The sequence below is a fragment of the Cebidichthys violaceus genome, unplaced genomic scaffold (genome assembly GCF_023349555.1).
Source record: "Cebidichthys violaceus isolate CVI_PGR_0920_01 unplaced genomic scaffold, fCebVio1.0.p SCAF_4, whole genome shotgun sequence".
Classification (NCBI taxonomy): domain Eukaryota; kingdom Metazoa; phylum Chordata; class Actinopteri; order Perciformes; family Stichaeidae; genus Cebidichthys; species Cebidichthys violaceus.
The window spans coordinates 13,028,537-13,171,036 of NW_027176594.1; the positions used below are offsets into that span (position 1 = coordinate 13,028,537).

Here is a 142,500-nt window from a genome sequence, read left to right on the forward strand (position 1 = left end):
TTCAGTGTCATCTCTAGTCGAGGGGCGAGGATGAGGAGCAGAGAGGAAGGCAGGCATACGAGGAGAAACCTCGATAAACTGAGGGTGAAGAGATGTTGGAGGAAGTGAGCAAGAGAGAGAGAAAGAGAGAAAAAAGTAGCTCAACATCTGGCAAAAGAAAACTGCTGACTTTCACATGTTGCTGTACTGCACTCATGTTGTGTGTGTGTGTGTGTGTGTGTGTGTGTGTGTGTGTGTGTGTGTGTGTGTGTGTGTGTGTGTGTGTGTGTGTTTTGGCTCCTCTGTGTGAAAGCGACGTCGTACCGGCCCTCCAACCCACAAACATCCACAGAGGAATGTGACACACACCTGGGAAAACAACACGGCTTTGTCGATGTGAGAGAAGGGGGGGGGCCCAGCATGGACGACTACGTGTTAGATATCGACAACATGAACGATGCCAGGATCAGGACCGTCAACTCCTCAGTAAAACCCTTGAGAGGACGATACGTCTTGACTAAGAGACTGCAGCGCGTCTACGTTTGTCCCCTGTCCTCGGCTCGTCGATACACCAGCATTGATCCAAACCTACAGACGTGAAGCTTTTTCAGCCCTGTGGCTGAGGGGTTTTACTCACTCGGTAACCAAACTTACTAGTCCAAAATGGAAAATATAGGCCTATTAGTAAATAAATAAAACCAAGCCATTTTTAGCAATTGGACAAAAAAAACATTCTAAATGTTTAACTTTAACTTTGTTATTGTCATCTATAGTGGTTATTTCAAAGGAATAGGAAATACATAATTGTATCTTTCTTTATTATTTGCTTTGATTCATTTTTTGGGGGGCATTAGTAGTTTTAATTATGTATAATAAGATGCTTAGAACTAGTGTTAGAAAGTCAAATATCCCTCTCTAATATCTATTATTATATTATTTTGTATTTATTATATTCCTGTGAAAACATCTTTCAAAACAACTGGATTTATTCAAATTTCCCGCCCACACTACATTTTACAAGATTACATTTGAATGTTGTAATTATCTTTGCACAATATCCATTTTTTTGTGTCTGGAGCTTGAACGCCCCATAATATAACTGAATGGAACCTCCGCACATTAGCAGTTAGCTCCTTTATTAGCAGAATAACGGAGAGACTCTAAACTGTCGGCAGAAGAGCCGTTCACTGTGGATGCTCTGAGCAGCATGATGGGAATGAATTACAATCTAATATTTCTATGTGTGATGAAAATATCGCTATGCTGTTAGCGCGTTATTTAGCCAATCAAGACTGTGCTGCGAACCGGCTGCTAACAACGGACAAGAGGAGAGTTACGTTAAATAAAGCATCAGGCATTAATGGGGATCACACAATCGCATATTTTTACTGATCATTGGCCCCTAATAAAGATCACATTTATCTTTCATTTGCCTGATAGGACGACTGCATGAGGCATTCCACTTGCCCGAAACACAGAGTGTACTTTCCGGGGAAGCGGGCAACCGTCACTGTCGAGCCCTGACTCTGGAATGACTTAGATGAAGAAGAGGAACACAGAACACCTGGAAAGTAGATTCTGACAAATTCTGGACAAGCGTGCTCACAATCACATGCACAGATGCTCAGAGCCTTAGATCCATAAAAAAGGGGACAGTGAGTCATCAGAGAGCTAGCAGAGAAGCATTCTGGGAGAAAAAAGAAAAAGCAGCGGATGGTTTACAGCTGAGCTACAGCTCAGAGGTCGGGGGCTGCTGCTGCTCCAGAGGAGATGGATGTGCCTCATATGTCTCGCAGCGAGGCCCGAGGAACAGAGTTTTAAGGGCCCCATTAAACAGGACATCCAGATCTTTACGTCACGCCGACGAAGAAGTGCAATGACTTCAACAGACCTGCTGCAAAGGTACAAGCTAGTGTAAGAGAGCAGTGGCCCACAACAGAAGGCGGTGACTCACCACAACTGTGGTAAGTATAGTAGTAATTTATCCTCAATGCAAGGTAACGACACTGATAAATAAATAGACGTTTAACGTATTCTCGTTCCAGTTTTATGTGACAGTAAACTGAATCTATTTAGGTTTTGTGCTGTCAAGATATTTCGTCACTTTAGAAATTAAAAAAATATATATATACATATATATTTTATGGATCAATTGACATAGAAGCAGTCAATGAATATTCTAAATTCAAATAAATATTATAAAAATAAAAACAGATGTGTAAGTTAATATTTGATTGTGGATTAAGAGAGAGAGAGAGAGAGAGAGAGAGAGAGAGAGAGAGAGAGAGAGAGAGAGAGAGAGAGAGAGAGAGAGACCTCGTGTCTGAACAGCAGGATGTTACCTTACGTCATGTAAACAAACCATCAGCTGTGAGCGCCAGATCAGACTGGAGACGTTACCATTTAAAAGAGGGGTGAGTAGTACTTGCTATTCAAGCTTTATATTGAGATATTTACTGGGAAATACATACAATGTAGCCGACAGCAACTAGGACATTTTTTAGGCGATCTCCCTCCAGCCAGCCGCCATCTTGTTTAGGGTTCTGTAGTGAGATGAGGAGGCGTCATACAGATAACTCCTCATTTCGACATCACAAATCAGTTCAATACGCCGCCCTGAGCAGTGCTGCGTCTCTCGCGGCCAGCTAGGACGAGCTGTCATGGACCTCATGTGCAAAAATAGATATTGGAATAGTTCCAACTTATGTTTGTTTAAGAAGGAATATTAGAAAGTCATTTTTGGCCAATTTTGACGGCCCTATATGAGATGAAATTTTTATGAAAATAATCCTTAGTTTCAGCCAGTTTTTTTTCTGACTGTCTAGACGAACTGCAGGCTCATCCAGATGGGTTGGTAAAAACACACACACACACACACACACACACACACACACACACACATGCGCAGGAACACAGCATGAAACAGGACGCAGTAGATTTAGCCTGCTAACCACCCACAAGGTTACGAGGGCACTTCCTTTCCCAGCCAAAGGGATTCTGGGAGATTTACTGGAGGCCAAAGTGTTTGTTATTCTGTTCCAGCAGAGTTCTGTATGTGCGCACACACACACACACACACACACACACACACCCACACACACACACACACACACACACGCTTGGTCCCCATATATAGAACGGTACATTGCAACACAGGAGGGAAAATAACAAACCAGAGTAGCCGCACACACTCGCATGAAAACTAAATGTCGGTGACTGTGAAACTGACTTTCTGCAGCGTATTCTGCGTGTCAATGAGCGTACCTGTCTCCTCCGGGGAGTTGCTCTCCTGGGACAAAGTAGTCCAGCTCAACTCTTCGTCGCTGGGGTTCAGATTCTGGATGCGGTTCAGAGCGCAGTCCGTCTTTGCCCCCGTCCGTCTGTCCTTCTTCGTCTCCGGTGAGGAGGAGGATGAGCAGGAAGAGGAGCAGGAGGTCACGGAGAGCAGGGGCGCGTCCTCCTGGCTGGCGTGCTTGGGTGGCGAGGGCGGAGGGGGCACCGGCGAGTCCTTGCCGCCCGATCTGAGGAGCTTGAGGTTGGAGCGGAGGTCGGAGATGAGCTCCAGGCCCGGAGAGACGTCGCGCTTCTGCACGGGGGACTCGCTCCGGACCGACAGCAGAGGTTTCTTCTCCCCGTCTTCCTCCTCCTCCTCCGCCGCCGCCTCATCTCCGTCCTCCTCAATCTTCATCTTTGACATCACCTCCTTCTCGGACAGGATGCTGATGTCATCGCTTTCCTCTGCGTCGATGTTCAAGTCAAAGTCTGTTGTCGTGTTGCCATTCAGTTGAAGCTCCAGGGTCGCGTTAACATCACAGTCCATGTCTGATTCACTTTTCTGCTCGGGCTCCGCGTCAGTGTTTGAGAGCAGTTCGACCTCCTCGTCCTCCTCCCGGTCATTATTGGTGAGAGCGTGGCCCTCATCCTCCTCGGCCGCGTTGACATTGAGCTCATCCGCCGTAGCCTCGGGCTCCAGGTCCGTCGTGTTCTTGTTGTGATCCTGACCGGCTTTGCGGAGCTGGTTCGCTCCGTTCTTGGCCAGCTTGGGATTGTTGGGGGTCGTGGGCCGCGATGGGGAAGACGGCAAGGACGAAGACGCCGCCGCCGCCGCTGCCTCCCCGAGGCCCATCGCGGCCTGGATGCTGGTGAGCGCGTACTTTTTGCGACACTTGGGAGGCGTGGCGGAGCCCTGCCGGACAACGTCGCTGCTCAGCTGCTGGTTGTGCGAGGAGCGAAGGCTGAGCGAGGTGGGAGGCGTGGCGGCCGGGCAGTTGCGGTTGGTCACGTCCACCGACATCATCGCGGCACGAGGCAGGTCACCTGAAAGAGGGGGAGAGCGGGAACATGAGCACTACACAGTCAGCTTTCAGTCTCATTGCATACTGAGGATATGTTCCAATATTGAAAAATGATATTCTTACAGCAGCAAACAGTGTAAAAGAGAACACAGCCGATACATTTGAAAACATAAACACAACAATATATTAAGTTAAACATATAACCAATAAAGACTTTTTTTAATAAATACTATACATACATTTTGTTCACTTTAATAACATGCCTGTTTGAATGTACTCTTTATTTGTTACGCACCAATCACCAAGCCAAATTCTTTGTATGTGTAACATATTTAGCAATAAACCGTTTCTGATGCAAATATTCACTATTGGCTCTCTACATGAGAAAGAGTTATGGAACAGATGTTTAAGTTTACAGTCTTTAAAGGGGCAAAGAGGAAAGAAATATAATGCTGGCCTGCAAAATATACAGTGTTTACGATACATTTTTTAACCCAATTGAAGAAAAAAAAAAAGCTACAGTCGTGGATAAACAATGATGCCTAACCTCAGGGCTGTTACCCTTCTGGTTTGGTTTGCACAATCACAGAAATGTAACTTCTCATCCTAGAGCTGTAATCAGACACTCAAGTCTGCTGAACGCATCAAAACATGCTTTAAAGAAAAGTTGGGTTTTCTTGACTACAAACCTCATGAAAAGATCAAAACTACTAACAAGTGTTGCCTGTTAAGCCGAAGCCTGACGCAGTGTATACTTTCCCTGCTGGTTCTCTAACTACTGCGCCAAATCCACAGCTGGAAATAGTACCCAACAAACACACACATATTTATCCTGTTTGAGTAGTGTTTGCTAAAAATACAGTACCCAGCTGTTCCAGGAGAACTACGGACAAGGGGGTCATGGTAGGGAGAGAACGCAGGGTTGGTTTTTGGCCTTCTGCGTGGGATGTGTTGACGATAACTAAAGACAGACTTCTGCCAGGCTTACATTCTACATTCCTGAGAAATGTCACCGTAGAGCAGCGATGGGGAACCACTCAGCATGACGAGCTCCGAGTATGGAGGGTTATTTCTATTCCGACTCAACGCTGAGCACAGCATGCGTGAAAAGCATGTGTGTGAAAGTGCATGTGTGAAAGCGCATGTGTGAAAGCGTGTGTGTGTGTGTGTGTGAAAGTGTGTGTCTCGTACCTGACAGGAGGTCAGCCGTGGACCGGCGCTGGTCACGGTTCAGGGTTCAGTGGTGCTCAGCTGCAGATCTGAACACCACAGAAGAAAAAGAAAGAAAATAACAATCAGAAGAAGAATGCAGAGAATTTTTGGTACTCCTTGGGTTGCCCTCGGAGACCACATTCACCCGTGTAGAAACCAGACTACAGCTGGTTTCTATGGAGACAACATAACACTTGTGAGGCAGTGAAGGGACTCCAGAATTGTTCATCTGACTGTACACATGTGATCGGCCACTGAACGTACAGAGGACAGTGTTTTCCCTGTCAATCCAACTCTAAAGTGCATCTCAAGAGTATTTCTTTCAATACTTTTTTCAGCGTCTCCCCTGTTTAGCAGTGATGCTAAGGTGCTACCTACCAGGTGGAGGGTTAACGGCTCACAGAAAGGTGCTGCCAACCTGGATATGATACTATGCGTTCAGTTTGGAGTTTGGAGTTTATCCAAACAACAACAAGGCCCCAGTTTAGCTAAAGAGCTCCAGCTTAGATTCAAACATGCTCTGCTTTAGTTGCTTCAAAGTAAAAAAAGAATTTACTGTGGCTCTTATTTTGACGCACTCACAGGAAGTGTTTAGAGTTGTATTCACTCGGGTTAGCTTAGCCTAGCATCCTAGGAACGCTATTTCTTTTTTTAAAGTAAAAATTTGCTCTAAAGTGGCGTGTCTGAATAACAAACTAATGACAGCAGCTATACTGTCACGACAGGAAGAAGGAGAACTTCTGAAAGCGTGGAGGCATTTACAAGAGTCTCCTTTGAGTCTCTTTTTACATTAAAATAAAACATACCAACTTGAAATAAGTCCTTTACGCATCTGTGGACTTACCGAAGACCTAAGGATTGTGGGAAACTCCAGGATGTCGCGCGTCCATACTGGTGGTTGTCTTTTTCGCATCCAATCACGTGGGCTTCAGCGAGGCAGCGTTGTCCTGAGGGAGAAGACCAACATAAAACTGGATTAATGAGAGAGGGGAGAGGGGGGGAGAAAGAGGACTGCAGGACACCAGCGAGACAAATAATAAAGACGCATTAATTATTTACAACCTCGATCAAACGCTAATACACAAGGTGTGTGTGTGTGTGTGAACATGAGGCTTATTTTGTATAGAGCTCATATTTCTTTCGTTGGTGCAACCCTTCACTGACTGGAACCATCGTAAACTTAATGCCACAGGAGACTTGTAAACTCCACCTACACTCCAACAACCAACAAACACACACACACACACACACACACACACACACACACACACACACACACACACACACCACTGCATAATGCAGTCAAGACTCGTGGACAGTTTCTCACCAACACACAACCGCTATGAGTAGTGGAGGGAGAGATAATAAGCATAGTCAGAATAGACCATAAATTCCACTTCTCCCCGGCTGAGTGGCTGGGAAAAATCTGGAATGATTTGGAGGGATGAAATGTCATCCCAATCACATGGATCCGTTAGCTAAAGTATGAGCTGACACTGACCATTGCAAGGATATTACTCCAAATGACTAGTAATTAATCAACCTCATTTAAAGATCCAATCAATTACAGCCACAAATCCCCTGCAGCCGTGAAGGCAAAGGTCTGCCGATGCCGAGCATTCAGACACTTAAGTGCATGATGATCGAACTGTCATCAGGGTTTTGGTAATCCTCAGTTGGCAACGGCAGTGAAAGTTGTTGGCCTAGACACTGAAACTGATCAGCTAGCTGTTTTAAATGCAGCAAAGTGGAGATTTACCCCACACTAATTGCTCTCATTTGTCTGCAATGTGACAGAATTCAGTGTTATGATTCATATGAAAAAAGAAAGGTATTAAAAGTTCTAGTAAGTGGACAGAATGGCAAAGGAAAGCATTTGAATCCCTCATCTATCAAGCTACCTGCAGTGCTTTGCGTGAGCTGTTGCTTCCCTGGAGGAGAGTTTAATGATTTATAGTGTGTCCCCTTCAATAAATAAGGCAGCAATAATGTTGCTATGTAATTAGCCGAGCTATATATTTATGGCATTTTGCATGCTTGATCACAAAGTGGAACGCAGTTAGTCGATCCATCGCATCTTGTCATAAGTACAGTAAGCAAATACAGTTTAAGCTACTGTTTTCAAGCTTGTGGAAAAATGGCAACATCAGGCCCCGTGTCATGTCCTCACGATGTGGACATTTAGAGATTTTACAAAATGCTAATTGTTTTTATTGCCAACTCCCAAAAATGTCCACTGAAAGATAGAATAAATAACAATGAATCTCCAGGTCTACATGACTTATTTTCTTCCGGTTTATGTAACTACTCAAAGTTATGAATAGTGCATACTTCTATGAGTACTGAACCATTTGACTGCGTGTTGGTAAGCAGTGTACGAAATTACCGGTGGTCCCTCCTACCTAGTGCTCCAGTGTTATGCTGAGGCAGCCCAGTTTCTTATCAGGTCGTGAAATAGTCACAAAATGCAATCTACTGATTTCGTGTACATGGACGACAATTGGTCAAAGCTAGTGACGTAGCTTATAATTATAATAAATAGAATAGACCGGTGTTCCACACCGCGTTGTAGTTTTGTTGCCTCAACCTAAACGTTCATAAATATTTTCCTTACTAACTACGTGGTTTTGATGCCAATACATAATGTTTGTTTTGTTGCCTAAGCCTAACGTTTGTGACCGTTTTCCTAAACCTGTTTCGAGCAACACGAAAAAAAACTTGTGTCCCTTGTACACAAAAACAATAGATTGCATTTTGTGACTATTTCACAAACTGCCATGAGACTGGTTGTACATACTCAATACGCAATAGAAGCAAGACTTCATAGATGCAATGAACTTTGCTCTCTCTTCGCCGACTTCATGCATACAAAGTCTGGATTATTTATAGAGTGGAACCATAATGTCGAGAAAAAAAAATCCACTGCTTTTCAGGTTGTTTGGAATGACGTATGGTTTTCTAAAGTACACATTTGCATTACGGACCATTTGCAACAGAAACAATGGCAGTAAACAATGGGTATTCAATGGCAGTATAATGTTAACTGGTAACTGGACATGCATGTATACAGCACCTTTATAGTCTTCTGACCACTCAAAAGCACTTTACACTACATGTCAACATTCACCCATTCACCACAACGCTATTTTGCTGTATATTTGTTAATACATGTTTTGCAGTATGAATAATGAATACTGTTGGACATAGTAATATTTTAAAAGATTATTAAAGACTGAAGATTTTCCAGAGACCCCACAGAACTTTGCTGCTGAGGCTTTCTGAGAGTCTCTCTCATTTTGCACACAGCTGGTTCGTTTATCCCACATACCGAAGAACACTTGATCTGCCAACGCAACGGTCTTATACTGAGCCAATACTGTTTACGGATATGATAGACACATCTGGTTTGTATGGCAACACTAGCTGTTACAAAGACCTGTGGTAAAAAGGTAAACCATCTGAAGAGCAGCTGTATAATTCTGACCTGAAACCAGCTGTGTGTACTGTAATGGATTTTCTCTAATGGTTTAAGCGCCGACGACAAGAGAGATGCCATGTCAGAAGTCTTTCAGTCCTTAGGAATCACTTTTTAAAAAGTGAAAGCGCTGAAGTATAAAAACTGTCAATGACAGAGGCAAGGAAAGAAGGACGATGTATAAAGCAATTTTGAAAAATAGCAATAAAAACGTTGCATTCTGGGATTAAAAATGACAGGGCGTGCAGCTCGGTTCCCTGAATCCTGCTGCGACAAGTCTGCATACCTGGGAACAGCGAGAAAGTATTTGTATGAAGGGATGTCTGTCTACACTAACAACTTATGAATCATTTCCCGTGACATGTTGCTGCTGACTTGGCTTTACCGGTTGGATGTGGTATGTGTAATCGCGGTCTACTACCCTCCCCTTAGTACAAGAGTCACTGCAGGTGGTACTGTGTTTAAGGGTGTTCACAGTCAAATTAAGTGAAAACTTTATGGAATTATAGTGTTTTTTTTATACACAGTCCCCCGTTCATCCTGTACAGATCAAGTATAAAGATAATAGAAGGTTTTTGGTCAGCCACCTGACCTCAGTATATCTAAGCATGTGTATCCCTTGCTGATGTCCCAACTGAAGGCACAAAGACCCCCAGAACATGCAATAGATTGTTTGCCATCACGTGACTATAATGAATTATGATACAATTCAGATGGGGGGGGCAGGAAGTGAAGAAACTATATACTGCGCAAATTGGAAATTGAGGAAAGTGAATACATAAAAGGGTTGGTTGAACTAGGGATGCACCGATCCACGTTTTTCACTTCTGATACCAATACAGATATCTGAGGTTTAGTATCGGCCGATACCGATCTGATACCGATCTAATAGAGAAAAACAGTGCTGAATCGATTTTAAAAATATTTTTTTTAAACACAGACATAAATGTACTGAATTACTATTTATTGAAAACTCTGCACCAGTACAGCACACTTAAACACACATAAAAACATGTAAAAACAACACAACCTGCATTTGTTCAGTCAGTGCAATTATGAGTATAACATCCAATGTCTCTCGACCATGTAGTAAGTGCTGTTCCACCTGGTTTTGACATCCTGCTGCAGGCGTTTAGGTTGCATGTTCATCTCGAGCTGTTAAAGTGTCCGACAATCTGTCTCGCACATGCAACCGCATCACTGACCGCACGCTGTGACAGAAGTCCCTCGCTGACAACCAGCTGCATTGTATGTGCAACGCAGCCGACGCTACGCGCCCCCAGGTTGTCCATCGCTTTTCTCATGTTGCTGGCGTTGTCCCTCGGAATCACGTGGATTTTGCTCAACGGAATTTGCCACTTGTCAAACATTTCCTTCAGGCTAGCTGCTATCGCTTCGCTGGTGTGTGACCCACGAAAGTTTGTTGCATTTAACATTGCACTGTGTGGCACAAAAGTTTCATCCAGCCGGTGTGCTGTTAAACTTAAAAGTGACACAGGGGAAACGTCGGAGCTCCAGATGTCTGTCGTGAAACTTATCGATTTGACATCTTTTATCTCCTTCAATATGCGTTTGCACACTTTACCGTGCAGTTCAGGTAGCGCCGTCTCCGACAAATATTTTCGGCTTACCATGTCGTAGCGTGGTTCCAGGTGGTTAACTAGCAGCCGGAATCCCTTATCCCCGACAACTGAGAGCGGCTGCCCATCCATGACAATGAAGTTCAGTATCCTTTCAGTTATTTTTGTTGCCTGCACGCTATTAGGTGGAAACTTGTCACCTCTTTCCTTCATCTCCTTTAAAGTTAGCTGCTTCAGGCCGCCTCCTTTTTGTTGATTCAGTTCAACGAACTGAGCGTGCTCATTAGGGTGAAATCTCTGGAGATGCTTGATTAAGTTGGTTGTGTTATAGCTTGAAGTTTTAGTGCCGCCCCTTGGAACCATCGCTGCGCACGTATTGCAGGTAGCTGTCGAATGTGTTGGCTGAGGTAGTGTGAAAAAGTTCCAGATGGCTGATCCTTTCGCTCGCTCCATTTTGAAAACAATCTATGCGGCCAGTTCGCTAGCGCATGACGTTACGCAGAGCACAACGCATATAATTGGACTGAATAGATTTGCCTTTATGGATCGGTCACATTGTCACCGATACCCGATCTAGAATTTTTTTCCTATATTGGGACCGATACAGATATTGATATCGGATCGGTGCATCTCTAGGTTGAACCTGCACGCAAAAAATAGAAACACATATTGGATGTGATCCCTACAAAATGAAGAAGAGCGACATTTCCCACAACTTGACCGATTTGCCCGGTGTGGAGGCGATCGACAGTACAAATGACCTTGTCCTCCAGACCTCCTACGACATGGCTTACATCTGTGATATTATCACGTATACAGTAGTACTCCTCGAGATCTGTAAACATACTTTGATGTGCAAAATGGGTGGAGGTGCCCTTTAAAAAGTAACCTCATCCCGACTGTTTCACTGCAAGCCCAGTGTGCTGGAGTAGAGCCTTGATGACACAAATATGTCGCTGTCCAACCACTAACTACAGACTGCTCTGGAGTTGCATAACAACCTTTTTTTTTTTTGGCCTACAGACACAGATGTGAAACGTAAGGCTTTTGACACTCGGGTGGAGCTCCAGCTTGGTGGCAAGTCAGCACTAAAGCTGTAACTTCCAGTACCGATGGCATCTGGACATGGCCTCTAATTGGACGGAACGACTGCGATCGTGGTGCCTGTTCTGGGCTCCCTGCAGTCCTGTGCAGCAGACGGGGGACGAGGGACTGGGGGGGGGTCTAGGCATGATTACAGGGCCCCTCCAGTGGGCAGGGCAGCGCTGACAAAACAGAGACAAACTCACACACACACGAGTAGTAAATATGAGGGTGAACCTTCCACATGGACTCGCCTGTAAACAGTAGAAACTGACAGAGGGAGGGGGGTAATCAGATCTAGGATGTGTCACAGCATGACGGTTTGACCTTTGACTCCTGACCCTCTGGCCAACCCACTGAGTGTGTGCTGTTGCATGTGCGTGTTGTTACTGTGGTCTATAATGTTAGGTGTGTTGGGGGGGTCTGGCTCCACCAAAGAATGGAGGGAGCAGCTGCGAACTCTCTCTCTCTCTCCCTCTCTTTTGTTTTTTACCACCAGACTCTGGACGAGCGAGGAAGAGGAGGATTGCTTTTTTTGAACATTCATGAGCCGTGTGGACTCCTGCCAGCAGGTCGACAGGCCTCTCATCCTTCCTTCCCCGCCCTTTCCCCTCTCAAGGCTCCTCGCCAGTCCAGTTCCTCTGCTAATCCCACTTGACTTTTACCTCTTTCCTTTATCCCATTCTCTTTGCCTGTTCCCTCTCCTCTTTCTCTCCTATGTTCATCTTCTACCTCTCTCCCTCAACACACCTCCTCTCTTTCCTTTGTCTAAAAAAGAATTGCTGTCTTTTCTCATTAAAAGTGAAGAAGGTCTGTAAACTCTCATAAAACCACCCGTTTCTCTCTACAACCCCCTGATTTACAGTCCCCCCCCCCGCCCCGCTCTCGTCTCCCTCTCTGCCTGTAAGGAACCCCATCTGTTGCCAAATAAAAAAGACTGACTGGATAAGCAAAACTGTCACAGTTAAGAGGCCGGGGCCGTCAGAAAGATAAAACAAAAACGGACGGATTCGCGTCAACGAGGCACGGCGTGCAGAATAGAAAATGCAACTGGGTGTTGTTGTTTTTTCTAACTTTTTTGGATGAGGATGTGAACGTGTAAACCAGCTCGTAAAATAGCAGGCAACCTCCCCAGATCTTCCCTGGCTTTATTGTCATTGGCTGCAGACAGAGTGGACCGGATCCTCATGTAGCTGCAAACTGCCTCCACAAATCAGGCTGAGAGGTTAGCAACACTGCTAACCAAACACATTCACATTCCAACCACTAGTGTGGCCATATGCTTTTATTATTATCACTTTTATTGGGTAAAGAAATTAATAAAATAAAACAAAGGCAGATCGCCACATTATGTCTACACAGACTATTTAACTCCCTGTATTAATCACAGTTGATTTGAAGCCCTTTTCATTGTATATAAATCTCTAAACAGCTTTAGGACCGGCCTCCGCTGCAGACTCCATGTTGTTTTATGTGCCTATTTGTTCACTCGGATCCCAAACTGCAGGTTTGTTTTACGACCAGAAGCACAGCCATGAGAAAAGTGGCGATGCGGCATTTTCAAATGATATAGAGTATGTTTATATTAGGGTTATTCTTAGTCACCTCATATGAAGAGCTACATATTTTGCAGCTACTAGCAAATAAAAATAAACAAACATCAATCAGCCCGACACAAAGCAAAAAAAAAAACAGATGGCTGGTGACTGGTCCATTCTGGTGCACTACAGAGTGGAAAATATATTTCTCCAAGCTCAGTGTGTGTGTGTGTGTGTGTGTGTGTGTGTGTGTGTGTGTGACCACAAAAACAAGGAAGAAGCAGGGAGGAAAACAATAGCCATCTACAGAATCTGGTTTCCAGAATAACAGCGGAAGGGGAGGCCCAGTGTGTGTGTGTGTGTGTGTGTGTGTGTGTGTGTGTGTGTGTGTGTGAGTGAGTGAGTGAGTGAGTGAGTGAGTGAGTGAGTGAGTGAGTGAGTGAGAGAGAGAGAGAGAGAGAGAGAGAGCATCCTTAAATTGTTGATAGCGGGAAATTACTGAGACACAGTGACAAAACTGCAGCCTAAACAAACAGTCTTGTATACAGACTTACTTACTCTCTCTCACACACACACACACACACACACACACACACACACACACACACACACACACACACTCTGTGACCGTACGTCGTCCTCGCAGCAGCAGTGTACGGCGTGAAGGACGGACAGAAATAGCTCTACTGTGATTCCTCTTTATTCACACATACACACGTACACATACTGCTGAAAGGTATCATTTCTCCTCCACGGCCGGGAGAGCGAGAGACAGAATGACCACAAAAGAAAAGGAGAGCAGTGAGGAATTTCCAGGGTGTGCCAAAAGAATCTCAGGCATGTCTCTCTTTTCGGGAGGGGGGGGGGGGGGGGGGGGGTCAAGGCAAAAACCTCTAATTGGTCAACAAAGGTTACAGACAAAACACACACACACACACACACACACACACACACACAGCTCTTGGAATTGGAGGTCGCATGTGTAGACAGGTTCCATCCACTGACCCTGAGCAGACTGAAGGGCCACGGCAGTGAAACACAAACACAAAAAGGTGAGAGTGAGTGGCCTTTACATAGTTACTGCCTATATTTAAATGAAGACCACCGAGGGCAACAGGGGGTTTTGTAACAGCCTCTCACCACACACACACACACACACACACACACACACACACACACACACACACACACACACACACACACACACACATACACACACACACACACACAGACTTTGGAATCCTATGACGTGGAAAAAAAAGAAAAACAAAAAAGAAACGTTTCAGAAACAGAAGCCCAGAGACGAATTTCCTGGATTTGGGAAGCTTGGGAGCAAGTTAATCCTACCCCTACCCCCCACTTATCCCCCCCTCTTTTCCTGTGGGTGGGTGAGGGGAGGTCGAGGGAGGGGAAGAAAAGAGTACGCCCCGCCGAAACAGAGCCAAGCGCAGCGAGAGGAGGGAAGTCCCGTTTCAGTCCCTCCGCGGGACACACGTGAGCTGCAATGAGGCGACGGCTCCTTCCTGGACGCGATGCTGAGGCCACACAAGCTGTGCCAGGAGTAGAGACAGGGAGCAGCAAGTAGAGCCACGTCCAGTAGAGTTTTTACATAGTTCAGAGTTCTGGAGAGTCATGTTGACATTCAAATGATTATTATTAATACCTTACAGAAAAAGTGTGTACAATAGTCAAACGTTTCTCTCTCTCTCTCTCTCTCTCTAATTGTCTCAAAACCTCATTCAAAACTTTGCATGTAAAAAAAAGACGTCAGAACAAATCAGCCTGGAGGGCTACCAGCGAACAGCAAAGACCTCAAGGTTAACACCACTGACGGCCACAACGAAGCGCACTGACAACTTTTTCAGATCTAGGACTCCAAAATGCATCTGAATATCAGAGTTGTAATCAGAGACTCCGGCGACTGGTCGTGGGCCTGCAGCGCTGCTTCACATTTTCCACAGTCTAATACGTGTCATGATCCGGGTCTCCTCCACCTGTCGATCATGCTGCTCCGTGGAGCAGCGACGTTCACGTAAACCCCCATTTCACACCAATGTCCAGAGGAGTCCCGCTGCTCTCTCCCCTCACAGAAAGCTGTTACAAATCTTTGCAACCCCGTCATTGGCCAAGTACTATCTCCACCTAAAAGCAGACAGGGAAAACAAAAGAGTGCCTTCTTTTGTATGCTAACCATTAGCCACCCTTTATTCATTTTACCAACAGTTTGAGTGATGATAATATCCAGTGGCTGTTGGCCACTGAGACAATTTCAATTGTTCTTCAAATTAAAGGTTTCAAACCTGTGCTCGAGTATATAATCCAAATTTGCTAGCGGTCGCAAAGAGAGTCTCCCCTCTTCTTGCCGAGCAGTCAATTCCAAGCTAGTGTTGGCCGACAGGTAGCCAATCAAATTTTAAACATGCAATGTCAGCCCCACTAGTCATCAAATTTGTGTGATCTACATTAAATAAAGGAACACTCTGCGCATGCGTATTCATACTTTCCCCATGTACAATACATGCTGCATTGTGAGAGAAGGGCCACACAGGCCACCATAGGCCTAGAGCGGACGCCACGGATCAGGAGAACGTCAGAAGCAGCAAGACACTGACTACTGAACATGATGACCATATTAAATCCTAACACACATTATATGAAATTTAGAAAGATTCATAGATAATAAATTATTGCAGATAGTAAGCGTTGAGAATGAATAACATAACATAATTTGTATGTCCCACCTACCCCTAATGACCAGCCACCATGTCCTTTCAGATGTCGGCTGCTTGTGGTCCTTTTTCTTATAATGTTATTACTGATGTTTTTCTTCAACACATCTCGTCTACAATAATGAGAAATGTGTTATTCTCGGCCTCCGTTCAGTTACAGTGGTGCGTTTCACAAGTAAGACTCGCGGTTTACTGCCTTTGAACGTCACAGATGTGGAAATACCAGATATCTACACAGTGGGAGAAATACAATTAAAAACAGCACGTCCTGGTCATAGATTACGTCGTGGATCCTAGCGTGTCCCGCTGGCAGAGCTGTTAGCCCGAGAGTCCGTCACACCGGACAGTCGAGGAAGTCCTACTGCCACCTGGTCCAGAAGAAGTTTGGTCAACTCAACTGAAGTTCCTCAATTCCCATCAGCCTCCTCTTTTTCCACTATAGTGACAAAATGATATTAAACCTCTGAACCCCGAGCACTTTCGGGGCGTTTTTTACTCCCGTCACATTTTCCTCTCTGTGGCCTTAATTTTCACAGCAAAATAAAAGTCCTGCCCCTCTATGGAAACAGCACAGCCATGGCTAGAGGTAGAGAGAACTCAAATGAAAAAATGGAAGTTGAATTTCTTTGATAATTTCTTTTACAAAAAAAAAACAATGGAATCTATATATCCAACATTTGGGTAAGTGTCCAAAAGTGTAACCGATGCTGGAAAAACTAAATGGGGGCTCCACGTGCTTTATATATATATATATATTGAGATTTCTGACAACCTCTCCTTACAGCCTCTCCTCTCTTCTACTCTCCTCAATGCTCTGTGCTCAGCAGCCTGCAGTTCCATTGAAGTTTCACTGATGTGATGTCACGGGACTGTTGTGACTTAGTTGCACTGACGAACGCAGAATCTATCTAACTCATTTTAAGCTTAGCTTCGGTTGCTTTTTCTGACGGAAGCGTTCGTCACACATGATGCGTTCAATCGTTCGGTGTAATTTTGGCGAAGGGTTTTGGGGTTCAGAGGGTTAACCTGGGGAGCAACTCGACTGAGGATTCGAATCATAGCGGAGCGGGCAATCTTTTTAAATAAGTGACGTGTGTGCATTAACAAAACAACCAAGAGTTTTAACCACTAATTGGCTACAGCTGAGTAAATCTGTTGGACACATTTGTCATTTAATGGTCTCCAGACAAAACGTTTCTCTTACCTCTTAGTAATGCATTGTCAATAGCAGAAGTTGGAATTAAAGTTGAAAACCGCTCTTTCAAACTGCAAACATTCCCCCCAACACACGCACAAACACACATCCTGTTGAATGCAGCGAACACACACATACCTCTTCACTTGTTATCCGTATTTTTGGAAGCGCTGCAAGCTCCCATCGCTTCTTTCATCAGCAGAGAAAGCTCTCTGTCAACATGTTTCTGAGGGATTCTTATTGGACTGTAAGCGTTACAGCTCTCGTTTTTTTTTTTTTTTTTTAAACCATTCTCAGTGAAAGCCCCCGTCGGATCTGAGGCGAGGGCAGGAGCGGTGAAGAGACTGTGGGTCCTATATATAGCCGAGATGTGACAGGACATCCGAGAGGATGTCTAGACACAAACGACACAGCTCTACCCTAGATGTGTGTGTGTGTGTGTGTGTGTGTGTGTGTGTGTGTGTGCGTGTGTGTTACTGTGAGTTCAACGTGGCCTTGTTATCTCGCATTTCATGAGAAATGCCTGAGGTGAGAAGTTCCACGATAACGCCACGATGGCTGGATTGGCTGGAAGTTTTGACAAAAGGACTACAGATTGTGACAGTAAGAAGGAGAGATGCTCCGAGAATAAGAGAGGGGAGGTGGGGAGATGTGAGGAAGGAAAACATATCAGAGAGAGAGGGTGACTCATCAGAAAAGGAATGTCCCTTCGCTGCCAAAGGAACCACAGACACCACTGCAATCATCGCTCCCTCGCCAATACTTTAAATCATGCCCTCCCTCGCTCTCATCCTCTCACACAGCGGCCGTCTCTTTCTCCCGACCAACCAGTGGAAGCCATCGTCGTCGTTTCCCCCAGACACCAGCCGAGCATTCTCATGGACGGGCATGACGCAGCATTTCCAGCACCGCGTATTCCATCAAAGTTACACCGTTTAAGTCATCTCAATTCTTGTCTACAAAACTAATCAAACTTTTTTTTTCTTTTTTTTAATTATGCAATCGCATGAATCACATCCTCACCACAGATGTTGACTTATCACTACTCCCACCACAGGATGTAAACCCAAGGAAGGCATCTGTCAGGAACCAATCAGATCAATGATTCAATATTCCTGTTGCCCGTCATCCTGAGCGCTCAACACGCAGGAACCACCGTCATACAATCCTGAGCTCCCAAGGTTCATTGTTACGACAGAAGGGAGGGTCTGTCAAAAGCTAGGAGCAAGGCTTGCTGCAGCGTTTCATCGAGGGGGGGCTACCTCACCAGAGAGGAAGAGCACCATCGCAAACAGGAACAAATTGATACATTTTATGAAATAAAACTTGACCCTCCAGGAAATGCGGCAGGGTACTATTTCACAGCACACAGACTGTCTTGTGAGGGGGTCTTTTGTTTTGGCTCTAATCTACTGACTAAACTGATCAAAAAACACGATGAGTCAGGGTCTGAAAAAGTTCACTCTGTGATTGAACGTTATGTAAAGCTGCAAATAACAATTATTAATAATCTGACGATTGTATTCTTGATCGGTCAATTTAGCATTTGAAAGGCCAAAATCCCGAACACGAGGCTTCAAAAAGGGAGTACACAAACCAATGGGTGACGTCACGACGACTAAACAGGTATATGGTTCCTAGTGAATGCAGCAATGGTGGAAGATAAGACTACCAAGTCTGTCCTTGTCGTGGTGGTCCTTTTTCAGCCTCCTCCATCACTTCGGGGCTTTCAGTGTGTGACGATGGGTTTGAACGTCAGGGGGGAGAGGAGGCAGAAAACCCTTATGCAGCTGAACTGGGAGTGATGAACTGTACAGTACGTGAGAAAGTGCAGCCAAGTGGAAAAGACAACATTGGGAGCAGAAACATATAAACAAAAGAGAGTGTGTGCGTACAGCTCCCTTAAAGAGCAGAATGCTCCGTCTGCCCTCGCCCGCTTCCACAGCTCATCTGAATAACCTGCGTACAGACTTGACAGCGAGAAGACAGCCTATCAGCGATGGGCTGCCAGGGGCCCGACACGTTACATGCACACACACACACACACACAAACACGAGTGTAAGCGCGAAGAAAGAGTGCAGCGTCAAACTGAGCCACAACAAGGTGATGCGGATCGAGCAGGAAAACACGTCAAAAAAACAGGAGCGAGACCGACAGACGGGACAGAAAGGGGGGCCCCGTCGCTCAGCTTCACACCCTACAGGATGAACGGGCCTCTGTGCTCGTTCTCTGTTCAAACACACCTCACGGCTGTCTGCTCCCCGCAACAACAATGCAACACACACACACACTGCAGCCTGACAGTGGGCACAATACGCCTATTGAGAGGCATCGATGGGGGGGCTGAAAGTGAAGAAAGAGAGAGAGAGAGAGAGAGAGAAAGAGATAGAGAGATGGGGAGAAAAAGATTGGCAACAACACACATAAACACAAGCAAACAAACCGCAGTCTGGTTATCTCGACAGCCTGGGACGAATCCATTCTCTGCTCCATCAATCATCTGTCCAATCTGGTCGGACTCTACGCGCAAATATGCACATGCCCACACACAACCACACACACACTAGTTTGGTCAAGGGCGGACCGGTGGTATTGTTTCACAGGGGAAGCAGGGTGCTGATAACGGATCTCCACGCTCTTTATCTGATCGCTCACACACACACAGTCACACAAGCCTGTGTGACTGTGTGTGTGTGTGTGTGTGTGTGTGTGTGTGTGTGTATGTGTGAGCCACGGAGCCACGGAGACCCGCACGGGACCAACATGCACGGTTTCACCGTCCTCTCTAATCAGCTGTTGTGCATGACCTCGACCGCACACCGAGTTAAACCGGTTGGTGCAACGAGGCAAGAAAGTCCTAACACCCCCCGCACACACAAACACACACACACACACACACACTTATAGCCTTGCCAACGGAATTACATCCAATCTGCAGAACACTTTTGGGGCTAGCCAAGATATCGTTGGGTATTTTTGGGTGACTGACGAGCAACCCGGCTCCACAGGGTGACGGCTTACATTACTGCATTGCTATTTCTGTCCACGTCCTTACGCACCGTGTCCATGCATGTCTCTCCTGTGATAGAGGCTACCTCGGCAGAAGTGTGTGGGGGGGGCATCTTGAAACCGAGGCACTTTTTAGAACACCAAAGCTAAACAAACGCGCGCACACACACACCAGAACCGCAGCGCTTGGCACCAAAACTCAGCCCATAAATGTCCAAGTCACTTTTTCCATGCTCAGCAACTCCTAGAAAACGCTACAGAGGAAGGGAGAGTAAATAGAGAGGGGAAAATAATAATAATAATAATAATAAAAGAGTAGAAAGGAGGGGAGTGGGGGGAGAGGGCAGAATATAAACCTTAACTGAACAGAGCACTGAGCAATTAGTAATGACATCATGTTTCTACACACACGCACGCACGCACGCACGCACGCACGCACACACACACACACACACACACACACACTGCAGGCCGAGGCCTGGAAGAAGAGCAAGCCTGCGGGGAGAGGAGGCTGGGCAGAGAGGGAGGGAGGGAGGAAGGGAGGGAGAGAAGATGACAGTGCACCATTTCAACTCCGGTGGTGCGTTCAGTGACACATTCACTCTTTGTGGTCCACGCTATTACGTTTAGCAAACCAGAGTAAACCCTGTAAAGCCACCACAACCGCTGCCCCAAAAACAGCAAGTACTAGCTGTTTACAGTCTTGTGTAGCACTAAATAGGGTTGCATTCATTATGATTTTTTTTAACGCATGCAAAACAAGGAGTCACCTGGAGAGAAACACTAGTGGTGCACTCGATAGGAACCAGACGGTTCCCTCGTTAATTCATGTTATTGTCAACAACTTGAGTGTTCCGTCTCCATACACGTTAACGGTTCCTCTCGTCCTTGCATCCTTCACTACAACATATACGGTTCTTGTGGAAGTTACTGAGAAATGTAAAAACCGTAAAGTTATCCACATCATTGTCTAGACATAAACACGACATTAAGTGGCTCCGTATATTTTTTTTCTTCTCCTTCTTCTTAAACAAACAAGGCGTGTTATCTCGAGGGCCTGACAGAAACTAGCAAAGCAAGGCTGGAAACGATTAGCTAGCTCGCCGCGTCCAGCCAGTCAGCACCATGCACCAACACAAGCCTCGTGTCGGCCTGTAGCCCCCAGACTATTCCACCCAAGTCATGAGAACACCCTCCGTCATGCTGGGTTCTGTCACAATGAACTTCTTTATTACTCAAGTGATTGCTCAGCACGGAGATCCGCACGGGACCAGACCCAGGACACAGCCGCGGAGCATCTCTGAACGAGAGCCTAGGACAGAGTGAACCGTCCAGTCAGGCTCAAACGGTTAGTCGACTCTGGTTAGTCGACTCTCATTAGTCGACTCACAAAACTAATGGCAATCAATTGATTATCCAATTTATTTTTTCACCCAAACTTCTCACATTTTAAGGGATTTAATGATTTCCACTATTTCATATAACTGAAATTGCAGTATCTTTCGGTTTTGGTCTGACAATCTGTGAACACAACCACAAAAAATGTTTTATCAATTAGGACATTATGACAGGTACTGTATGAAGGTGTTGATGGTTAGACGTGTAGTGAAACGTTTTCTATTTTGTCTACTTGGTTAACTTCTGGTGAAGTAGTAGTTACTACTTACTACTACTTACCTGCAGATAGGCCTTTCACATAACAGAGTTTAAGAGTCTCGAGCTTTCACAAATGTCACTCTACAGCTCTGTTGTTTCCCCCCCACATTAAAATCCCCAACATAGCAGTGGACTTGTAGTTAGCTAACCTTGTAATAGCCGTGGTCAACGGCTGGCCGCTCGCGACAACGTTCCAATAACGGCCGTTCTCACAGAACAACCGTCGCATTCCACGACACGACGTGAGAACTCGTTCGCCAAAATCTTCCGAGCGTTAACTAAGAATGGTACACACGCGCTGGGTCCCGTTAATGCTCCCATCTGCCGCCGCCTCCCGGTCTCCTTTCCCCCACCATCCCGACTCGTTCGCAACACAGCGGGGCCCTTCAGACGCCAAAGCAATGCGTCGCGTCGGGAAGAATATGGAAAGTTAAACTCACGTTTCCACTCCAATTCAAGGCGGGGGACGACTGCGACCGCAACAGCTCCCCGTGTTCGAGCTGAAATTGTCGGCATACCACACTGCTCACCTCCTCTCCACAGTCCGCTGCGCTCCTGTCTGTTTTTCTCTCTCCTCCCCTCCGTTTTCTCTCGGCTTGTTCCTTTTCTCCTCCCTCCCAGATGCCGCTGTTCTCCGACAGGGGGAACCGGGGGACGCTGCTCCGGAAGCAAACGCTCCTCTGTGTGTGTGTGTGTGTGTGTGTGTGTGTGTGTGTGTGTGTGTGTGTGTGTGTGTGTGTGTGTGTGTGTGTGTGTGTTTAAACTCCCTTTACTTCCTACTGCTAATGTACTTCGTCCTCTGGTGGTGCTAAAAAAAACAATACTTTAATATAAGTAATCAAAGAGAATGAAGGACATTTTGCAATGTATAGTGAATATTTTTCTATGCTTTGGGAAGTTTTTTTAGAAAACGTGATTATTCCCAATGCAGACCAGATCGATAGGAACGGGGTACAGAGGAGTTATAAAGCCTATAAATAGCAGATGTTACAAATCCATAAACAATACCTTACCTCGGAGCAGTGTGTATAATGTATGTTCAAAATCAATAGAGCGTTTTCCTGGTAGATCAACGTGACCCACTATGCAGCTGTATTTAAAATATATTCTTCCAGATACAGTTGTATGTATGCGAGTATAATAATTGTAATCAAGCAAAATGTGACAATAACATTGATATTATATGAACAAATAACTATAAATATGATATCAATATGTGATATACAGATATGTAGGCTAATATATAAATAAACACAAGATAACAGAATACAGTCAACTTACAGTAGCAGTAGAACACCGCAGCAGCATTGTCATGATAAGACACAATGTAGAAACATAATGTTGCTGCTGTAGTTAAGAAAAGTCAGTAACAATCAGTGTAGTCGGACGGTAGATTGAAATGTCTTCCAAAACATCAAAAGATTCACACTCTCAATGTGATAACTGACAAACCCAAAGTATCAGTGTACGATACAGACACTATAATAACTTTGTAACAACAGCTTTGTACCCAATAATGATAATATTAATGTAAAGAGTAAGCTGACTCGTTGCCTTTGTGCATTACTAATACATTTATGGATGATGAAGCAACATTCATATCCGATTTCCCCTATGAAATGAGCACATCTGTTGTTTGGGGGAAATTCAATTTAACAGGATTCTCTGTGTATGCTCAGCAATCATTAAATAAAGGGTGAAATTAATTCCTGTGTTGTTCAGTTACTCCCTTTCATAAAGGAACTTAAAGGTAACACTTTAAACCTGGTAGTATTCAAGTCTCAAAGGGCTGGACTGGGTGCTCATCTCATAATTTCGACCATGGAGATATTTTTATCATCAAATCTAACTTTTTATTTTTTTTGGTCATTTTTATTTTTGCTGGCGGATTCACGGGCCACATAAAATGATGTCGCATGCCGGATTCGGCGGGCCTTGAGTTTGACACCTGTGCATTGAAGGAAATATAAAATGGAAAGTGGTACAGACATTTGTCGTCCTTATGATGAATCCTAGTGACCTCTAAAACTAACCACCACATTTCCGTTAGCCGTCCTTGTTAATATATGCATGCTAGTGTAGTTTTACATTACAATCTCGTGGGGCCAATAAGATTAATGAAAACTGGCGTTAGAGGTAACCCTGTTTAATTTCTGATGCAGTTGCCCACTCATACAGTAAAGGGCAGTAGTTTAACAAAATGGGGACACCTGGTGGTTAGACTTAAGTACTGTATTGTCTGTTGTGGTCAGGCTGTGTGTCAGAGGATTACATTCCCACTGTTTGCCACATAAATGTGTTCCACTTTGTGTCGAATTTGAGTCCCTATTGTAGAGCACTAACCAAAAGAACTATTGGCTAAGCATGATTGTAGGCCTACAACTTCAACTTCATACACTAATAAGAGACGCTGTTCCGTCCTCTCTCCTTCATAATCCAAGTTGTAACTACTCCAATCCGCCAGGTGGCGCTGTGCTAATATCCTCACCGGCTGTTGACCAATCATCGGTGCCCAGCAGTTTGAACAAGAAGCGGGTGCAGCGGATTCTGATTCCTTCGGGATAATAATGAAAAAGATACAAAAAAGGGAACAAATAACGGAATTAATCGTGGAATGGGTTAAACAGCTACTTAAATAGTGTTTCAGTGAGTTTCGTCGATCAGTGTTGTTGTTTGGGCGTTCATATAGTTAGCAAAAGGTCGAGCTACCTGGCTAAACTCTCGGATGATGGATATTAGCTAAATGCGCTTGAACACTCCTTCGCCCGTCGATATAATATAAGTTTGGATTATTATCACCGTTACGTCTGCAATTTCAACTATGAAGCCTTTAAAGACGTTATTTTTGAAGACGTACGGTAAGGAGAGGCGAAAGCTGTCCGCCTGGATCTCCCCAGAGAACCGTAACCAGGCCTTCGACAGCACGCGCTCAACAGACGGCGACAGCTCCGTGTTTGAACCCGCAAAACCTACGAGGAAGAGGTACGTTCACGAGCCACGGTAGTCAAGAAGGGCTTCACACGTTTAGGGTTTAGACTAAATACTTGAGTTTTAATGGCTTTCTTCAAGTCAGACTCGACCTAACCTGACCCACATCAGAATACACGGTATTTGACCGTATTTTGTTACAGAGATATGAACATTCGTCTAAAAACAAGGACAACAAATGTCAACATAAACTTTTGACTACTAAAAACATTAGAGTACTATGTACAGACATACAAATATTTGTTAAAATAGTGTATTTATATTCTATGAAATTTGTAAACTGCAATAGAGTTGTGCAAGAGTGCAATTTGAAATAGATATTGTAGCCGGCTGCTAACATGAGACTGGTGGATAATGACGGTGTGTACAGCAATGTTGATGTTGATAGTGATGATATGGATATGTTTAATAACTGAGTTTTAAACGATGAAATATGATTCTCTTGGCACTAGTATGGACTGATGTTAACAATGGTGGAATATCCTCAGTTTTGTTTTTGCTCGTCATAGATATGTCGATGCATATATCACTTGATATAGCACATACTGTGTGTCAGCATCATCTGATAATAACTACAGTGCAGAAATGTCATTTATTAACAGTCCAGCTCAGTCCTTTACCAACCAGATTTAAGGGATCCTTCTCGAAAATGCGTGTTCATGCCATGCGATGATTTAAAAAAAAAAAAAAAAAAAAAAGAAGAAGAAAAATGTGGCAATATATTATTATCTAATCTATTTTTGAATCATAGTTTTAAAAATCTTTCCCTAACCTATGTTCTCTCATGTTGGATATCACATCATCTCTGCCTTTAACGAACGTGTTGATTTTCTCGTCACAGAGAGAGGAGGACCAGCGTTGCCAGTCGTCCTGCCAAGAAGAAGGCCATGCTGTGTCTGGCTGAGAGGAGCTGTGACGAGGAGAATGCACCCTCTCCATCCTGTCTTCAGCCCGCTCAGCGGAGCAAGACCACCAGGTCTGTGAACAGACGTGCAGCTGGCAATTTTGACGGATGTCATTATTTCATTAATAGGCATTTTGTTATAAGAAAAAGTTGATAATTAACCAATTCTAGATTCTTATCATGACAATTACTAATTGATTATTTAATGATTATTAAAAAAAATAATAATAATTTCCTGACCCACTTGCTCATGCTCCATGCCCTCTCTTGCTCATCAGTTGTTTTTTTTATCTTTTTTTTATTTTTATTGTCAGAGTGAAGAAGACAAGCGTCGCCAGTGGTCGGGCAGTGCGTCCTTCCAAGGGAAAAGCACTGTTATGTCTGATGGACACCACCGGTGATGAGGGGAACATCAGCAGTGCCTCGCCTCCCCTCGCCCAGCAGAGCAGGACAGCCAGGTGTGTGCTCAGAGCAGAACACATTATGTAAACACAAAGGGCTGTCAGCATGTACAGCGATATGTGGTTCTACATTTGACATTACTGGTAATAACAGAGGACTTTCAAGCAGATCCAACTGTTTTCTTCAGTTCCTACAATACCCACCATTCATTGTGAATGCAACAGTTTTGGATCTCGGATCTAGGGCTGCCATTTAAAATCAATATCAAATGTCAATGCGCCAGCTTTATGTCCTCAGTAATTGCTGTAACCATTAGCTTTCTTCCTCCTCTTTTCCTGTTTCCTTTAGTGGCCATCTTCCTTCGGCGGGCCGCTTTGTAACCCGTCGCAGACGTGCTGCTACCACCAAACCCAAACTCCCCAAATCATCTAACGACACACTCAACTCTTCAGACGACTTTACATCCAGGGCTTTCGGTTCCAGGAGAAATGTTCAGCCCACCAGGAGAAGGGCCCCCCCAGAGTTTTTGGTGTCGAGTGCGGAGAACTCGGTGAACACTGCGGGGGCCGCCAGCTTTGGCACCAACCCTTTCCGAGAGATTTCCCTCAACGAGTTGACGGATCACAGCCTCGGACCCTGCCCCAAGAAACCCATCTTTTGCTCCACTCCCTCGGCGGGCTCCTTCAGCAAACGGCCACGCTTTAAACCCACGTCCTACAACGACCAGTCCTCCAGCCCGCCGTTCATGTCTGTGAGTTGCGTAGGTGTCTTGAGCACATTCCAAGAAGACGTGGATTTGCCAGGGCAGCCCGGCTCCCCTTCACTTTCTTCACCACCCATCCGGCTTCGTTCTGAGGAGAAGCTGCGGTCGTGCCTTGGTGAGCGAGAGCCAGGCCTGCATCGCCACAAAGACCTCTCTGGTGATTTGTTTATGGAGCCCACAAGCTCCAACAAGAGACGTCGCTGCAGCGAGGAAGACGCAAGAACCAAGCATGTCAGCGAGTCGCCAAGTGTGATTCTGCTCTCGACAGACGGTGAAAGCAGCAGTCGTTTTGTGTCGGCAGCAGCAGGGTTAGAGTGGCTTACAGAGGCTCTGAAGGAGAGATGTCTGACCGAACGCTGCACCGTGCAGCTGGAACGGTTGGACAAGCTCGCTGTGTCGCAGCTATGTGGCAAAACGGCCTACTCTTCCTGTTTGGGACTCTCAAGCTCGGCCGAAATCCCGCGGTCTTCAGAACCATCATTTCGTCTCCATTTATCTGTGAGCAACAGTAAAATCCGTGATTGTATAGGCTCCGTAAATAGTTTAGAGTCTTCTGAACACGCGGCCTCGGTGACTGACGGTCAACGCACCAACACCTCGCTATCAGCCGAACACTTGCGCACACAGGAATCCATGGAGCAGTCGGCATCAGTACTTTATGTTAAATCTACCCACCACAACAACTGCAGCGTTGAGTTTATCATGGACACACATTTACCAGCCGACAAGTCGATTAGCAACAGCTCTGTGCAAACACCTTCTGCTGTAGCAGTTAAGGGCGAACGTCTTTCTAAGAACTGCACAGTTCAGCTCCAAAAAATGGCTTTGTCCCACGCAAACATGTCTGAAAATGACCATACACATAACTCAGAGGACCCAGAAGACATCATACTTTCAGGAGAAATCACAGAGAGAATGACATCAACAAACACCAGCGGCCTGGTGGCGCAGATATGGTCTAACCATCCAGAAACGGGGGGAAAGGCAGCAGCGCTCGCGACGACGCTGAAGGAGAAATGTCTAACTGCAAAAGTCCTTGTTGAGGTGAAGAGAGTATCTCCGTCACAGCTAAAGGAAATTCTGCATTTCAAAGACGCCGCACTCAAATCCCCCACAGATGCACCCGGCTCGGCCGTCAGCAACCAGCCTGAGAGCGATGCCAGTCGCTGCAGCAAAGAAACGTCCGTCTACGTCGCAAAGAGACTCTCAACTAGCTCCAGAGAGGAGATCGCCGAAGAAGAAGAAGCAAAGAGCTCCTGCAACGTTCCGCGCAAAGGAAAAAAAAAGACTTATCCGGCTGCTAAAGAAAAGAAGACGAGGAGGAGCATGTCGGCGGATCGGCCTGGGACGACCAGGAAGGCGTGTGTGAGCGGTCTGAGCGTGAGCCGCTGGAAGAACAACGGCAGCACGCACGCATTCAGGAGCAGGGCGGCGGACTGCAGCATCACCGAGCTCATCTCCACACAACACAAACCGGTGAGAACAGCATGCACACAAACACGTTTACTCACTGATGGGTTCCATACATTAATTGACAGTTATGGTTATTGACAAAAGAAAGATAATTGAACAGAAAGGGTGTTTCAGTTCATCTGCAGTATTTAACAATGTGGTTGTGGCAAAGTCCATCAGCAGGGTCCCTACTTATTGTTTTTTCAGGTGGTGGTATTTTTTTATATGCATATTCCTGGTAAAGAGGACATTTATGTATATTTATGTTTCGAGAAGGCTGTCTATTTCTATATAGTTGTTCTGAATGATCGTCATCAGGGTCATTGGAAAACCTGGACCAGCTCAATGAAAACTATTTGACAGTAAAGTCTATGTATTGCCCTCATTAACATTGAGTTAACTGGCACAGTGTAAACAAAGTACATTTTGTTGTTTTTATTTCTTAGCCTGGTCAAATAAAACCCCAAATTATCTGCAAAATGTTAAAGGGACAAACTATTTTTTGGTTTAAGGTGTGTATTGTTTTTTGCTTGTATTCAACTGTAATTGAATGTTAATTGCTTGGGGGGGGTGTAAAGAGACGGTGGAGCTGTTTTGCCGTTGACAAACTGTGATATCCGTCCTGTGTGTAGGAGTGGACGGGGGGCGCCATGAGTTTCTCCACCCCACTGAAAGCCAGTCGCCTCAACCTGTCGTCTCTGCTGGCTGACCTGACGCCCAACACACACACCTGGAGTCGACTCAAGGCTGCCCTCTCTGTTCATCGCAAGGGTAACACACACACACGTGCACATCTACGTTGTTATTATTAACAGTTTACAACATTCTCAGTCTCGGTTCAATACGATAATGCCACGATTCACAATCCTCGCTGGTGAATGAGTTGTGAATGAGTAGTGTCACGGGTGTCAGACAGCATGTTGTCTGTTACGTTGGGTGGGTTGCCAGGTTGAGCGCCGTGGCTTCACAGAGAGAACATTATATTTTCCACAATTTAAGCTTCTGCATTTTCCAAATGCAATAGTATTATTCAAACGTATTGTTTGATTCGTAATGCGTACCGAACCGTGAGCCTCGTACCCAACGGTTCAATGCGAATACGTGTATTGTTACACCCCTAGTTGTTATTGAATTTGATTTCAAGCTGCCGTTCCAATGACTGTGTCCTTTTTGACATTATTATCCCTCCTTCTTTCTCCTTAGTGCTGCTCACTCCAAGCAGTTTACGGCCGGCGGTGCCAGGAACACCTCGACGAGCGGTGTTGGCCGACGTCAGTCAGGACCTCTTTGCCACACCCTTTCGAACACTGTTCCCCAAACACCTGCGGCCAGAGCTGCTGAGCACCAATTCCCCGGTACAGTGTATACACACACACACACACACACACACACACACACACACTTACGTACACACGTCACAATTTTCGAGTACATGCTCTGCGTTTGAATAGGTTGTTACATGTCTTTTTGCCACAGGTTGCACGTGAGGACGCCGATCTGTCGGACGCAGAGAAGGTGTGTGCCGAGTGCGGCCAGCCGCGCCCTCTGCCGTGGGAGGAGTGCGTACTCCCTCAACGTATGAAAGAGTGTGTGAAGATAGGTGAGGGGACGTTCGGTGAGGTCTTTTCCACCACCAATGCTTCAGGAGACACTGTAGCACTCAAAGTATGTATGTTTCCTTGAATGTTTGTGTGCATTACTTTGTGTGTTAGGCTAGATTACAATTTCAGAAATGTTTGTGGCATAATATTACAAACTCAAGGTTCACTTACTTTTGAGAGCTTTTGACTGCATTCCTTGGCTGCCTTCAGTGAATGAGCTCAGGTGTCATACGTGTGGTCACATGATGGCAAACGGTTGATGACATCTGAGTGTACGTCATTTGTTGAAGAAGTCTGTGGGAAACGCTCTGAAGCTCCAGCAAGCGTGCCTTGAGTTTAACATTTTATCACATGTTTGGGATTTGCTACAGAAGTTTAATGAAAATATATGAGCATCTGTGTATTGTGCTTTAAAACAGTGGCTCTTGTCTTGGCAGATCATTCCACTAGAGGGCAGCGAGAAGGTGAACGGAGAGGACCAGAAGACCTTTGGAGAGATTCTCCATGAGATAATTATCTCAAAGTGAGTAGTACATGGAGTAGTTTTTCTGGGATCCATAATATAAGGGGGAGCGGAGTCATACGGTCTGAATGTTTCAGTTAAGTGAAACCCAATGATGGGAAATGGCATGAGAGCAGTTCAGCTAAATGTGTGTGTGTGTGTGTGTGTGTGTGTGTGTGTGTGTGTGTGTGTGTGTGTGTGTGTGTGTGTGTGTGTGTGTGTGTGTGTGTGTGTGCGTGCGTGTGCCAGGGAGCTGAGCAGCCTCAAAGAGAAGCAACAGAACAAGACTCACGGATTTATCGGCCTCAATGAGTAAGGACTCTCTCTGATTTCCTGTCTTTCGTCCATCAGTGCCTCAGTGGGTTTGTTAATGTGACTCGACTTTTTCCCTCGCAGCCTCCACTGCGTTCAGGGCCGCTACCCTCCAGAGTTCCTGAATGCTTGGGACACCTTCGACCAGCAGAAAGGCTCCGAGAATGACCGACCAGGTCAGTAAGAGGAAGGCCTGGTCTCGTTTGTCAACATGTCTTTTAGGTTGCAGAGGCTGATGGAACTCAAAGAGGCTTTTCTTTGTTTCACCTCGACTATTACCAGGCGGCAACCTTCGGGTCTGAAAAGAGAAGCCCTTTCAGAAGTGCCTTAAACTAGCTTTCTCTCTTCTGGCTACTCTGTTTGTAAAAAGAAGTCAGATTGCATAGAAGTCTATGAGAAAATGACTCTACTTCTCTCTTGATTTATTCCCTCAGTAAACATTGTAAACATGAGTTTATGATCTCAATCTCAAGTTTCAAGTCTTCTTCAATACAGCATGATGTTCATTTAGTAAATGATGGTCCATTGAGAGTCAAATAGACCATAAAGCAGGGTATGCTTTAGGGCGGGGCTACTGTGATTGACAGGTTGCTAACACCAGTCTGGGAGTTGTTATTTGGCCCTTCGCGAAAGCCCGTCCCCTCACCTCGGTTACTGTTGCTAGGCACTGTCAATATGACATGTGAGCGATATCAGTGAGAGAGATTCCAAAAATCATAGCAGATTTCTGGATTAATTGTTGTGAACTCTCAGAGAGAAGTAGACGGTAAAGACTACAATATGCATCTGAAAGGAAACATTACACACATCCGTATCAGACAAAACAAATCCTCTCTCCCCTAAACTGAGGATATCTGCTGACTTGCAGGTTCCTTACACACCGCTTAAAGCTCGACAGGCCATCCTAGTTACGGTTACTATCAAAGGATGGGACTGGTTGTTGTGGGGAGGAGCTTAGTGAAGGGTCAGTTGTAACCGTTTTGGTCACCTACAAATGTCTTCTTCAGGGTTCGGTTGTACTTGGTTCCACTCTCTCGTGTCACTTCTGATTGCTAAAAAAACCAAAATGACGTCAGGCAAATTTAAAAATAGCCGTCCACAAACCAACGTGCAGCGGTACAGTGACTGCGCCCACTCCTGATATACAGTCTATGTTTTCACTACATGGTCTGCCTTTAACGGGGGGACAAAAGTCTCTCTAGGATCAGGTCCGTCTTTTTCATCAGGTCTCTCTCTCTCTCTCTCTCTCTCTCTCTCTCTCTCTCTCTCTCTCTCTCTCTCTCTCTCTCTCTCTCTCTCTCTCTCTCTCTGCTTAGACTTCTTCCAAACGGATCAGTTATTCATAATCCTGGAGTTCGAGTTCGGAGGCGCCGACCTGGAGAACAGCAATGGCGCGGTAGGCACTCTGCATCGGCAGAAACTCTTTCACTGCTGTAGCCAGAGATTCAAGCACTCTTTCCTCAAATAGAACACTCTCATCACACTAGATGTAGCTCATTACATTAGTCCGCCAGCTATAAAAATGTGCTCAAACATTAATAAAGAGACTGCATTACAACTTAAAGTTAAATATGCATGCCGAAAGAACTGCTGAAAGATTGAAGACACTGTGCATTTCCAAGGAAGAAAGCTGTATTTTATCTCACCGTTAGCCTCTAAACAGTTAGTTTTCGTTGTGGCCTGAGAGTACATGTGGGGTCTCTAATTCAAGTCTTTATTGTGTCGTTAAGCTGGCGTCTTTGGTGGTGGCCAAGAGCATCCTTCATCAGGTCACTGCTGCCTTAGCTGTTGCTGAGCAGGAGCTACAATTTGAACACAGGTAGAGTGTACACACACACACATACACACACATAAATAAATGATAGCACACGTGATTGTCTGCATGCGTCAGGCCTTGGGCACACCGAACAGGATGAGACAGTGTATATAAAGTCTATACAACGTCCATCACAAGTCCAAAGTGATGCATTCAAATGTCTTTTGTCCGACCAAAAGTCCAAAATGCATACAGTCAGTTTACTGTAATAAAAGATGTAGAAAACCAGCAAATGTGCACATTAGAGAAGATATAACTGGAACAATAAAACAGTTTGTTCAAATGTTTGCTGAATATGTTTTTATGTCGTCCGACTAACTGTTCGTGCCACACAGGCAAAGCTCATAATGTCCCCCTCTTGATTTCTGTTTTGAATGGATCCACGGAGTAATCGATTGGGTCACCACAACTTTGTATTATGACTGAACGATGATTTGATTGATTCAGAGTAGAATGTAGCTCACGTCGTTTAGTGTGACATATTCTTTTTGACGGCTCGGTTGACTGCAGGGACCTCCACTGGGGCAATGTGCTGGTCAAAACCACCAAGCAGAAGATGGGGAGCTTCTTCCTGAATGGAACAGCCCACTCTCTGGAAACCAAAGGGGTGCTGGTCCGCATCATCGACTACTCTCTCTCCAGACTGGAGATCGGTGAGATATTTTTCACCTCCCTCTCGTCAACCTTTGTGCCCTGTTATAACCCTGAAAAATAATAATGAAAATAATAATAATAATAGATATGATTATAATAATGGTATTATAACATGTTTTGCTCTTTCCAGATGGTTTGACGGTGTCCTGTGATATCTCCAATGACGAGGAGCTCTTCATGGGCCGGGGAGATTACCAGTTTGACATCTACAGACTGATGAGACAGGAGAATGGGTCAGTGTCTGTTCCAGAGTCTGATCAGTCTGTAGTACTGAATGCACACAGAGGGATTCACTGATTTCTATATAAATGACTACGTGAAAATATTTCACATTGCACACAAAATATATATTTTTTTAAATATAAAAACAGAATCCAAATCTATAAGAGGTAAGATTCACAGATATATGTTCTGCCTCGTCCCGCCCTACTGTGCTGTGATTGGCAAATGATCTGGCTCTAGTAATCTGCTTCCCTTCACTGTGACAGAAGTGTCCTTGGTGTGCGTGTTGTTTGATTTCACTCATTCAAAGGCTGGCAAGCTAGCCTGCTGTGCCACTATGCTTTCATGCTCCACAGTTTTTTATATTGTGATCGGAACACTAAAAAGTGACTTTGCAAGTTTTAAATGAACATTTCATATATTTTTAAATACATATATTTGTATATTCGTTTGTATTATATTTATTTAAAACATTTGTGTGCGCATCAGAAATATATTTGTGAAATTTGTTTAGTTTTTGTGGTGGGGGTGTGTTTTCACATTTCCGTACAGGGTTAGGGTTAGGGTTAAGGAGTCGCATGGAGCAGTTTAACAATCCACACATATAAAAAGTCAGCTGATTAGTAAGGAAATTCCAAACACTCAGTAATCATGAGTTTATGGTCTCAATCTCTAGTTTCAAGTCTTCTTCAATACAGCATGATGTTCATTTAGTAAATGATGGTCCATTTAGGAGTTGAAATGGACCGTAAAGCAGGGTATGCTTTAGGACGGGACTACCTTGTAATTTACAGATCTCTACTAGAGACTTATAGGACGTCTGCATCACTCCCCTAAATGTTGAATTATTGCTGTAAACAGACCCCATCAGTCTCATTTCTTGTGTATAAAATATATATGTGTTAAAGTAACATCTCTACTTGTCTCAGGAATAACTGGAGTAACTACCACCCCCACACCAACGTGCTGTGGCTCCACTACCTCTGCTCCAAGCTGCTCTCCATGAAGTACCGGGGGAAGGGAGGGAGGGGCATCAAGGGCATGAGAAAGGAGCTCACTGGTTTCCATGACAACGTCCTCCAGTACGGCTCTGCCACCGAGGCGCTGCAGACCTGCCCCATGTTTCAGTAGTCTGATAGTGTCTGCTTCATCTTTAGTCTGCCTCCGTCATCTATGTCAAGACTGTTAGTGATCTCCTTTAATCGTCAGTGTTTACAAAGGTTGTTAAAATAACATTTTGAAAATGATGTATTCATGTTTTTTATTTTCAAGCTTCTTTAAGTTCTTTCATTAGCTGCACATTTTTTAAATAACTATTTATGTCCACTTATAATTTGTATGCATTCTAAATACATAAACACTGTATATATGCAGAAAAAAGTATACATACTCAATAAATTTATCAGATTTTTAACCCATTCTAAAAGTGTGATCTCGATTTTTGCAATTCTAGATTAGTACCGAAGTGATTTGTTGATTTATAATAAGTCTATAGACAGAAATTAGTTTCTAATGGTTATTAAAATATAATTTATTCAAAATCATTCAAATTGATAAACCAAAAATGCTAAAAGCTCCCTAGGTGCTGTTGTCTTTGGGGTCTCCTCTGTTGGTTGATCAAGGAATTTGAAGACATTTAATAGACTAATATATATATATATTTCTTTTTATAAATAGAACTAAATAATCATCAGTTACAGCCCAAATCAACAGCCACACTATGTGAGACTCCAGGTAATCTGCAGAATCAGATCTCAAAATGTCCTGATATTTGTAGCCTAATCTACAGTTCTGGGTTCTAACTGAAAATCATGAAGTACACCTCAAAAGCCTTCTGATCGTGTTGCTAGTTTGCAAAACAACATTGCAGTTTATTGGGATCAATAAAATTCAACTTATGTCAGCGATTAGACATTGTGGACAATCCAAATGAGTGTGAGCAACATGTCAGCATGTATTGGTGCGCATACTGTGTGTTGACCAATAAGAAAGATATTAATGTTAAACTGGATTTTTTTGGATTGTCATTATTGCATTTAAAAAAAAAACTAAAATATTAATATCCGCATGAGTCTGGCTATAATAGTAATTTGGGATTTTTACATGATTTTTTGCATTGGTTGCATTTTGCTCAGGTATTTGATTCGCTGAATTAGCCAAAAACAGACATGCCCAACTGGTTATATCATCAATTGTACTATGTGATATAAAATGATACGTGTAATACATTCCACGAGCCACCTTTAATTTCATACCTACGATGTATTCTGGGTCTTTCCTGCGCCGGTGTACAAAGAAGAAGCCAGTACAAAAACAAAATATTTTATATAATTTGTTCATCAAGATTATCATACATTTTTGCATTGAGACAAGCTTCATTTTGGTACGGTGAGTGGCGTGTGTCCGTCTTGACGAGGATCTTGAGTGAATACGTCAAATGCTTCCATACTCAGAGAGACACCCAGTTGCTGATTTTCAAGAAAGAGACGTTCTCCTGGAATAATCGCGTGGTGGAGATTGGAGCAAAGGTTGCATTTTCAAAAAAGGAAGACTGCTTTAATAAAAAACAATATATGGAGACATTCCAAACTATACAAACAAGATCCGGGCAGACCTATGTTCCAGAGAAGAGGTCAGGCATGTGTTTGAGAAGCACTTTTTGGTTGAGCTTTGAGGCAATGTTTGGGATGGCCTTGCTGGTGATGAGCCCATATGTCTGTTGATGTGTGTGTGTCTGTGTGTCTGTGTGTGGGTGTGTGGGTGTGTGTGTGTGGGGGGGAGCAAACGGATGTGTATAAGAAGCAATGAACTGTATATGAGGAAATGTACTTGCAGCTGCTGTGCGTGTGTTCATGTGCGTTTTTTTGTGCTCAGAAGGAGAAGTATTTGGTGAACCACTCCTGTTTCAGCCCCTCTGTCCCCCTCTGCTCCAGATACGGGCCCCTGCAAGACACAGAAGAAAAACACATGCAAACACACGTGATAGTGTGTTAGTAAATTATGATCCATTTAGTCAAATAGACCATAAAGCAGAGTATGCTTTAGGGCGGGGCTACCTTGTGATTGACAGGTGGCTACTACAGTGTTTTTGTCTTACAACTTAAACCCATTCACAGTGTGTTCTCACTTCATGAAAGTTAATTGCAACATTTTTATCACCTAAAAATGTTGGTTCGGTTGCACTTAGCTCCACCCTCTTGTGTCACTTCTGGTTACAAAAAAACAAGATAGTGACGGCTTAAAACCAAGATGGCGACGGCCAAAATGCTGAACTTCGATGGCTTCAAAGAAGTAGTGATGAATGGGTGACGTCATGGTGATTATACTTCTTATATACAGTCTATGATTGAAAAATGTATAATTACGTAGTATAGTTTTCCTAATTGAACCCTAAATATTGAATTGAACTATTTTAGGTTATATAATATAAAAGGATAATATTGTTTATATATGTAAATATTTTCTATTATGAGTTTGAATGTTTTTGGTTTCAGGTGACTGTGGTATCTTATCCAGAAGAAAGCAGTTTGCATAAATGTCTATCATTCATTCCTGTTCCCTTCTTTTTACATTTGTAACATCACAGCCCAGATATATGAAATGTTCCTACCTGATTGATTGGGCCTGCAGGTGTGCATGCGGCTCCTGGCAGGAGGGCGCCACGTAGCGGATGCCCGTTTGCGGTGAGGGGCAGACCGGGAGCGGGGCGGTGGGCGCCGGCGTGGGAGGGATGCAGGAAGTCCGGGATCTGGTGGAGCGGGGGAGGGAGGGGGAGGAATGCTGGCCAAGGGAGAGGGAGGTGTGCTTGTGTGGGAGGGAGGAGGTGGAGTAGTGGGGGGAGGTCTGCGGTTGGGAGGTGGACTGGTGGGGGAGGGTTGAGGAGGAGCGCTGATGAACAGAGGAGGAGGAGGAGGACGATGAGGATGAGGGGGGTACGAAGGCGCTCCTGTCGTAGGTGCCGGCGTTGGGGATGCTGGTGACGTGAGGAGGAGACTCCACACACTTCCTCTGTTGGGAGGACAGATTCACATACAGTCGTCTCTATATCAGCAAGGCCACTGATATTCTATATTCATGTCAATAAACACCACGAATAAACCAAAACAAGGTATCAATTCTTCATGATGAACATGGGCACTGTAGTTTACTTTGATTCCATCCCACATACACTTTCCTGTTTCCGTAAATATTCAAAAACTTTATCCGCAGCTGAAAATAGGCTCCAACAAAGGCACTATTTACAATTGTTACACACCATTTGCTTTCTTTTTTATCAAACTATATATTTGAAGGTATTTTAAAAGATTGATTTTACAGTTACAGTGAGGAACGTTTAACTGGTTGTGTCTCAATTTCGGGTCGGATTCAGCACAAAATCAGGCCAAGGTTCACCAGAAACTCCTTCAGCTCTGATGCTGCCAGTCCCCGTTGGGAGCCAACACGACACCACGCTGCCGGAGGCCCAGGCCGTATTACTGGGCCCGCTGGAGAGAAGGGAGGCTCGGGAGGAACAAGAACTAGGACTGAGCGGAACACACAGTCAGATGCCTGCTGCAGTAAAGTTAGAGTTTTCTTAAGGGGACTCTGGTGCTCGAAACACTACTGCTTTCGTCCACAAGGGGTGCATAAATTGTCACAAAATTAAATTCCATCGTAGTAGCTTAAATATAGAACATCACCAACCTTATCCTTTAACGAAATGGATGCCTAGTTCCTCACATTCATCCAAACTAAGTGTAGTTGTTTTAAAACAGGCTTTTAGTGACTACTGTGTGGATGTGATTAATCTAATTGCTTCTCAGGACATGTTACAGTTTATTTAATATGGAGCTCACATCATTTTAGACACAGCTGCTCAGTGAGAGATGCACTGAGAAAGTCTGAATTTAAAATGATACTCTGCCCGAAATACTTAATAGTATGAGTATCAAACCATCACCCGCTGTACGCTGTGCAGCAGCTGTGGTCAGTATGAATTCATATCAGTCACAATATTATTTGAGAGAATAAGTACATCTGGAGACACTCCTGCAGCATAATAAACTGTATGCTCACTACGTCGTTGCATGGCAAAAGCCTGGTTAAATGCACCACCTTACTGGGGAGGTGTGTATTTTGTAGTTTGTGATGCTTTCATACCTTTTCTCTCCCACTCTCTGCGTTGCCATTGAAAACCCAAGCTGAACACAGCAGCCATTAGCTGTCAGGAATAATTCACAAGGTTCACAACCATCTTTCAAGTCTGCAGGAGTGTGTTTGAAATTTAAAAAAAATATTTTGGGCAGAGTGTAATTTCAAATACAGTTAGTAAACATACGTGTGCTTAGATTTGCCAGCCCAGATGGTCTGTGGTAACCCAACCATAACTGATACCAAAATGAACGAAGGCAAGTTAAAGCACAGTAGAGTCTGCGCTCAGTTGTAGCCTAAAATCATGACACATGCAGCTGAGATGCTTTTTGTTTTTTCCATTAGAAAAAAATAATAAATGAATAAATACATATGTATGTATTATTTTATTTTTTACATCTATATATTTTCACATCATTAAACTTTTTTTGTTTTTTTAAGGGACCAAATTGTCCTCCAAAAAAAAATCATTCAAGGCTGTATTTTTGCTGTCCAAGTTATTAGTTTATGACTTCTCATTAATTGGCATTTAAAGCAGCGAGGGCGTGTCTTTTCGACGGCTGCAGATCTGTCGAACAGGAAGTGTGTCAGTGGGAAGTTGGCTCTGGCCCAGCGGGCACTTCTGGCTGGAAGGAGGCTCGTTTTGATGAATACATTATGAACACATGCACTCACCCTCATGGTTGGCGTGACGCTCCCGGGGCGGGACTTGCTGTCGCGGAGCCTGAGGGTGCTGTTGTCCCCGGCAACCGGAGGGTGGAGCTGCAGCTGATGCCTCTCTTCCTGGAGGGAAGGAGGACAAGGAAGGACTTTCATTGGCCTCATTCACAGTTGGTGTTGGAGTTGTGTCTGGAGGGTGCACTTGTTTCCTACTCTGCCTCATGCCACACAGATGGCAGACACAGCACTCTGGCAGAGGACACTTGGTCTCCACTAATGATTACTGAAGACACTGTTCTAGTTTGATTTGGTCCGAGTGGTCCAAGTTTTACATTCACTCGTGGTCCCTTTGCTGTTAATTGGCTACAATAATTTCTTCAGTTTCCAGTTTAGCAGGATGCAATGTCTTTATTGATCTCAACTCAAGGTTCACCTTATCGCCAGTTCTGGAGCTGTTGACACGGTTCTGAACTAACTCCAACTTTTTCAAGGTTTTTTTGGGCCTTTTGCCTTCACTGGATCGCAACAGTTAAGAGAAAGACAGACTACACAGGGAGAGAAAGTCCTGAAGGGAATCAAACCGAGGACATTGCAGTTACATGGCATGCGTCCTAACCGCCGTGTCACCAGGACACACATGCTTCACATGATGGGAATCCTAAAAGTGCTCAGATCAATGGAAACTGAGCTAATGAGGACTGCGTGATGTGATCAAAAGCTGCGCAACGAACGAGTAAGTGGACCTTGAGTTGAAGTCAAATGAAAGATATTACTGCTAAACTGGTAACACGAGCTTCCTCAAACGTCAGAATGAACTATGAGGGATTTAAGAGTCATTTAGCAAGAAAGATTTGAACAAAATTTGTTCAAAGCTTTCACCAAATCATGAAAACTGTGACTCGTGGTATAGCTAAAAGCAGGGTAGGTAATCTTCTTCAAAAAAATGTTGATATATTTGTCACAATTCTATTCACATCCGGACAGCAATCAATAAATCAAATGCTTCCACAAGCTGCTAGCTTTAACAAGCCGCTAGCTTTAATAAGCTTGTTCATTATGATCCTTTTGGGGGAGTGGCTTTTGGTGGGAAGATTACCAACCCTAGTGCGGCTAGTACAAATGTACAGTACATTTTATACAGTACATTGCACAAACAAGTTTCTACAAGTTTTGTGTGTATGTGTGTGTGTGTGCGCTCCCACCACTAATCGTTTAATGAGCTGGTCTCTCTCGGTCAATCTCTCCTGGAGTCTCCCCAGCTGCAGGTCATCACATCGAGGCTCCCTCCTCCTGCACCGCTCCTCCCGCTCGCGCAGTCTGCAGTTAAATCATATACACAAACACACACACACTTTTCTCACATACCCGCCCTTCATTTCCAAACTTGCTGGATTCCCTCTCCACCCCCGCGCGCCTCGCCCTCTACTCACTCGTTCTCCAGGGCCACGATGCGAGCCTGCAGGTGCGTCTGGGCGCTGCTGTACTCGGACACCAAGCTCTGCATCTCCTTCTTGTGCTTCCTCCTGATCTCCTCCACCTCCTCTCTCCTCTTGTCTTCCTCGCGCTCCTTCTTCTTCTCCTCGTCCACCTCCTCTTCTTTCACATCCTCCTCTCTCCTCTCCTCCCAGTGTTTCTGTGACTCCTCCAGTTTCTCCATCTCCACCCGCAGCTTCTCCACCTCCTCCTTCAGACGCTGTGCTTCCTCCTCCAGCTGGGCGTCCCTCTTCTTGCGCAAATCCACGACTTCCTCTTCTTTTTTCTCCTCGGCTTCGGGGTTCTCCTGCACAGACCTGATAAGACATGGTAGATACAAGGGACAGATGGAAATAGTGGAGGCGGCCCGTATAATACAATATAATAATTATGATAAAAAGGATCTTAAAAATTATTCATTTGTGCCACTTTTCTTTTACTGTAGTAAAAAAAACTACTAGTTTTCATATAGACTAGTAAATAATAAAGCTCAACAAAATACACAAGAGAAGTGCAAATATGCCATTCATTGTCACATACTGCAGTGAACCTGTAAACTAATTTAAACCGAGAGATTATGTACATCCTTTTAGACACATTTTAAAAGATGAAAAACACAATTTCTTCAGTGGGAAATGATCTTAAATCTTTTGTCAACAATTTAGCAAGTTGTTAGCAGGGACTGCTGGAATTAAATCAAATGTAGCAAAATGACCCGGGATATGAGATAAGGGATAGTTCTAAATTTTAGGAAAATGTGCTCCCTTGCAGAGAGTTGCACGTCACCGAAATGGAAGCTAAGCTAACCCAGCTACGACCTGGGGCTACTACACTACCCAGCATGCTTCTGGCTGTCTGATGTTTGGTCGCAGCAAAATAAGATGGGATGAAAACAGACTTCATGTTAACTCAGTGATGGGAGGTCGCTGACTATTGAGCCCACTTCTTCACAGAGACCTGATTCCATCGGGACGTCCCAGATTAAGCTGCACTTGAGGGGCGAGACCGGTGGGGCGAGAGTAGGTGGAGTCTGCGATGCTTGGTACTCAAACATATTGAAAGTTGATGGCAATGTTTTTCTTGATGTCTGCCACATTATCTACCCAGAGAATTGCTTTTGTTGCTGCTGATTACATTCCTGATGATGCAAATTCAGAAAATGCCCGACAGCAATGTACTGCCGTTTTTGTTTTTGTTTGTCATGTTTTTTTTTTTGCAAATGGGCTACAAATCAATTTTGTTGTGCATCCCTGTGTTGCATAATGACAATGAATGATCCTTGAATCCTTGAATTTTACTCATACTGTCTGTCTGAATATACCTGTATTCACCTCTGTTTGAAAAGCAGTTCAACGGAATTGTGTTGCTAGGCAACAGCTTGGATCCATGTTTACTGATGTTGTTCAAATGCACTGCAACCGGAAAAGAACTGGGACACATTTAGAATGATTGCGTTATAAACTGTTTCTGTTTTCATAGGTCTGGACCCAGGCAACTAAAACGGAGAATTTCAGAAAGATGTTAAAAAAAGATATTTTTAGACGGACAGCGTGAGAAAAATAAAGAGTTTTTTTAAACATTGAAGCATGTAAACATATTCTAGTAGAAACTCAAAATACAAGTATGAACCTGAAAATGAGCATAATGTCGCCTTTAACTAATCTAATCAAAAAGACTGCAAGCTGGCGAGGTTACACTCAAAGATACAACTACAAGCACCTCTAAAGCTCCCTAATTAACACACTATATGGACAGGGGTCATGTAGCTGGCCTGGCTAAATGTGCACCTTCGTGAGCTTTGGAGGTGTTAGCAGGTGTATTTTGTTTCCTTTGGACAGAGCCAGTCCAGCTGATCTCCTCTTGTTTCCAGTCTTTGTGCTAAGCTAAGCTAAGCTAAGCTAACGGGATGCTGGCTGCAGTTTCATATTTACCGTACAGACAAGGGGGCATTGATAATCTCATCATACTATTCCTTTTAACGATTTCAAAGATTAATCGATGTATGGATTAGTAAACCGACGGCGAAGTAATTGGCAACGACTTAATAATTGGTTCATCATTTGAATTTGAATTTGCGAGTGAAATGTGAGGATTTGATGTTTTCCTATGACAGTATACCGGATACCTTTGGTTTACCCTTGAACATCCCCCCTCAAACAATCGTTAGCCGTCGCAGTCCCATATTTCATATCATTAATGTCATAATAAATAACTCCATCGCTAACTTTTCTCACCTCTCCTTTAGTTGCTTCTTCAGTGCTGCGTTTTCTCTCTGCAGCTCCAGCATGGCACAGCGGCTCTCATCCAGCTGTCGCTCGAACACCTGATACTGGTTCTGCTGCTTCAGATCCTTCACACACACACACACACACACACACACACACACACACACACACACGCAGACATACTTTGTCAATATCTGCCTTCACTCTAAGATTCTCGTGAACGACAAAGACATCAGTTGTGAAATGGCTGCGATTTGCTCGTGTGCTCACATTTACATGTGTGTGTGTGTGTGTGTGTGTCAAAGAGAGATTGTGTGTGTGTGTGTGTGTGTGTGTGTGTGTGTGTGTGTTACCTGTTGCAGGGCCATCATCTGTGTGTGTGCCTGCAGTTGAGCCTGCAGGTCTTCTATCTGCTGCATGTGTCTCTGGGTCATCTGCCGGCTCCACTCCGTGTGCTGCTGGGTCAACTCTGCACGCTGCTTATCTGATACCACACACACACGCACACACACAAGCGAAAAAAAACTAAAATCAATTTGGCCCACTGCTACAGGTACCCCATCCGCTGTTGCCATGGTGACATGTATCCATGGCGATAGCAACTCCACTGTTTAATTCATAACCTCAATGTGTGTATCGCTCTGTGTGTGTCATACGGAATGCGTTGCTGTCTGCTCGCTGCCTGTGTGTGTGTGTGTGTGTGTGTGTGTGTGTGTGTGTGTGTGTGTGTGTGTGTGTGTGTGTTCATGTGCGCGTGTGCCATACCTAGCTCCAGGTGGTGCATCGTCTGCAGCCTGTTCCTCTCAGACAGCACGTCCTCCTTCGCCTGTCTCTCCAACGCCTGCAGGGCCTTGGCGTGGCTGTGCCTCTCCTCTCCTAAAGACTGGATTTGGGGCTCCTCACACACACAACACATACACACACACACACACACACACACAAACACAACACACACACACAGTAGCACTTAGCCGCGCGTACGTAGCACAGACATGTGCACACTCTGATGGGATCACGTTACAATGCCTCTTCATCGTCAAAGCCACTCAATTATTCATGACAGAGAGAGGAAGACCTGTGAAAGATTTCAGGCTACCTGCAGCAGATCCTTCAGCTTCTTGTTGATCTCCTTGGTGTCCTGTACCTCCTTCCTCAGCCTGTCAATTTCGGGGTTGCCATGGCAATCGTCTCCCGGGCCCTCCTTCGTTTTCTCCGCCTGGCGAGAGAATGGTACACGTACAGTAATCCTGACATGATGAGTTTGCATTCAGGCCCGGAGTGAAGTGTGAGATGTGGCTTTTGTTTGAGAATGTGCAAACTCTTGAAATGAATAAATAAATAGAAAAACGCAGACTTCATTGTGCGCTCAAGAACGGGCTTATGGAGCTAATTAAAAGAGCACTCCAGTGATTTAGTATTGCAACTGCCATTAAGTTGGTCAACTGAAACATCCAGGCTTTTTAGATTCTAGTACGAGTCAGGTTTTTAAACACTGGACCTCACATTAGGCCGCTGAGAGATGGAGTGAAACGCCTCCACATCGCAGGCTTTCTGCTAAACTGTACACACACCCCAGTGACATCATTCGGGTTAGTCCTCCTTGTTATGACTAGTGAACTCATCCAGGGCTCCAGACTGCGGAACAAATTTTGTTACTTCTTCCACCAGTACTTCTTCTCCTCCTGTGAAGAAGTACTACGACTATTTTCCCTTTAGTAAAAGCACTAATACCATGATTTAAAAAACACTCTGTGTACAAATTCCTGCATTCAAAATCCTATCAGTATGTAAGTATACAATCAAGAAAATGTACACTAAGTAAATGGACTGTACTTGTATATCTCTTTTCTAGTCTTCCAACCACTCAAACACTATAGGTGTTCACACTCATTAATACACTGATGGCAGAGGCTACCATGCAAGGTGCCACCTGCCCATCAGGACTATCTTAACATTCATAGCTACTGGAGCAATTTGGAGTTAAGTGCCCAAGAACACATCGACATGGACTAGAAGAGCCGGGGATCGAACCACCGATCCTCTGATTGAGGAATGACTCGCTTTTCCACTGAGCCACAGTCTCCCCAAAGTATAAAAGAAAAAGTACTCATTGAGCAGACAAATTATTATTATTGATGCAGTAACATGTAACATGCGTTTTTAATGTTGTAGCTGGCTGCGAAAGAGACGATTGTATTCATTCTAATACTGTTGTATTTAATTTATTGTAAATAAATGTAGTGAAGTAAAATTACCAATATTTCCTTCTGAAATGTGGAGTAGAGAGTAGCATCAAAACACTTAAGTACAGTACTTGAGTAAATGCGCTTAGTTTCTTTCCATTGCTGATCCATAACAAAAAAAAGGGTGCGTGCTACCAGTGGAAAAGTTAGTCCAGTTCTCTGAATGTGTGGAGATTGGACAGTCAGATATGTAAACTCATAGCCCTAATGATGTACGACATTGCATTTTAAAGGGTGAAGAATTATCTCAGATTCTCAACACGTTGTTTTGAAACATCATTGCCAGAAAACAAATTAGTAACCATTTTTAATAATCCATTAATTGCCTATTTTCTAGCTTCCTAAATGTGAGGATTTGGTGCTTGGCTTCGTCATACATGACAGTAAACTGAACATCTGTAGGTCTTGGGCTGTTGGCTGATCAAAACTAGCATTTCAAAGACATCATATTAATTGAGAAAATCAATCGATGCTGCAGTCCGCAACTAACCAACAAAAGTATCTTCATTGAATGAAGACTCGAGTTCACATCTCCATCTCTCTTTTCAGATATTCAGGGGAGGAGACTCACCTGCTGTGACTGCAGCTCGCTCAGTTGACCCTGCAGCTCCGATATGTGGGTCTGCAGCTCCTGCTCTTTGTTCTGCCACCTCTGCTCGCTCTCAGCGACGGCAGCGTTCATCTCTATCCTGAACTCCGCTCTGAGCCGATCCTCGCACTCCGCCCTGGAGGTACGCATCGGAACAGGAAGGACAAGAAGGATGCGAGTTAACCTACATGCAAATCCACTTTACGGTGTCTTGTGCTTCTCACTCATTTCAACAATCATTTGATTTGAGTAGGTTTCGTAGATGAGGTAAAAACTTGGTTATTTCTCACTTTGTTTTTGTTCATGTAAGCACTAATCTGTTTTTTTTTAATGTTTTTTTCTATTTATATATCCAGAGATTAGGAATTCCCTCATTTGTTCTGGAGCAGAAACCTGTAAATCTCTTGCTAACAGATTTTGTAAATGTGTGCCTTTGCATGGAAAAGTCATTTTGAGGGGTACTATTCTAAGAATACATTATTGTTGTCTGCATGCGCACTGGTACTTTGAAGTATTTTAAAGTTACTACAAGGAACCTTCATTTTGTGTTGATTTTGGCAGTCCCTATGGATGAAAATGTTTCCGTGCACCAGACTCCCTTTAGAAAACCTCTCATTTAACTGCAGCAGGGTCTGACAGCCTTTTCTGCGCAGCACTGGTTCTGGTTCTCCCATGCCCCCCTTATCTCAAGCAGGTCCAGCAATACAGCCTGGGTCTCTAGCAGCATGGTATCAATGTTAGCTCCCAGGGGGGACTGGAAGAGCAGAGAGGAGAAGCTCTGCCCCTGGCCGGAGGGGGAGACGCAACAAAAGTTGCTGCTGCCGGGAGCTGAGCTCTCCTCCTCCCTCCGGAGCTTCAGACTGCAGTTCGAGGGCGACAGCAAAGCCGGATCTGAAGGAATTTCTGGTGAACCTGCATTATTTCATCTAATTTCACGCAGAATCCGACCCGGTGGCAGCAATAACAAGCTTTAAGAATAACTATATAGAAATAGATAATCTTCTCTCTGATGGTCTTGTTTACTGATGTAGGTCATATAGAGAATCAGGATTAAACTGACCAGTTAAAAGTTCCTCACAGTAACTTTAAATAAAGGTAATGGCTGTTTTCAACATGAGGATGTAAAGTCACGTTATGAGTTAGGACAGGACTAATTGATTTCTGAAAACCATTATGGCTTGTATTTATTTGGATTGGTGTATCGTTTTTATTGCTGCAGATCATTTCTTGGTGCGGGTTGTTCTGGCAAAACACATCAACCGTCGACGAAGCTCGTTCAAATGAAATTGAATCGGATACAGGTTGTTGCGAGCCACAATTTTAGGTATTTGCTTCTCAACTTAAGCTTAAGCAGCTCTGGCAGCGCATCCTCTGCTACCTGATCCGGTCCTCGGTCTGCCGCTGGCTCTGGTCTAGGAGACTCCGCTCCGTGCTCAGACGGCTCTGCTCCAGGACTTTCTCCTCCAGTCGGTGCTTGTCTGCTCTCAGGGACGCCGTCTCCCTCTGCTGCCTCTCTCGCTGCCTCTCCGCCTCCTCCTGCATCCGGGCCAGCCGAGTCCGGGCCTGACGGAGCTCTTCCTCCAGACGGGAGCACTGCGGCCCACTAGAGGCCGCGGCCTCGGGGGCCACCTGCTCCTTCTGGTCCTGCTGACGGATCGTAGACTGCAGCCTACAGAGCTGAGAGCACGAGAGCTTTTTACTTCACACATATTACAACTGATAATGACAATCATTTATCGGATGTATCTCATCGGGTAAAACCTCATTGGTGGCATCTTTCAGCTTCGTCCTCAGCTCCTCCCTTTCCCTCTCCAGCTCGCTGCGTAGCTCCTCACCAGTCCTCCTCTCCTCATCCAAACGCGCACACACCTGCCAAGAAACGCCATTATGACATGAACAAATGTATCTTCTTTTTAGCCCTTTAACCATACTATCATCTCCTTATTGCTAAGCCTAATTCATAATTAGTCACAATGGAGAGCACATTATAAGAAGGCTCAAAGGGCACTACTTTTAGTACTTGCTCTTTAAAGGGACAGTTCAACCCCAAATCAAAAATATATATAATATATATTCCTTAGCTGTACTGCTATTTATCAATTTAGATTTAGAGGTGTCTGCCTTCTCTCCAATATAATGTCAAAATAAATAAATATGGCAATCGGCTTGTGGTGCTCAAAGCACCAAAAATCACATTTGATAAACTCAACACCAATGTCTCTTTCCAGAAATCATGACCTGGTTACTCAAAATAATCCACAGACCTTAATGTGAGCGGTTTTTAATGGTCTTAAAGGGGCAGTTCACCCCCAAAAAATCTAAAATACAACTTTTTTCCTTCAATTATGGTAGAAAGAAAGCAGTTCCTACATGACACTGCTCACCACGATATCTCTAAAACAATCTAGATCGATAAATAGCACTACAGGTGAGAGGATAAAATTAGATTTTGGGGTGAAATGTTCCTTTATGACCAGAAGTTTCCAACGTTTTCCAACTGGCGAGATGATGAAACAGACATTTACAAATCTAAATAATGTCTAAAAGATTTTTTCTGATCTGTATTTTTTTATGATAAATTACTTTATAATTTCACCTCTAAAAAACTAAAACTAAAACTTTTTGGTTCACCTGGCCATAAGCCTATGAGCTGCTGACATGGGATCACCAGTAGGTGTTCATTCTAAAGGCTCACAAGCTCAAAATGTCAAGTGAGTGACTCCTGATGAGGAACCGGCTGTGTAAAAGTTACCTAGCTATCGCGGCAGCTTGATATCTTCAATTTCATATAACAAGAACAAACTTCTTCCAGTTGTTGTTTTTATTATAACATGATCTCACTTGAAGAATCCTGATTTCTGGAGGAATAAAGTTTCTGCGGGTTTGTTTTTTCCCTGAGCACATGTGCGTGACACACACAGAGACTGGAAAGTATAACTGCTTCAGCTGACTGACGTGAAGAAAGGAACCAAATTATTCCTCAGAGCGGCTCGTCCTTGTACGCAAATTAATTAAACCCAAAGTCCGACTGAAACCAAAATAATGAAGCCTATAGGAGCCGGCTGCTGCAACTACTTTTAAAATTCTGCCCATTATGGAAGAACTGTGTCCTCTTTACCATCACACCCCCTCCCCAGACAGATGCTGACCTCTTGGTTGGTCTTCCTCTCTGAGCTCAGAGCCTCCTGGACGCCGTGGAGCTCGGCGGCGTGCCTCCTCATCACCTCCTCTATCGCCTTCCGCACCTGCTCCTTCAACCGCTTCCTGTCCTCCTCGGCCTTCTCCACCAGCCTCCTCTTCTCCTCCTCCAGCTTCTGCTGCACATTGGCCCTCTCCGCCTCCACCTGCTCGATGCTCTTGTCCAGCTGCAAACGAACGCGGACCCTCTCCACCTCCAGCTCCTTCCTCTGCCGATCTACCTCCTCCTCCTTCTCCCTCCTCAGGCGCTCCTTGATCCCCTCCACCTCCTCCCTCTCCTCGTCCCTATCCCGGCGCAGTCTGTTCCTGTCCTTCTCGAACTTCTCCTTCTCTTGCTCTCTTTCCCTGCGCAGGTCCTCCCTCTCTTTGTTCATCTCCTTCTGCAGCTTCTCCCGCTCGTCGTCTGCGTGCTTTTGGATGCGACGCAGCTCCTCGGTCTGGGCTCGCACCATCTCGGAGCGCAGACTGGACAGGGCCTCGGCGTGCTGCGCGGACACACACACACAGACATGCGATCAATGCGACTGGACGCAGCCGCTCTTTATTTGCATGCGCGCGTCCGCGGGCCTTACCTGGCGTATCTGTCGGGCGTGGTCGTTGTTTCTGCCGCTGCTCTGCAGCTCCAGCTCTCTGTTCCGGCTCTGCAGGCGGCTCGCCTGGCTCCTCAGCTCCTCCACCTCGGTGCACACGCACGTCTCGCAGCCCCCGCGGTTCAGCAGCTCCTCTGGTAGACGCACACAGAGAACACACACCAAATAAGAACCAACACACACCAAGGTGAACACACACACACACACACACACACACACCAATTGACTATGCATAATAGGAGCAGAATGGAACCAATGGAACCAAAACAAAAAGTCACTCTCGTGCAATTAATAAAATCTCTGGGCGTTTCTTTTGCTGACCAGGTGTGATGACACTTTGATGAAACTGTTTGCCTTTGTGGAGGATGAATAACGTGCGTTTGTTGCATTCCCTGTATATATTACAAACTTAATTAACGCTGAGTCAGAGTGGCTGATGGGAATGCGCTGAGCTCAGCGGGTTTCCATGGACGGCTCTCTCTCCCCGGTGGATGGACGGACGGAGAGGCGAGATGACAGGTGAGAGAGAGGGGGGGGCACAGACTGAGAGGCTATACCTGCTCTGCTCTGCAGCTCGTCCTCCTGCAGCAACAGCCTCTCCTTGGCGACGGCAAGCTCCTCCTCCGCCCGCTTGGCCGTGCCCTCGGCCTCCGACACGCGCCTTCGGTCCAGATCCAGCTCCTCCTCCAGGTCCTGGTGTGGAAAGCACCACCAGAATGGGTCGACAGTGGGGACGACAAAAAGAGCACAGGGGGACAAGAAGAGGGGGAAAAAGGAAGACAGGTGAGGGAAGCAGCTTTTGACACAGACGAGGAGGAGAGGAGAGAAGGAACGCAAGTCAGGGAGGACGATAGGGGGGGATAAATGTGGTGAGTCAGTGAGCTCATCTCTCCCGGCTACGGGCGGTTAATGGTCTGCTGTGTGAGGGCTAACGTCAGCTCGCCGCCAGCCCTCGCAGGGCTTCTTAATGCTCGTGCGCGAGGTGGTAATGGTGGTGGTGCGGCAGATCTATCCCGCTCAAACTGCTCATTAGCAGAGAGTTGGCAGCGGGAGCAGCACTCAGGGAGGGCAGCCGGTGGTTAGACGAGCAAGATCCTCCTCCACTGCACTCCCCTCTCTCCCCCCCCTCTCTGCTTCCAATTCGCTCCCTTTTCCCGTCAGCACCATCATTAGCTGGGCGCATCCGAGACAGGAAGCTGCCACATTTCAATTTCCTCTCACCTCCGTTTTTGGCCCTCCAGTTAGAATGGAAGGATTATGTGTGTGTGTGTGTGTGTGTGTGTGTGTGTGTGTGTGTGTGTGTGTGTGTGTGTGTGTGTGTGTGTGTGTGTGTACCTGTATCCGCTCTTGCAGTTTGACTGTGCTCCTCTTGCCCTCCACCAACCTCTCCAGGTGGCCCTCCACCTCCGCCTCAGCCCTCTTCACCCTCTCTCGCAGGGCGCTGTGCATTCCTTTCTTCTCCTCCTCCTCCCTCTCCTCCCACCTCCGCCGCTCCTCCCTCCACTCCGCTTCCATCAACCTCCTCATGTCCTCCCGCTCCTCGTTGAGGTCGCTCACCCTCTGCTCCCACTGCTCCCTCTCCTCCCTCGCCGCCTGCCCCCTCTCCTCCTCCGCCCGGTCGCCCTCCTCGTGAAGCGCCTTCAGCTCCTCCGAGAGCACTCGCACTTTTTCCGAGTCCTCCCGCTCCTTCGTTTGCCTCTGCTCCTCTCTCTTGTCCTCTTCGTCTTCCCTCTGCATCTGCTCCTCCTTCCGCCGCCTCTCCTCGTCGGCCGCTTTCTGCAGCTCCTCACACTTGGCATCCAGCTCCAGGATCTGCTCCCCGGCCTTCTCCAACTCTTTGCTCAGCCGCAGGTTCTCCTCCTGGGTGTCGCCGATGTGGGCCTTGGCCTCCTGGAGCTCTTCCTCTGCAGCCTGGAGCCTCTCCTCAAACTCTTTTCTCAGCTCCGCCCCCGTCTCACGCTCCCTCTCCTCTGACTGGATGCGGAAGCACTCGAAGTTCGCCTGCACCTGGAGGCAGAGAGGAGAAGGTGTTACACACTGCACATACATTTATGAGCCTTCCACTCAGCACTTATTGTATTCATACTAGTTTGTTGTACTTATTGTTTTTGTTTGTTTCTGCACTGTACTTTTGCTCTGGTTTATGCTCTGGTTCATGCTCTTAGATGCTTGTGTAAGCAAGGAGATGCACTTATGACTTCTGGTGACTAGTAGTTCTCTTGAATACCTATGTTGAATACGCTTATTGTAAGTCGCTTTGGATAACAGCGTCTGCTAAATTACTATAATGTAATGTAAATAGTCACTACAAAGGACTTTTGTGTTGATTTTGCCAATCGCTGTGGACAAAAGCAGTAGTGTTTCCGAGCACCAGAGTCCTTTTAGAAAACCTCTCATTTTACTGCAGCAGGGGTCTGGCAGTCGGCCCCGCTTAGTCATGGTTCTGGTTCTCCCGTGTATCCTTTCCCTCCAGCGGGCCCAGCAATATGGCCTGTGCCTCCAGCGGGGACTGGAGGGGCAGATTGGAGAGGCTCTGCTCCTGGCAGGAGGAGGAGACACTTGACACTTGCTCTCCTCCTCCCGCCTGATCTTCTGACTGCAGATCGAAGTCGGATCTGGGTCTGTCCACGATGGGCTCCGCTGAAGTCTGAGCTGAAGGAGTTTCTGGTGACCCTGCAGTATGTCATTTCACCAGAATCTGAACCGGTGGCCCGGATAATTACACAGAAATAGACAATCTTCTCTCTGATGGTCTCGTTTACTGATGTAGGTCATATTAATTCTGCAGTATTAAATTGAGATGGATTCATAAACAGTTAAAAGTTCCTCACTTGAAAGTCACTCCCCACTGAGTGTGCATCGAGTGCACTAGTCCACTAGTGCATCCTAAGTAGCGGGTAAGACACCCTCTTCTTTCAGTACTGCCCAAATCATTTAAAGCATTGATTCAAAAAAATGATGTTCTTACTCTGAACAACACTTTCAGATGCTTTGCCCCACATGAAAACGTCCTTGAGTTTCCGTGGTGGCACATTCATACTGCAAATATGCTCTAGCATTTCATCTCAGAGGAGCTGCTAAGACCACGGGAGTGAACAGTGTTTATGCAAAACATTTGAAAAGTGCAACTGTGACCATACAGGCTAATTAGCTACAGTGTACAGACCAGACGGAACACCTCCAGTTAAAAAAAGTGAAGCCAACACAGAAGTGCTTTAAACTTGCATTCTCTCTACTGACAGGGGCAAGTCCTCTGGTTGCAAAAAGAAGTCTGATTGTATAGAAGTCTATGAGAAAATGACTCTACTTCTCACTTGATTTATTACCTCAGTAAACATTGTAAATATGAGTTTATGGTCTCAATCTCTAGTTTCAAGTCTTCTTCAATACAGCATGATGTTCATTGAGTAAATTATGCTCCATTTAGAGTCAAATAGACCATAAAGCAGGGTATGCTTTAGGGCTACCTTGTGATTGACAGGTCTCTACCAGAGCCATATACGGCAGTTTAACATAACTCCTGTGCAGTCCAAATATGGTCACTTCTATTCACTGGTTGCAAAAAAACATGATGGCGACAGCCAAAATTGAGGCTTCAAAACAGCAGTCCACGAAACCATTGGGTGATGTCGCGACGACTACGTCCACTTCTTATATCCAGTTTATGGTACATTCAAACAATACTCTCATTATGAGGCAACATATCATCACCAGCTGGCAGGTTGATCCAGACAGAGTGGTGGTCAGCGTTGACTGCGTTTGATGTTTGTTGACAGATTTGAACAGATCTGCTGCTAAAAGTTGTTCTGTGTCTGTATTTACTGTAATACATGTGATACATGTGATGTACATTTGATATATTGCTCCTGAATTTGCAGCAAAAAAAACAACAACTGAAACAGGAAACAAAAGGACTGACGAGCGTAGCCAAACGTTTCAAAATAAAAGTTAAGAGGTCCATGTCACATTACCTCTTGTCTCTTTAGTTGTTCAGATGCATTCTGTTTCCAAAGAGCTCATAAGGAAGTCATGTGGGTCTTAATGATTCATGTTAATGTTTTATTGTGGTGCGCAGCATGTCAATAAGGCATGAAGTCTGAGGCTGTAAAGTCACAGGCTATCTGAGCTAGGGTGACTGTTGGAGGTCACATGAAGGCTGGGTTGATTTGCTGCTCCCACTGGGGTTTTACACGTGACATTACAGCAATACAGGGAGCCTTTGACTGAGGTCAGCTTATCTCATAATCAGGAGGTTCACCATAGACTGTATGTAAGAAGGGCACGCAGTCACTGTAACATCACCCTGCAGTTTTGTGGACTGCAGTTTTGAAGCTTAGAGTTTGGAATTTTGTCCGTCGCCATCTTTGTTTTTTGCCTTCGCCATCTTGGATTTTGCCTTTTTTCCATCTCGGTTTTTGGCCGTAGCCTACTTGGCTTTTTGCAACCAGAAGTAACACAAAAGGGTGGAGCACAAGTACAGTTGAATGCTGAATAAACCATTTTTAGGCGACCAAAATAGATACAATTATCTTTCATGAACTGAAAACACACTGTGAAAGGGTTTAAGTTGTAAGATGTACACATGGACAACTCCCAGACCGGACCACGCCGTGGTAACGACCTGTAGCCATGCCCTAAGGCATACCCTGCTTTATGGTCTATTTTACATTACATTACATTACAGTCATTTATCAGACGCTTTTATCCAAAGTGACTTACACTTCAGATTCTATCACACCGTAGGGAGCAATTTGGGGTTAAGTGTCTTGCTCAAGGACACATCGACATGTGACTAGCGGAGCCGGGAATCGAACCGCAGATCCTCTGATTGAAGGATCTCCACTTATCCACCGTCCCCTCTGTTTTACTCCTAATGAGATCATAGTTTACTAAATGAACATCATGCTGTTCCTGCTCTTACCCCCCCCCCCCCACACACACACACACACACACCTGGGCTCCAACCCTCTGCTGCTCATCCAGAGAGTCCTGCATCTCCAGGAGGCGTGTCCTCAGCGGCGACCCCTCCCCTTCATGACACGTCTCCACCAGGATGCGGTGCAGCTCTTCGTGGTGGGCGTGGCTCAAGGCCTGCAGGGCCGCCTCCTGCTCCTCGTTCTTCATGTTTAGAGAATAAATCACCTGGAGTGCGTCGACAACAGACAAGGAAAGATTCAACCGTTAGTGCACACTAAACGTATGTTCTGAACTGTATCTGTTCATGGATCGGCCATCGTGCTTCTCTGCAGCCGCTCCTCTCCACTGACTCCTGATTATGGTCTTATCTCATTCTGACGTGCCTTTACCTTCAATGTTTTTTTTTACTGTTTGTTAATTACTCTTGTCCCTTGTGTTTTGTAGTCATGCCTAATTAGTATATTTTTTATAAAATCATTCAGGGCTTTCTTCATGTTTTCATTTTTATTTACACAGTAGCTCAAACATTTTAAGGTTTTCTGTCCCTCAGGATGAGAGATTTGAGGAAAAAGTGCTTTTGTGTAGCCTTCCCCCTATTTTTGGAACTAACTGCAGAATAATTTAAAGCAGGAGCAGCCAGTCATTGTTGAGTTTAAGCTGACATTGAAAGATTTGATTGCAGACTGAGTAATAGATAGTTACTGAGTAATAGTTTCCCTTTTGATAAGAAAAGATTAAAATTGGCCTTGTTATTGGCAGTAGTATAAAACTGTTCTTTTTTATGGACTATAGTTTAGATTTTATTCACTGTTTTCCTTTTTCTTTTTACGGGACTGATATCATCGTGTGGTGATAGCTATCAATGTTGCGTTCTTGATCTCCTCTGGAAAACAACCTGGTTACAGTTATCACCCTCGTGGATTCAGATGATCCACTCTGTGTGGTGGGAGTGCATCACAAACAGAAGGCAAACTGACACCAAGAACACAGGCATTATGGAGCCAATATAATAAGAACTGGCAGCTTTACGAAAACAAATATCAAACTGACACGGACTAACCCCAACACAATAATCCCCGAACACAAATAACAGAGGTTACACTGGCAAACAGTGTGCCGTGAGTTAATACAGTCCAGTGATTCTCCAGCCTGTCAGCATGTGTGGAGTCCCAATATAGTCTGTGACTAACACCTGAAATATGGCCCGTTTCTCCCCCACTATTCACTGTACTCCACATCTACAGTGTCATCATCTGCTCCTACTGACCCTGATGGCTCACTTACACATACATCCGCAGAGGTGTGTGTGTGTGTGCATGTGCATGGATGTACGCAGGGGGACGCATAGGCTCATATTTTACCCGGACGCCTCTCTGTCTGCAGCACACAGCTGGCACAGCAATGCTGGACATTCCCTCTGTGTGTGTGTGTGTGTGTGTGTGTGTGTGTGTGTGTGTGAGCATGTCACCACCTCTCTCTCTCACACACACACACACACACACACACACACACACACACACACACACACACACACACACACACACACACACACACACACACTTACATGGTCTCAGAATTTGTCAAGCTCCTTTAATCTATGATGTATTTCTTAAATAAGTGACATATTTCGGAATCCTGTGCTGTCGGTCAAGAGCGTCGCTGTCCATGAACTTTGACCCGTGACTCAGAGGACTGAAGGGGACTCTGAATCGAGGGAATGGTTCTGAGGGGAGGGGTGCGTGTGTGTGTGTGTGTGTGTGTGTGTGTGTGTGTGTGTGTGTGTGTGTGTGTGTGTGTGTGCTGTTCTTGGCAGTCCTCTTTGGTCAGAGTGAGAGCAAGGAGGGTGAAGAGGAAAACATAGCAGGACGGAGGAAGAGAGAGAAAGACCGAACAAGCGCTCCCACACCCGGAGGTGTACGCTACATGTCACAGCTGGATCAGCTGTCAATCGGCTTTAACAGCTGGAGAGACACACAAGTTTGTGTCTGTTCACATGATCACTGTACTTAATAATAGTAACTAATAATACTAAAAACGAATAAAGACACACAGTAATCATCACTGTACAGGTGTTTTCTCTCTGTAGTCTGTTACCTCTTTAACAAACTGTGTCCTGTTTATGAGCGCAGGACCAATTTCTACCGGCAGAATGCGTCTGTACATTTTGAAATTCAGATTGTGACGTCATTATTAATTAACCCAAAGTATGATTATGGTTTCTCTTGAATACTGGAATAAATGTATTAGGCTCAATGTTTCAGGTTAAATTTAAATGATAAAACTCATCAAACCCTCAGGAATGATCAGCCTCACGTGACTGAATGAAATGATGATAAATGATGTAGAAAGCTCTCGCTGACTTTAATTGTATCCATAATAAAAGTTATTGAGGGAAATCATGAAAAGACAAATCTTTCTAATAAATGAAGAAAGTTGTTTGTGGTCCTTTTGTTGTTCAGATCTACAATGAACATATATTTAAACCAGACGGTGTTACTGAAAACAAATCAAATATAAAACTAGAGTTTAATCTGTGATCTGTCTTCACTCTGGTATTAAACTCCAGTCAGACAGTCCGATCAGCTGCAGCGTCCAATCACATAACTAATGAACAATGAGGGGGCGTGTCCGCCATTAAAACACTTTCTGGAAGCCTGTTCTCATGGTTCCTCGCTCATGGCTCCTCTGAGATCCCTCCTCCATCCTCCATCCTCGCTCCTCCGAGCTAAATAAGAGCTTTGGGACGGCCGTCAATATGGCGGTGTAGAACAACTTCCGGTTCAAGCGAGGAGCGAGGAAATGACAATTAAGAGACTTGGGATGTACCCACTAGTCGTTGTTCCTTTTTGTCCCAAAGTTGTTGGATTGGGTTTACGGACGAGTCCTCTGAACCACCAAACACACCAAGCTCTGACAAACATTTCACTGGATAACCCCTCAGATTGACCTACAACATAAGAATATGTAATTATATCTTACTTTATATGTATCCATTTATTTGCCAGGAACTATACATATAGGCATTATTATGTTTAAATATAATGCAACCGATACAATGTATATAGGACCTCTAGTCGTGGCTAATTTGCAGCCCTTGTCCCGGGTTAGGCTATTAAGGGATAAAACACAAAATAAAACACTCTAATATAAGCATAGAGACAAACTATTTTAAAAAGCGGTCAAACCCCCACTACAAAGTATGTATGTTGAGCTAGATGTCCACCAATAGTGGATTTTTAAAGGCTAATAGCAGGAGAAAGACGATATCGATCAAGAGCTGATAGTGTTGCATTTATATTCGAGAGATAACTTTTGTGGGGAGAAATAAACTGAAAACAGATCAGATAGGACTTTTCAGCTTGCTTTAAAACCAGCTGTTACTGGGAACACAAAGTTTTAGTACACATTTTGTAACTCATATCGCCAGACTGATGCGTGATGAAAACAATACCTCAAATGAGAAGCTATGCCTTCTCTGCTGGCCTAAACAGGATCACAAAGTTATAGCTATTTTATAATTTAATAATTTTTGCTTATTTTCTCATTGCACAGCTACTGTCTTCCTCTGTTGCTCTGCTTCCAGTGCAGCTTGTTTTAAGGAGAGCTTTTATCCAATCAGATTCAGCCCCTATGTCTCTATGTAAGGAGAGAGGCCCGATGCCCTCTAGGTAGACTTTGCAGATTAAGGAAGATATTGGTGATTGTCATCGTCTTCAACCAATCAGATCTTTAGTTTGACATGTTGGGCGTATTCTTTGACGTGCCAGAGCTACCCAGATAACCTGCTAAGTACGTCAGCATTAAGGTGCGCCGTGATTGGTCAGTGGGCCAGCGTGACTTTTGTCAAACAGAAAGCTAGCTAGCAGATCTAGTGTTTAGTAAGAGTTCAAGTTGAAACATATGTAAGAGAAGTTATGACATTTTTAACGTTTTGCTTGGTGTAGATTCTTTTTTTTTACCTAGCTGTGTTTTTTTAACACTCAATGGCTGAAGGAGGAGAAACGGATTTCTGGAGGACATTTCCTGAAAAACTGGACATTGTATCAAAGGGTTAGTCAAGCCCACAGCTAGCAGCCCTGACCCAGTATGGAAAAAGATTTGTATGAACGGTATTTCTGGCTGACAGCGGGAAGTGTTGCACATTTTATGGCTGGTAATGCGTTTCATTTGCAACTGACCAAGGCAGCTACACGACAGGACACGCACAAGCTACGTGCTTTTGAAAACTTTTGTACAACCGCAGTTTTAAACTCTTTAACAAATAAAGGAGGATGGACTGTCTTTAAGTGAACAGCAGCTGTGGTAAGTGAACTGCTTTCTACTGTGTTCATTTGTCTATTGTGTCATTTTTATGAATAATATGAATGGCTCGTGCTCTAGCGCTGCAGTGTTGCTGGATTGATTTGTTGCTTTGTTGTCATATAAATATATGTGACTGGTTCTTGTGAGTTTTTTTTGTCATGGTGTTAATTACATTGATTTGGACTATATGCATTGTCCGTTAATTACGAAGCATCCCGTCATGCACGGGGTTATTGTCCGAACAATTGAATCCGTTCGGGCTGTTGTTTCCACGCTAAGCTATTTAGCTTAGCCCTCCTGAAGACACATGCGGTGCCGCAGCCTCAGCTGTTTTTTTGTTATTGTTCCGGGTTGAGAGGTCACAAAGCCTGTTGTGAGCGCAGTCCACCAAAAACATTATATTTCCCTCAATTCAAGCTTTTGCATTTTCCAAATGCACTAGTATTATTCAAACGTATTGTTCGGTTTGTAAGCCTCATGCCCGAACGGTTTAATACAAATACGTGTATTATTACACCCCTAGAAACAAATAACCATAGCTGTTGCGTCATAATGAGCTTATTAGGAGATGGCTCAAGTGTAGCAGGACAGCACAGAAGGCCCAGGTATAAAATGCACGGCCCGCCACTGGCGTTTGGTGTGAACACAGCGTAATAAGGTAGTGTCACACTTTGATTCCCCTTTTGGGGTGTAAATTCTCAAAGACGATTGGCGTGGCAGCTCTGGTCAGAGAGTGGCGAGAGCCTCTTGCTACTGTAAATCCTGCCCCGAGATCCCCATATTGATCCTGCCAGTCGATAGTGTTATTCATGTGGCCTCGCGAGCCAGTGCCCGGGCTTATTGACAATAACTTCATAGTCAGCAAAGCATGAAATTAATATTCTGTCTACAGTGTGTAAAGGAGCGCCGGGATGAGGCTTTTTTGAAAACAGGGGTGAGATGTGGAGTGGATGGTTGGTGCACAGAGGAGAGGTTAAGCAAACAGACAAGCAAGCACTCACACACACACACACACACACACACATACATACATACACACACACACACACACACACACACACACACACACACACACACGCCTCCATACATATCAAAGAGGGCACCGTTTGTTCTGGATTACAAAGTGGGGACCATTGTGACAGCTTAAGATAGATAAGTACAGGAAGTCAAACAGACAGAATTAGAGCTGCCAATCAAACGTGTTGGCACATATGTGCATCCTTTAATGTGCCACGGTTGATCTCCGCGAGTCACGTTAAAAGGCGCTCCTCTGTGTATTCATGTGGGCATGTGCATGTCCGTGCTCGCGCAAGCTTATGTGAACATTCACAACAGCTGGCCTGACGCGGTCGGCCCTCGCTTTCTTCCTGTTGACTTGTTCTGCCACGTAAACACACTCCGGCGTGCTACCGGTTTATCTTTAGCAGCACCCATTCAACCGGGGCGGACCACTCTCAGTGGCAAAGGGAGGGGGGGCTGTGAAATTCAAGCAGAAGTGTAGACGGGTGAGTGGGGGAGTGAGGGACAGGCCGACGTGAGGAGGTGTGTTAAGTACAAGTGCATGACTGCGAGTGCGTGTGTGTGCGCGCCAGCCTCCCCCATGCACACAGAGAGCAGAGGTTAATAAATATATAAGGTTACCACAGCTGACCCATTTCCCGCTTCTTCTCCACTCCACACCCCCACCCCGGCAACACTCAAATAAACCGTGTGTCACATGCCCGGCATCCCAAAGCCCCGAGAAAACCGCTTACACCAAATATCGGATTTGATGATTCTTATGTTTCATCAGCGCTGTGGGTTTCAAATTTATTCACTGCGGTCATCAAAAGAGCCAAAGCTGGGCTGGGCTTGAATGAAGTTTCAAGAGAGAGAAGCAAGTTTGGCTTCTTCTTCTTTTTTTTTTTTTTTTTCACTTCAGGATGGAGGAGGTCAAAGGACTAGGCTGGCAAATTCCCCTAACAAGCACAGACACAAGTGCTGACCCTCCGATCTGTTGTCATCTTTGTTTGTGCGCGTTCCGGGAAGAAGCTCTCTGAACAACACGCTGCATATGCAACTGCAGCATGCATTGCATCACACACACACACACACACACACACACACACACACACACACACACACACACACACACACACTCTCACACACCTACAGGCTACACAGAGGTGAGCCCATAAGGGAGGATGGGAACTGCACAGTCATCAGTAATTGTCATAGCTCAACAAGCGATGGGTCATGCCCTGCTTCTGTAAGCATTATTGTGCACCGGAGAGAGAGGGAGAATCCCCATATAGCAACGCTTGCTGCACAGAAAGCCAGAGCCCCCCCCCCCCCCCCCCCCCCCCCCCCCCCCCCCCCCGCGGGTTCATGCTATCAATGTTATCGATTACTCAATTGATGCATTTTTTCCCTCCCAGCTTCTTCAACGTTTTCTGCTTTTATCTGTTTGATATGACTGTTAATTGATACCTCTGGGTACCTTTTTTGTTATCTGTTGGTCACACAAAAATAAATGGCATTCATGTTATCTTTGAGATGTGCAGTTCTTTTTATAATAATTATTTATATATTTCTTTTTTACATATAACCATCTAAGCTATGAATCGATGCATGTGAAGAGAATCCATACATTAACTAATAATTACATCACTCCTAATTGATGCCCTGAAAGGTTTGGCTCTCAAATAGCTGTAGATCTGCAGCCTAAACACCTTGAAGCTCTCAGTATGTCTGATTAGTGTGTCAGTCACGAAGACCAACGAAGACAAGTTTTCCAATCATTATCCCAAGAGATCATTATGATTTGCATGTATGATTTTATGGTGGATATACATAAATATATCATGTTTATGCTATAGGTTTGGGTTACTTATCTTAGGCTGTTTATTATCTCAATCTCCCTGGATCCATTGTATATGTCTATAAGCATTTACATTTAGTTTTTTGCGATGATCCGTTGTTGTCCCTCGAGGCCCATATGTCATATATCACAGGTTCATTACAGGTTCGCCTTCTCAATATGTTATTATGTAGAGGTGCAATGGCAGATACAGTGAGGCGGCCATCAGATCATCCAATCAGCCTGACAGATCCGGTGACAAGCGCGTGCAGCGGCGCGCCTCTCTCTCTCTCTCACTCACTCTCTCTCCCCCTGTCAGTGGCGGCTCTTACCTTAGTGAGCTGAGCGATCTTCTTGCACATCTTGCCGTGCATCTGGTAGTCGTACAGCTCCTGCTCGATGTTCGGGAACTCTGCCGCAGTCCCGTTAATCGCGGATCCCGGCCCGGGGGGCTGTGCAGCCTTACCGGCGCCCGCTGAAGCCATAATTAAAAAAACCTATACCTCACGCAAACTTCCCAGACCGCCGGAGGATAGTCAGAAATGTACCCGCCGCCTCTCAGATGAAAAATCCCCACCCCAAAAACCGTGTCAACTTTCTCACTCGCGCATCTCATTCGTCCGTCGGTAGACCCCCTCCCGTTTCGAGCGATTCGCTGGGAAACATTTGGCAGTAGATCGGCGGGGTCTCTCCTCGCGCGCTCCGGTTGCTGCTGCCCCCCTCTCCCGCTGTCCGCCCGGTGATCGCGGAGGTCACACGCTGGAAGTCCATCGGGGACGCGCTCGCGCCGACCGACCCTTCCCCTGCTGTCAACAGATATTATTATTTTTTTACTCTAAGAGGAAGCGCTCGAGGATGAAGGCGTACTGTCCAACCACCTGTCTCGCGGCAGGGGCGGAGAGGGGCGTGTGTATCCTATGGAACATTACCGGAGACAGTGAGAGAGAGAGACAGAGAGAGAGACAGAGATAGAGAGAGAGAGAGAGAGAGAGAGAGAGAGAAAGAGAGAGAGAGAGAGAGAGAGAGAGAGAGAGAGAGAGAGAGAGAGAGAGAGGCGCACTGCTGCAGTGCTGCCCCGCCCCTACCGGCGCTGCTGTATCAATCACCGTGCAGGGGGGGGGACCAGTCGTGTGATTTTACTCGATCAGTCCGATAAACAGAAAAATATGACTGCTGCTCCTTTCTTTTATTAAACAGTCATTTCGGTTGGATACATCTTCTAGTACTACCACTACAAGTATTGACTGTGCTGCTATAGCAACAAAATACTCCCAAAACTATTTTTCTCCTAATATATTTGTGAAACTATACCCTCTATGCATAGACAGTCAGTTATTTCCCCTCTTATAGATGTAGACATTCAGCTCGGCCCAATGTGGAGTTTAAAGTGCAAACCACAAGAGCACATTCTCATACACAATTTGGCATGGTTGCCTGGCATCCCTGACCTTAAAGGGGTAGTTCAGCATTTTAAGATTTGTAGTTCCATAGCGTTGGGGGACTTGCAAGAAACATTTAAATTCAAGATCGATGCAGCAGCGGCCAAGCTCTACCCACACTAGTCCCCACTAGCCTTGATTTCAGCGATTTTGGCTTCGCCATCTAGGATATGGCCGTCGCCATGTAGGGTTTTTTTGCAACCAAGGAACAGAAGTGACCATATTTGGAATGTGAAGGAGTGACGTAGAGACATCGTATATGGCTCTGGTAGCGGCAGAGATCATAGTAAGCCCGCCCTGAAGCATACCATGCTGAAGACTTCAAGAAGACTTGAAACTATAGATTGAGACCATAAACTCATGTTTACAATGTTTACTGAGGTAATAAATCAAGTGAGAAGTAGACTTCTATACAATCAGACTTATTTTTGCAAATAGAGGAGTCGCCCCCTGCTGGTCAGTAGAGAGAATGCACGTTTTATGACACTTCTGCATCGTCTTCACTTAGCACAGGGGTCGGCAACCCACAGCTCCAGAGCCAAATGCGGCTCTTCAGCCCCTCTGTTGTGGCTCCCTGAGTCTACATCCACACTAATATGTTTTCGTTTTAAAACAAAAGAAAAACGATCTCCGTTCACACGGCGTTTCAGCATCGTTTTCGAGATGATCTCCGTCCAGACTAAAACACCTGAAAATGAAAATCACGTGACTATTCACATACACTGGGCATGCAAGTGGGCAACGCCTGTAATCAGTTCTCCATGTTAAATTAACCTGGTAGTCAATCGGCAATCAAGGCTGTTGTTTGTGAATTTCCGGGTAAGGGTCACGTGATAGGGGTGGGACGAATCAGGGAAGGACACGTTGTGACTGCTAAGAACCAATCAAGTAGCGAATGCGGGTGTCTACGTCATCATTTCTAAACGTATCCGTTTACGAGCGTCCACATGAAGAGGTAACGTAGTGTGGACGCTCAGTGTAAACGGAATTGACAATTGACAATAATATGACATGGAAATAAATAACGGTTGCACAATGGACACTCTTTCAAAAGGCACACCTCTTATCTTGGAGTTTGAGGTGATACTGTGTCACTGAAAATAAAATTTGTTTAATATTTTGTAATGGCTTACATAATGGCTCTTACACCTTGGCTTGCTAGCTAGCTAGCTAGGTAACGTAGCTATGTTCCACTCCAATGTTTTCTTACCTGATGTGTTTTATCCAGTGACTGTTTTTATCAGCCGAAAAAGCAAAAGAACGAACGAGACTGGTTGTTCATGTGAGGTAGGAAACACACAGGTATCGTAGCTTCAGCGAGAGGCGTCGCCAACACGACTTTTGGGTGTGTAGTCCAATTACATATTTTCAGCCTTAACAGTTTTACAACAAAATGCAACTTTCTTGACATGCAAAATTATCTTCAAGAATTAAAGAAACGTATATGTGTAAATTGTGGTACGATTCAAACAAGGTGAAATAATTTTTTGTCTCTCGACATTGACTACCGTACATATTTTTTCCAAAATGAGGTCCCATGGTGGTCAACAGGAAGGGGTGGGACTAGATGCCTATGTCTTTCAAAGTCCCAGCCCTCAATGTAGTCATTATTTTTCCATTATTGTACTGCTATTATCGGTGCTACTACTGCTATTACTTAGCTCATATGGATAATTTATATCATACAAATCGACTATTTTGTAACTCTGTTATGATGTTCATTCTATACACGACATGTGTTGCACTTCTGGCCATCCTGGAAGAGGGATCCCTCCTCTGTTGCTCTCCCGGAGGTTTCGTCCTGTTTTTCCCTTTGTTTCCAACAAACTTTTTTAAAACCCACAATCTTACAATCCACATCACGCAGCAATGGGCTGTCGAGCTCTCTTTCTTCATTCTTCCACCAGTTATCACATATCCAACCAAGTGCAACACCATGAATGCCTTTGAGGAGAGACTGTCCGAAAGTGTGTGTGCGTGTGTGTGTGCATGTGTGTGTTATACCCATTAGTATGATTTATTGCTTTTGATAGTACCAAAAAAATGTGAAAGACGCAGAGTTCTTGGACAGAGATTGGTGAGGCAGAGGCGGATGCATGACATGCTTTTCACCCATCCTTCTAGTGTGGCCATTTGGAGCAGCTAAACAGACTTTAAATATCTAAATGATCATTATATAGTAAGATAGGTATATGTGTTTAATGGAGATACTCAGACCATCACTTTTGGACTGTGCTTCAGATAGATAGATACTTTATTAATCCCGCAAGGGGACATTTTTTCGCTACAGCTTAATTTATGGTACAGATAAAGCAATACAAATAACAGAGTAAAAAATATTAAATATAAAAATGAAAATATAAAAATGAAAATGCACAATATATACAATAAAAAGAACAGAGTGAAAATATTAAATATAAAATCCACAATATATACAATGAAATACAATAATATTAAAATTAACTAAATAAACAATAGCGCAAAGATTTAACCAAACAAACAACAATGTAACAGTGTGATTGATTTGGCCAGAGGTGATTTATTGTAAAGTCTTATTGCAGTGGGCAGGAATGTTCTCCTGTATCTGTCCTTGTGACAGCGGAGCTGGATCAGTCTGTGGGACAAAGTGCTCCGCTCTCCCTGCAGTAGGTGGAGAGGGTGGTCCGGGTTATCCAATATGGATAATAATTTCTTCAGTGTCCTCCTCTCCACCACCTTTTCCAGACTGTCCAGTTTGCAGCCAATGATGGAGCCGGCCTTCTTAACCAGTTTATTAAGTCTCTTGGTGTCTCCGGCTCCAATGCTGCTCCCCCAGCAGACTACGGAGAAGTAAAGTGCACTGGCCACAACAGACTGGTAGAACATCTCCAACATCTTGCTGCACACATTGAAGAATCAAAATTTCCTCAAGAAAAAGAGTTGACGCACCCCCTTCTTGTACACAGTGTTGATGTTGGTCTTCCAGTTTAGTCTGTCCACATCCTCTCCCAGAACTCTCAGTGGTTGTGGAGATGTCGTCTTCCTCCTGAAGTCGACCACCATCTCTCTGGTCTTGGCCACGTTCAGAAGCAAGTGATTTCTACCCGCCCACTCCACTAAGTCATCCACTACTGCCCTGTACTCCTCCTCTCGTCTATCGCTTATACACCCGACCACTGCAGAGTCATCAGAGAACTTCTGCAGATGGCATGACCGTGAGTTGTACTGGAAGTCAGTTGTGTACAAGGTGAACAGGAAGTGAGACAGAACAGTTCCCTGTGGAGCTCCAGTACCACTGACCACTGTATCTGACAGCACAAGGCCCAGTTGTACAAACTGTGGTCTGCCTGTGAGGTAGTCAGTGATCCAGGAGACAATGGACGCGTCTACCCCTACCACCTGCAGCTTCTCACTCAGTAGCAGTGGTTGGATGGTGTTGAATGCACTGGAGAAATCAAAGAAAGTGATTCTCACAGAGCCACCGGTTCCGTCCACGTGCTTGTTGCAGCAGGTAGATGATGGCGTCGTCCACTCTCACATGAGGCTGGTATGCAAATTGTAGTGGATCCAGTGAGGATTTCACCTGCGGTAGGAGATGGGACAAGTGCAGCCGCTCCAGCACCTTCATCACATGAGATGTGAGGGCAACCGGTTGGTAGTCACTGAGGCCAGATGGAGTCGTCTTCTTTGGAACAGGAACCAGGCACGACGTCTTCCACAGCACAAGTGATTGATGAATTGATGCAAAAGTGTAAATGAGTGCACAGTAATGCAAAATGGTAGTTTAATACAGGGGGGGCATCTCTCTGGAAAGCATCCGGACGTCTGAAGTTCACCCACTGTACAGTATTCATGGATTTGTAGAAGCGCTAAAGCCATTTTTCCATCTCTTTTTGGTTCAGGACATTGCAGGTGTACGGACTAATGGAGAGTCTTTTTGGCCCTGCATCCACCGGCATAAATATTTAATATGATAATACACCTCTCAGATGATCCTACGCCCACATGCACGCAAGTTCCAAAGCAGAAGCCCGACAGAGCATCCTCTATATTAAATTGATTTCCAGAGAGAGGTGCTGTTGTTGTTGCCATAAGAGGTGCCCTATATACCCGTGGAGATGCTTGTTCCTACCCTCTCCAGGGGTGAGCTGTCTGCTGTGAGGTCTTGGAAATCAAAACACCAATAGAGAGGTTGCACACTAATATCTAATATTAGCAGATTAGTGATTGATTTATTACGTCCAACTGAAATAAAGTCACAGGATTATCTGTTTCTTCATACACGTTTTGAATTGGCAAATTATGAAAAATCCAACCAAACACAGTATATCTAATGTGAGTGTTTCAAACTAATTGTTAATATGATGATCATTTGATCTGTGAAATGCCAGAAAACTGTGAAAAAACTGTCCAAAAAAGGACCAGTTCACAATGAAAACAGAGGAAGGTAGCAAATACTAAAACAGTTAATCACCTATTAAAATAGTTGATTCATTTTCGACTGACTTATTGTACAATTCATTTGTTTTCGCCCTCCTAATTTTGTATGGTTCATTATTGAGCCTGCCAGGTTAAACTCGGGGCTAAACTGCTCCCATGAAATTCATTATATATTAATCACGTCTCAGTTCTCGCGAGAACACGCGACAGTTGAATTTGAAAACAGGCGGCAGTGTTGCGAGAGGAAAACTGAAGAAAAGGTACGTTTCGAAAACTCATAATATGTATAAATTATCCGGTATAATACTATATGTGCTTTAATGCAGTGATAAAGGATGATGTAAAGTATCGGAAATTTATCCCGTACGACTCAGCCAGGTGACGTTGTTCTTCTGCTCGTCTTTCCGTGGGAGTTGTAGCGATGTTGTGTTTTTAGCTAATGAGACACCAGAGACGAACAAGCTGCTGCCGTTAGCATTCTGTTAAAACCTTTCTGTGTTAGTCGCTATGATGAAAGCGTATGCTGCTGTTTAACCGATCCTCTCTCTTTTAATTCAGATTTCTGTGAAGGAAAGATGACCGCCGACAATGAAATGGACATTAAAGAGGCGTTTCAGCGCGCGCAGAAGAGCCACAACAACAAGGCGAAGCTGGTGGCGAGCCTGAACAGCCGCTACAACAAGGTGAGCTGTGTGGTCACTTGTTCTCTCTACAGTGTTTATTTTATACCATCAGACATACCACGCTTACTCATAGTCTAAAGACATGTCTGCAATGTGGAAACACTGTTGGATCCGGTAAAGAATTTATTAATATGATAAAATCACTGAATCTACACATTTAAAAAAGGAAATGCACCTTTTTGTAAAGCATCTTTCAACAACAGCACAATAAAACTTCTTTACTTTAAGACATTAGAAACACAAGGCAAAAAAAATCTAAATCAAAGTGGAATAAAACGGATGAATACAAAATAGAGTGCAGTAAAAGTGAAAGGAGAGATATGAATAAATAGCTCCAAATGTAACTTAATAAAGCTGCTTCTCCGTGTTCTGTTTTGACCCTGGGGACATGAAGCTAACCTGATGACTAGAGAGGTCTGGATGCTTATCTATTCTGTTGTAATGGAATATTGCCAAAACTCATGACTTTGCTTTCAATTATTACCCATTTCCACCATCTTGTTTTAAAACCTAAGCTATTGTTTCTCTTGGTTGGCATCCCTTGTCTCCTGTTACTGACAACACCCTCCATCTCCTCAACCAGCTCGAGGACAAGACGCTTTTCCACGAGGAGTTCGTCCACTACCTGAAGTACGCCATGATTGTCTACAAGCGTGAACCCACGGTGGAAAATGTCATGGAGTTTGTTGCGAGGTTCGCCACGAGTTTCCAGTCTCCACCAAAGACGGAGGAGGGGGAGGAGCGGCCGAAGGATGAAGAAGAAGAGGAGGAGGAGGAGGAGGAAGAAGAAGATGCTGAGGACGATCATCCATTTTTGAGTTTCCTTTTCAACTTTCTGTTGGAGGTATGAACATTATTTCACGCTCTGTGTGCTAAATAGATAAAGAGATCAATGTTGTGTGCTGTACAAAGAAGCCCTGATGTGATTGATGTGTCAGCTGCCTTATAATCAGATTTTGTCCTGTCCCATCTGTCACCTCTCTTTCCCTGTTGGACTCTTTCTCTGTCCCACATGTCCTCTTTCCTTTTGAGACGTGTCTCTTTTCGGCACCTTTTCCCTCATCCCATATCTTGATCCTCTTTCTTTACTTCTCCTCCCAAACTCTTTGGTTTGCTACATTTTTTTTCTGCCTTTCCTTTCCCCTCAGTCCCACAAAGCCAGTAGCCATGCGGTGCGTTTCCGTGTGTGCCAGCTGATCAACAAGCTGCTGGGCAGTATGGCGGAGAATGCCCAGATAGATGACGACCTCTTCGATCACATCCACCAAGCCATGCTGGTCCGCGTCACCGACAAGTTTCCCAATGTGAGGATTCAGGCCGCTTTGGCCATGACGCGTCTGCAACAGCCAAAGGATCCCGACTGTCCAACCATCAACGGTTTGTTGTTTTGTGTTCCGTCCCTGCCTACTTTATTTTGGATTTGACAAAATGCACTCGAGCAAATGCAGAACATATTGCCGCTGTTCAACTGTAAAATACGCTGCTTTCAGTACATTTGTTTTGTGATTTAATATGTATGTTCTTATATCTTTCTCTTTGGCCCCTCTAACTGTTGTGTAATGCTCTGTTTCTTTCCACTGTTCAGCGTACATGTTGATCTTAGAAAACGATGCTAACGCTGAGGTGCGGCGCGCCGTCCTTTCCTGCATTGCAATGTCGCCTCGTACCCTCCCCAAAGTACTGAAACGCACCCGGGACATCAAAGAGAACGTCCGCAAGCTAGCCTACCAGGTAGGCGCAAACCCAGTCGAGTGATCCAAGTACATCAGCAGATAACAACATAATAAAGTTGCTCAAACGTTGTGAATTGGGTTAGAACTTTCACTCTTGTTTTTCTGTTTCAAGGTTCTGGCTGAAAAAGTTCACATTAAAGCTTTGACCATCGCTCAGAGAGTTGGTCTGCTGCAGCAGGGTCTCCACGACACCTCAGGTAATGAGTTCTGTACCCGTGTCACATCACATTTATACAGACACATTTTTCAATCAAGTACTTGAACTTTTAGTGAGCAAAAACAAAAAGCTTATTATTGCCATAATGAATTGTTTAAAGTTACTGTGAGTGGGTTAAAAGAAATCTGTCCATCAAGTGTTTGTTTCAGCTCTCAATCCCATTGTGGCCACTGAACATGTTCATGTGTTGTAGAAACGGTGAGGGAGGTGGTTTGTTCTCGTCTGCTGCCGGCCTGGATGCTTCGGCTGGATGGTAACGTCACAGAACTGCTCCACCGGCTGGATGTAGAGAACTGTGCCCAGACGGCTCTGGACACGCTGCAAGCCATCTTCAGAGGCATGCCTACTGAAGAGCTGTTGCAGAGCAGAGTGCAGCTCGGCAACAGGTACACTTCAAACTCCCTCTCTCTGTCGCTCGCGTGTCATTGCGTCATTCATGAAATGTCTGTTGTCAACAGGAAGCTGGTCCCGGTGGACTCTCTGTCCTGCGAGAATGTGCTTCACTGGAGAGCTCTGTGTGAGTTCATCAAGGCTAAAGGAGACGATGGGGATGAAATGCTCGACCAAGTGTTACCAGACGCTGCCACTTATGCCGACTACCTCTATGGGTGAGAGAAGAGACGGTTCACTGGATTACATTTTTAGTTTTCTCACCGTCAGCTGTACATTCTACCACTGCTGCAGATCAGCAGCAACAGGCTAGACAGAGTGATTGGTTCTAGTAGTCAAAAGGATGGTTTCACAATTTTTCAAGTCTGTCTTGAAACAATAGTCAGGTGCCCATATGACCACTGAAACGGCATTAAAAGATCCTAATGCTCTTTCACTGTGTGAGATGTGCTACAAAAATCCAGCCCTTTTTAACAGGCAAAAACCATCTACTGTATATAAGAAGTAGACGTCGTCGTGACGTCACCCATCGATTTGTGGACTGACAATCTGATGCTTCAAGTTTAGCGTTTTGGCCGTCGCCATCTTGTTTTTTGCAACCGGTGTTTAAATGTGACCATATTTGGACTGCGGAGGAGTGACTTAGAGACACCGTGGTAGCAGTAGTGACCTGTCAATCACAAAGTAGCACCGCCCTAAAGCATACCCTGCTATTTGACTCTAAATGGACCATAATTTACTAAATGAACATCATGCTGTATTGAAGAAGACTTGAAACTAGAGATTGAGACCATAAACTCATGTTTACAATGTTTACTGAGGTAATAAATCAAGAGAGAAGTAGAGTCATTTTCTCATAGACTGGGGAAACTCAAAGAGGGAAGCCTCATATTACATCAGACAAAGTTTTGAATATATTTTTCTCAGAATGGGGGCTGTGGCCTTTGTCTCCATCACTTATATTGAAAGGGCTTAAGTAGGGGATCTTTTGATGTCCTGTATGAACAGAAGAAATAATTACAAGCAAAACATCTTCATGTTGTTCATATTGGCTCCTGACTGTTGTTTTAAGACGGACATGAAGAATTGTGACGCTTTCCTATGCAGTAGTTAATGTTAACTTTGTGAGGCTCAGAACTGAGCACTTAAACACAGTTGTTATAATGCTGGTTGCCCAGGTATCTGAATACAGGTCTGCTGTTCTCAGAGAGAGAGAGAGAGAGAGAGAGAGAGAGAGAGAGAGAGAGAGAGAGAGAGAGAGGCCATGATCTGATCTGACTGTTCCGAGGGTTGTTGTCATTCTGTTGTCATTCTCTGAGTTGTGTGCCCGTCGCAGATATCTGAAGGCAGTACCTTTGCTATCAGAGGAGCAGAGGGCCGACTTCAACCAGCTGGAGCTTGTCATGACCAAGGAGTTCATCTCCCAGCAGCTCATCCGTCTCATCGGATGTCTGGACACCAACGAGGAGGGCGGCAGGTGAGATGAGGACCGGCATCGTGTTGGTAAAATGTAAAGGGGTGAGAAAGTTATGTCTTCTATAGCATGTCCTCTTTCAGATTAGTGGAAAGAAAACATCCAAAATACACATTTAGGTTATTTTACTGCTTTGTCTATTTGTGTCTGTAAATTTCGCCTAAATTTAACAAAGATAGCATCAGAAAATGCCTCATTCGCATATTTAAAAATTTTCAGAAAACTTGTAATGAGAAAAATAGTTGATTCTGACAGTAAGACAAATGAGGAAGTTTCACATTATGGCTTGAGTATAATTCAATATGATAATTTAGCATCTTTCAATGGAATCATAGCGTGATACACAATTATGTCGTCAAAATGTAAATTACAAGCACATACAAAATATAATTTCTCTGAAAATTTGATCATTTCGCACTAAAGTTCTTAATTAAGTAATTTACACAAGAGTATACAAAACCATGTGGTTATTTAATATAGACAATTTATTTATTGTATTAACAGAAAAAAAGGCTATATCGTGATATATATCGTTATCGAGAAATTTACAATACATGTCTGTGAAGACCGTTTTCTCCAAATGAGATTTTTCCTCAGACTCTGAGCATAAATCTCTATTATTTTCAGTAGAACTTAGATACACCAAACTTTCCACTTTCATTCCTATCTATTTTCTGAAGGTTTTTACACAGTTCATATATCATTCATAGCCTGATTAATACATTTTAGTAAGAATAAAAACATGGTGAAAACGTATGTATGGCTGTTGACAGTATTTTCTGATTAAATTATTTCCTCCGTTAAAAAACCCTTGATTCTAACATGTCGACAAAATGTAACAAACATTTTGAACCTGGCTTTATCCAATGTTCAGATTTGGGGTTTTAAAATGTATGAAAATGAGCACATACTTAATAAGATAATACCTCTATTTGCATATTTAAACCTACAATATCAGAACACTCGTAATACAAAAAAATGCTTGCCTTAATGTAAGTAATCAACTGGGGAAGTTTCATGGTGCTATCAATTAGTTATGTTTTTCTTTTACCCTATTCAGCCGGTTATTTGTTTATTCAGCTACTCAGAGCAGGAGGTCAGACTTGAGAGAGGCTCGGCGGGAAAGAAGGAGTCCTTCTGTTTCAGGGCTGAACAAGATAAAAGATCACATTTGACTTCATAAGAATAAATATAATGTGACATAGTTTTTAATATATAATTTGTTTCCTTAATTGTTTTGACTCACTTCTGATTATTTTTGTCGTGATAGTATGACCAGTGTAGGTATCCGACTAATGGTTCTTTTAAAGTTACTGTGAGGTTCTTTTAACGGTTAACCTTTAACTCTCACTTTGATACCGATGCCTCTGAGCGACGCCTGCTGCAGTTAAATGAGGTTTTCTTAATTAAAGGACTCTGGTTCTTGGGAACACTACCACTTTCATCCACAGGGGGGCGCCAGAATCAACACAAATTGAGAGTTCATTGCCGTAGCTTTAATCGACTATTGGTGTGCCACTTATTTTAACAGTAACTGATATACATGTCTGGTTAGATGGTGCTGATTCTTGCTGTTATTCTTTCTTTAAGACGATGTTTAGAAATCTACGATCTGTGTTCATTTAGTTTGGTAAGAGATGCATAGTGTCCACAATTCAAAACAGCTCCGTCCCTATTTTGTTTTGCTCGTCAAACGGCTTAATTTTGTCCAGTTTGCCGAGTATGATTATCGGTGTGTTGAGGTGTTTGTAGTCTGACTTGTCATGCTGCATGTTGTTTGTAGGAAGCGCGTTTTGGCTGTCCTGCAGGAGATGTTGGCTCTTCCACAGACTCCCTCCTCCCTGGTCTCCCTTCTCACTGAGAAACTCCTCACCCTCATTCCTGACGACCACAGACGCATTCAGACTGTGAGTTCCACTCTTACGTCTTTCACTAACTCTAGTGCGCTCCTCTACACACAATGTCTCCACGCCCCTTCATAGAGTCGGGCAGCAGACCAGTTAGGCAGAAAGTTGAATACAGAAGCTGAGATTATTTCTCACTGTTGTGCTGATGAATGAAACTGCCCTGCGCTACTAACGGTCTTTTGAAACAGTGAAACAGATTTTCCATCCGGTGGCAGTAGATGTCTAAATGAGCCTGCTTTGCGTCACGCAGGTGGCAGAGATCATCTCGGATGTGAGGGAGCCCATCATGGAGGCCAGTCAGCCGCTGGACGAGAACACGAGCCGCCGGCAGCAGGTCCAGGTGGGCGACACTCTGCCAACTGAAGGCACCCAGACACACTTACATCCAGTCATGTCGTCCAGATACCTCGCTGTTCTTAGGGTGGATGAACCACATCTTTGGCCTCATTGCTAGTCTGTTAAAACTATTACAAAGCAGAATAACTAAATATATGAAAGGTTTATAACTAGCAAAGTACCTTATCTTTTTTATTTCTAATCCTGGCAGAAATGACTTCCTGTAAGAGGCTCAGTCTTAAAGTTAAGTTCACAGTTAAGTGAAGATGCTGCTATCATATGAAACTAGACCCTGTCATGCTAGCTTGTCAGGAAGAGGGCTACATTTTAGCACATCAAGATACCCACGAGTCTCCTCTTTATGTACATGCCTACTTTATGATAACCCTATGTAGTTGTAGGGCAAAAACCAAGCCTTTTTTTGCATGCAGTAAATATAATTGTTTGCCTGTTCAAAGAATGGTGTATTTGAATATTTCTGCATACTGTGGTCTCTAAACAGTCTTGGAATTCCAAGTCTTTTCAATTCTGACTAGAAAGCTGACCTTCTTGTGCATCCAATGAGCTCAACTGTATTCATGTGATGATGTTAGTCCTCATAGTAGCCATTTTATTGTAGTGAGACCTTTTTTTTTTTTTTTTTATAAATAGACCTCACTGTATAAAATGACCTAATAAAGCCTCATAAAACGTTACAACCACAAACTAGAGACCGAGGGCGTTCAGGGGATGTGTGGCTTATTGTACCGATACAGAAATCTCCAAATTTGAAAATGATCTCCAAAAGTTTTTGATCCCAAATAAAAGGATGGAATTCTTCTATGATGTTACTCAAGGTCTTAGTGTCTAAATGTGGTATTTCAGAGGGATTTTTGATCATTGCTATTCATTTTCAAGTGGCAAAAAAATGTTTGCACCAAATCTGTGTAACAGATGGTATCAACCTAAGAATTGCTGTAACAAGTTCTGAGACAAATGAGAATGGCCACCACAGACTTCAGATCATTATGTTCTTAGCCCTCATACACTCCCACAATTAATGAACTAATTAATGCATTTTTTTATTTCAGATTTATCTTAAATTAATCTTGCAGTTCCCAGCTTTCGGATGACATACACCACTTCTATGTGGCATATACTGTTCACCTGCCATCTGCCCCCCCTCTATAAAAGACTAGCGGCTCTATGTGGGTCTCTAGGCTTCAGTGGAAGTCGGTGGTTACCTAGGAACACAAAGAGACACAGACGGCCGCAGAGGAAGATAATATATGTTTAATAACATCCATCCCTTCTGTGTAGCTGTAGTAAAGACAAAGTAGGCTCTAGAGGACTCACCTGGCCCAGAGCCCCAGGTGTTGTTATTTTTCTGTGCTGTAAATGGAGATGCAGTCGCCCGTCTCATCAGTCAAGATGTCCTCTGGAGTGTATTTCAGCTGAGGACTGACTTTCGTCCCCATCTCCTCCCCTCCAGCTGGCGGAGGTGAAGGTGCGCATCTTGGAGGCCAAGCAAACCCTGGAGGACTGCATCGCCGCCCAGGACTTCAGCCGTGCCGCAGAGCTGAAGGACTCCATCACAGAGCTGGAGAAGCGCCGGAACCAGATCCTCCAGGAAACCGCAGAGAGCAGCCAGCCGGCCGACAAGGAGATCCGCGCTGAGAAGGTACGTAACCACACTGTCTCAACATGTCATTTATTATTCACCCCGTGTGGTGTCAGAGGTTTTCCTCCTGGAATAAAAACAGGGAACGGTCTTAACACCTCTTTATTTTTATTTCAGAATGACCCAGAGACTCTCCTGAGATGTCTCATAATGTGTGCTGAACTACTGAAGCAGATGAGCATCAAGACACGAATCGGTCCAACCATAAGTGCCTTAATGTCCTCTCTGGTATAAACCCACTCGGCACACATCATCATATCTTTCACTTGGACGTATAGATGTACAGAACACGAGCTCCGACTGGATCTTTAGACCAGTGATTCTCAACTGGTGTGGGTCGCGGACCCGTTTTCAGTGGGTCGCGGGCCTTTGCCTGGAAAAAAAAATAATAATCTTGTGCTTTTATTTTGAAGGGAATTTTGTATGCAGCGGAGTTATTCACACTCCTTAACAGTATTTGGCGTTAATGCCTTGTAATGCTAAGAGACACCCATTTCACAGTATAGAAGAACACCCACAAAGTTTGTTTTCATATGCTAAGTGAGTGAAACACAAGTACGACACCGACTACATGAGATATGGATTTTCTTACATTGAGGACAAAAGAGGACAAAAACCTCAGTGTGTTTTGTGCAGCGAGGTTCTGGCACATGAAAGCATGAAGCCGTTAAAACTGAAGCGGCATTTGTTGGATCAATCCGCAGCGGATAAACTGAAAACTATACCTCTGTCAAATGACACTATAAGTAGGTGAATTGAAGACATGTCGGATGACATCAAACAACAGACCACGGCTCGAATTAAGGCAAGCGGCCATTTTGCATTACAAATGGACGAATCTACAGACGTAACAAACAAATCAGTTTTACTTGTTTACGTGAAAATATGTGTGGGACGGGGACTGACAGGAACAAGAGAGCTCCATACTACTACGACTGCAGAGGACATTTTCAGCTCAGGTTCAAACGGCACCATCTTTTCAGTAAATACTTTTGAGAAGTTGAAAGTTTGGGTCGTGGCTTGTCATTAAGGGGTGATGGTGGGTCCCGCAGCCAGACCAGTTGAGAACCACTGTTGTAGACATCAGGAGCTTCCTTATTTATTCACATATCTGTGTTCACCTGTCTGATTGGACAGCATTGATTTTCAGTATCACACAACCCAACAGTTGAAATATGATGCATTGAATCATTCACATTTACAGGGAAGTTATGGAGATGACTGTTCTTAATGTACAACAAACCATATGGATAATTATTAAAATACGGGGATGATGCAGATCATGACTAAATCAACTGCATACCTTTTTGTGTACTTGCATTTCTAACTTTGTTCCAGCTCGTCTCTCAGGCTGCAACCTTCTGTACAAAGTTTAATTAATTAATACATCTAAAGTTAAGTTGAATCGTTCGAATCATCCGTGGTTATTTGCTCGTAGTTTGTTTTCGTCATTGAAGTGGAGTCGGTAAAAGTCGGTTGATGTCACTGTTTCCTCTGTCCGTCAGGTCCTGCCCAGTATAGCGAACGCTCACCCTGCTGTTCGTAACATGGCCGTGGTTTGTCTGGGAACCTGCACTCTGCACAGCAAGGAGCTCGCCAAAACACACATGGTCCTGCTGCTGCAGGTAATGTCACCCACCTACAGTTCAAACCCATTCATAAACATGCTTCATGTTCAAGAGGAACTAGTCCCCCTAACATTTCTGTTATAACATAAATCATTTTAATTTAGGGTTAAGAAACCCACATTACTCTATCAAAGATCAAACTTTTAAAGAAAATAACAAAGACAAATATCATCAAACACAAGTTATTACATTAACTTTGTTCAGAGCTATTTTTATCACCTCTCTGCGTCACTAATGTTCCTCCCCGTCGTCGTCCCATTCATGCAGCTACATCCAAGAGCTCCTCACTGACGGTCAAGTCTGCCTTCAGCCTCTTATAAACATAGATAGATGCGCTGTGTCCGTGTTGTCTGTGCTTTCATCAACAGCTAATGAAGACAAGTACCTGCTCGTCTCTTCAGCTAGCTGTGTTGTTAGATTGTCTACTAGTTCCTGAACTCGGTCTGCGACGGTGTTTCTTCACAAACTAACATTTTTAAAAGCCTGGATCTGGTCGAAGCACACCTGCTCACATACCTTTTAAGCATGCACTGGGCTGTAGCTTTTGTAAATATATTCTGCTGCGATTGCAGTCTGCCTTTTAATTTTTGGACAATTACATTTTTTTCTTGGAGGCTAAATTTAGCTCCGTGTTTGGTGTCAAAATGCCGACATAATTTGTATTCCTTCATCACAGACACTGCCTCATAGCACAGAAGACAGACCGTTTTTTTCCTTGAAGCACAAACATGTATTCGCTTTTCCATCTTTCTTTAAATTTTCTTCCCTCTGCATAAATTTTTCTCTTCGTGGACATTTTGGGATTATTTGTCGATCATTTTCAACTCAATCATTTGTTGGAAAAACACTTTATGTTGCCTCTCTTGTCCACCTGTTGTGATAATTTTAATGTCGGCACACAGACAACATGCTAGCTCATAATTTCGACCATGTGGTTATTTTTATTTTCAAGTTTAACTTTTAATTATTATTTTTTTAATTCTACATATTGTGTTATTAATATGCATGGCGACTAGCGACCCATTGAAAAAATATATTTTAGTCATTTTGATTCCCTTAACTCAAAACGCAGACATGACTCACGTACTTGGTGGTGCAAACATTGCTGAACTGTGTGTGTGTGTTTTTAGATCGCCCAGCTGGATGAGGTGAAGATCCGTATCAGTGCTCTGCGGGCCATCATCGACCTGCTGCTGCTGTTCGGCTTCCAGCTGCTCTCTGAAACAGCTGCCACTCAGACGGCCCCGCAATCCCAATCACCAGACCGGCAAGAGGAGGACGCTGCAGCGGCCGAGGAGAAGGGAGACGCTCCAGAGGACACGGCACAGAGTATCCTCGTGATGCTGTCAGAGTTCCTGGACAGCGAGGTGAGATGTTTACTCAATAAACAGAAGGATGCATCTAGTTGCCTGGAAGTCAAGTAGCCGAAGACGGTTTTATTGGATTATGTGTGCGTGTTGAACACTTCCAGGTGTCTGACCTGCGCACAGAGACGGCGGAGGGCCTGGCCAAGCTAATGTACACCGGCCGTATCTCCAGTGCCAAGATGCTGTCCCGCCTGGTGTTGCTGTGGTACAACCCTGTCACAGAGGACGACACCCGACTACGCCACTGCCTCGGCGTCTTCTTCCAGCTCTACGCCCGCGAGAGCAGGTCTCACATGCACATACACAAGCCAGCTATGATGATGTCATTTATTTATTAGGATTGCTTGCCTATGTGAATGTATCAGTTATGCCATATAAACTAATATCGAGTCGGTATATACAAAATGTCATGAAAAAAAGAAAAGTCCCCAAAAATATCACAGTATAGTAAATGATATTCTTTTCTTTTTTAAAGAAAGTCATAATATAGTATGTTATGGTATTTTATAATTCATAATTTACTATGTCATAAAAAAGTGATAGTATGTAGTAGTAAAAGTGATAGGATAGTATGTAGTATACAGTAGTAAAAGTGATAGTATAGTGTTTATAGTAATAAAAGTCATAGTACTGTGTCTTGTGGTCATCAGGGTTCACCAGGAGGTGGTGGAGGAGGGCTTCCTGCCGACCGTTCGGACTCTGATGAACGCCCCAGCCACCTCTCCACTAGCTGAGGTGGATGTTAACAACGTGGTGGAGCTATTTGTCGAGCTGACCCGTCCAAGCGCACTCATTAAGCCCTCAACCAACACAGAGGTAAGAAACCACTGTGATCCATCTGGGTTTTCTCCTTAGACGTCTTTGTGTTTTTTATTGGCCCTCTGAGCTTCTCATCATGTTGCTTTCTTCCCACAAATGCATATTTACTTCTTCTGTGCATAAATTAAGTTTATAAATTGTTCTCTTGAATGCTTAAGTTTGTGTTAGATCTTGCAGAGCTGTAATTCACAATTGTTTAAAAAGCTCTTAAGCTGCTCAATGAGATAGAGGTGACTGAGTGCACGTGTCTGCAGGAGGTGTGTGTCCATGATTACTTGGCGGTGCGTCTGTGTGGGGAGATGCTGAAGGACCCCGGCGCCCCGGAGGTGCGTCTCTACGCCAAGACTCTGAGCAACCTGGAGCTCAGCAGAGACGGGACCGTGAGGAAGGACCTGCAGACGCTGCTGCAGCAGCTCGTTCAGGTGCACAGTCCAGTCACATGGGCAGCTCTGTGAGGCTGTAGCTAAATGCCAACAAGTTTACCGTGTTAACCGTTCATTTAGCGCCAAATGCAAAGAACAGCTAAGGCTGGTGGGACTCTGATGAGCTTTGCAAGTATTTCATCCTAAACCAAAGTATTGTGCACATTGAAATTGTTTATCTGACGATGACGCTAGATGAAAAGTTACGGGATTTGCTGAACTTATTACAATTCTTTCAGAGGGGAACATTAAATGTGCGAAGCAAATTTCATGGCAATCCATCAAATAGATATTGAGACGTTTCACTCCAAACGTCAACCTCATGGTGGTGCTAAAGGAAAAGTCTGAGGATCACTACCATATTAATCCATTGAACCATTGTTGAGATAATTCAGTCTAGACCAACAGAATGACATCGGCCCAATCCCAACGTCTGAAAAGCTTCAAACCCTGAACCCTCAGGGACTTCCTGACGTCACCTCTTAAATGTTTGAGTGTGAGAGACTGTGAGGGCTTGAAATGGTGTAAATAGGAATGGGACAGCACTTTGCTGCAACATATCAAGTTACCATGACAACGACATAGCATGTTATGTACAATTGTAGGTATTTATTTTACACTTTTTTTACTCCCTGATTTGAACGTCTTCCAGACTTGCCTATGGAGATGAGAGGTGATTGTAATCTATAATCTGTTTTCCTCATTTTTGTCAAAACTGCTTCAATAACTAAATTAATCTTTAATCCTTAATTTTAATACTCAATTTGATTCAATTCATTTTTGTATAGCCCAAAATCACAAATTTGCCTCAGAGGGCTTTATTCCAGGCTGAACATTCATGGATGTGCCGTCCTCTTTTACCTTCTTTTTTTTTTTACATCTCTATGCTTCTACTGGTAACCCTGTGTTTGAACGTCGCATTTCTATGAATTGTGGGTAATTCCCTTGGGCAAATTCTGCAGAAATGCTAAATTACAGAAAGTGTTCAAAGTGAGTGTGGAGATTGTTGTTGGACCATACACCTGTACTGTTTCATATATCTATGGAAAAGGAAATGTACTTATGACTTCTGGTGACTAGTAGTTCTTTTGATTACCAATGTTGAATGCACTTATTGTAAGTCGCTTTGGATAAAAGCGTCTGCTAAATGACTGTAATGTAATCTATATAGCTGCCTCTTTAAGGCCCGATGTTTCATGTCCTTTCCTCTCAGGTGGTGAAGGATCGCGTCTGTCTCCGCGCTCTGGAGAAAATGGTTCATCAGCTAGTGGACGCAAGAGAACAGGCCGAGCTCCTCAGTGCCAGCGCTCTGCAACCACTGGACGTCAACGCAGACGGTACGCACACAAGCACAATAAGAACCCGACGTCCTGCTGAACATCCGTAACAAATGTCTCCCTGGTACTCGAGTCTTACCAGATCTGCAAACTGTTCCGTCTTTATCTGTCCACAGAGGCTTCAACAGATGACCCATCTAAATCTGCCAAGAGAGCCAAAAGAGGTAATGCAGGTTCTGAATACTCGTCTAAGAAACTGCAGTTACTCATAGAGCCACTTTATTGTTAGAGCTCTTATTGTCTAGCTGAGTCAAAGAGTGGACTCTGCACTGTGAGGTAACCCAAGTGTTTGTGTGCACAGGTCAGAGGAAAGTCTGCTCAGCCAAAGGGGGCAGGAAGCCGAGCAGGAGGGCCGATTCATCAGAGGAGAGGTGAAGGAACACGCGACACCCCTTTTAGAAATACGTACATTATTCCATTGCTTTATTTTCACATTCTCATCTGCTTTTTGTTTTGGCCACAGCGATGGAGAAAATGTTCCAGAGTCGGTTCCCGTGGTTCGTCCCTCACGGAGGGCCAAGATTGCAGCTCTGGAGAAGACCAAGCTGGATCTCAACACCCTCATCAACCAGGAGGCCAACGTGTCCTAGAAGTCTGGTTCTAAACAGCTGATGCTAAAGTGTTACTTTTAACTGGTGCTCAAGTGCTTCAGTCTAATATAATTCACAAATACTTCAGTAACGTGGAGCTAGTTACTTACTTTTATAGTCAGTAAATAGAACTGCGCCTACTCTGACCTGGAGCCCTTACAAAGGGGTCCCCTCTTTTATGTTTTATTTCCTCTTTTAGTCCTGTTTGTTTCTCAGTTTCAAGTTTTGTCATTATATACGTCAATAAAAGCTCGTTCCCAACCTCTATGGCTCTGTAAGTTCAACCAAAGATCTGTGTTTCCTCTCAGATCATTGCAACTTACTACACTACTCAAAGATTTAAAATGTACAGATATAATTTGAAAAAAATTTTAGGGCCAAAATTTCAGAGTGCATGGTTTTATTTATTATTTGAGACGGTATCCAAGAACACTATAGATGCATAAACAAATTTAAAACATCTTTAGCACCAAGTCATTTGGAAGCAAGATGACATTTATTTGCCACCAATGTTCTCTAATAACTTGTGGGCCCCCCTCCCAACAAAAAGGTGGCACTCTTGATGGTTCGTATGATGTATTGCGTTCTGACATCCTTCAACTACGGCGTTACGGTTCTGAACATTATCTAGAGGATGTTCTCTGCTCTCACACTCCTAGACAGACCTGTCCATCAAAGACATTCCTTCGTCCTCCAGGAAGGTCGTGGACACCCGAGCTGCGTGTGGACCACAGACTGAATGTAAACACAGGAGACCTCCAGCTATGAGCCAGAACTAGCTAATGACAGTAACAACTTTAATTCCTCATGTAAGTGCGTGTCTACACAGCCACACATAAGCTTGTTCTCATGCTCGTCTTCAGTAGCTTAACTAATCCTCTAATCACACAAACACTCAACCTAAATTGTATGGTAGACCAGATGTGCTATTCTTAAAAGAAAAGGTTCATTTTTGTGAGTAGTGTATAGTCCACCATGGAAAGGGAACGAGCTGTGGTTTTTATTTAAATGTCACTGTAAATCAAACTCATCGCTGTTATTTCAAAAGACTTTATTGTTCCAATCAGACACCTCTTTGTTGCATCTGTAATGGACAGTATATAAAAACACATGATAAAGAAAATATACAACAGATATTTAGCACCAGGTTCTTCAACAGAGCGCTGATCACAAGACTGGGCCGCCCCCACATCCCTCCTGTTGAAACGACAACCATAGCGACACGCACACAAGACACACTACAGGTTTAGGTTTTGACCTACAGCCAGACATCTTGGATCTACTTTCCTCTAACGTGATACCGATCCAAGGTTAGTGTTAACGGATCATCTCTCTGGCCTCGTCTATCACATGGTTGATATTTTAAAGAGCAGTGGGCCTAGCTGAGCCCCAGTGGAGGTAGGCGTCTCTCGCTGAAACACAAACTCTAGGGAAACCTTAACAGCAACACGGTTCCCACCTGCATTTAAACAGTAAATAATGCTAGTACGTTTATGATAAAAACAATTTAATGCTATTATAACAATTAGGGATCTGTTATTTTTCTGCTTCAATGAGGAGAACAAAGCAGGTGGGAAAAAAAGAGCAATATCCTTTAAGATCACATTACAAGGCTATGGAAAAAAACTGAAGTAACATCCCAGGCCATTGGTACTCGTGTACATCCATTCGTCTGTCAGAAATAAAATAATTACTACATATGGATAAATCATCTGGGGTTGTATTGCACCAAATAGATTCTCTAGTTTTACAGTAGGGTTTGGTAGTGGGACACGGGATGTGCAAAATATGGGGAAGGAATCTGTGTAGTGGGGTTAATAATCTCAGATGGGATAGTGCAAGAAGTAGATCCGACACCAACATACAGTATCTGCTTTGGGTGAAGACGAGAAGATACACAAAGATAACTGAACTAAAAACAAGACAGATCCCATAAACCAACAAATGAATCAGGTTCTACTGAAGGTCTTTTTCTTCATGGCTTCACGTGTACCTCTACATTATGTAGTCACTCAGAACGTTGGGGTGCCAACACTTGAAGATGTTGTTTGAATGACATTAACTATTTGGTTTTAGTACAGCTGGATGGCCAAATACTGTAGTTCAATACACCAATGTTAAAGTTTGGGCCCATACACAAATAGTGATTAGGGTGAAGATGGGGCTTGGTTGATACAAAAGAGTCCTTCATTCACACCACGTTTAGGCTACTGGCTTGTAATACAACAATGACCGAAGCCTCAAAGAAAAGTATGGCAAGCAAGGCTCGGATTGAGAGAATTTCATTATAATTTTGCCAAATTTATAAACAATTATAAAGAGCAATTTGGAATTTAAATAGTGCCAAAGTAAGGGTGACTATAAATTACATTTTAAAAATTATTAAATTAATTCTGGGGGATTTTAGGGCTGTACATTTTTATGGTTTCAGGTTAAGATTTACATTAAAAGGTCACTGTCCAATGGCCCTGATAATGAGGTATATTTTGGGGGAGATGGCACCGTCTTTACGCAATCAAAGCTTTGCCTTTTCTTTCCAAACTGCCACTCTGACAGGGCTCAAGGTAAAAGCAATGATCCCAATAAAACTCTGACGTAATGATTTGATCTACTAACGCGTTCAGAAAGACAAAGGCAGGTTTACAATTAAAAAAAAATCTGACATTTCTGTACATACATATCCATGGATAAAAATAGTGCAACATCAAGCATTTGTTAAGTTAGACTGCTACATAATTGCTGAGTGTAAGACTTAACCATAGCGGGATGGTCAGTCCACGTGGTCAGCTCAATGTCCAAAGGCACCACGTTAAACCACAGTCCCTTTCCCAGGCGGGAGGAGGCTTCATGCTTCATTTAGTTTTCTGTCAGAAAAGAAAGAGCACAACTTGATTTTGTGATGATTTGAAATTGAAGTTTGATAAAAGTTGATACTTAATAAAAGAGAGGTAGTTACCAAACACAAAGTCGCACCACCGTGGCCCGGTTAGGCCCCTCATACGCGATTGTCTCAACCTCTTCGCTGGTGGTGGTTGCGGTGATTCAGTAGACACAACCACATGACTTTTGTATTTGCCTTTCTGCCTCCCCGCTGGCATCTCATCCGGCTCCTGGACTGATTTAGGTTCAGAACTTGCTAGCTCTCTTGAGGCGGTGCTCCTTTTTCTTTCAGTTTTCACAGCTTTAACAACTCCTACCAGTTCTCTCTCCCTTCCTGCAAAGAGGTATGCAGAAGGTGACCCGTCATCCAGTGTCACGGTACAGGAGTCCCACTCTTCCTCAGTTGACTCGTTGTCTGGAGAGTTGATCTTCCTCAGAAACACCCGGCATTCCTTCAGTGTCTCGGGACTCCAGGCTTTAGAGCAGAGGTTCTGCTCTTTGGTTACATCCACAGGCTCCCGAGTTTGGTCAACAGAGCTGGAGGCAGAACTGTTCTCCAAACAGTCAGACAACTGATCTTTTGCTGATCTGCGCAATGATTTACGTTTTGGTTGTGGTCCAGTCATTATATGTCCATTTGAACAACGCGTAGCTACTTTCATGTTCCTTTGCCTCTTTCGCCACCTCTCCCTTTCGTTTCGGGTTAGGAACCTCGTCTTTGCTCTACATAGAGTGGTCCGGTATTTGCCAAAGAATCTACTCCGCAACTGGGCTCCTTGACTGTGCCTGGCTGTTGCAAACCTGGGAGTGAAAAGTTGTCGCCTGATCTTGTGTGTTGGTAGAGGTGCCTCATTTCTCTTCCTCAACCTTTTTTGAGCCTGTTGGTGTTGCAAAGGACTTTTTGGCACAGTTTTAGCAAATTTCTTGATGTGTTTGCGGAGTCGCTCTGCCTGAGGGCTGTGGCAAACACTCTTTTTATTGGCAGAACGAGGGAAGTGCATGAGTTCGTAAGGATTACGGGAGCTTGCCTTCTTGACAATAGCCAGAGACTGCGTCTCTGTGGTCTGCATGAACCAGGAGCAGAGCTGCGGCATGCTGCAGGACCTTGGTCTGTCAGGAGGGCAGTCAAACAGCATTCGGACAGAGGACTGTTTTGAAGTCCTGGTACATGAACTGTTGCCTTTAGTGCCTAGATTTGATTTAACGGCAGTTTCTTTTCCTTGGTTCTCCACAGTGTTTGAGACCCAAGTGTCAGAGATGAGTCGTATTCGCCTGGCAAGCTCTTGGTTCATAGTCGGTTCCTCAGCTGATGCCGCCCACCACCTTAGTGTCTCTTTTGGGGTAAAGATCGAGTCCACAGACACCCCTGCCACTCTGCTCAAGTCCTGAGAGATGTTGTTCCTTTCTTGTCCGCAGAGCCGTCTTTTCTCCCTTGGCGTCTCTACACTACTCTGTTGCTCCCCCTGTCTCCTTTCATTGCTGGCTTTGTTTAGCAGAAGTTTTTTGGAGCGCCGTAGCAGAGCATTGCTGTGGCTGTATGATCTAGAGGTGGCAACAGCGTGCAGAAAGTGGATCGAGGGCTTCCTCACTCTCATTGAGTGACGCACTGCTACAGGCTGATTTTGCGGTTTGCCTTTACTTTCATCCTCTGTTTCAACCCCTTCTGTTTGACGAATTTTGCTCGTTGACTGACGACTGATTGTCCAGGGCTCTTTGGCAGATTTGAAATCTGGAAGGAGAACTTTTCTATGAATTTGTGTTTCCGGAGACTGCAGAGTATCCTTATTTATCTGAATTTTACGCTGCCGAGGTGACACTGTGGTTACTGTGACCGAGATACCAGAGATTTTAACTTTTGCAGGTCTACCTGGTTTCCTTGAGGGTGCAGAATCATCCCTCTTCTGACATTTGATGTTACTGCTAGATTGAGGGGCAGACTCTTTTACAGGGCCGACAAAATTTAATTCCTCGGGTAATTCTGTTGAGGCCGCTTTGATATCGCCTGAGCTTGTCTTAGAGTTGTGCATTAAAATGCCCAAGTCACCTTTTAGGCCCACTGCTTGCCAAGCATCATGGAATTCAGTTTGCAGCTGGTCAAAGCCCTCAGACACCATACGTTTGTTGGCATTGTTTCGCCTTGAACGGCCATACACTACTGTTATTTTAAGGTTCTTGTTTACATTCTCCTCAACGTCAGATGCTATAACAGATTTTCCATCTACCGTTTTTGCCCCCATTACTGAATCCACAGCCTTCTCCTTGCGTGGCCGACCAATTGGCCTCTTTACCTTTTGCTCAAGCTGTGGTCCCAGCTTCTTGGGCCGGCCCGGACGCCTTTTTGGAGTGGTTTCATGGAAAGATATCGAGTCACCTGGTGATCTCTGGCTCTCAGCTCCAGCTAGACGCTTAGTTGGAGTACCTTCGCCTGATCTTCTGGTGCCTATTTTAGATGATGATGAAGCTGATTTGGGCGAAGACTTGGCTGGCGAAGAAGTAGACTTGGCTGGCGAGGAAGTAGACTTGGGTGATGAAGAAGCTGACTTGGCTGGTGAAGAAGCTGACTTGGCTGGTGAAGAAGCTGACTTGGGTGATGAAGAAGCTGACTTGGGTGATGAAGAAGCTGACTTGGCTGGTGAAGAAGCTGACTTGGGTGATGAAGAAGCTGACTTGGGTGATGAAGAAGCTGACTTGGGTGATGAAGAAGCTGACTTGGCTGGTGAAGAAGCTGACTTGGGTGATGAAGAAGCTGACTTGGCTGGTGAAGAAGCTGACTTGGCTGGCGAAGAGACTGACTTTGAAGATGAAGAATTTGACTTGAGAGAAGAAGCTGACTTGGGTGATGAAGATGCAGACTTGGCTGGTGAAGAGACTGATTTTGATGATGAAGAAGTTGACTTGGGAGAAGAAGCTGACTTGGGTGATGAAGACGCAGACTTGGCTGGTGAAGAGGCTGATTTTGATGATGAAGAAGCTGACTTGGGTGATGAAGAAGCTGACTTGGGTGATGAAGGGGCTGACTTGGGTGATGAAGAAGCAAATCTTGCAGGTGAGCTAGCAAACTTTAGTGGAGCAGAAACAGATTTTACTTGTAAAGTGACCGGCTCAGTTCTCTGGCTTTTTTGTTTCTCAAGTGTGCCTGACCATGAAGACTCTATACATGGGTCAAAGGGTTCCTGTGTACTAGAACCTGAATATGCTGACTTGAGACTATATCGAACCCCTTCCTTATCCTTTACCGGTGAAAAAAACATGAGCTTTATCGGACTAGTGTACTGGACTTGGGAGTTGGGAAGGCTCTCGACACAGGTAGCAGACATCATGGTGACATCCGTATTTGATGGGTTTTGGGGAGTTCTTGAAGTTGCCTTTGAGCCCTGTAGTCTTTTTAGAGATGACCGAAGCCTTCCAACAGGCTTGGAAGCACAGTCGCTGCCATCCGTCTTATCGTCCAGGCTCTGTTTTGTAGGACTCTTGTCTTTGGCAGCCACAGTTTGTGGAAAGACCTGGTTTGTAGAGAGACCTTTTGACTCTGTGTGGGATGGCCCACATTGTTCTCCATGTGTTGATTCAAAGGTAAGCTTCCATGTGTGCTCAGGTGAGGACAGAGGACTTCGTAATTCAAACTGGGTGTCTTCAGTATCTGGATCTTTGGCACCCAGGAAGCTAGATGTCAAAACCTTGTCCTTTTCTGTTCCCTGGTTAAAGTCCCTGCTTTCAGGGAAACATGCAACATAGTTCTTCTTCCAGGGCTCTGTGACATAAGAGGAGAACCGCTGTGGGGGCACTATATTTCTCCTGGATCTCCTTGTGTCCTCTGAGTGGTGTGGTTGACATTTCTGCCCATCTCTAATAGAACTATGGCAATCTTTACCTTTACCTGGTCTATTGTCACTGTCAGGGCTTTGACCAGGTGGGGCTTCTTCATGGTTTCCATCTCCCTCAGGACCACTACCTATACCATCTTCTTTACAGGGCCTGCTACACTTTTTTGCTGGGGTTGCACTCACTGCTGTCCCCTGTGTTCGTACATTGTCACCCTTGGAATCTTGTTTGCCATAATTTCTCTGCAGCTCAGGGGTCGGTATTTGAGTGTTTGAGAGGGTAAGATATTTTTCCTCACCAGATATGTTCCTCTCTGTCGCCTCTGCTTTAATGATGTGAACTTCTTCCGTTAGTACAACTGTCTGTATGTCCTCCTTTACTTCATCCCTTTCACTTTCTGCAGTGAGAATGTTCAGTGGTCCCTCCCTAACTCTATAATTCTCTTCAGGTTCCAAACCTACCTCCATTTCACTTTTAGACTCCTCTTTAACTAGGTTTGACCCTGATGAAGTGGGTGATTTAGTTACAGTAACATTTCCATCTTTCAATCTTGCCCTCTTTGCTAGTGGTAGCTTTCTCCTACTGTAGCACTGGTCAAACATGGCAAGCTCTCGCTTAATTTGTAAGGTTTGCCTTCTGGTCGAAGCATCGTCAGCAGGTGTTCCTATAGCAGCAAGGACTTCTTGGCGACGTCGGGAGCGGGTGTTAGGTGACTTGGGCTCTTTACTATCATGGCGATTGAACAGCTCACTGAGATTGTAATCACTAGCACTACCTGTATGAAGCACGGTGGTGATAATTTCAGTCAAATGAGCGTCAGCCTGACACTGCAGGTTCTGACTGGTTGAGGCGCACTGTTGCTTCTCCTTTTCAGAGACATTAACAGCTGTTGCAACCAGAGGCGGATCCTTCTCTATAGGTCCGATTGTCTCCAGTTTCTCACTGAAGCGATTCACAACGTCTTGCAGTGAAGTCCCACTTGGGTTCTGCTCAGCCTGACTACTTCTTGGGTTTCTATAGTCTCGCTCCCCTTTTGCAGCTGTATCCACATCTGCTTCTGGGTGGCTTGTATTCACAAGACCATCTTTAACCATTGGGTCAGCTTCCTCCTCTTGTCTATGGTGAAGGAGGGAGGGTGGCTTTTCATCAGTTTTCTTATTGATGTCTGAGGGTATAGGGGACAGAGGAGGAGGAGAGGGGCTCTGCTCTCTCTTCAGGACAGGACAAGGGGGATCCCCATCTCCAACCCCTCTTTCTATTGTGTCCTTGAAATGCGTCTGACAGGCTTTATTTGAACAACAGGGACAACAGTGGGGGTTGTGTTGGTTACAGCAGATCGATGAGGAAGGGAATAAACTAGAGGAGGGAGTGCACAGTGAAGGGGATTTGGATAACGAAGGAGAGGATGCAAATGAACACACCAAGTTGTCGATACGACCTACAGCAAGGCTATGGCAGGAAATGCAGTGCAGCCTCTTGGGGCACATAACAGTGTAGGTTTCCATCCTGCACCTCTGCACACAGCAGTAGCTGGAGCACAGAGGAGCGTCACTTTTACAGTCTGTTAAAGGGTAGTGGTGGATGCTACAGTTGGACTTGGAGTCTCCTGGATGACACATTGTGCTGCCATGACCTTGATTATCCCAATCAATTAAAGGGTAGTACGGGCTGCTGTTACGGCCTTTACAGTCACTAAATGGGACTGTATTAGGGCTAACAATACCCTGTGGGCTTACGCCACAATGACAGCAGTGAGATTCAGTTTGTCCAACAGGTCTGTGATTAAGGAGCAACAGCAATCTTTCCTGGCGCGCCAGCTTCAGGATCTGGTAGAGTAAGGATCGATGTGCTGAGCAGAGCGAGCTGAGAACAGCACCCAATGCAGAGCTCTGATGACCCTTAGTCCCTTGCTGTCCCAGATCACCCAATTCTTCCACACATGATGGCAGCAGGGAGCTAGAGGCAAAAATAAAAAGTTTATTAGTAGTTAATAGTTTTATTTATAGCTGAGTCCAGTTTAAAACGACAAACAACAAATACATACTCACACAGACTAACAGATCTGATTATGTTGTAAGCAACAGTATAATAAACTTTATATTGTGTTATTTCCAACACAATCTGCACTTCATTTGTATGTAAATGTTCTGTAATCTTCTGGCCTGTTTAATGAGGCTAACATTTTTGGACTTTAGCAGCAGAACCAAGAAAGACACTCCAGCAGACACCTATTCCCCACACTCACAAATTTCTCCCTGTACTATTATTTTGAACTATGTACCATCTATAAATTGTTTGCAGCCCACTGCATTGTCTACATTTGCTAACATCATTAGAATAACACCGTAATGACATCCACATTTGACAAAATAAAAGGTAAACATTTTGAAAACCACACAATGCGACTGCCTTGTGCTACATACACGGCCACTTGTATTAAACTGTGGTCTGAGCCAGCATGGAAAAGTTAAGTTCCTTGAAAAAAAAAAGAAGTAACAATTAAAAAGAACAGACTGTCCTCGTGAACTGTTAATAACCTGCAAGACCCTGAAAGAAATCATTGTTAGTAAAATGATGACAGCTGGCAACTGATTAAAGAACTGTTTTATTGATGAGTTGCTGAAGGCAAACGATAACATTCTGCTGAAAGCAGAAGGAACGATTGTAGAACGCTTCAAACTAAATGTTAACTTCAACAGCACTTTCATCGACAAAACTAACAGCTCAAAAAAACTCTAATGTTCAAATCAACTAACAGTTAAATCAGGTTCTGTGAGTGATTAGTTTCACTAGAAAAACAAGTAATTGATTTTAATATCATTAAACTAGCTTAAATGTTTAATTATGGATAATATGTCCAAGAATTTAAGTGCTGTATATGTCCAGCCCTGGTCAGGGTTCAACTGGACTGGATGCAGTATAAGTGGGTTACATTCTGTAGTGTTACTGTTACCAAATGTTTTTTTCTTCTTTTTTTAAAATTTAATCTCAACATAAGCACTAAACAACCACAATAGTCAAGGGTGTCATTTTAGCACTAAATAAATGATATGTGCTAACATTTAAAAGCGTTCATGCAGCAATACACACTTCACATTTCATCAGAGTGCCCTATTACAAATCAATAGCTACAACAAACTAGTAAAATCACAGTTCTGAAACACAATCAATAAATAAGTAGGCAGCAACAACACAAAAGGTTTCTACAATAAAAATGCTTCTTATAAATCATAGTGCAATAATTGATTGATGCATAAATAGCAGATTTCTGTTAAGTCCTTTCAAAGATTTACCAGCAGTTCAGTCCAAAAGAAACTAAAAATGCCTTAAGCTTGAAGTTTGAAAACAAGCCCCGGTGTGTTCCCAGAATACACTGCAATGAAACTTATACAATGAAATACTTTTTCTATTTCTCAAGAGGTGTTTAGGCTTGTTCACAAACGGGCTCTTTGATATAAATAGCAGATCATTCCCAGAGTAGACACATCATGCTGCACTATGCTGTAGCCCCAGACACAGGCACTGTGTACTGTTAAGAGTGGACACATTCAGGAGCGCACACATCAGTGTTTGTATAGTTGCCAAAGTTACAAAAGGTTGAAATGCCAAAACAACCTGACCAAAAAACACGGTTACCATTAGCCTTAAAAATGACAAATAGCACATACAAAGATAACCAACAAGGACAAATACTACCCAGAATCTCTGCTTCCTGGTGCAAACTAAGAACATGGCAGATCTCCTGGAAATGCCACATGGCAGAATTTCAACCGTATATATATATATATATATATATATATATATATATATAAAAAAAACAGAAGTCTTCCACAACAAAACAGCCGACTGACTGTATAATAACTTACTTGACAGAAATGTAAGTGTTGATGATGGCAATGCATTTACACCTGTGTTCTTTTTCCTTGAAAGATAAACAGCTCACAAGTGTTCCTAAGCTAAAGCCCAGCAGATCCAGCATCGTAGCACAGAGGCCTTGATGTGAAACCTGACACGCGGCTATAGGCAGATTAAGTTCAGAGGTATATATGTGGCAACGAGGTTAGATAGAAATAGAGAGAGAAAGAGACAGACAGGCTGACGTTACAGTAAAACAAATCAAGCAGCTTTGTGTGGGTAACCCTGAACTGCTGCTTTGGTAGTAGCACTGTTAATGGAAATAGGCCCATCTCAGTGGCAGAGTGTAGACGCAACATTTAGCATTTCCCCCAGACGCCTACAAAGAAGCCTGTGAGCCTTGCGCTGAATCAAGTCATTGTCCCACGAAACACTACTGTAACCTCCAGTAGCTGACAAAAACAATCACCGCTAACATTTAACCTGTGGCTCCACACATTACAATACGTGTCGCCTTTGGAATTTCGGCTCGTTGAAACAGGCTTGTTGTAGCTACGCCTCTTAGTCCCGGGGAAACGCTCCGGTAAAGTAACGTTTTAAGCAGCAGTCATTTATGAGGTTTACAGTAATACAGCTACCGTAGCAGAATCAGTACATATCTGTGATAATAAAAGAACATCTTTTTACAAACGGAACACATACACAATAACATACATTTTCCCAAGCTTATCAGCGCACATTAGAAAACATGCTGCACAGTTGCATTCCAACTACACCCGATACAATGTTCAGACTAGCTTAGCACAAATAGAGAGGAGAACTATGCGGACATAAAAATGGCTTTCTCAAGCTAATCTCTTCAACGGAAAAACTCAAAAGGAGGATGTAGCCACCACAGCGGATTATACTGTACAATCTCCCTGTTTGCAGAGGTGTCTAACGATAGCAAAGAGTTTTTAATCTGTTATAATGGCTCTAAGTCACTTCAGTGGCCTAGGTAAAATACCCAGAGAGAGATAGAAAGCTGCAAATGACAATCATCAACGCTCCATTAAGAGGGAGCTTAAGAATTGAAACCTGAATAACCTAATAATCTAACAGCTAGCAAACGTGAGAGTCACACTTTGTTTCTCAGCTCTACGGGGTCCACCATTGTGTTTCTCACACTCGATCCTGGGCAGTCTGGTGGGCAACAATCAATGTCAGTTTTTCTCTTTGAAGAAAAACAAAATCATAGAGACATGAAAACAAAGTTAGGAACTTCCTGAAGGTCTTTAAGGATAATGCTGGTGTTATTTTATCCTGTTAAAATCCCCTAACAAAACCAAAGCCAACCACTGACTCATCCTTAATAGTGCGGTCTGTGTAGCCACAGACTGGTACAGCGGACACCTCTGTGCCTTTGAACTCCACTGTCATCCAAGAATGACTGTAAACATACAATCTAATGTGCACTCTGTAGCAGGGCACACTGGAACATGATCAGTTGAAAAAGGTGTGGAAAAAAGTTTCAGTCATACCTGATGGAACGTTTAAGACAAAAATACTACTTTATCGCATTTTGTGCCAACAATGTGCACATCAGCCACTTTTCCATAAAAAAAAATAAAAGAATATCTGGCTTTGGCTACACAGACAATACAGGTTAGTAGGATACAAATTCAGTTTTAGTTTTGGTCTTTCAGTGGGATTTGTTGATAAGTGTAAGCAGATAATATAAAGCAAGCCATATCCTTTAATATCTTTTAGCTTTAATGACTTGGGCAGCTCCTTTGAATAAAAGCTGCAATGAGCACCGCTGGACCTCATAGCTGCTCTGATCACAGCCCAGGACTAAGCTAGAGAAACGCAGCTGAAAGTATGACTGTCACGTTACAGACACAGAGTTAAAAGACCTGAATATCAATATCCATATATATTTTGTAAAGGCATGTGTTGTGTTAAACAAGTGTCTCCAGAAAACATGTATCTTGTCAAAGGTGATGAGTTCAAGTGTTGAGGCCTTCTGTGGTCTAGAACATCTTAGCGTCAGCAGCTGAGGCGAGAGTCCCTGAGTTAGTGGAACCGGTCATGGTACCAGAACCAGACGAGTTGGAATTGGACGAGCAAAAGTTGGCAGATTTCTTCTTGGGCGGGTTCTTCAGTGTTCCAGTACGCTCTTTGACTTTGTATTCCAGTGTGCTATGGGGAACCCCATAAACCCCCTGGGCCTTGGACACGCTCATGCGACCTCCCATCACCATGGTGATGGCCTCCTCTAACAGGTCGTGGTCGTACTGGCGGTATCTCCCGCGCTTCTTTCTCGGTTGCTTGTCTTTATCGCGGACGCCTCCCCCATCTTCTGAATCATCCAGTGAGGACCCGCGTGGTCCCAGGCGATGAGGTGACTGGTTGGCACTGCCCGGACAGCCGTGTGGTAAGATAGGAGGTCTGAGTTTGAAGAGGGTCGAAGGTCTCGCAGTAGCTGTCGATGAACTGCTGAAACCCTCCATTGATGAGGTACGTTGATTTAGGTTTTCTGCCACGCTGCCATTCTCAGCTGGGATGGACCTGTTGTGGTCGGACAAGGAGCGGACCTGAGGGATACGCAGGGAGGTGGGTGGCTCCAGACTGGGAGTGGGGCTTGCTGGGGGCTGGAGAGCATCCCTGAGCTGAGGAAACGAGTGGGGGAGGGTTTTCTGCAGACCGCTCGGCTGGTAAAAGGTAAGAGAGGAAGAGGGGAAACTCAAGTCTCCGTTCTCCTCCGCAGCTCCCCCGATTTCTGCCCGCTCCGCCCACGCCGCCACCTTCTGCAGAACAAGACGGGCTTCGCCACCCAACATTGACGACATCACATTGTATGATGTCACTTCATCCCTGAAATCTCTGCTTCCTGGTGCAAGTTGATGTAGTATCCCCAGCCTTCCCTCAGCCCAGCCGTCCAGACCTTGCCTCAGGGTGTGAAGGGGTATCCCATAAAGCAATGCGGCCCGCTGCTCCTGCAGCCTCCCAGAACGAATATCCTTCAAGGCCTTGGACAGCAACCCCTCAGACAGCTCCAAGCTCCTCTCAATGTACTGCCTGCGCTGCCTCCTAGGGATGGGAGGACCAAACAGCAGGGTCAGGATGGAGGTGATGGAGGGAGTTTGATTTTGGCATAGGGGACAGGGGGGGTGCAGAGCGAGGGGTCCACTCCTTTATGCCTTGTGTTGGTAACATCACTGCGACTGTTATGTTTCATGTCTGACTGTTCTCACACACACTCTTTGTGTGTGGCAAAGCCTCTTCACGTCCAGGTGGGACAGTCTGTGAATGGCTGGGGTTACTTTGGCGCTCACACACACATGCAACCCTTGCAGTTTTGTGATATCCTTCAGTGAGAGTCCTACAGGCTTGAAGGTTGAATTATCAAACTCATCATAACCGGATAAGTAAAAAAAAAAGGAGGTGAAATCGTTATGAGGTAATGCAGCGCTCTCCTCATTGTACCATCCTGAGCTGTTGGCAAATGTTATAACACGGTGCCATTGCTGTGACGTTACCGCTCAAGAGATAAAAGAGTCAACCCCATAGAGCCAAAACACCGAACACAAGCTAGCTCTTCATAATAACTAGAGAGGAACCGATCAATGCACTGCCAAACGACAGAAACACAACACAGTGTTAATGCTAACCCTCCGATCCCGGTCATGCTATACACCTTTAAGTACATTTAGAAGACAATAATGCTGGACTCAGTTAAAAATGGGGATTTCCTCACATTTAAAGTCATGTTTTAGGCTACATCCACACCAATACGTTTTCGTTTTAAAATGTATAACTCTTGCTACATTAAGGCCTAGCATCCACACTATTCCGGCATTTTGAAACCTCTAAAACAGATTAATTTGAAAACGCTAACGGAGCCGTTTAAGATTGAAAACAGTGCGATTGCCTTTTAGTCTGGATGGGCAGAAACGGAGGCCTTTGAAAAGGATGACGCAACACCCACGATCGCGTCTTGATTGGGTCTCATCCGTCACGACAAGTCCTTCCCGGATTCGTCACGCACCTATCATTTGACCCTTTTCCAGAAGAAAACGGACATCACCCTTGATTACCAAGCGACTACCAGTGGTTAATTCAAACATGGATAACAAATCACAGGGGCGGCTGACATTGTTGTCTATGCTAGTAGCTGTTGTGCAGTTAAATTCTACATTTTATCATGCTACTACTGCCTACACGCGCAGGGGGCAAGCTATTGCGCGAGAGATTTGCTAGCTGCACACCCAGCTGCAGAGAGGAAGTAGGTAGGCACTGTTTGCGGTTTTGAGGAGGGTGATGGACATAAAAAGACTTTTCTTTTGTTATCTATGCTTATTTTGTTCTGCACAACTATTGTGAAATTCACAAAGAATCTGTAAACGAACAAAAGCATATAAGGTCTCCAGTATGACGGGGACTTCCAGGCGCTAGGCAGATTTACGAGTGTGAGCGCGGACAACAACAGAACAGAGGGAAAACAAGTGAAACCTGCGTTGACTACATTTTTTGACCCATAATATCTGTTTGAGTGAGTGTGTGGGAAATATAGAGGACCTTAAGTATCAAACAAGGCCGTATACTATAGGAGGCAAAATAATACGCCGTTGTAATTTCTGTAACTCAGCAGTGGACAATCTGCTTCCTGTTTCCACCGGCACTACATGCCCAGTGTTCTTGAAATGCGATATGCATTTTCAGGCGAGTTGGTATAGACGGTGATTATTTCTAGAATGGTTCTTAAGCGCTCGTGTGTACCGAGATAATTTTCGTTTTAGTGTGGACGTAGGCTTCGTCATGCTGGGATTGGACAAAAATGCCACGTTCATGTAAATGTAATTTGTATTCAAGTAGAACCCCCAGTTTTAACTAATAGTAATGACAGGGCTTCCACAAGGTCAAATATCACTAAAATGCATAGCCAGAGGAAATCCAACAATACAAGAAAACTCTTACCCTGAGGCTTTGTGATTAGATGATGAATTTGCTGAGCAGGCAGAGTTCCTGTTGGAGAGGTCGAGCACGCCATCTGTTACAAGAAGAATTAATTTGAACTGGTTTGGGTTTGAGTTGCAGTGCTTTGGTACCTTCAGTGGTACAACATCAATGTCAAGATCTAACAACTTTAGAAGCTAGAAACATTTCTTCATTGGCTTTAAATTCAGAGTAGGTTTGAGTCTTTCCCTACCCGGGTCACTTTCACTCTCTTTCTCCTCCCCAGTTCGGCTCACTGTGAGGTCCAGAGGGGCGTCTGATGGTTGTGACAAAGGTGATGAGGTCCTTGTTGTAACACCATTTGTACTGGTGTGGAGTAGGCACTTGGATGCGTACTCCAAGGCAAACTGATGTATCATCTTCTTCATTAGCTCCTGAGCAACCGGAGGGATGTTGGTATCACAGCCCAGGGACACATCTAATGAAGAAGGCACAGGTGCAATAGAAATAAGAAAAGACTGGAACAAGCAGGATTTCGGTTATTTTTATAGGACAGAAAAGAGAGGACGTTTTGTCTTTCAAACTTTAAAATATGCCTTTTGTTTACACCATGGTAGAGGTGGGCAATATGTAGGAATCCACAGATATCTTTTTTTCTGACCAAGGACAAGTACTAACATTTGGGTAGTTACAGATACCGATAGAGCGTTGTTTGCAGTAGGGATGTTAACAATTAACCAGGCTATCAGTTAAACAGTTAAAAACTCACAGGTCCACCTTAAGGATTAGCCCACATTAAGAGAGCCTTGGCTGGAGTTGTTGCTAACTTCGGGGTTGAAGTCCTTCACTTTAATCATCAGCTGGCTGACGAGCAAGACATGAGAACTTGGCTTGGATCTTGAGTTGAAGCATTTATTCACGGACAAATAAAGTGCACACACTGCACTGCTACGTTCAGAAATGTTACTGCTGACTTCATGCTCCTGATCACATTCACGCTCCCTCTCGTGATGGACCCCTTGGGGCGAACTGTCCCATTAAAGAAATATGCAACTTGTATAGCTACTATTTACTGTGTATTCATTTGCTTAACAGAAAAATGTTACTGGTTACGTTGCAGATTTGACTCCCAAAATATAACAATTGAAATATGATGCATTATTATTGATTTAACAATCCCGCAGCATATTCGAATTGAAAGCTCCACCTAAAACAGAGGTTAAGTAAACTTAAGTTTATGTGCTGATATTTACCTTTTCACTTGAAGTAAACACTTGAGTGCAGGACTTTTTCTAATAATAGTTACACTATTACTAGTTTTACTTAACAAACATGTTTCAGTACTTCTCCTACCACTGCCAATACCAACATTCATAGTTAGAGAAAGGGTGAAACGTAAGCAAGACAGTGTTTGCCTGGGGCCCTCAAATCACTACACCCAGCCTTGAAAAACACACCCAGGTTGAGGTTACTCACGATCACAAACATTGCTGGTATAAACTTGCCAGGTATAAATTCCAAACATGCGTTTTAGTCGCTTGCTTTGACAAAAACCTTGCAGTTATAAAGTGGAGCATGGATTTAATTAGCGGAGGTATTTTGCTGGCCATAACATTATTATTATAAGTTAGTATCAGGTCTAGAAATGTACTCACGGGAGAAAAACACACCCAAGTAGCACTGCCTGCAGCATCTGTAAATACTCTTAGCCGAGCTATTCATTTCAAAACAGGCGTATTAGTTTCTTGCTTTGACAAAACCACTGCGGTTATAAAGTAGAGCATGGATTTAATGAGCGGAGGCATTTTGCCGGCAGTAAAATATTATATATTCTACGTTGGTATGGCAAAAACGTACACAGTTTGAGCTGCAATGACAGAGTGTCTCCGCTCCTGTAGGGTATCCGATCATACTCGCGGACTCCAGGGAAGTGAAGAAAAGATCGGCTGTAACGTTATCCAGCATTAATGTAGCGTTAGCAGCCAGACTAATCTGCAGTCACTGAGCCGCTTATAATATATAATTATTATTATTAACTACTGCTGCCAAGTTTTGTTTTCATTTATTTACTAATCATTTATACCTACACATTGTATTAGGACACTATGGGCAATGATGTAATTTAATGATCAGGACTGTTAATGACAATATTAGATTTTTGTATAATTTTTGCATTGATGTGATGTGTACTTTAATTTGTTAGGAAGGAACTTTGCTGGATTAGCCACATTCCTGTCTGGTTTTCCATTAATTATTGAGGTTTCGGCGGGCCAAGCAATCAGCCCCTTCCTCACGGGCACGCAATCTGAACAGCAACGTCCCGAACAGCACTGCGCTAGTATTATTTAATCATTCTATATACCAATACCGTGATATAAATTACATGAACCACAATACAAAATTTCATCCACGTGATTAAATTACAGTACATTTTCTGGTGAATCCTTGGGATTACTTCAAGGACCCCCGGCTACATTTATGGGAACTCTTGTGCTAGAATGTAATCAAGGAATTGTCCCCTGATAAAGTGTTGACCAAAGTCTGGGTTACCCAGAGGAACAAAGACACTGTGTGTAATACATTTTTTGTTTTTTATTAATTTAATTCACATCCATGGCAACAGCAAGGTCAGAAAGGGATATCTCATAAAACCGAAACTAGTTGTATAGTGATGGGATTTGCCAATTTGTTCAATGCCCCACAAGGCGGACAGACTCTTGACTCACCTTTTTTGAGAAACACAGCTTGGAGGATCCTGTGCGCTGATTGGCTGCTCTCAGAGATGGTTGGAGCCTGACAGGGAGAGTAATCAGAGGGGGAGGAGAGGGGCGACGTGGCTGCAGGTAGATGATCCTACAAGGGAAAAATGTTACATCACTGACATATATCCTACGACACTCTATATTTAACATCAAACAATACAATTGGAACAACCGTCAACAGCCACGGGTAACTTGAATAGGCTCATCTAAAGGCAAAATACAAACACTGTGTGTGGATTATCTTGACTTAAACAATCCTTACACTGCTGAGTTTGTCCACGGAAAGGTTGCAGAACGAACATTGAGAGCAACTTGTATTCGAGGACCAGTCGTCCACCTCTTCAGGTTCACAGTCTGAAAGACACAATGACCAATATATTAGGGTACGTAAAAGGATCAAACAGCCCCGTACAGTGGTCACAGTACAGAATTTGACAAAGAGAATGCTTTAAATTATGTCATATTGTCCGACCATAATAAGACAATATATACCACAAAACAACATATACGCTCCAGCCAAGATTTTGCTCTATGGTTTCCAGCAGGCAACACTTACCACAGAGATCTCGCACTTGAGAAAATCCTTTAAACAGGTGTGCCGGATCGCAAACTCTGAATGTGAGATAACCTAAATGTGCAGGATTTTTTTGGTTCTTTCACTACATGAATTATACTTTTCTTAATATATCTGGTTGTAGCTGACAATTGTGGGCAGCAAGGTTGCAAATCAAAGAGCAGGATGGTGTCATTACAATATCTGATTGGTTGGAGTGGTTATTTTATCTATGAATGGTCTCTCAATTGAACTTCTAGAAAATGTATTATAATATATATATATATACACAGTTGTGGTCAAAAGTTTACATACACTTGTAAAGAACATAATGTCATGGCTCTCTTGAGTTTCCAGTTATTTCTACAACTCTGATTTTTCCCCGATAGAGTGATTGGAACAGATACTTCTTTGTCACAAAAAACATTCATGAAGTTTGTTTTTTTCATGACTTTATTATGGGTTAACAGAAAAAGTGACAAAATCTGCTGGGTCAAAAATATACATACAGCAACATGAATTAGCAATTTTGGTGACTTAGAAAGTTGTGTCAATGAAATGAGCTTCATAGCATGACCTCTTAACTTCTTGTGAGTGATTATGAGTGACTACAGCTGGTGACTTCTCTGAGGCCATTTAAATAGGGCTCATTGGATACAAACGCCCACAAACGCTACAATGGGAAAGTCAAAGGAGCTCAGCATGGATCTGAAAAAGCGAATCATTGACTTGAACAAGTCAGGAAAGTCACTTGGAGCCATTTCAAAGCAGCTGCAGGTCCCAAGAGCAACAGTGCAAACAATTGTTTGTAAGTATAAAGTGCATGGCACTGTTTTGTCACTGCCACGATCAGGAAGAAAACGCAAGCTATCACCTGCTGCTGAGAGAAAATTGGTCAGGAGGGTGAAGAGTCAACCGAGAACCACCAAAAAGCAGATCTGCCAAGAATTAGAAGCTGCTGGAACACAGGTGTCAGTGTCCACAGTCAAGCGTGTTTTGCATCTCCATGGACTGAGAGGCTGCCGTGCAAGAAGGAAGCCCTTGCTCTAAAAGCGGCACCTTAAGGCTCGACTGAAGTTTGCTGCTGATCACATGGACAAAGATAAGACCTTCTGGAGGAAAGTTCTGTGGTCAGACGAAACAAAAATCGAGCTGTTTGGCCACAATGCCCAGCAATATGTTTGGAGGAGAAAAGGTGAGGCCTTTAACCCCAAGAACACCATGCCTACCGTCAAGCACGGTGGTGGTAGTATTATGCTGTGGGGCTGTTTTGCTGCCAATGGAACTGGTGCTTTACAGAGAGTAAATGGGATAATGAAGAAGGAGGATTACCTTCAAATTCTTCAAGATAACCTAAAATCATCAGCCCGAAGGTTGGGTCTTGGGCGCAGTTGGGTGTTCCAACAGGACAATGACCCCAAACACACATCAAAAGTGGTAATGGAATGGCTAAATCAGGCTAGAATTAGGGTTTTAGAATGGCCTTCCCAAAGTCCTGACTTAAATCCCATTGAGAACATGTGGACAATGCTGAAGAAACAAGTCCATGTCAGAAAGCCATCAAATTTAACTGAACTGCACCAATTCTGTCAAGAGGAATGGTTAAAGATTCAACGAGAAGCTTGCCAGAAGCTTGTGGATGGCTACCAAAAGCGCCTAATTGAAGTGAAAATGGCCAAGGGACATGTAACCAAATATTAGGACTGCTGTATGTATATTTTTGACCCTGCAGATTTGATCACTTTTTCTGTTAACCCATAATATAGTCATGAAAGAACCAAACTTCATGAATGTTTTTTGTGACAAAGAAGTATCTGTTCCAATCACTCTATCAGAGAAAAATCAGAGTTGTAGAAATAACGGGGAAACTCAAGAGAGCCATGACATTATGTTCTTTACAAGTGTATGTAAACTTTTGACCACAACTGTGTGTATCTATCTATCTATCTATCTCTATATATATCTATCTATCTATCTCTATATATATATATATATATATATATATATATATATATATATATATATATATCTCTATATATATATATATATATATATATATATATCTCTATATATATATATATAGATATATATATCTCTCTATATATAGATATATATATATATATATCTCTATATCTCTATATATATATATATATCTCTATATCTCTATATCTCTATATATATATATATATAGATATATAGATATATAGATATATATATCTATATATAGATATATATATATATACACATACATAAACACATATTTATACATACATATATATACACATACATAAACACATATTTATACATACATATCTTAATGTAGAACCGTTGCAAGTGCCAGTGACCTGTGATGGCGAGCTACAAGGTAATGCCGATAGTAGAGCTACTGCGAGTAAAGAGTGGTGTAAGTTGAAATGATCTGACATGCTGCATTTCAAAGCGGACTTGATGGGAATCAACTTAGCTGTGATACATTTTGCAATAATTACACATTTTAGAATCAATTACAATTAATTTATATTATCTGTACCTGAAGTAAGGGTACACATTTTGACTGAGAGCCCAAAAAAAGAGTGCATGAAAAATCTGATTTCATCACATTTATAAGAGGTAATAATATGACAACAACTTGGGACCAAATGATGGTATTGCCACACAATGGGCAATGATGCACAGGGCAACATTTTGGGCTGTCCCCACCGGTGCTTTTCCCCCACCACTAAATGGCTATGCGCCCAGGTTCTAGGGTCAGTTTCATCCCTCCAAATCAAGCATCTTTATTTATGCTATACAGGCGTATGCCCGTGTTAACAAAATACATTATTGTTTAACTTATTATCTTTAAGTGGGAGGAATTAGGGGCCAGTGTGCCATGAACCTCTCTTTTTTCTAGCTTTGGGTTAAAGTTTGATACCATGATGCCTTCTTAAATGATGAGCACGGTTGGTGCCACTGGTATGTTTTTAATGATATAACTGCATGTTTATACTGTTTTATAATTATTTCCTTTGTTGTTTAACTGGCTAGCAGGACACTGGACAGAGTGGAGTCTACAGTGTTCTACCACGGGGGGCTTTTTAAAGAAGTGGGTAAAGTGAAGTTGGTATGCGATTACAGGATTTAGCAGGTGAGGAGTGAGTCACAGACACGTGCACAGGGGGCTAGTTTAGAGGTAAAATAGATGTGCAGTTCCATGCCAAATAATTTAAACCCTTTGTGTTATTACCATGTCAGATAGACTGTGAGGGCATCATCTATGTAAAAATGTCTGTTTAATAATCTAATAATCTAAGTGGGGGAGGGGTACAATTGGATCATCTATCCATAATTCTAGAGAAATATTAATCAGTATAGAAGAATATATCACCATTCTGTAGCTGTGAGTCCAACTATAAAAATAACCACGGTAACATTATATATAAACTCAATACTAAATGTATGTTTTCAGTGACTCAACCCACCTACACGGTCCTACAGCCACAAATACTCGCTATGGAACTAAATGTGCATTTAAAAATGAAAAAAATTATGATTGCTACAGGCAGGGTTGAGATGTCATTTTTTTTGTTGGGAATAAATATAAAATACAACTATGATTACACAAAGTGATGAAGACTTTTTTAATGCACGCACACACAAAAACCCACCATCAAATAAACTGAGGTCCCTCAGCAGCAGTGGGCCATAGATTCCCTCCAGAATACTTTCAAACCCTGCAAGACAAATCAAACAGAAACCACCCTTCAGTACTGACATGAACAAGATATTGTTGTATTTCTACGAGAGCCAAACTAGACCAGTTTGACGGCAACAACACAGATTCGTTTCTGCCATAGACAGCTGTCACCGACATGTAATGTTTAATAAAGAACCCATATCATCATTTATTAAGCAAAACAAACAATTCATATGATCCGTGAATGGTAGTAACATTAAAACTCCCATTTGGTTGTTGGTTTAGAGCATTCTGAGTTTAATGTCACTGGGCTTAAACGTCACAAAGCAAACGAAATCCAGCTAGCTTCGGGTGAGCTAGCCTAAGGTTACCGGCTTCTGTAGCAAAAAAACAGCGTTCAAAATAGCAAACGGTACGAGGAAAACCGTCACCCGAGACGGCTGAAACGTCCGCTTTTCTCATAGTGTACTGACATTAGAAGCCCGAACATTGCAACAATCCCCTCCCCCAGTAGCAGCAACAGTGGTAATGTTAGCATAGCATGTTAGCCGGGCATTAGCATAGCCAACATATATGTCAATAAACAAATTTAGCTATCGTAGGAACTATCAGTTAGCTACAAATATATGATTCGCCTTAATACTACATGAACGATATCATATCAGTCATGCAACGAAATATGACAGAGCTAGCACCGGCGGATAGGAAGCTAGCTTAGAGGGACAAAGAAAAAGGAGCCAACTCGAAGGGCTAGCCAGCTGGTAAATATTAGCCTGCCAGCTTAACTTAACTGCTAACGTTGGCCACCTATGGAGCCAGGCTACTAGCTAGCTTTTATTTAGCTAGCTTAAGCTAGCAGTCAAACACAGATCCCTCAGCTACCGGGCGAAATCACTTTGAAGCTCGTTGTTTGTTTGTTTTTCTCACTTAATACGAAACTGCAAGTGAATCATACCGACGCAGTGTATCAATTTGTGTCGCCAAGAGTCAAGTTCCCGCCGAAACCCTTTCCTTTCGGCCGTGCATTTGCAGCACTGCACGGTCGCCATTCTGCTGCGTCCTTCCCCCCTCTCTCTCCCTCCGTCTGAGCGACAGGAAGCGGCTGTGAACGGTCTACAGCTGCAGCGCTCAGCAACGCTCACGACCCACCGCTAGAGGGAGATTAGCTTTAGATAACATGGGGCGTTTTTTGCCCTAAATTTGGTCTCCCGGATAAAATAGACTCCCACTTTCTTAAGCTGTTGAAATATAATTTTTCAGTGACTTGTTACGCTTCAGTAAACTGCCTTAACTTGTCTGTCTTACGGCTGCAGACTGTCATTCCATGAACCCAAACCAAAGTTCAGCTTGTGGCATGCTCTGTTAAGTGCAGACTGGTGTCCCTGTGTTAAATGTTACTTTGGTAAGATGACGGACAAATTAGGCTATTATTATTCATCAGGTTTACCAGAACTCATATATATCCCTGGGCAGTACCGAATAAAGGTTTTTATTATATATAGTTTTGACCAGCCAATGATAAGCAGTTTTATAAAATCATCGGAGGTACTGTTAAAAACCAATAAGAATAAAGCCAAACTTGACTGCTATCACTCTGTCAACCTAAATCTAAGTCGTTTCTATTCAGATGCTGACAGTCTGAACTGCTTATCCTCAGTGCCGCCACGTGAGGGCAGCAGAGAACTTCACATTCTCTCAGAATGCATCCATTGGGGGACCCAATGTGCATCAAGATAGATAGATAGATAGATAGATAGATAGATAGATAGATAGATAGATAGATAGATAGATAGATAGATAGATAGATGGATACTTTATTCATCCCCAGGGGAAAATTTGTTTGTAGCAGCAGCAAACGAAGTTACAGAGTAAACATAAAAATGTTAAGTATGAACAATGCTCAACATATACCATACAATAAAATATCAGCAGAACATAATACATTTAAATTAAATTAAATAATAAAAGTGCAAAAAAAATGCAGAGTATATACAATAAAATATAATGGTGTTAAATTAAATTAGCTAACTAGGTAAACTACACAGTAGTGCAAGGATCACCAACAGCAAACAACAACAGTGTAGCGGTGTTGTAGTCAATTGGAGGATGATCTGGCCAGAGGTGATTTGTTATAGAGTCTTATTGCAGTGGGCAGGAATGTTCTCCTGTATCTGTCCTTGTGACAGCGGAGCTGGATCAGTCTGTTGGAGAAAGTGCTCCGCTGTCCCTGCAGTAGGTGGTGGAGAGGGTGATCCTGGTTATCCAGTATGGATAATAGTTTCTTCAGTGTCCTCCTCTTCATCACCTGTTCTGGATAGTATTGTTAGTATAGCCAATGATGGAGCCGGCCTTCTTAACCAGTTTATTAAGTCTGTTGGTGTCACCGGCTCCAATGCTGCTCCCCCAGCAGACTACGGCGAAGTACAGATGGCATAAACACAGGGTCGGACGAGAAGTAACTCGATGATACAGTCTTCAGTATTATTCATCCTGTTCTCCAAAACCATACGAATATAGTTTCTCTGTTTGCATGCAGTCGACAGGGCAGCCAAGCCCCAGACCCTTTAGGGGCCCCACATGCCCCAGTTTCATTGTTTGCCAATTTGTCTGTAAAAATTGTAATTAATAGCAGATTTAACGGGATTATGCACCACAAACTCACATTATCCTCTTAGATAATGGACTCTAATGTCCGTCTTGTATTATCTGGGGGTCCTTTCTTGAAAAGGGGGCACGGCATAACTCTGTTTTTTGAACAGGTGCATTATTTCAGTTGGAAGCATGTTTAAATGGTACATATTACCAAATAAATTGCTGAAATTACACAAATTGACACACACGCACAGCCAACCTGGGGCCTGGTAATCATTCAGGAGAACTGGTTGGTCTCTTCGCAAAATATAATTTGAATATAACACTTGTATTCTTTTTGTTGTACTGTTGTGTACACTATTGCACAGAGAGTTGGCAGAACAGGCTTTCAACTGCCCCCCCCCCCCCCTCATTTCTGCCCCAGGGCCTCCTGACAGGTCAATCTTGATATGTGTCCCGCAACGGTATGAGAACAACCAAACAGGAAAAAGGATTCGTAGAAGCAGATAGGGAGATGAGATTGAATGTCGAGCTTGAATTTAGGACGAGGGAGGAGGCAAGTGTAACAGGCCCAGGTGGAATTCATTGTCACGGCGACTTACGGCGCAGTTGCCGTGGAGATGGCGATGAAAGGTGGCGGCGGCGGCAGCCTGGTGGACAGCGCTTCTGGGCCAGAGCGTGACCAACAGCACACAGCCCAGCGTGCCCCCGGAATAGAGAGACGATTACATGCAGGGTCACCACAATGCTGTGTGTGTGTGTGTGTGTGTGTGTGTGTGTGTGTGTGTTTGAATGCAGGTGTGTTTAAGTAAAGTGTATAACAGTGCAGTGTGACGACGTGCACGTTGACTGATCAGAAAATGAGCGGCAGCTTAGCACTGAGGTGGTGGTCCCGCTGCTGCGGCCCAGAGGAACTTTTAACACCTCAGCCACCCAACATATCTCATTACTGCACACACCACGCAGTTCTAAATGCAGTTAGGGCCACTCAGAGGTGTGTGTGTGTGTGTGTGTGAGAGAGAGAGCCCGAGCATGACACCTGGATCTTGTTATGTAGTGCAGAAGAGGGGGGCAATAGTAGCTAAACATTATGGTCTGCCTCAGTTTCACTGCCTCATCGAGTCCAAACACAACAGCCAGAAATAGACTGTGTTTGACAAACAACCAGGTATTGGATGTAGCCACGGGATGAAGAAATCAGGAGAGCTCATTACACTCATCTCGGTTAACTCATGCCCTCAGAATAACCGAGGCGAGATGAGGACCAAACCGTCCATCTTTCCACTTCTTTTTTTTCTTCAAATCCACCCCATCGTTTCATTTTCCCTGTGTTCCCTGAAGAGGGCAGTGTGGGGGACGCTCGTTAAAAAACACGTTCTGTCTATTAAATGTACTGGTGCATTCCATAGACCCAATGTTTTTTAGTTTTTTTTGTAAAAAAGATTAGAATCAGCTCTCCTTATGCCATAAAAGAAACACCTCACTTCTTTAATATTAAGAGGATTTAGCTGTTAGTGGAGTTATTATTGTTCACAATAACAGTTAAAGTGACGCAGCGCACCGGCTCGCTCTGCCCTCGAACCGACTGTGACGCATAGTTCCCGTATTTTTTTTTTTTCTGGTTTAACATCGACCTAAATTCAAGACGTCTCGCTGAGTTTACTGCGTTGTAAGTGAAGTCTCAGGTAGATTTGACTTAACAGCACCGTGGTGCGCACAAGCCAGTGGGGATCACGTTTAATTAGATGTGGCTTGATAAAGGAGAAAAAGGCTCCTCTAAGGCCTTATGTCCAAAAACTATAGGCCTACAGCCGGGGCCTGGCTTTTTTTCTAAGGTGGTGATTTGTGACAGTTGATGGATTGAGTACATGCTATGTGTGCTAACACTCGGATCCAAAGTGTTTAATCATTTGTACGTCGAATGAATCATTATGTAATCCCTGACATGGCGTAGACCCTCACCACACTTTTTGGCGGGGCCCTCTCAAATGGGATTTCCAAAAAAATCACTTATTCAACCCTCTTTTAGAGGCTTGGCATTGTTTTTATGAATACATACCGGGGGGGGGGATATGAATGCAAAGAAAATAAATATGGAAATGATTACATGGGCGTTTTTTTCTTTTGAAGCATGTGCTCGAGTGTCTGCGCATGTGCAGAAGGCCTTTATTATGCATGTGTGTGTGTGTGTGTGTGTGTGTGTGTGTGTGTGTGTGTGTGTGTGTTTGTGTGAGGTTAGAGATCAGCGTTATGGTTGGACCGTGGCCACTGTGATTACCACAGAGGTGCAGCATTCCCGTCCCTACAGAATCCAGCGTGAAACCCTCACTTCAGATTTCCCATGTCCACACACACGGCTCTGCTTGCCGTTGTGCAAAGACATCTGTTTAGAATTCCTTGGCTTTAAATGAGAGGTGGTGGTCGCCGTGTGGCAGGGTATTATTGATTTGTGATAGAGCCTCACTCTACATTCCTTTATAAGACTCCGCCAATACCTTCACATAACAGATATATCTTACGTTTCAGAGGGTGTGCTCCGCATTGGAGCGATACGCAAGGAAGAACAAACGGGCAAGGTAAACAGAAAGGAGAAAGGAAATGGCAGCAAAGTGAGAAAAGGGGAGTTTAATTTGAGCAGGTGTGTGTGTATGTGAACGCACACGCAGAGACGTGGAGAGCTTCACTGCTGTGCAGGGAGACACCAAGCGGCTGCCGATTTGAAGAAGTCTTTCATTGCTTCTGCTCCATCCAGCTGGTTCCAACTGACCCCCCTTCACTCTTCCTGTCCGTCTGAGCTGTCTGTCTTTGGTGCATCTGGGCAGGCCTTTTGGTATTTGAGGGGGCTCAGTGAGACGGGTTGTTTTTAGTGGAGGGAAGAGGTAAAACGGGGCTCTAGGGGCTCATGCAGCACAGGAGCAGTACGGATGATTATCATTAATTCTGCACACAATAAAGCACTAAAAATTACCTTTCCCACAACACTAAAATGCATTCTGTTCATCACTGTAGTGACGAATTTGCTTTTTACACTGTTCTAACCGCATTCCTTCATATCATTTTTGTTTTTATCTTGAATGTGGCTACATCCAAATTCAACTGCTGTAATGGTGACATGATATTTACAAGTGCAAACAAACAGCTGTGAGCAGCAAAATGTTACATCAATAAGCGCTCTCTCGCATTCAGCACTGACTATAGTGCTGACAACATAAACTCAAACAGTACTGAGAGACAGGAGTGTGTTTGTGTGTCTAATATTCATCACCAAATCATATATATATAATACATCACACTCTATATTTGTATAGTACTTTTGATAGAAATATTTGTAGTGCTTCACTCAATAGAACATATAAATAGTATAATACGTGTGTGTGTGTGTGTGTGTGTGTGTGTGTGTGTGTGTGTGTGTGTGTGTGTGTGTGTTAAATAAAAAATGTAAATGTGTGACATCCATACACTCTTGTCACATGATGCCGCGTTGTGAATTTAATTTATATTAGATGTATATACGTTGTCATGAACACTGTTGTGCTCATCTGACAGAGATCATAAAATACAGCAGTACAACCAAACGATGCAACGGTGACACACGCCATAGTTCTCATTTTGTGAAATGCTCGTCTCCTCTCTCGTATCACACTGTGACTAAGATGCATGGGTCTAACATTGTCCATGTTCACCATCTTAGCTGGCGCGTATGGAATGCTAACAATTGCTAACGATTAGCAGTAAACCAAGCAGCAACCTCAGGTGCTGAGAAACGAAGCCAATCTGGAATTGCCAAAAAAACTGCAGTTCCTCAAATGGCCACTTGAAGCTGGCTCCAAAAGCAAGTCAATCTGCAGAGACATGGCCAATTTGAATGACAGGTAGGTGCTGTCTCAGGTTGCTAGCTGCTAACTGCCTCCTCTGTTGCGTCACCGGGGCTCGCCTCAGCCACCCACTTTGAGCTTCACAGTGGCTCTTCAGGAACCTATAGGTGACATCACAGAGATTACGTCCATACTCCATGTTGCTGGCCTTCGTAGGAAAACGTACGTAAAAGGACGAGTAACTTTTTGTAGGAGATCATACAAACCGTTGTGTGAGGATATGTTGTGTGGAGACATGCAAAAAAAACACCTACCATGTGGGTTTGCTGTTTTCTGCTCCTGTGTGTACGTTACAGCGCTGTTGTTCAGAAAGGTGAGCGAATGTGTGTTGCCTTTAGTGTCCTCCAAGACCCAGATGGTACTGTCAAGATGCCCACGATGCTATGCTAAGCCGCCTGGCTCACCTCTGACCTTGCGCAAATGCACAAAAAAAGGTGATACCGCAGAGTTGCCATAGCTAAACACCTGCAGAATCTGTGCATGTGTATTTATGCGCTCATCTGTGCACATGTGAGAGTGAGCTGAATCTTTCTTATACAACGCATGTGAGTCTATACAGTATGTGGGATCATTCTCTGTCCCTGAGGTGTCTTTTTTTTTAAAACAAAGAGGTGAGTTTCCACTGTCTCTGGTGTCTTTAGTGGAAACTTACCCTTGCTCCCGTCTCTCAATTATGTTCATTTCAGCTAAATATATTAGAAAGGACACCCCCCCCCCCCCCCCCCCCCCCCCCCCCCCTGTCTCTCCATCTCAGCAATAGAACAAGGTTTATAAGCCTCGGCAGGCCCGGCTAATCTAACCCACATGCCAATAGTGCTGTGCCCATTTTCTCTCCTGCTCTAATGAAGCTAACACAGACTCTAAAATCTACGATAATGTGTGTGTGTGTGTGTGTGTGTGTGTGTGTGTGTGTGTGTGTGTGTGTGTGTGTGTGTGTGTGTGTGGGAACACCAGATCTGGCAAAAGAAAATCGACCTCAGTATGGGCCAACAATGAGACGGCACAGGGAGGGAAAGTAAGGAAAGTAGAGTTTCTCACTTTAAATCAGTTATGATTTACACACACACACACACACACACACACACACACACACACACACACACACACACACACATCCACACATGAATACAAGCTCATCCACACACAGATGTTTCGACTAATTGATTGCGAGCGTGCGAGCGCGCAGACCCGCTGCTTGTGATTGGCTCTAAGTGTGCGGTGTGTTTCTGGTTGACACTAATAGACCACACAGCAGTGCTTCCCTCCTTCCCCTCCCACACACACACACATAATTGAATCAAGAATTGGATCTAAAGCAACCGAAGCACACTGCTTTATATGGTCATATGAAAAATATTTTTTCTGTGTGTGTGTGTGTGTGTGATTGTGTGCATGCATACTGCATTAGGACGCTGGAGACACATGTGTATGTGTGCCTACAGTACACCAGAGAACACATGCGCCGGTATAATGCCGGGAATGTCTGTCGGTGAGCGTGGTGACTGATGGAGTGTGTGTTAGAGCGGCTGACGTTGGGCATGTCGTCTCACACATACCCACTTCTCCACCGTGACATCCAGGAAAGGACCGCAGGAAGCGAGGACGGGATGTCTCTGTGTGAACGTGTGAATTTAAAGAGCAAGCATTTTTTTGTATAAGTCTGACCGGAAGAAGTGAAGTTTAAAAGGGAGGGGACCTCTGCGGAGATTATTCTGGCACTTCGTCCAAGTATCTGTGTGTGTACAGTATGTATGTGTGTGTGTGTGACAACTGCTGCATGTGTTCGTACCACAGTTGGTGAGACATCCTGTGGGGCTCGGCGGCACAGCGGGAAGTCGGCGTAACCTTTTGACTCCACTGCGTGTAGTGTGTATGTGCGTGTACACATCTGCGAATGCGTGTGTGTGTGCGTGCTGACAGGATTTACTATTCGTCAGTCCATCCTGTCATCGCCTCGTAACTCCCAGACCGGCTGGGATCCCGAAAAGAGACAGATGACCAACTAAAAAGTGTAGTCTTAAGTTCACGTTCAGCACTGCATGGCGCGTATGTCGCCTCACACCAGTAAGGAGAGACATCAAAATCCACTGTGTCATCGGGCCTGGGAGGAATAATCCTCCTGTCCACATGGCATACACTTGAAATATCTATTAGTAAATCGGATTAGGTTGTAAATATGTATATCTAACCCAATCGCATTATTGCCCAGAGTCTGATGGGAATATTTCTGCCCACTCGGCAGAATTATGGTCCGAACGACATGCCGCGAACATGGCATCACACCAGGATTCATTCGTGGCTGTTCTGTAACTTTCAGTTATATCACACAGGGTGTCTCAGCTGATAGATGTGTTAAGTTCATTCTTGACTCTTGGACACGTCAGTTGACAAATGATAATTAAGAATTCTTCAAGGTTAGAGGCTCGACTCTGTTCTCGTCGACAGCCAAAGCTCCATGAAAAGTGTAACAGCCCGAACAACCTGTTCCCTCTACCAAACAACCATAGGTCCTAGGCGGATTAGCAGATAATGGGCCCCTGGGCACGGACGGCAGCACATTAACAAAATACACCACTCTTGCAGTCCTATATATAGATAAACTGAGGGGATAAACACTCACTTAAAATGGATCACGGTGGTTTATTTCTGGCGTCATCTACAAAGCGAATGTTTGGGCTGTTCCTTCGGTTTTGCAGCAGGACGTTCAGGGATCTGTTGTTGACAGGAATGACTAAGCCCTTTCACTATGCGGCAAGAAATGCAAAGTTAATGACAGCGACTTGATGCGGAAGCTCTGGCTTAGGGGCCCCCTGAGCCCTTGGGCCCCTGGGCCGTGGCCCGGTAGGCCCGTTCAGTAGTCTACCCATGACTAAGGTACATAGCTCAGGTTGTTTACAGTGAAAAAAGGCATACAATTACAATTATGTTTCTCTTAACAACTCGTGCAGCATAATCCATGTATCAAAGACAAATTATTGCAATATGAGTCCAACTGGCCATAGTTACTTCAATAAATGTTGCTCAAGCAATTTTTTAGCTCGCAAGACTTTTCTCGTGCTGAAGATATCAGACTCAGGGAAAACTATGCTGTGTTGAACCAAATAAGTATTAAAATGTTGTTCAGTCTTTTGCTTGTAGGGAACCTCTTCTTCCCACCACCGTCCCCCAGCGTAACAAATGTCAGTTGTGTAGACGGGGAGTGACTTGGCTGTGTGTGTTTGCCCGTGAACTTGTGTGTGTGTGTGTGTGTGTGTGTGTGTGTGTGCAGGCTTTACCAATCAGAGTGACTTTCCCGTCTGCTCATGTAGCCATGATGAGAATGCAGCATCAGGCCGACAACGGAGGGAGACACAGAAGTGTCTGCGGCCTGTCAGTCAGATGGATGGATGGACCGGCTGACAGACTGACAGTGAGTCGGAGGCATTCGAGGACTGTGATAGGCCGACTCCCCCAGGGAGTTGATGTGGTATTCTGTGGTTATTTGGGCCTAAACTGCAGTTGATCTCCTCAATGTTACCCACTGAATACATTCCATAAGGACAGACTTTTAGCTGCTCATCAATTCCATCTTTATTACTTATTATTTGCTCTACTTTCTTTCCTTTTCGATATTTTTTACATTAACAATGATTTACATGCACTTCTTTTGGAGGTTTTCCAGCCAACTTTACTGTTTCGGTTCACTTGATTTTTGGCAGCTTTTAATAAATGTATATAATCTCTAAAAACCTGACCGCATGCTTCCTAGCATCATCAAACAGCAGATGGACAAAGCTAACTGGTGAACATAGTGAGTTATTTAGCAGCTAAAGAGACAGATTTTTCCCTTTGAAGTTGTTGGAGATCAAAAATAGAGCTAAAAGGAGAGAAAATATTGGATTCACACTCAACAGGTGGTCAGAAACACAAGTCCAAATGACAAGATAAGGTTGCTCCACATCTCCTTTATGGGTAAACAAGTTCACCATAAGAAATTTTAAATGTGATGATATGTCAATGTTGTGTATTCAACTTGTTTCCACTGCCCCCCCTGTGGCCCCAAAAAATTAGCTAATGCAACCTTTAGATAATTTTGTGCTCTGTTCATTTTGTGTTTTTCTTCCTTTATTTGTCACAAGCTTTGTGCATAATAGGAGCCAAAACTGAAGAATAAGATATAAAGCTATCACCAACCCAGAGGATTCTTTCCATTCTTTCCTACCGCTCAACATCCCATTTCATCCTGTCCCTTCTGTTCCTCACAACACAGAGATCAAATGCCCTCCAGAGCCCCTTCCCAAAGGGAAGCGATAACTGGAGAACCTCAATATGTTCTGATGGTGGAATCGATAGAGCTCGGAGGGGCTGATTCGAACACATGGTTCTACTAACGCCCCATCTGGAACTCATCTGAGTATCATCTGCATGCTTTGCACTTAAAATAGAAAGCAGGAGAGGTTCTGAGACTGAAAATGTGGAAGGTGAAAAAAGGTAATTCAAACTTTTTTCACTGTTGACATTCTGCATTGATATACGGTCAAAAATCACGTCTGCAACCGTAATCGCCTTCATCGAGGATTCCTCATTGGAACGTTCACATTTTATGTGTGCATGTGTGCATACGTCGGTGTCTATTTGCGGTATTCTAAGTGCTGGCAGAGGGGTTATTGATTTGTGATGGGTGAATGCGTGTTAAAATTCAAGGTGGGCTCTCCGTCTTTTCCGTTCCCCTTGGCTGACGAAGCTCCCCGTAGATCTGCATGCACTCCACACACCCTCTGTTCACTAATTCATTAGCTTCACTCTCGCAGAGCTATCAAACGCCATCATCTGGCATGGAAGTAGCCGCTGAAGCAAGTCTGCTATCTCACCTTTGAGGCAGGAAATGCACAATACAGCATATTAAATGCCATACAGATGTAGAAAGTGTAGAGCTCCCAGTTTTTTTTATTTCTGCTGCTGCACTAATGGTGCGTCTGAAGGGACATGTCTGGAATATTGTTGTTATTCACGTATTAGATAGCATTTTAAACTTAATTTATTTTAGTCATGCTTTTTTTGACTTGGAACTAAGTGATTAAAATGTATCCCAAAAACATCCACTGAGTTTTAAGTTGTGCTCTTCAAAGAACTCACACAAGAAACATCTTAGTGTATGGCATTGTATCGTCTTCTGAAGACATTTAACTAATTGAAAACATGTCACTAACTACATATAATTGACTCATCTGTGTAGTGTTTTTCAATATGTTTTCGGGTTGTCCATCCGTCCATTCGTACATACGTCTGGGCCTCCGTCTGGATTGATTTTCTTCAGATTTGGCAAAAAAACATCGACCTGGACTCAAGGATGAACGATTAGATGTTGGAGGTCATCGTGACCTCAGGAAAAACCTTTTGGCCATAACTCAAGAATTGATCTGCTAATTATGACAATTTCACACACGTCTAAAGGGATAAAAGGATGAAGTTGTGACAATTTGGATAGACTTGGATGCAAACTACAACTTGACTGGTTGGCAGACGCGATAATTCTAGTTTTGGATTCATACTAAGTGGTGTGAGGGATTCAAACGTATCACAACAACAGCTGAGTTTTATGTTGAGCAGTAGAATGGAAAGAGGGTTGCACTCTTTAAAGGAATCCCACAAGAGAAATCGGAGTTGTATCTTCATCTGAAGATATTTAACTAATTTAAAACATGTTATTTTTCACACACAACTGACTCATCTGTGCAGTTTTATCTATGCCTTTGCGTCAGCGACAGCAGTGGGATTATGTTTTTGTGTTGTTCGTCCGTCCGGTCCAATATCTCAGGAGGGAATTTCTTCAAATTTGGCACAAAAATCTATTTGGACTGATTAGAATTGGGTGGTCAAAGGTCACTGTCACCTTACAAAACACTTTAAACAATTTATGTTTCTCCAGCAGTGCTGCCACCACCTGGGGGGTAAGATGTACATAAATCCACCAAAACACTGCGTTATACCGAAGGAACTGAACGCGACAATATCACAGATATCATGTGAGATTGGAGATTTTCTCTCTTTCTTGCAAGTGTTGTCTCTAAATGCCTAAATGGGCCAAGTTGAAGGAGAGCTTTGGCTTATTCATCCTCTAAAGCTCTCCATCTCTTTCTCTCAGGGACAAGTAGCGTCCCCACCGACGCAGTGTGGCGCTGACTGACCTTTTGAATGCTGACCTCCTTTTGAACGATGACCTCCGGCCAGGTTCAAGAGTCACCACAGCAACATAGCAGGCCTGTCATCTCATCCACAGGGTTTGCCTGGTTAACCACTGCCCAACAAGCAGGATGTGTGTGTGTATGTGTGCTTGTTCAAAGTGTGTGACTGTAACAGAAGAGCTTTCTAAGTGTGACCCACATAAAAGGTCTCAATGAGCCTCAGGACACCCAACTTACATGGCTTACAAGCACACGCACACACACACACACACACACACACACACACACACACACACACACACACACACACACACACACAATGGCTGATGGTTCCCATGGTGACTGTGTTCCAGTGAGTGGGATTTTCCAGGCGGCGTCTGGAACAGTGGACACTCCAGAGTTTGTCCTGGAAGTTCGCTTTGATCAAAGTGGGTAGATCAGCCCAAAGGGAGGACAACCCTTTGTACACACAAACACACACACACACACACACACACACACACACACACACACACACACACACACACACACACACACACACATATATTTGTATTTCGATACTTGTGAGGATGATCATTTACATATTACATTTTCTAGCTCTACCATCACCTAACTGTAACCTTTAAGCAGCACTATTGTGTTTGTTGGGTCACTTGGGGGTAGCAGAACAAATTACAAACAGAATACTGACACAGTGTTAGCCGCCTATTCACACACATCCAGCAGACACAGAGCAACATAATCATCCACCTGATGAATAGAAGTCCAGTACTCACTGCTTGATGCTACTATGAAGTGAGAGGAGACTGAACTGAAACAGCAGAGTTGCAGGCCTTACAACCAAAACAGTGAGCTAAAAGACACTAAAACGCTCTGTAGAGCTGAGGGGACCGGCAGTGTCAGGTGATAATTCTCTGTACACATATGAATATTACAAAGTGCAGCTTTAGCTGCAAAGATGAGGCAGTGAGGACCAGACATAATGTCCCCAGGTGGTCCTAACATAGACCATTGACACACAAAGCAGTGCTGATTGCAGTCATCTTTATGGAGAAAGGGAGGACTAGACACTAGTAAAAACCTTTTGTCTCACAGGCTGACGCAGACATCCCATTTTATAGAAGCGGGCCTTCTGGCACAGCTTTATGTGTGTGTGTGTATGTGTGTGACTGCAGACGTAATGAACGTTAGTATGCTCTAGCTCGTCCTACTGACACCTACTGACACATTTACTATCTATTTGAAATCTGTGCTGAAAACTCAGACACGCACAAGTCCAGCTGAAGTTCTCACGCTCAAAGATTTGAAACTGGGAAGAGGAGGAATACTAGAACGTGCTCGCACACACACACACACACACACACACACACACACACACACACACACACACACACACATACCGGAAAAATAAAAGGAGCCTCAGTCATCTCTATGACTACTGAGCAATACGCATGTTGACGAAGAAGGTGAAATGTGGTTGAAAGTGCCTAAAAAAGCCTATTAGTGGACCTTATTCAAAGCTTGTGACTTTTCCAATGATTTTAATCCAGGACATTTTCATTGTTTTGGGGTTAACACCAGCTGAGTCCTGTGTGTGGTTAGCTTCAGGCAACAAAAGCACTTCGGCTGATGTTTTGGAAAGATTATGATTTTTGTGAAATGTTAATAAAGAAAACATGTCTCGTCTCAGGCTTCAAGTCTCGGCTGACTTTTTCAAAATCAAACGAAGAACAACCTTTCTTTCCCTAGCCTGAACCACATGCTTTGAATGTCTGAACAAGAGTGTATGTGGCGGATATGGGAGGGAAATAAAACGCTACATTTCTTTCAAAATGTTTAGAGATAGAGCGCAATTAAGTCCCGCCCACACCGAAGGGGAAAACAAAACGTTGAGCTCCATTGACCTTATACTGCGTGAAGGTACCTCCTTGTCAATTGAGTCTGTTGGTATATCTCTCTATTTCTCTATATCTCTGTAAGTCATGCTAAAGCATTTTCTCAGAATGTGTTTAAATCAGAAAGGCTATGCATTATTGTGTTTGCACGTGCCTTAGCTAGTGAAAGTAGCTTGCTAACACATTGCTAACATTATCTCGCTAAAAGGTAACTTGTCCCATCATTATTTTACTGATCAACGGCCCCTCTGGTAGACATGGGGTGCTAAAATAATCCTTTGACATGCTGAAATCTAAAGTTTTTAGCTAGCTACAAGCATTTTGTTAGTGTTTCAGCTCTTGGTAGCATTTTGTGGCGCAGATTGTTTTCCCCTCCAGTGGGCATTGCGCTTGGTCTGTATTTGCTGAAGTAGCCTATACAAATTTTTGTATAATATTTTGTTCATTATTTTAAACTGTATTTAATGAAATTATCCAATCTTTTGTTTTACTAACTAAAGAGCTGTTGATCAACTGATCAATGTTCCTGCCTGGAGCTATACACAGTGACTTTCATATGGAGTTACAACATATCTGCACACATAATCATATCAATAAATATTATTATTTGGGAAGAGGTGCAAGCATTTTGTCAGTTAATCTTGTTTCCTGTTTCCTTAAATCAACATAACTAAATAACTCCAATAATTATGATCCTACTTCCACAAAATGTATTACCTAATTCACTTGTCATTTGCCAGCTGGAAAAATGTATTTCTGTGTGGCTACAGAATGGGTGTGTTGCACTGGCAATGTTCTCTTGTGTGTCATAACCTCACTTTCTGTGTGAGGGGAAATTTCCTGTAACATTATCCTGAAATACACGCTGGATGTCTGGGAAATGTTTTCAGAATGTCACAGTTTCAGCTTTCAACAGAGACGGATTCAACATCTGAAAATAAAAATGTCAACTGATCAAAATGACAGAGCTGGAAATATGAATGAGAGGTCACGTCTATCTTTGTCCGTTCGTCGGCCTCGCCCTCTTTCTCTGTTTTTCTCGCTTAGACAGAGAACACAGATTCCTCTCATTCTCCAAGTGGTAATTTCCTCTCTATTGATTGACGTGTCCTGTTAAAGTTATGACAAAAGAGCCTGTGAACACACACTCACCTGAGAGGGATTGGGTGACTCACACACACAAAGGTCAGTGCAGACTTTATGCAGAGCTTCCCCTTGTATGTTAGAAAACATAATCTAGAAGAGTAAATGATAACAGAGGATATGAGAGATTTGATTTCAACTGCCTTCCTGTGGAAAAGTGACACTACAATTGATTCAGTTATACTGTCCTGTGTACAACTGATACAATATTTAAAGAAGTTATATGTAAAGTGATACACAAATGCTGGGGACAGTCATCTATCACTATGCCCCAGTGAAGCAGTAGCATTAACCACTTGCTTCTGAAAATAATACTGTGAATATGTACATATAGGTCAATGCATGTCTTAATGTCAGTTTCGCAAATTGCTAAGCAAAAGCTATTTGACCATCCGACAAGCACTTCTGAAGAAGTATACTGGCATCTCAAGCAGTCGATTTACCAAAACCTCTGAAAACCTCTGAAAATGAACAATCAGCAAATCTGGAAAATACTTTGTGATTTGGGTAATCTGACCCAAGCATTCAACTCAAAACATTTCACATTCATTTGCTTGTGGTCTGCATAAGAATTCCACACACGAAAAGACATACTCGTAATGTGACTTCACGTTGTATTGTGTTGTCATTTTTCTCCTGTTAATTTGTGTTTACAGTTGAATTTTGTGTTTCCACTTTGCAATGGTTGATAGAAAGCATGAAATTTGCCAGAGGACATGAGATGTATTTTTCCATTTAATTAGGCTACAAATTGTTGCGCAACTCTTCCATGTACTTAAAAAAAAAGTGTTGCCTTGACTGGTGAGCTGATCTTCTCTGTGGAGAACTGGGCAAATGACCAAACTCTCTACTTCTAATATTGCTATCTTTGTTGTCACTACTGCAGTATTTTAAATTGGTACTCAAAGGCTGTATTTGCTCTGTTCAATCCACATAGCAACACAGAAATGTTTCACTTGAGACACTTCAGTCTCATAAAATGATTTTTCTATTAGCCAACAAGCCACAAAGTCCCTCGGAGTAGAAGGAATTTGTGCAACTAAATCACCCGACAACTTGATATGAACATGTAATTACAGTAGTTCAGTGTCCTGATCGTGTAGTGGTCGTGTTCTGGTAAATTTGATTCCAACCTGTGGATTTTAAGGATGTAATAGGAGACAGAGCCCCGGAGGCTTCTTATCAGGGCCATCAGCAGGTGGGCTTTTACTTTATAGATGCAAACACACACACGCATGCAAATGCACACATATACCAAAACGGCTCCAGGATAAATACCTGAGAGCCAAGAGCCGCAATTCCAGACCCCACCCCCAACACACACACACAGTCGTGAGTTTTTTTATGACTTTTTGGGACATTACACTGGCTTACATGAATTTTCTGGAGACTAACCCTAACGATAAGTCTTCACCCTTGAATGTAAGGATTTACGTTACTGTCCCCCAAGAGTCCCCACAATGTGACTGTGAAATCAGACTTATGTCCTCACAAGACAGGTAAAACACACTAACACACACACATTCACTCTTACATACCTCGAAGTAAAGCGAGCGTAGCCGAGCACTTGCAGCCCCCGCCCCCCCCCCCCCCCCCCCCCTCCACTCCTTAAATTTAATCTGATTTCACATTGAGAAATACAGGCACACACACACACACACACACACACACACACACACACACACACACACACACACACACACACACATACATACACAGGATGAAGGGGAGGGCGTGTAGGGTTTCTGCATTGAAGCCTTGTGTAAACACCTGCCAGTAATCTACAAGCTGAGATGAATCCAGATGAAACAGAACCTGTTCTTAAAGTTCCTCTTACAGTCTGTCCCAGTCTGCTTCACATCTCAGCTTTAACTCTGCGAGGCCACACTCAACTCCGCGGTGCGCTGATAGGAGCCTGGCAGCTTGGATGTGATTCTGCATGTTGAATGCGAACCGCCGTCGCTCCACATGATTGTTACATGATTGCTGCACCTCTCCCGCGCTGTTACTCAACCCTCAAAAGGACCCGTGTGGAGGATCAAGCGGCAGCACCGCACAGGATGCAGGGTGGGGATTTTCTACAGTGGCTACCACAAAAGACCGGAGGCCGTGATTATGATAAAAGCCCATTTCATGCTCCTCGTGGCCTGATTCCAAGCCGCTGGTTTACCAAAAGTATCTCAAGGGTCATAGTGCCAAAGCCAGCCTGTGGGTTGACAGACCGATGTGCTTGTTCTTATAGCGGTATCATGGCAGTCATCCTTGTCTTTTCCATTTTTTTGTTCTTCTTGTCCTTTTATCTATTTGTCGCCCTCTTAAAGGAGCAAAAATTTCCCCAAAACTAAACAAGATGTTGCATTTTTGTGGACGGAGCGTAGGTGGAGGCAGAATAATTCTCTGAAGACGTGGCTAGCAAGTTTTGTTAGCTTGTTTATGCACGTACAGTCACCTACTCTCCGCAAGTGTTACTTGAGAAAGTTAACCATTAACCAACAGGACCCTATTAGCAGAACAGAACAGCGGTTTATAATTCTATGAGGAAGGATGTGACAGTCCTGGAAATGCATTTCGTTGCGTTGCAACATCATTTAAAAGTTGAGCCACTTTCAGCATTTTTGCTGAATTAGCGTGTTTATTTTGCCAGAACTCTCAGCGTTGGGACCCTGCTGTGCCAACAAAGTCTATCTTTCTATCTGATCTTTTATCTTTCTTTAATGCTGACAGCGCGTTTTTCTATTTGCAAAGAAAACAGAGAGGGGGAACACAAGAAAGAAGTGGGCCTAAGGTTTTTGACTGCCAGCGAGTGTCAACCAGCTGCAAACATTTTTTTATGTTTAAGTCTGCTTATTTCTTTTGGAGACGTTTAGAATTTTAGAACCTCAATGAGCACAGCACATTTATAAATATGCAAATTGAGCTAATCAGCTACAGAAAACTTCCATACAGTAAGGAGACTTTTTCACAGTTTTGGCGGATGGCCCTGCATTGTTTTGCTGGAGGCCTCTGCATTGTGATCCAGCTGTGCCAATGCAGTGCACTCACTGAAATAAATGACGAGGCTGCACTTTTCTGTGATTACCTGTTAGTAATGCTGAGAGCAGAGTTAGATTTTACCAGACAATTGTCAAAGATCTTCTGTGGAAAGTATGATTAAAAAAAAAAAAAAAAAATCAAATGTGAGAAGAACAATCCCTAATCAAAGATTTCCTCAAAATCAGTGAGAATAGGTGGTGTAATTTTCTGATTCTCATCACTCTGAACATGATTGCCTGTCATGAATGCCAGCACTGCGGACAGAACACAGCACTTGGTGTTGGTTAGTGAAGGTACCATCTTCCAGCTCCACACGCTGTGAGAAAAATCCTGTTTTCCTTTCTCTTTTTGAATGGAAAGCGATTTTACATTATTTCCCCCAGGCAGAAGCCACAAAAGGGGAAAAATACACTCTAATGGCAATATCAGAGCACAATAATGATAGATGCAGGTTTCAGGCCTAATCCGCAAGGGATGCATATGCGGGGCATGATGGCACTGATATGACCATTAAGGAATGCGTTGCTGCCATCGCCGTCGTGCTGCTGCTGATGGGGCCGCTGATTGACGGCTCGGCGTGGACCAGCCTGGTGAGGTCAGGTTTCTGGGATGAGATCCATTTGAATTAATTTACATATCAATCTACCAAACTGGAGGCTGGGATTATGTACAAATTTCATGTCATTTCATTGCTATTCAGAGTGTCGTGTGAGTGTATCGCTGGTTATATGTCCTCTACATGAGGAATGTTTCTATCGGCTGTCAAGTGGAGACTGAGTAGGTGTGTGTGTGTGTGTGTGTGTGTGTGTGTGTGTGTGTGTGTGAGACAGACAGAGAGCAAGTCTTCCTCCTAACTGATATGATGTTTGACATTTCATTTACTGCTCCAGACCGGAGAGGTTAATAATGCTACCAAAAGCAATCAGGGCTAGCCACACATACACAGCACACGCACGGATACGGTGCATGCGCTCGCACACACAAGCACGCACACATGCACACCAAGCCTAATGCATTCCAATCACGTCAACCTAGTTAAGTGGCCATAAATAAGATGTCATTTTAAACTGGGAATTTAAAACTGTCTCCAAAACTCATCTCCTCATCAACAAACTCTTCCCCACGCACACACACACCCTGGAAAAATACACCACCACTCTATGTATATGTATGTGTGTTCGATGGTTTGGATCACAGCCAACATGAACATGCTTCAGTTACCAACATTGACTTTATTTAAGAAGTGTACGTAGTCATCATGACATGTCACCCATTGGTTTGTGGACTACAGTTTTGAAGCCTTGGCATTTTGGCCGTTGCCATCTTGGACTTTTGCAACCAGTGAGCGGATGTGACCATATTTGGAATGCGAAGGATGATGAGTCAATCACAAGGTAGCTCCGCCCTAAAGCATACCCTGCTTTATGGTTTATTTTACTCTAAAGGGACCATAATTTACTAAATGAACATCATGCTGTATTGAAGAAGACTTGAAACTAGAGATTGAGACCATAAACTCATGTTTACAATGTTTACTGAGAGAATAAATCAAGTGAGAAGAAAAGTAATTTTCTCATTGACTTCCATACTATCTAACATCCAGAGGAGTCGCCCCCCAATGGCCATTAGAAAAATTTTAAGGCACATCTGCATTGGCTTCACTTTTCAGACCCGGAGGTTGCCGCCTGCTGTTCCCTGATCAGGATTTTCAGTTGCCTCAGTCAGCACGTCAGACCATCGACGGGGAGGTGGGGGTCATCTTATTATATTTGTCATACACACTCAACATCTTTCAGATTTTGTTCCGTACATCTACAAATATGAAAATATGTTTTTCACTCCCCTGCCCAGTTAGGGTCAGTCCAGCTGCCTACAGAGCGATTCTGATACCTGAACTTGCATATTAGCCAATAGCGAGTATGGATCCGATACCAGTGCGTAAGGGTTATGCATATATTTCACCCCTGTCTTGGAACCGTCCCAATGATAAACAATAATTTGAACCGGATCCGTGAAGTCAGTGTAAACCCTCAAAAATGTGTTGTTGTCATCTATATTCGGTTTTGCATGCATGTATGTATGCATAAATAACACAATTGAAATGATTAGGAATTTAGTAACTTTTTTAATATTTGCTTTGATAAAAAGAAACTCTTGTCATTTGTAATTTTAATGATGTAACATAAGTTGCTTAGAGCTAGTGTTAGGAAGTGAAACATCTCCTTCAAACAACTGTATTTATTCAAGTTTGGCGCCAAAAACTAAATTTTACAACTTTACATTTGAATTCATCATGATAACGTTTTAATTTAACTTAGCCCAATTCTTATTGTTCCTTAATGGAGTTTGAATGCCTCATAATGTAAGTCAATGGAACCTCCGTTAACGTTAGCTGTTGACCCTGTTATTTAGCCAAGCAGGACTGTGCTGCCCTCTGGCTGCTAACGCTAACTAGCTCTCCTCTTGGTGTTTTCTACACAGATTTAATATTCACAATGTATCCGGAAAAAAAAGCTGCACAAGAGTTTTTAAACACAAGTGTGTAGTACTAGTTTCAACCTATTGGGCTAGATGTATGGATCGGGGTTGTTGTTGTTCCTGTGTGTAAATGAGCTGATAAATTATGATGACGTGATATCGGACGAATGCATAGAATCGCATTCTCGCAACAGCTGGAGTCTATCTTACTAGGGGCGACAATAGAGGAGGTTGTACCATTGTCTGATTCAAAAGTAGTTTGGCCGACTTCAGTAACACTCAGCATTGGAGCTGAGACATTACTGTGATGTGCCTCAGTCACAGTCAGTTTTGTGGTTAGATCATTTTGTGATGCATAGCTCTGTATCACTCCCTCCAGGAAATAGATGACACCATGGTTCTTCTGTTACTGATGTATTTATTGGTCTTGGAAGATATACAAAATGAGCTTGCATTCACTTCACACAAACTGTAGACAAATATGCACGACGAAACATAAAACATAAATAAACATACCTTGCTGGCGGCACACCACCAAGAAGGAATGAGTCCACTTGAACACCACTAAATATTCAGAAACGGGGCGATGCATTATTACTTAAATCTTAAATCTTCCTAAAACCTCCGCTGCCACACATCTTCTTTGATGACATTGCCACGACTAAATGTGTCAACATAGGATGGAAATATAGTTCCTATGTAGTGTTAATACAAACTAAATCAATATTTGTGGAAACAAGATGTATAAATATTAAATGTACAAACATATCAAATAATGACATAAATAATAATGATGACAGTTAAACTCAAAAGCTAAAAAGTAAGTGCACTTATTCGACCTACAAGCAGCGTGTTGACTCGTGGTCCTCTCAACTCATGACTCGAATCATGGACTTTATCGGGCAGCCCCTGTTACCACTCTCTATTACACACACACACACACACACACACACACACCTACTCACACACGCACACCTACTCACACACGTGCAAATGAGCTCAGTGTGTGTGGTAGCTGTGAACTCATGAGAGCCGCCAGTGTAAACGGGAGGGAGGATTTCTTGTTGTTGTAGTGCAATAAGGGTGACGATCAACAGGCGGAGATAATGGAGCTGAGTCTCATCTTGCCAAGGTAATCACACACACACACACACACACACACACACACACACACACACACACACACAGAAGTCTCCCTTCCTCTTCTGACCGGAACACATGCATAAATAAATTACATCAGGTTTATAGATTACCATTACAAATCCTTTCCTTTTCATCAAACACCGTATGATAGTGTCCTTTCTATCAGCATCCAAAAACAAGCACCTTAATTAAGCAGGTGTGTGTGTGGAAAATGAGAAAGTGAAGCGGGACATGGTGGTTGGAGCTTAAACTTTTGGGGATTTTGGGGGGGGGGGGCTTGGTTACCCTCATGGTTTGGGAGAGGAATGGGAGAATGACGGGAGGTTTAGATTGAAGAGGTTGCAGGTGGGATGTGTAGCCTGTGTGTGTGTGTGTGTGTGTGTGTGTGTGTGTGCTTAGTCCCGCTTGTGTGGATTGTGCTGGTTTAAATGGACATCTGCCAGTGTGTGTGTGTGTGTGTGTGTGTGTGTGTGTGTGTGTGATGGGGCCCAATGTCTGGCCAGCAAGAGCACTCTCCTGACAGGCATTACATTTCAACCACAGATTGAAAACTGGTCCTGAAGCAGAGAGCTGTAGACAAAGGGAGATTGAGGGACGACTGGTTGAAGACAAAATTGAGACCATGTTTTTTATTTAGTAAGAAAGCAAAGAGGGAGATGCAGGAGAAAAACTTCCGGAGAGTTTTGACAGCCAGCCAGGCAACTACTGAACACACTTTTATACACTTTAATGTGTATGGACAGCTACTTTATTTAACTTTACTTTGCCATTAAAGACAAAGCAATCAATCAATACAAACACAGCTATGCCAGCCGCAATGTGAAGCTGCACAGTGGTGCTTCAAGCTAAATGCTAATGTCAGCATGCACAACATAACATGCTTACAATGGCAACACTAACATGTATAGCAAGTACGACATTTACCCGGTTCGCCATCTTTGTTTGGCATGTTAGCCTGCTAACATTTGTTAATTAGCACTAAACACAAAGTGCAGCTGAGGCTGAATGTCATTAGTTTAGCAGGTTGTTTAGCCCTGAATCAAAAGTATTCAAAGAAAAGTCTTTTCTACTAGCGAATAATTAACATGTGCAAAATAAATATCTGAGACACATTGAGATGAACGGCCTTTTTTTGCCACCAACTTGGTCGCCGGCACGTGAAGTTTGGTTTGAAGTGTGAGGAGTGAAGGGCACGTTGACTCCTTAGATGGGAGGCCTGCTTTATCCGCTGAGGCAGAGCAACAGATACCCGTGTAATCAAATCTGCTACGCTAGGGGCGCATCTGAGAGCCAAAAGCCTCTACAAGCCAAATTTATACAAATGGGCCTCTTTTGTTCACAGGATACAATACAGCTGCTCAATTTGCTGCTGCACTCCGAACGGCTGCAGAAGCAGAAAAGCACCGAGGTATAAGTGAGTGAGCGTGCACACACACTATACAGTGTTTCTGTTTTTTTTTTTGTTTTTTTTTAAATGTTCATCCTCTCTTTTATTTTTCATTACACATATGCATGCACAGCCGATGCGAATCTTATCTAACTTGTGCTGATCAAACCTCAGCGAGATAGTGGAGATAGCGAGCGCGGAGGAGGTAAATCGATAACTGTGTTCCCTATTAAAGAAAGGGCTGACGCATTGCATCGGGCTCCGTCTGCTAACTGACAGCTGTAAAGATGAACAATGACTATCCTGCTCCATAACCTGGAAAGAGAGACCTTTCCCGGAGCCAGCGATTTGTTCTCACTGCCACCAAATTGCGTGTGTTTTATAGGAGTTTGCCCTCAGAGGTGAACACACCCAGGAGCTCTTTATCGGGACAGTAAACGTGGATGCCGTTTCATCGAGGAGGCAAAGGGTCGCAGGCGCTCACATGCACATAAACACAACCTAAAAGGAAGCACATGCATATAAAACCAGGGCAAAGGTTAAATGAATCCATATCTTTTTTTTCGCCTTTGAATCGCAGCCTTTGCTCAAAAGCAGAGCGGCGTTGAATTTTTACGCCACGCAGGGGGTCTGTTTTTAAGATTTGTGGAGCGCTCCCCCTCTTCTGTGCGACTGCACTGACGGAACCTCTCGCTCAAAGCGCTTTGTGAAGTCACAAAGTCAGACCTATACGGCCGCTATCTACAAGTGTCCTTCCCTTTTTTCCGTCCTTTCTCCTCTCCCTCTCCTTGTCACTAGCTATCATTGTCAAAGTCCGGCTGCGCCGCTTATACGCTGGGAGCTGTCGCAGAGATGTGTCGCCGCGATGTGATGCTTCACACGCCTGGTGACAAAACCGACAGCCGCTGTTCACACATGTGGCATCAATAAGACAACACACACACAAGCCTATTTGCACTCATCATCTACTGTCTGTGGACACTTTATTTCTTCCTCAGGTTAATTTTTATTTGACCAGACACCTCAGAAATCAACTGAACTTTAGTTTTGTCTTGCTTTCCAGGAACAGTTTCACACAGTAAACATTTACACAGTAATTTACACATTTACACAGTAAAGGAGAAAGAAAACAAGAAACATTTTACAGCTTCACTACATCACTCCTGTCTGCTCGTGCTTAGTGAGAGCTTTGCTGTTTTGCTAATGACTCTTTGTCAAGCTCGCTAATAGCCTCTCGTAGTCTCAGCTTTGTCATAAGCCGTCGCTCGTGGTATTTCCACAAGCTTGCTTTATGTGCCTATTTCTAGCAGCTGCAGCAGCAATACGACGAAAGAGAGAAGAGAAAATTAGTGTTACCAGAACAGACAGTGCAGGCGGCTAATAATGAGACTTGCCATTTACACCAGTGTTAACATTCAGATTTTCTCGATAATGAAGCAGTTATGACCTTTTCTACATTTTGAGAATAGACATGACGCAACATCTCCCCCAATGTTTACTTTTCCTTTTTAAGAAACCAATCACTAAACAGCACTTCAGCTCAAGCTTGGTTCAAACTGGATAAATTCTGTGGGATTCTACAAGCAGCGATTTGGAAGGCCAGAGATATACTAACTTTTTAACTAGGCCTGCATCGATACCAGTAATTGTATTGCAAGCCTAGCGTAACGTTAACGAGTGTCCGGTGTGTGATGGTGAGTATGAAGTCAGCAGTCACGTTACAGCTGTGAACGTAGCAGTAGTGGTATAAGGGATCACTGTCAATCCGTGATCCGTACAGATCCCCCCTCGCGGTTCGGCGCACATGTGAAGCGCGGATTAAATTCACAATTTAACGTTAACCATCACAGTGTGACATAAAGTTTTACTGATGGTCAATATTCAGTAAAATATGTGATCAGGACATCTGAATTAATGCTTTCCTGGTCGCCGATAATGTTACAATGTAAACAACCAATCCATGTTAAATTGACTCGAGAGCTAGTAAGCTAGTAAGTTAGCAGCACTGCTAATGGCCAAAGAAGACGTTTCCGTTCAGTTACATTATGATGCGTTCAGGCTCTGTTCATTGAAAATGAGTATTGAGCAAAGGTGAATTCTAACATTATCATGATGTGTTCAATGAAATCTCGTAAAATGTAGTGTTTGTGAGAAACTTGAATGAATCTAGCTGTTTTCACAACAACATAAATAGATATAATATAATATTAGATAATTATGACCTGTTTACACTAGCTCTAAACAGCTTAGTGCTGGACAAGTTTTAATTAATTAACGCCGACAATTATTTTATCGCCAGTTAACGCAGTTTTTTTTAATTATTATTATTAAGCGGACATTTTGAATGCGTCAATTTGCAACAGCTGCCATAACTACGACAACAACAGACACATTGGTTAAACCGGAACACCAAGCAGCGAGCGGTGAACAGCTGTTTGTGTGGCATCTTTTCCGTCTCTTCCTGTTTCCTTCACCTACATTCCCCTGGGTCCTAAGTCCCTCCCAGTACAGCTTCTTATCACCCTCTATGTACCAACCTACATTTATAACTAATACCACACATATTACACGGTAATCAGCGTTACATATGTGTCTGACCAAATTACCAAAAAAAGGAAAAAATATTTTATTGTTTGGAATATGTATAATAAGCATATCATTTAGTTATCACTACTGAGAATTTAACAAATATTACAACAAAAAAAAAGCATGACATAGATCGGTTTGCAGTTTTCAAGGTGTATATTTCAAATTGCATCTTTTACACACATGAAAATAAAGTTGCAAACACCGGCTGAATATCTATTATCAGAATTATTATAACTGTATTATAACTGTTACTGTGTAAAGGGAATACTGCTGTTAAAAAGCACCTTATTTGTTTAAAGTGTTTGCAAACCAAATGTTATTGCACTTTTGTTCATATAGCAGTACTTTTAAAATAAGTGTGCAATACACTACTTTTGAATTCATTATTGAATTTTTCGCAAAACAATGCGATTAATCGCATTGTTGCCCAGCACTAATAAAAATACAATATTTTATTTCCTAATAATTTGAATTGTGTGTTTTTATGAAGCAAAAAAACCCCATTATAAATTACTATAACCATGTAAAAGGATAACATTTACAATTTTTGACAATTTACAGACCTCAGAGCGGTTGAAATGATTTTTGGGATGGTGTCAAAAAAATAAATACTTTGGAGCCTTGTAGACCAGCTGCTACAATCAAGGGATCTGTATCTGCTAATATGGATCATCAGTGATGGGCAATTAGTATCGGCAGCAAATAAACGTGATCAGGGATCTCTAAGTTATATTTTATATATCACATATATATATAATATACTTTTTTCTTTTGTGCTGATCTGATCCGTGACTTTGATCCGTGAAACGATCTGAACCGTGAGGTTTTTGATCCGTTCTCCACTACGTAGCAGTGCAGTGTGTCTACAGTTTATTTGTCGCTGAGTAAATACTGTAACTCCTTAAGACCCATGAGGAGACCCAAACTAAGTTCCTGTGTCAACCAGCTGATGATTAAAGTCTCAGCGAAAAAAGAACATTTGATGCTGTCCTCCTCCTCCCCGTCACTCAGCCTCATGGTGGCAACCTGCCAAATGAAATTTCTTAAAATTGACATTGTCTCTACTGACCAGCAGGGGGCGACTCCTCTGGTTGAAAAAATAAGTCTAATTGGTCTCAATCTCTAGTTTCAAGTCTTATTCAATACAGCATGATGTTCATTTAGTAAGTTGTGGTCCATTTAGAGTCAAATAGACCATAAAGCAGGGTATGCTTTAGGGCGGGCTTACTGTATGGTTGCTGCCGCTACCAGAGCCATATATGGCATCATATGTTGCTCCTTCGCATTCCAAATATGGTAACTTCCATTCATTGGTTGCAAAAAGGCCAAGATGGCGACGGTGAAATCGCCGAACCCGAGGCTTCAAAATGGCAGTCTACAAACCAATGGGTGACGTCATGATGACTACGTCCACTTCTTACATACAGTCTATGGTTAGCCCTGAAGTCAGCTACAAGTACGGCTGCTTTTAAGGTGGACCAGTACTATTCTCCTTTATGTGACAAGTCGTCACATACATTTGTTTTCAGTATTTCTTTTAATTGTTTAACTGACTGCATGTTTAAACAGTTAATTAACATTCCTACTGCAAAGAACTATGTTTGTTTTCAGAAAATCACAATATTGTACATAAAAATGTCAGCAACAAAGTTAGTGTTGGAACTGTAGTGGTAGTACTTGTATCGGTACTTGGTATAGGCAAATGTAAGTACTTGTACTCGATCTGAATAAGTGGTATCGGTACCTCCCTATTTTTAACTATGTGTTGTGTCATGTTCGTTTCTGACTACACTCCAATCGGATACGCGAGGCAGCCAGGTCCGAAGCCACTCTGGTTGTCAGGTATCACAAAACGACAGACAAGAACCCAATAGCACGACACAGAAAACAGTTCAGGTGTAGAAACCGGGTTTAATAACCAGCAGATGTCAAACCAGGTAGTAACCCGCGTGGCAAACAAATCCAGTGGGAGCAGGCAAAAGGGAAGGTCCAAAGTCCAAAAAGGCAGGTCAATACACGAATAATCAGGATCAGAATCAGAATGACAGGTTGCTGGATAGCAAGGGAAACACACTAGACAATCTGGCAGAGAACTGAGGGAAATGGACCGATACATATACACTGAGGGGCTGATTGCTGATGAGGAGCAGGTGAGTATGGAGGTGGGGCAGGCCAGGTGAAATGAAATCAGCAATTAGTGCAGAGCGGGAGGGAGTGGCAGATTCTGAAATGATGTTAGTGTGGCAAAACAGGAGACAGACAAATGAAAAACTAAAGCCTGGCTGAAGTTGTGACAGAACCCCCCCTTCTAGGGACGGCTCCTGACGTCCCACCGGGCTGGTCAGGATGGTCCCTATGGAAAGCTGAGATGAGGTCAGGGTCCAAGATGTTACGAGCTGGAACCCATGAGCGCTCCTCAGGGCCATAACCCTCCCAATCGACAAGGTATTGAAAACCCCTTCCCCGCGGTCGTGACTTGATGAGACGATGGACAGAGTAAGCAGGACCCCCGTCAATGTGCAGGGGGGGTGGCGGGGGTCTGGAGGAGGGCTGGAGCTGGCTCTCCTTTACGGGTTTGATCTTGGAGACATGAAAGGTGGGATGAATTCTCATGGAGCGAGGAAGGCGGAGACGGACTGCAGCAGGGTTGATGACCTTAGTGATGGAGAACGGGCCCACAAACCTTGGGGCCAACTTCCTAGACTCTACCCGGAGTGGGAGGTCATGTGTGGACAGCCAAACCTTCTGACCAGGAGTGTAGCAGGGTGCAGGGATCCGACGGCGGTTGGCATTTCTCTGGTACCGGTTGGACGAACGCAGGAGAGCAGAACGGGCCCGCCACCAGGTGCGCCGACAGCGCTGGATGAACGCCTGGACAGATGGGACCCTGGCCTCTCGCTCCTGCTCCGGGAACAGTGGAGGTTGATATCCCCGAGAGCACTGGAAAGGAGAAAGCCCTGTTGCTGAGCTTGGAAGCGTATTGTGAGCATACTCCACCCACAGAAGCTGTTTGGACCAGGAGGTCGGTGTCTGGGATGCAATGCAACGCAAGGCAGTCTCCATTTCCTGGTTCATCCGTTCCGTCTGTCCGTTGGATTGAGGATGGAACCCAGAGTATAGGCTGACCGTGGCCCCCAACAGCTGGCAAAACTCTGTCCAGAAACGAGAAGTGAACTGTGGCCCCCGGTCTGAGACAATATCACAGGGGAGGCCGTGCAGACGGAAAACATGATGCAACATAAGTTCAGCCGTTTCTTTGGCAGATGGTAATTTAGGCAACGGAACAAATTGAGCAGACTTAGAAAATCTGTCCACAATAGTCAGAATGGTGGTGTTACCCTCTGAGGGAGGCAGTCCGGTGACAAAGTCAAGTGAGACATGGGACCATGGACGATGAGGAATAGGCAGTGGATGAAGAAGACCAGAAGGAGCATGGCGAGCAGTCTTGTGCTGAGCACAAATCTGGCAAGCGGCGATAAACTCCTTGGTGTCCTCTTCAATGGAAGCCCACCAGAAACGTTGCTTTAGCAGAGCTAGGGTGCGCCTAACCCCCGGGTGACAGGCAAGGCGAGAAGAATGTCCCCACTGGAGGACCTGAGAGCGGAGACTCACAGGCACATACAGACGATCATCAGGGCAGGCACTGGGAGCCGAGTGGTCGGCCTGGGACTGTTTTACCTTGTCCACAATGTCCCAGGTAACTGCGCCGATGACCACCTTAGTGGGGAGGATACTCTCAGGCTGTGTGGGACAGTTGTCTGACTGGAACTGACGGGACAGGGCATCTGGTTTGACGTTCCTTGTACCTGGGCGATAAGACAGGGTAAAATCAAAACGATTAAAGAATAATGCCCATCTGGCCTGACGGGAGTTCAACCGTTTGGCTGACCAGATGTACTCCAGGTTTTTGTGGTCTGTCCACACCACAAACGGATGCTTTGCCCCCTCCAACCAGTGCCTCCACTCCTCGAGAGCCAGTTTGACAGCCAGTAACTCCCGGTTTCCGACGTCGTAATTCCTTTCTGCTGGGGACAACTTGCGGGAGAAAAAAGCACATGGGTGTAACTTTTGGTCCTCAGCTGACCGCTGAGACAGGACTGCCCCCACCCCGGAGTCTGACGCATCCACTTCCACAACAAACTGGTGTTCAGGATCTGGAAAGATGAGAATGGGAGCAGAAGAGAACCGTGATTTTAACTCCTTGAACCTCCTTTCTGCAGCAGGGGACCATTGGAAGGCTATCTTCTGGGAGGTGAGGGCTGTCAGGGGAGCTGCCACAGAACTATAGTTGCGGATAAACCTACGATAGAAATTGGCAAACCCAAGGAACTGTTGAAGCTTCTTCCGAGTGGTGGGAACCGGCCAATCCGTCACTGCTTTAACCTTGGTGGGATCCATATGAATACGTCCGACTGAAATGATGTATCCCAGGAACGACACCTCAGTGGCATGGAACTCAGACTTCTCCTCTTTCACGAACAGCTGGTTCTCTAGGAGTCTCTGGAGAACATTGCGGACATGCTGCACATGTTCCCGTTCAGTCTTTGAAAAGATGAGGATATCGTCAAGATATACAAACACAAACACATTGAGAAAATCCCGGAGCACATCGTTCACTAAGGCTTGGAATATTGCAGGAGCATTAGTGAGTCCGAAAGGCATAACCAGGTACTCATAGTGGCCTCTAGGGGTGTTGAACGCCGTCTTCCACTCATCCCCCTCCCGGATGCGAACAAGGTGATAGGCATTCCTGAGATCAAGCTTGGTAAACACAGAAGACCCTTGTAACAGTTCAAATGCAGAAGAGATGAGTGGGAGGGTGTACCGGTTTTTAATGGTGACATCATTCAGACCACGGTAATCGATGCAGGGTCGGAGGGATTTGTCCTTCTTATCCACAAACAAAAATCCGGCTCCAGCAGGGGATGAAGAGGGACGGATGATGCCTGCTGCCAGTGAGTTGTTAATGTAGTCGTCCATGGCCTTGGTTTCAGGGGCTGACAGAGAAAAGAGTCTCCCCCTTGGCGGTGATGAGCCAGGGAGGAGGTCAATGGCACAATCGTACGGGCGGTGTGGGGGAAGCGATGTGGCCCGTACTTTGTTGAACACCTCCCTTAAGTCATAGTACTCGGATGGGACACCTGAGAGATCTGGGAGCTCATTAGAGGAAGAGGTGTTGAAGGCAGGTAGCAAAGCAGATTTCAGACAGACCGCATGACAATGTTCACTCCATTGTAGAATGGAACCAGTCCCCCAGTCAATATGTGGATTATGTTTTATTAACCAAGGAAACCCCAGGATGATTGGGTGCTGAGGAGTATTTATCAGGTGAAAGGTAAGTGATTCAGTGTGGTTACCCGATATGCCCAGATGAAGAGGAACAGTGCGGTGGGTTACTGTGCAGAGGAGGCGCCCATCCAGAGCAGTAGCCTTGATAGGCTCGACTAAGGGTTCCTGGTTAATACCCAGTTGCATGGCAAGACCACGATCCAGAAGGTTGGCATCGGCCCCGGAGTCAATGAGGACAGAGACAGCGTGTGATTGTCCATTACAGTTGAGCTGGGCGTGAAGTAGTGGACGAGAGGGCATTTCAGAGTTTATGATATGGCTCACCAGCGCCCTCTGGATTCCTGGTGAGCCCTGTCTTTTACTGGACCGGAAGACACATAATGACCTCCCTGCCCACAGTACATGCAACAGTTCTCCCTTTGGCGCCGCTGTCGTTCAGCCGCTGACAGCCTGGTCCTGCCAAGTTGCATGGGTTCAACCGGGTCTCCAGAGGCACCGGCGGGAGGAGAAAACATTGAAGTGGGAGGCGACGATGGAGGACGTGGAAGGCTCCGGGGAGTACTGATCAGCGCTCTCTCTTGTCTCCTTTCTTGGAGACGCCAGTCGATGCGGATGGCCGTGGCGACGAGCGTGTCCAAATCAGTCGGAGGATCCCGAGCCGCCAGCTCATCCTTGATGCCATCAGAAAGGCCGTTGTAGAAAGCATCAGTCAGGGAGGAAGCGTTCCAGTCACTCTCCGCAGCAAGTGTCCGGAACTCAATGGAATAATCAGTCACTCTCCGGTTCCCCTGAACCAGGTTTAACAGTCCACGAGCAGCCTCTCGACCAGGGGTAGCATGATCGAACACCTTCCGAAGACCCTCAGAGAAGGCAGTCACAGAAGAACAGAAAGCCGACTGCTTCTCCCACTCAGCGGTGCCCCAGTCCCGAGCCCGCCCAGTAAGCTGGATGATCATGAAAGCCACTCTTGACCTCTCAGTGGGATATGTGAGAGGCTGAAGTTCAAAAGTCAATTTGCACAAAGTCAGAAAAGAGCGGCAGGTACCTGGAGCTCCAGAAAAGCGCTAAAGAGCACTTAAGCGGGGTTCTGGACCCAGAACAGTGGGAACAGAAGGACTGGTGGGTGGTGAAACCGCTGGCGTTTGTCTGGGCTGTATGAGCTGCTGAAGCTGATTGCTCAGAGCCTCCAAATGTTGGTTGTGGCGTGCAGAAGTCTCCTGGAGAGCCGTCGCCATAGCGGTGAATTGCTTCTCATGATGGTGTAGGGCAGCAGCTTGTGCTGCCATTTCCTGCCTTATTTTCTCCATGTCGGCTGGGTTCATTTTTGGCCAGATTGTACTGTCAGGTATTACAAAACGACAGACAAGAACCCAATAGCACGACACAGAAAACAGTTCAGGTGTAGAAACCGGGTTTAATAACCAGCAGATGTCAAACCAGGTAGTAACCCGCGTGGCAAACAAATCCAGTGGGAGCAGGCAAAAGGGAAGGTCCAAAGTCCAAAAAGGCAGGTCAATACACGAATAATCAGGATCAGAATCAGAACTAGAAAATTTCGCAAGAAATTTTGACAGTGTGGCTTCTACTGCCCGAAGACGTCGCAATATATACATAAACGCTGATGTTACCGGCAGTATTGTTGAGGTTCGATTGAGATAATGCTTCTCTCTTTTCTGCATTTTAGATTCATACTCTTGAAAAAGTTAAACCAAGTTAAAGCTGACGCTTTTATTTTGAAAACTTACCGGATGCTCTATCCCTTATCGGTGTCTGACTTCCTGCCTGGGTCGATCTGCTCTGTGTTAATTGACGCAATAAACCCGAGCCTTGGGCTCTCGCGCACCCTTCATTGAGGCAGAGTAGTGTTTGCCTCCCCTTAATGTCAGATCAGCAACACTAAATATGTTCTACACAGACGTGAAATACAGTACCTATTATATGGAAAGAAAGGACATATAATAAAAGTGTCTACAAATATTACAGTGTGTGCAGGAATGAGACAGCAAAAGGCACGCGCTCAACCCAGTTAGTGAGGGATTCACAGTCTGAGGTGAGGAACAGCTGGTCACTGCCTCACCTCACTGTCTCCTCTCTGTTTGAACAGGACATGCGCTAATTCAGAGATTTTGATTATAAAAATGTTTGTAATAATACAGAAATTACATTTATAGCGCAGATCAGTAGAGAAATATTAATATTTATTTTATTTTAGCATTATTTGTTTTTTACATTTCATCATCACACCCTGACCGCACGTCCCTGCGTAGAGCTCTGGGTGAACACAGATGGCTACAGTTTGTACTTCCTGATTCAACAACAACAGGACGTCAGTGATGACAGGAGGAACATCGCGCCAACCACATCGCTTCAAACGCGTCGCTCAAACGCGTCGCCCCAAACGCGCCGCGCAAAATTCGCGTCACTGCAGTCTCATCGTGTCTGTGCAAAGACTTTGTATGTAATCTCATCACGCGAATAATTCGCCTTCGGTGTGAACACAGCTGGCAGCCTCGTGGGGAGGGGAGGGGGGAGCTGCGCTCATGTGATTGCTTGAAAATGAGGCTGACATCTGATTGGCTACAGATATGTCCATGTTAAAAAAAACGTATTTGTGAATCCGGCCAGGCAGGGGAGTCTCAAAAAACCCACCAACAAATGTGAAGAGATCCACAAATAAATACACACAAATCCACAAACAAATAGAAAACATCCACACACAAATACATACAAATGCAGAAATATATTTGTTCTGCATGCATTTGTGAGTCACATTTATTTGTAAATCCTTTTGTGTAGAGACAGACAGACAGACAGAGAGAGAGAGAGAGAGAGCGTGCGTGAGTGTCACTGGTTGCCATGGTGACGACGCAGGGCCTGGAGAGTCTGTGAGTCTGTTTGTTTATAAACATTAGTAATTAGCTGAATTAGGAACACCTGTGAGCTTGGCAGACTTTTCATGAGAAAACACTGGAAAACACCTGTCAAACAAATGCACTTTATACCAAAACCATGAGTCCAATCAATAAAATAAGTGCACCGTGAGAGAGATAAGAGTCTGCCGAACGCCCTGGTATGTTTTTTATGTTCATAGTGTTATAAATGTGAGCGCCAGCACAAGTTACAAAACTGGTACCGTCTGCTTTCTTTGACAAATTTCTTTTCTGATTTAACATGGGGCCGAATGGAGCAGTCGGTTGGAGTTCATGTCGCTCCACGGCTGTTTGAGCCAAATGTGTAAGTCCGTTGGATTCCATAGACACTTTGTTGCGAACAGCACAAGATTTCCAAGCTTTTTGGCCAAAAATGGTGTATAAAGAGTAAAAATTGTGGGAATGGGAGCAATTTGTTTGGAAAAATCACAGAACTTTTTCCTGCTCTGCTCCACTCTGACCGTGATGTCATCACTCTAGCACTTAACGAGCTGCGCAATACACACCCATTATAAAATCTGAAACAGACCCAAAGTTTTGCTGAAACTAAATCGGTGACTTCATGAAAACTATGCTAGCTAGCAAAATGTCCATTTGGCTCAATAACGTCCATCAATTTGTCTACGTTTTAAACTTTGAATCATGTTTCTACGTTAAAGTATGGCTGGTCAATATGGGTCCAAAGTTAAGTGTTTTTTTTGCTTTCTTCACGCCGAAATCCCATTCAAGTCAATGGGCCGATTTTTCATCGTAGATCGCGATTTTCGGGAAAACCGCTGGACGAATTTCTTATAAAAGTCATAGCTCACGATTCCCGATCAAGCCGCACGTGTTGAATTACTTTTTGAGCAGGTGTTGGCAACGCTGTGGGACTAGTTTTGCGGCAAACTCTGATGTGGAAGATTGAGAATAAGAATAACTAGAAAATTTCGCAAGAAATTTTGACAGTGTGGCTTCTACTGCCCGAAGACGTCGCAATATATACATAAACGCTGATGTTACCGGCAGTATCGTTGAGGTTCGATTGAGATAATGCTTCTCTCTTTTCTGCATTTTAGATTCATACTCTTGAAAAAGTTACACCAAGTTAAAGCTGACGCTTTTATTTTGAAAACTTACCGGATGCTCTATCCCTTATCGGTGTCTGACTTCCTGCCTGGGTCGATCTGCTCTGTGTTAATTGACGCAATAAACCCGAGCCTTGGGCTCTCGCGCCCCCTTCATTGAGGCAGAGTAGTGTTTGCCTCCCCTTAATGTCAGATCAGCAACACTAAATATGTTCTACACAGACGTGAAATACAGTACCTATTATATGGAAAGAAAGGACATATAATAAAAGTGTCTACAAATATTACAGTGTGTGCAGGAATGAGACAGCAAAAGGCACGCGCTCAACCCAGTTTGTGAGGGATTCACAGTCTGAGGTGAGGAACAGCTGGTCACTGCCTCACCTCACTGTCTCCTCTCTGTTTGAACAGGACATGCGCTAATTCAGAGATTTTGATTATAAAAATGTTTGTAATAATACAGAAATTACATTTATAGCGCAGATCAGTAGAGAAATATTAATATTTATTTTATTTTAGCATTATTTGTTTTTTACATTTCATCATCACACCCTGACCGCACGTCCCTGCGTAGAGCTCTGGGTGAACACAGATGGCTACAGTTTGTACTTCCTGATTCAACAACAACAGGACGTCAGTGATGACAGGAGGAACATCGCGCCAACCGCGTCGCTTCAAACGCGCCGCCCCAAACGCGCCGCCCAAACGCGTCGCCCCAAACGCCCCAAACGCGTCGCTCCAAACGCGTCGCCCCAAACGCGTCGTCCCAAACTTAACGCCCCAAACACGTCGCTCCAAACGCCCCAAACGCGTCGCCCCAAACGCCCCAAACGCGTCGCCCCAAACGCCCCAAACGCGTCGCTTCAAACGCCCCAAACGCGCCGCTTCAAATGCCCCAAACGCGTCGCTCCAAACGCCACAAACGCGTCGCTCCAAACGCGTCGCCCCAAACGCGCCGCCCCAAACGCGCTGCGCAAAATTTGCGTCACTGCAGTCTCATAGCGTCTGTGTAAAGACTTTGTATGTAATCTCATCACGCGAATAATTCGCCCTGCGTTCGGTGTGAACACAGCTGGCAGCCTCGTGGGGAGGGGAGGGGGGAGCTGCGCTCATGTGATTGCTTGAAAATGAGGCTGACATCTGATTGGCTACAGATAGGTCCATGTTAAAAAAAAACGTATTTGTGAATCCGGCCAGGCAGGGGAGTCTCAAAAAACCCACCAACAAATGTGAAGAGATCCACAAACAAATACACACAAATCCACAAACAAATAGAACACAAATACATACAAATGCAGAAATATATTTGTTCTGCGTGCATTTGTGAGTCACATTTATTTGTAAATCCTTCTGTGTAGAGACAGACAGACAGACAGAGAGAGAGAGAGAGCGCGTGCGTGAGTGTCACTGGTTGCCATGGTGACGACGCAGGGCCTGGAGAGTCTGTGAGTCTGTTTGTTTATAAACATCAGTAATTAGCTGAATTAAGAACACCTGTGAGCTTGGCAGACTTGTCATGAGAAAACACTGGAAAACACCTGTCAAACAAATGCACTTTATACCAAAACCATGGGTCCAATCAATAAAATAAGTGCACCGTGAGAGAGATAAGACTCTGCCGAACGCCCTGGTATGTTTTTTATGTTTATAGTGTTATAAATGTGAGCGCCAGCACAAGTTACAAAACTGGTACCGTCTGCTTTCTTTGACAAATTTCTTTTCTGATTTAACATGGGGTCTAATGGGACAGTCGGTTGGAATTCATGTCGCTCCACGGCTGTTTGAGCCAAATGTGTAAGTCCGTTGGATTCCATAGACACTTTGTTGCGACCAGCACAACATTTCCAAGCTTTTTGGCCAAAAATGGTGTATAAAGAGTAAAAATTGTGGGAATGGGAGCAATTTGTTTGGAAAAATCACAGAACTTTTTCCTGCTCTGCTCCACTCTGACCGTGATGTCATCACTCTAGCACTTAACGAGCTGCGCAATACACACCCATTATAAAATCTCAAACAGACCCAAAGTTTTGCTGAAACTAAATCGATGACTTCATGAAAACTATGCTAGCTAGCAAAATGTCCATTTGGCTCAATAACGTCCATCACTTTGTCTACGTTTTAAACTTTGAATCATGTTTCTACGTTAAAGTATGGCTGGTCAATATGGGTCCAAAGTTAAGTGTTTTTTTTGCTTTCTTCACGCCGAAATCCCATTCAAGTCAATGGGCCGATTTTTCATCGTAGATCGCGATTTTCGGGGAAACCGCTGGACGAATTTCTTATAAAAGTCATAGCTCACGATTCCCGATCAAGCCGCACGTGTTGAATTACTTTTTGAGCAGGTGTTGGCAACGCTGTGGGGCAAGTTTCGCAGCAAACTCTGATGTGGAAGATGGAGAATAAGAATAACTAGAAAATGCATTTCCTGCTGAAAATGCGTTGGAATGCTGAAAGCTGAAAGCTGAAATGAATTG

At 44.0% G+C, this 142,500-nt stretch overlaps 5 protein-coding genes across 14 annotated transcripts in view; 2 read left to right on the top strand and 3 right to left on the bottom strand.

The window, feature by feature from the left end:
• The window catches only part of apbb2b (amyloid beta (A4) precursor protein-binding, family B, member 2b), a 43,512-nt gene extending 21,131 nt beyond the window's left edge, over nt 1-22,381 (bottom strand). For 5 of the 7 annotated variants that reach the window (XM_068726977.1, XM_068726976.1, XM_068726974.1 and 2 more), the window contains exons 1-4: nt 22,193-22,381; nt 6,331-6,433; nt 5,466-5,533; nt 3,244-4,296 (exon numbers count right to left, since the gene is read on the bottom strand). In XM_068726977.1, coding sequence (XP_068583078.1) covers nt 3,244-4,276 — 1,033 coding nt within the window. In that variant the 5' untranslated portion in view covers nt 4,277-4,296; nt 5,466-5,533; nt 6,331-6,433; nt 22,193-22,381. Of the gene's footprint in view, nt 1-3,243; nt 4,297-5,465; nt 5,534-6,330; nt 6,434-21,901; nt 22,163-22,192 lie in introns of those variants that run through there. The other 2 variants (XM_068726972.1, XM_068726973.1) reach the window with 2 other exon arrangements.
• A 1,917-nt stretch (nt 22,382-24,298) lies between these two features.
• Nucleotides 24,299-34,774, top strand: haspin (histone H3 associated protein kinase). The gene is made up of 15 exons (XM_068727080.1): nt 24,299-24,734; nt 25,582-25,716; nt 25,959-26,102; nt 26,395-28,285; nt 28,894-29,032; nt 29,465-29,616; nt 29,738-29,926; nt 30,300-30,385; nt 30,614-30,676; nt 30,761-30,852; nt 31,993-32,072; nt 32,407-32,495; nt 33,003-33,145; nt 33,277-33,379; nt 34,298-34,774. Exons 1-15 carry the CDS (start codon nt 24,574-24,576, stop codon nt 34,497-34,499), a joined length of 3,669 nt encoding a protein of 1,222 aa, XP_068583181.1. The 5' UTR covers nt 24,299-24,573; the 3' UTR covers nt 34,500-34,774.
• A 902-nt stretch (nt 34,775-35,676) lies between these two features.
• On the bottom strand, nt 35,677-62,482 carry fam184b (family with sequence similarity 184 member B). Of its 3 annotated transcripts, none has more exons than XM_068727317.1 (18): nt 61,867-62,482; nt 54,430-54,618; nt 50,812-51,483; nt 50,034-50,169; nt 49,459-49,610; nt 48,838-49,371; nt 47,450-47,557; nt 47,067-47,365; nt 45,671-45,824; nt 43,953-44,072; nt 43,622-43,754; nt 43,210-43,340; nt 42,866-42,981; nt 40,589-40,948; nt 40,361-40,475; nt 39,174-39,281; nt 36,979-37,376; nt 35,677-36,311 (listed from the first exon to the last, which is right to left on the bottom strand). In XM_068727317.1, the coding sequence occupies exons 1-18, from the start codon at nt 62,017-62,019 to the stop codon at nt 36,239-36,241; spliced, it is 3,951 nt and encodes a 1,316-aa protein (XP_068583418.1). In that variant the 5' UTR covers nt 62,020-62,482; the 3' UTR covers nt 35,677-36,238. The 3 variants fall into 3 exon arrangements, with proteins under 3 accessions (XP_068583418.1, XP_068583417.1, XP_068583416.1); XM_068727316.1 differs by having other exon boundaries at nt 43,622-43,751; nt 47,067-47,380; XM_068727315.1 differs by having other exon boundaries at nt 47,067-47,380.
• A 5,104-nt stretch (nt 62,483-67,586) lies between these two features.
• Nucleotides 67,587-82,218, top strand: ncapg (non-SMC condensin I complex, subunit G). The gene is made up of 22 exons (XM_068727765.1): nt 67,587-67,652; nt 67,951-68,075; nt 68,659-68,919; nt 69,224-69,452; nt 69,661-69,806; nt 69,921-70,005; nt 70,219-70,411; nt 70,484-70,633; nt 71,752-71,892; nt 73,673-73,796; nt 74,047-74,136; nt 75,604-75,792; nt 75,910-76,020; nt 77,298-77,417; nt 78,551-78,787; nt 78,892-79,073; nt 79,438-79,603; nt 79,861-80,028; nt 81,242-81,365; nt 81,482-81,529; nt 81,667-81,736; nt 81,829-82,218. The coding sequence occupies exons 2-22, from the start codon at nt 67,968-67,970 to the stop codon at nt 81,953-81,955; spliced, it is 3,069 nt and encodes a 1,022-aa protein (XP_068583866.1). The 5' UTR covers nt 67,587-67,652; nt 67,951-67,967; the 3' UTR covers nt 81,956-82,218.
• Nucleotides 82,219-82,989: 771 nt separating this feature from the next.
• On the bottom strand, nt 82,990-105,514 carry lcorl (ligand dependent nuclear receptor corepressor-like). 2 transcript variants are annotated; one of them, XM_068727763.1, is made up of 8 exons: nt 105,397-105,514; nt 104,413-104,478; nt 100,475-100,566; nt 100,177-100,303; nt 97,704-97,928; nt 97,472-97,544; nt 84,912-90,613; nt 82,990-84,819 (listed from the first exon to the last, which is right to left on the bottom strand). In XM_068727763.1, the coding sequence occupies exons 1-8, from the start codon at nt 105,488-105,490 to the stop codon at nt 84,812-84,814; spliced, it is 6,387 nt and encodes a 2,128-aa protein (XP_068583864.1). In that variant the 5' UTR covers nt 105,491-105,514; the 3' UTR covers nt 82,990-84,811. The 2 variants fall into 2 exon arrangements, with proteins under 2 accessions (XP_068583864.1, XP_068583865.1); XM_068727764.1 differs by lacking the exons at nt 82,990-84,819; nt 84,912-90,613 and adding an exon at nt 91,266-95,584.
• Between the last annotated feature and the right edge of the window lie 36,986 nt (nt 105,515-142,500).

Bases quoted from the DNA above. Each gene is read 5' to 3' on its own strand.
- haspin (XM_068727080.1), top strand. From the start codon at position 24,574: ATGAAGCCTTTAAAGACGTTATTTTTGAAGACGTACGGTAAGGAGAGG. The intron at 32,073-32,406 runs GTAGGCACTCTG...TGTGTCGTTAAG, and splicing joins TGGAGAACAGCAATGGCGCG to CTGGCGTCTTTGGTGGTGGC. The intron at 33,380-34,297 runs GTCAGTGTCTGT...TACTTGTCTCAG, and splicing joins CTGATGAGACAGGAGAATGG to GAATAACTGGAGTAACTACC.
- fam184b (XM_068727315.1), bottom strand. From the start codon at position 62,019: ATGGCTTCAGCGGGCGCCGGTAAGGCTGCACAGCCCCCCGGGCCGGGA. The intron at 51,484-54,429 runs GTGTGTGTGTGT...CTCTGCCTCCAG, and splicing joins AGCAGAGGGTTGGAGCCCAG to GTGCAGGCGAACTTCGAGTG. The intron at 43,755-43,952 runs GTAGCCTGAAAT...TGTGTGTGTGAG, and splicing joins AGCTGAAGGATCTGCTGCAG to GAGCCCCAAATCCAGTCTTT.
- ncapg (XM_068727765.1), top strand. From the start codon at position 67,968: ATGACCGCCGACAATGAAATGGACATTAAAGAGGCGTTTCAGCGCGCG. The intron at 73,797-74,046 runs GTGAGTTCCACT...TGCGTCACGCAG, and splicing joins ACCACAGACGCATTCAGACT to GTGGCAGAGATCATCTCGGA. The intron at 75,793-75,909 runs GTACGTAACCAC...TTTTTATTTCAG, and splicing joins AGGAGATCCGCGCTGAGAAG to AATGACCCAGAGACTCTCCT.
- lcorl (XM_068727763.1), bottom strand. From the start codon at position 105,490: ATGGCGACCGTGCAGTGCTGCAAATGCACGGCCGAAAGGAAAGGGTTT. The intron at 100,567-104,412 runs GTGGGTTTTTGT...TGTGTCTTTCAG, and splicing joins GGACCTCAGTTTATTTGATG to ACTGTGAACCTGAAGAGGTG. The intron at 90,614-97,471 runs GTAAGAGTTTTC...TTTTGCCTCTAG, and splicing joins TCTAATCACAAAGCCTCAGG to CTCCCTGCTGCCATCATGTG.